General features: G+C 52.0%; 5 protein-coding genes across 7 annotated transcripts; 3 read left to right on the top strand and 2 right to left on the bottom strand.

Annotated features, from left to right (window-relative positions):
* Positions 1 to 5,678: 5,678 nt before the first annotated feature.
* On the top strand, positions 5,679 to 10,737 carry IZUMO3 (IZUMO family member 3). Its single transcript, XM_038753242.1, has 7 exons — positions 5,679 to 5,910; positions 6,910 to 6,984; positions 8,069 to 8,158; positions 8,300 to 8,317; positions 8,792 to 8,872; positions 9,031 to 9,121; positions 10,600 to 10,737. Exons 1-7 carry the CDS (start codon positions 5,679 to 5,681, stop codon positions 10,676 to 10,678), a joined length of 666 nt encoding a protein of 221 aa, XP_038609170.1. The 3' UTR covers positions 10,679 to 10,737.
* A 4,483-nt stretch (positions 10,738 to 15,220) lies between these two features.
* Positions 15,221 to 22,690, bottom strand: IZUMO2 (IZUMO family member 2). Its single transcript, XM_038751995.1, has 7 exons — positions 22,447 to 22,690; positions 20,769 to 20,843; positions 18,481 to 18,567; positions 17,281 to 17,301; positions 17,083 to 17,163; positions 16,842 to 16,968; positions 15,221 to 15,313 (listed from the first exon to the last, which is right to left on the bottom strand). Exons 1-7 carry the CDS (start codon positions 22,688 to 22,690, stop codon positions 15,241 to 15,243), a joined length of 708 nt encoding a protein of 235 aa, XP_038607923.1. The 3' UTR covers positions 15,221 to 15,240.
* A 3,519-nt stretch (positions 22,691 to 26,209) lies between these two features.
* Positions 26,210 to 66,528, top strand: MYH14 (myosin heavy chain 14). 3 transcript variants are annotated; one of them, XM_038752274.1, is made up of 43 exons: positions 26,210 to 26,371; positions 27,417 to 27,541; positions 29,607 to 30,002; positions 32,634 to 32,790; positions 32,983 to 33,010; positions 33,235 to 33,337; positions 33,879 to 33,899; positions 33,994 to 34,086; positions 34,229 to 34,292; positions 35,328 to 35,426; positions 35,733 to 35,876; positions 39,113 to 39,208; positions 39,628 to 39,746; positions 41,359 to 41,511; positions 41,764 to 41,937; positions 42,817 to 42,990; positions 45,103 to 45,217; positions 46,411 to 46,607; positions 46,810 to 46,931; positions 47,406 to 47,475; positions 47,601 to 47,761; positions 48,330 to 48,438; positions 48,527 to 48,658; positions 49,206 to 49,412; positions 51,751 to 51,888; positions 52,014 to 52,137; positions 52,234 to 52,405; positions 52,673 to 52,885; positions 53,201 to 53,345; positions 53,499 to 53,705; positions 56,461 to 56,565; positions 56,871 to 57,023; positions 57,106 to 57,354; positions 58,337 to 58,549; positions 58,642 to 58,854; positions 61,210 to 61,371; positions 61,580 to 61,708; positions 62,095 to 62,183; positions 62,312 to 62,435; positions 63,832 to 64,040; positions 64,752 to 64,860; positions 64,981 to 65,153; positions 65,775 to 66,528. In XM_038752274.1, the coding sequence occupies exons 3-43, from the start codon at positions 29,610 to 29,612 to the stop codon at positions 65,926 to 65,928; spliced, it is 6,012 nt and encodes a 2,003-aa protein (XP_038608202.1). In that variant the 5' UTR covers positions 26,210 to 26,371; positions 27,417 to 27,541; positions 29,607 to 29,609; the 3' UTR covers positions 65,929 to 66,528. The 3 variants fall into 3 exon arrangements, with proteins under 3 accessions (XP_038608202.1, XP_038608204.1, XP_038608203.1); XM_038752275.1 differs by having other exon boundaries at positions 26,357 to 26,371; positions 27,420 to 27,541; XM_038752276.1 differs by lacking the exon at positions 33,879 to 33,899.
* Positions 66,529 to 79,052: 12,524 nt separating this feature from the next.
* On the top strand, positions 79,053 to 82,472 carry C10H19orf85 (chromosome 10 C19orf85 homolog). Its single transcript, XM_038751996.1, has 3 exons — positions 79,053 to 79,228; positions 81,775 to 82,308; positions 82,421 to 82,472. The coding sequence occupies exons 1-3, from the start codon at positions 79,053 to 79,055 to the stop codon at positions 82,470 to 82,472; spliced, it is 762 nt and encodes a 253-aa protein (XP_038607924.1).
* A 25,632-nt stretch (positions 82,473 to 108,104) lies between these two features.
* TMEM238 (transmembrane protein 238) lies at positions 108,105 to 118,560 on the bottom strand. Its single transcript, XM_038753097.1, has 2 exons — positions 117,722 to 118,560; positions 108,105 to 108,296 (listed from the first exon to the last, which is right to left on the bottom strand). Exon 1 carries the CDS (start codon positions 118,395 to 118,397, stop codon positions 117,732 to 117,734), a length of 666 nt encoding a protein of 221 aa, XP_038609025.1. The 5' UTR covers positions 118,398 to 118,560; the 3' UTR covers positions 108,105 to 108,296; positions 117,722 to 117,731.
* Positions 118,561 to 131,348: the final 12,788 nt, after the last annotated feature.

Here is a 131,348-nt window from a genome sequence, read left to right on the forward strand (position 1 = left end):
ACGGTAGCTAATAGCTCCCTTGTGTTGTACTCTCCGAAGCGCTTAGGTCAGTGCTCTGCATACGGTAAGCACTCTAGAGATGTAGTTGATTGACTGACAGCAAATGCACCCCATTTTAGCCCCAATTATGCAGGTGAAATTATGTCCTTTCCGGAGACTGAAGGGAGGCTGTGGTGATAAAGGATAAAGCGATTGGCAATCACAATTACAAAGGAAAACTTGGATAATGGTAGGTAATGAAAGGCTGTGCTTATCTTAGCTAGAGTAAATTAGCCCAGAGGGCACAATTATGTTGCTAAGATTATAAAGCAGTCAATCGAAGGTATTTATTGAGAGCTTTCTGAGTGCTAAGCACTGTACTAAGGCCTGCTCACTTTTTACATTCCATGCCCCAGGGCCTTACACAACCAGCAGGGACAGGAGTGGGTGAATTTGGCTATGCTAATTACTATTTCTTAATTCAATTCTTCCTGAGGTGCTCTCTGTTCTGAAAGCTCAGAATTGAGTCTCAGGTGTTGTCCCTCAATCTCCCCCTCCTATCCCCTTACTGTAGGGGTTCCTCAAGGGTCAGTTCTTGGTCCCCTTCTGTTCTCTATCTACACTCACTCCCTTGGTGACCTCATTCGCTGCCACGGCTTCAACTATCATCTCTACGCTGATGACACCCAAATCTACAGTTCTGCCCCTGCTCTCTCTCCCTCCCTTCAGGCTCGTGTCTCCTGCCTTCAGGACATCTCCATCTGGATGTCTGCACACCATCTAAAACTCAATATATCCAAGACTGAACTCCTTATCTTCCCTCCCAAACCCCTGCCCTCTCCCTGACTTTCCTGTCACCGTAGACGGCGCTACCATCCTTTCCGTCTCACAAGCCCGCAACCTCGGTGTCATCCTCGACTCCGCTCTCTCGTTCACCCCTCACATCCAAGCCGTCACCAAAACCTGCCGGTCTCACCTCCGCAACATCGCTAAGATCCACCCTTTCCTCTCCATCCAAACCGCTACCTTGCTCGTTCAATCTCTCATCCTATCCCGACTGGACTACTGCATCGGCCTCCTCTCTGATCTCCCATCCTCCTGTCTCTCCCCACTTCAGTCTATACTTCACGCTGCTACCCGGATCATCTCTGTGCAGAAATGCTCTGAGCATGTTACTCCCCTCCTCAAAAATCTCCAGTGGCTACCAGTTAACCTACACATCAAGCAAAAACTCCTCACCCTCGGCTTCAAGGCTGTCCATCACCTCGCCCCCTCCTCCCTCACCTCCCTTCTCTCCTTCCCCAGCCCAGTCCACACCCTCCGCTCCTCTGCCACTAACCTCCTCACTGGGCCTCGTTCTCGCCTGTCCCGCCGTCAACCCCCGGCCCACGTCCTCCTCCTGGCCTGGAATGCCCTCCCTCCACACATCCGCCAAGCTAGCTCTCTTCCTCCCTTCAAAGCCCTACCGAGAGCTCACCTCCTCCAGGAGGCCTTCCCAGACTGAGCCCCATTTTTCCTCTCTCCCTCTCCATCCTCCCACCCTACCTCCTTCCCCTCCCCACAGCACTTGTATATGTGCTTGTACAGATTTATTACCATATTTATTTTACTTGTACATATTTACTATTCTATTTATTTTGTTAATCATGTGCATCTAGCTTTTCTTCTATTTATTCTGATGACTTGACACCTGTCCACATGTTTTATTTTGTTGTCTATCTCCCCCTTCTAGACTGTGAGCCTGTTGTTGGGTTGGGACCGTCTCTATATGTTGCCAACTTGTACTTTCCAAGTGCTTAGTACAATGCTCAGCACACAGTAAGCGCTCAATAAATACGATTGAATGAATGAATGAATGAATAATCACTTGGGAGTGAATATCTGAAGCAAAACACCAGTTCTCTGTCCTCAAGGAGGCCACCATCTAATTAATAACAATAATAGTGATAACATTTGTTAAGTGCTTACTATGTGCAAAACACTGTTCTAAGCACTGGGGGGGGGGATACAAGGTTGTCAGATTGTCCCACATGGGCTCACAGTCTTCATCTCCATTTTACAGATGAGGTCACTGAGGCTCAGAGAAGTTAAGTGACTTACCCAAGGTCACACAGCTGCTAAGTGGCAGAGGTGGGATTAGAACCCATGACCTCTGACTCCCAAGCCCGTTCCCCGTGCTCTGTTGATCGCACATCAACAGTTTACCTCTCCCTGCAAATCAGTTAATGGAGTAACAACAAGTTAGAAGAACAAACCTAATTATGTCACGGAAAACTACTAGTGTGAATTGTGTTGGGGCACAGCTGTAATGAAGAAAAACAGGCATTCTGTTGCTTGGCAAATTCATAGAATCCACAGAGTCTTTTCATTTTGCTATTCATGTAATAAAAATGGCATTTATTAAGTGCTGATTACATGGTAAGTGCTGGGGTAGATACAACATAATGAGATCAGCCATGTTCTCTGTCTTCCTCATGGCTCACAGAGAAGGGAGGCCCGGTATCTTCTCATGGTGATAATGATGATTGCAATAATAATAATAATTTTTGTTAAACAAGCAGCGTGGCTTAGTGGAAAGAGCACAGGGTTGGGAGTCAGAGGTCATGGGTTCTAATCCCACTTTAGCAGATGTGTGACTTTGGGCAAGTCACTTAACTTCTCTGTGCCTCAGTTACTTCATCTGTAAAATGGGGATTAAGACTGTGAGCCCCACATGGGACAACCTGACTACCTTGTATCTTACCCAGTGCTTGGCACGTAGTAAGCGCTTAACAAATACCATTATTATTATTATTATGTGCCAAGCATTGTATTAAGCCTAGGGTAGATATAAGATAATTAGGTTCCATTTGGGGCTCACAGGCTAAATAGGAGGGAGAAGAGGTGTTGAATCCCCGTTTTGCAGATGAGAGAACTGAGGCACAGAGAAGTGAAGTGCTTGGTCACAGAGCTGACTAGCAGAGGAGCCGGGTTTAGGACCCAGGCCCTCTGATTCCCAGTCCCGAGTTCTTTCCACTAGACCACACTGCTTTGTTTGTTACAGATGAAGGGACTGATGCGCAGAGCCACTTAGATGAAGAAACTGAGGACTCATTGTCTACTGAGTTCAATTCAGAAGATGGAACTTCTGGATGCCTGATTTATAACTAGGCGATTTGCATTCCAGCAAAAGATTGTAAATATGGGACCAATGCCCATTTTATTACTATATGAAAAGCCCAGAGTGATCTGAGAAATTAAACAATGAACACTACTAATTCTAAATATAATTTCCAGAAGAACGTAAACATTTCTAACCATTGGTTTTGTTCAAGACCAGTTAAGGGTTTCCAAATAAAGCTAGCCCTCAATAAATGCTCAATAAATACCATTGGATCATTGTGTGAGTGAGGGGGAGGAGGCCATGACCAGGACTATCCGGGTTTTTTTAATGGTATTTCTTAAGCACTTACTAACCTGATCACCTTGTAACCTCCCCAGCGCTTAGAACAGTGCTTTGCACTTAGTAAGCGCTTAATAAATGTCATTATTATTATTATTATTATTACTATGGGCCAGGCACTGTACTAACAGCTGGGGGAGATACAAGCTAATCAGTCTCTGTCCCACTTGGGGCTCACCATCTTCATCCCCATTTCACGGATAAGCTAACCGAGGCACAGAGAAGTGAAGTGATGTCCAGGGTTTCAAGGCAGACAAGTGGCAGAGCCGGGATTAGAACCCAGGTCCTTCTTCTTGAGGGGAAGCTGGCTGACACGAATTCTCGTTTGCAGCTATACCTGACTGTAAGTTCGTTGTGGGCTGGGAACGTATCTACCAACTCTGTTATATTGTACTCTCCCATGCGTTTAGGACAGGGCTGTGCACACAATAAATGGCAACAAATACTATTGATTGATTGAATGTTTCTCCCACATTTTCCCTTTTCCCCAGAAGCAGCGTGGCTCACGCTCAAAAGAGCACGGGTTTTGGAGTCGGAGGTCATGGGTTCAAATCCTGGCTCCGCCACTTGTCAGCTGTGTGACTTTGGGCAAGCCACTTCACTTCTCTGGGCCTCAGTTACCTCATCTGGAAAATGGGGATTAAGACTGTGAGCCCCCCGTGGGACAACCTGATCACCTTGTAACCTTCCCAGTCAGTGCTTTGCACATAGTAAGCACTTAATAAATGCCGTTATTATTATTATTATTTTCCCAGAATCACCTTCCCTCTCTGCTGGGGAGAAACACAGTGGAAGAACTTGGAGAGATTGGATCTCTCCGATCAGAGATCTGTTCTCTCCTCCTCCTCAAATTGGTCGCTTTCCCATTCAAACCTTGCTCTCAGCTAATGCGAACCTATGCGCCGTATCTTGAGCTCGGCAATCTTGCCGCTGACCTCCCACCCAATCAATCAATCAATCAATCGTATTTATTGAGCACTTACTGTGTGCAGAGCACCGTACTAAGCGCTTGGGAAGTACAAGTTAGGAACATATAGAGACAGTCCCTACCCAACAGTGGGCTCACAGTCTAAAAGTGGTGCCCCTGGCTTGGGACAACTTCCCTCTCCATATCTGACAGGCAATCGCTCTCCCCACCTTCAAAGCTTCACATCTCCTCCAAGAGACCTTCCCTGACTAAGCCCTAGTTTCTTTTTCTCCCTCTCCCTGCTGGGTCACCCTTGCAATTGAATTTGCACCCTTTATTCACCCCTCACCCTCAGTCCCAAGGCACTTCTGTGCATATCTGTAATTCATTTATTTATATAAAGGTCTTTCTCCCCCTCCAGACCATAAGCTCAGTGTGGGTGGGAGACATGCCTACCAACTCTGCTATTTCGCATTCTTCCAAATGCTCAGTCCAGTGCTCTGCACTCAGGAGTGCTCAATAAATATGGCTGATGGATTACGTCCACATCCGTAATTTATTTATATTAATGTCTGTCTCCCCCACCAGACTCTAAGTTCACTGTGGGCAGGGAACGTGTCTACCAACTCTGTTACCCTCCCAAACGCTTGTTCCGGCTCTCCACACACAGTCGGCGCTCAATAAATACGACAAGAGCGCGGGCTTGGGAGTCAGAGGTCGTGGGTTCTAATCCCGGCTCCGCCACTTGTCAGCTGTGTGACTTTGGGCAAGTCACTTAACTTCTCTGGGCCTCAGTTTCCTCATCTGTAAAATGAGGATTAAGACTGTGAGCCCCACGTGGGACAACCTTTCATTCATTCATTCAATCGTATTTATTGAGCGCTTACTGTGTGCAGGGCACTGTACTAAGTTCTTGGGAAGTACAAGCTGGCAACATATAGAGACGGTTCCTACCCAGCAGTGGGATCACAGTCTAGAAAGGGGCTCACAGTCTAGAAGGGATCCTGATCACTGATCACCTGCGGGCTCACAGTCTAGAAAGGGGCTCACAGTCTAGAAGGGATCCTGATCACTGATCACCTGATCATTTTGTATCTTCCCCAGCGCTTAGAACAGTGCTTGGCACATAGTAAATGCTTAACAAATACCAAAATTATTATTGTTATCAAGTACGATTGACAGATTCCAGGAGCGCAGGTAGTCCGAGGCTGTATCCGGTGGCGGGGCAGTGGGAGGGAGGCTTTTAGCCCTTCTAGGCTCCAGGGAAGGATTCCTGGGATCCATGAGGTTCTACGAGGTTGGTTGCCAAGGTGACGGAGGGAAGTAGGATGGCAGTGCCCACCAGGAGGGATGGGGCTGGGGCTGGGGCTGGGCCTGCTGCTCTTGTCCCTGGGAGAGCCAGGGTGGGCCGGAGGCTGTCTGAGCTGTGATCCCAGCTTCATGGAAGAGATGGAGAAGCTCCTGGGAGAGATGATTCCCCAGGAGGCTCCCACCCGCCCTGCCCTTTTGGAAAGGCAGCTCCAGGCCCTGAGGGACCCCGATCCCCAGGGCCTGGGGGTGGAGAAGAGACTGCGAGTCCTGGGTGAGACGCCTCGCTGTCCGGGAACCGAGCGATCCATCCTTCGGTCGGTGTGGTCTTTACTGAGCGCCCACCGTGGACCGGGTGCTGTGTGACCTTGGGCAAGTCACTTCACTTCTCTGGGCCTCAGTCACCTCATCTGTAAACTGGGGATGAAGACTGTGAACCCCACGTGGGACAGGGACTGTGTCTTACCTTGGCTCTACTCCAGCGCTTAGAAAAGTGCTTAGCACATAGTAAGTGCTTAACAAACACCACTATTATTATTGTTATTATTATTACTCTGTGCTTGGGAGAGTTCAGCGCCGTGGCATTGGCAGACAAGGTCCCTGCTCTCCAGGAGCTTACAGTCTAGTGAGGAAGATGGATATTATGGTAAATTACAGAGAGAAGAAAGGGGCAGAGTAGGAAAGAGGAAGAAAAAGGGCTCAGGGAAGTTAATGTCCCTAAGGAAAGCAGGGAAAGGATGGAGAGGGCTAGAGAAGCATTCTAATTCTGGTTCTGCCGCTTGTCGGCTGGGTGACCTTGGGTAAGTCACTTCACTTCTCTGTGCCTCAGTTACCTCATCTGTAAAATGGGGATTAAAACTGTGAGCCCCGTGGCTCAGTAGAAAGGGTATGGGCTTTGGAGTCAGAGGCCATGGGTTCAAATTCCGATTCTGCCAGCTGTGTGACTTTGGGCAAGTCACTTAACTTCTCTGTGCCTCAGTTCCCTCATCTATAAATTGGGGATGAAGACTGTGAGCCCCGTGTGGGACAACCTGATCACCTTGTATCCCCCCACCGCTTAGAACAGTGCTTTGCACACAGTAAGCACTTAATAAATGCTATTATTATTATGTGGGACATGGACTGTGTGCAAACTAATTAGTTTTTATCTACCCCAGTGCTTAATTCAGTCCCTGGCACATAGCAAGTGCTTAACAAATACCATTTTTAAAAAAAGGAGAGAAGGGTGAGGGCAAGGATAGTCAGGAACCAGAGAACCGTCTCTCCCTCACAGACGTCCGTGGAGCCGCAACACTGAGACTGTGGCTGAAGAAGAAGATTCTGGCCCTGAAAGAGGAACCGCAGAAAGGTTGTGCAGGGGCAGGGGATGGGGACACAGTGAGATACAAGGGGCACAGTCAGAGGCAGCAGTGTGGCCCCGAGGAAGGAGCAAGAGGGAGTCAGAAGACCTGAGTTTTAATCCCGGCTCTGTCCCTTCCTACTGGGTGAATGTGGGAGAGTCACTTCACTTCTCTGTGCCTCGGTTTTCCCATCTGTATTAATAGTAATGTCTGTCTTTCCCTCTAGACTGTAAGCTCATTGTGAGCAGGGATCGTGTCTGTTTTATGTTGTGTTGTACTTTCCCAAGCGCTTAGTATAGTGCTCTGCACACCATAAGTACTCAATAAATACGATGGATTGAATAGTGCTCTGCACACCATAAATACGATGGATTGATCTCCTACGATTCAACCTGCACATTCATTCATTCAATCGTATTTATTGAGTGCTGACAGTGTGCAGAGCACTGGACTAAGCGCTTGGGAAGTACAAGTCGGCAACATATAGAGATGGTCCCTACCCGACAACGGGCTCGCAGTCTAGAAGGGGGAGACAGACATCAAAACAAAACATGTGGACGGGTGTCAAGTCGTCGGAACAAATAGGATTAAAGCTAAATGCACTTCACGAACAAAATAAATAGAATAGTAAATATGTATAGGTAAAATAAATAGAGTAATAAATCTGTACAAACATATATCCAGGTGCTGTGGGGAGGGGAAGGAGGTAGGGCGGGGGGGATGGGGAGGAGGAGAGGAAAAAGGGGGGCTCAGTCTGGGAAGGCCTCTTGGAGGAGGTGAGCTCTCAGTAGGGCTTTGAAGGGAGGATTGTGAGCCTCTGTGGGACAGGGATTCATTCATTTAATCGTATTTATTGCGTGTGCAAAGCACTATACTAAGTGCTTGGGTGAGCACAGTAGAACAACACACTCATTCCCTGCCCACAGTGGGCTCACAGTCTAGAGAAGGTGTCAGAGCTGCTTATATTGCATCTACCTCAACCATTCGCACAAAGTAAGCGCTTCACAGATACCATCAATATTATTAGAAATCAAAATTCAGGGTCAATCCTGGAAGGAGCATGACCTTAAACTTCTCTCCTCTCCCCTCCAGGCGTGTTTATCCTCCAGGGCCAGTTGCTCCGCATCCGGGGTGAACTCAGGCTTCGGCTCCGAGAAGCCCTGAGGGCTTTTTCCAACCTCGGTAACAGAGATCTGCTCCTTGGCCTTCTCCCCACCATGCCCCAGTAGCTCCCTACAAACTTGGGAGGGGATATCGGGGGACGGGATTGGGGAGGGAAAGGAGAGTTAGGAGAGATGACACTCCTTTCTGGTTTCCTTTCAGCCTGTTCAGAAGACTGTAGTAAGTCGGGGAAAACCCCCACGGAAATGGACCGGTGGCTCTGTCATTCCCACCCACTGAAGGGGACCCCTTGATCCTGCCTCAAGGTCTCCCGCCCACCTGTCCGGGGCTCTTCCAGAGGCACGGAGGCTAAGGAAGGTGGTCACTACTTCGACTGAGGCTTGAGGCCTGGGCTCCCCTCCAGCTCCTGAAGGCCCCACGTCCTCATCTTTGCTCTGAAACCCCCTCAGAGGAGAAGAGAGAGAGGGGGAAAGAGAGAGGGAACCCTCTCCACATCCTGCTTCCCATTCCCCTCGGCTCAGAGCCAGGAGTTTCCCTGTCAGCAGCCCAAAGAGGGTGACAGGGTTACCGAGAGACTCAGACCCCTCCTTCAGTTTCCTTCTTTAGCCCCTCGGACCTATGCCCTCTATCCCAACCCTCTTTCTGGTTCCTGTGGATGGGACCCAGGTGATCCCCCTCCCGCCTCTCCCCCAGCGCTGAACGAGGGACCGGTGCTTGACTGTTGGACGTGTTTGCGGATCAGCACTTCATGCTTCAGAGGAGAACTGTGCGGAGGTGGAAGGGGCTTTGGGAAGGAGGAAATGGGGAAAGTTGTCGGGGGGGAATGGGTTGGAAAGGGGACCTTGGTGGGGGGAGGTGGGCAGATCCCGGGATGAGGAGGGGAGGAGGTCCCAGGGCCTTTCCTGAGTGGATCCACGGTCGCTCCCACACAGATGAGAATCCTTGGGTCGCTGAGCAGCGGGAAGTCACCCTGTTCCTGGTGCTGTTGGTAGAGGCCGTAGTACTTGGCTCTGCTATGCTACTGTGAGTCCTTGCTATTTCCTGGGGTCTCTCTGGGGGAGAAGGGGGAGGCAGCGAAGGGGCTACGGTGGGGAGGAACGGGGGGCTGCACCCTTGAAGGGACTGGGAGATGGGAAGCAGCATGCATCAATCAATCAATCAATCAATCATATTTATTGAGCGCTTACTATGTGCAGAGCACTGTACTAATCACTTGGGAAGTACAAATTGGCAACACATAGAGACAGTCCCTACCCAACAGTGGGCTCACAGTCTAAAAGGGGGAGACAGAGAACAGAACCAAACATACCAACAAAATAAAATAAATTGGATAGAAATGTACCAGTAAAATAAATAAATAAATAAATAAATAAATAGAGTAAAAAATACGTACAACCATGTACATATTATGTACAGCATGCATGGCTTAGTGGAAAGAACCCAGGCCTGAGGGTTAGAGGACCTGAGTTCTAATCCCAGCTCTGCCACTTGCCTGTGGTGTGACTTCAAGCAAGTCACTTCACTTCTCTGTGCCTCAGTTCCCTCATCTGTAAAATGGAGATTCCATGCCTGTTCTCCCTCCCGCTTAGATTGGGAGCCCCAGGCGGGACAGGGGCTGTGCCTGACCAGCAGCATGGAATAGTGGATAGAGCAGGGCCTGGCAGTCAGAAGGTCATGGGTTCTAATCCTGGCTCTGCAACTTGCCTGCTCTGTGACCTTAGGCAAGTCACTTCACTTCTCTGTGCCTCAGTTACCTCACCTGTCAAATGGGGATTGAGACCGTGAGCCCCACATGGGATAGGGAAGCAGCATGGCTCGGTGGAAAGAACACGGGCTTGGGAGTCAGAGGTCATGGGTTCAAATCCCCGCTCTGCCGCTTGTCAGCTGTGTGACTTTGGGCAAGTCACTTCACTTCTCTGTGCTTCAATTACCTCATCTGTAAAATGGGGATTAAGATTGTGAGCCCCACATGGGACAACCTGTTCACCTTGTATCCTCCCCAGTGCTTAGAACAGGGCTTTGCACATAGTAAGCCCCTTACAAATACCAAAATTATTATTATTATTATAGGGGCTGTGTCTAATCTGACTTGCTTGTACTTACCCCAGCAATTAGTACAGTGCCTGGCGCATAGTACGCACTTAACAAATACCACACATTATTATTATTGTGCTCTTGTATCTAACTAGTACAGGGCTTGGCCCACAGAAATAGAAATATCACAATTATTATTGTTACTACTATTGGATGTTTAGAGACTTGCTTGTATCTACCCCAGCGATTAGTACAGTGCCTGACACACTGTAAGCGCTTAACAAATATCAGAGTTATTATTATTTCTATGATCTTATATCTAATCCAGCATCTAGTACAGTGCTTAGCACAGAGGAATAGAAATATCACAATTATTCTTGGTGCTATTATTGGATGTTGAGAGACTATGCAGGGGAAAGTTGTGGGAGGGAGCTTGCCTGAGGGTTTTGGTGGTCCTATCTCCACAGATTTCTTCTTTGTGTCTCTCACCGGAAGAGAATGAAGGAGCTCCGGGCATCCCGGGAAACAAAGACAGAGGAGAAGTGATGGGAAGTGACCCGGAGGGGAGTTTCAATCCCACAAATATAGGAAAATTAAATCACATAACAATCATAGCCCTCTCGAGGGAATTCTATGACCGAGCGCGGACTATTTGGCCAGCAAGAAGTGACAGATTTAATCTACCCAGCAATCGATCAATCGTGTTTATTGAGATCTTACTGTATGTAGCGCACTGTACTAAGCACTTGGGATCATATAATATGACAATATATCAGAGTTGGTAGACACCCTTCCTGTCCACAACAAACTTACAGTCTTGAGATAGTTCGGATGAAGAACTCAAAAGCAAGAGCCCGCTCACAGATTTGCCGATGATACTAAATAGGGCAGCGATGCTAACCCTTTGGAAGACAAAAATAAAATTCAAAGTGATATAGACAAACTGGAACAGTGGCCTGGCAAAAGCAGAATGAAATTCAATAGCGTTAAGTGCAAGGGAGCTGAAAGGCTACATAAATAGAGGATTGTGGTCAGGGACTGTCTACCAACTCTGTCATATTATACTCTCCCAGGTGCTTAGTACGGTGCTCTGCACACAGCGCTCAATAAATATAATTGGCTGATTGATAGAAAATTTAGCAGAAAAAGATCTGGGGTGTTTAAAGTTGTGTAAATCCTAAATGTGAATCATCAATGCAATGCCACAGTTAAGAAAAAAAAAAGCCATTATGGTCTAGGGATGTGAAAGCAGAACCACGATATGTTATTAAAATACTTTGTCCATTTTTGGCCACATCAAAAAATGTAGAGAACTAGAGTCAATCAACCTAGCAATCAATAATGTCTATAGAATGAATGCCTATCGTATGCATTCTCTCACTCCCTTTTTTTATGGCATTTATTAAGCGCTTATTATCTGCAAAGCACTGTTCTAAGCGCTGGGGAGGTTACAAGGTGATCAGGTTGTCCCACGGGGGGCTCACAGTCTTAATCCCCATTTTACAGATGAGGTAACTGAGGCTCAGAGAAGTTAAGTGACCATTGCCCAGCACCTAGAACAGTGCTCAGCACTTAGAACAGTGCTTTGCACATAGTAAGTGCTTAACAAATACCATTATTATTATTATTATTATTATTATTATTATTCCCCCTTCCAGCCCTATAGCACTGAACGTACATATCTATAATTTATTTATATTAATATTGTCTGTCCCTCTAGACTGTAAGCTCATTGTGGGCAGGGAATGTGTCTGCTTATTGTTATACTGTACCCTCCCAAGCACTTAGTACAGTGCTCTGCACACCATAAGCGCTCAATGTGATTGACTGACTGACTGCATTATTAAAGAGCTTGGGAGAGTACAATAAAAATGGAAGACACGGTCCCTATCCTCAAGGAGTTTACAGTCTAATGGAGGAGACGGAAAGATACACATCATTCACCAAAGTGGAACAAGGAGAAAAATGGTGATTGAAATGATTAAAATCCTACAAGGAAAGGTTAAAGAAATTGGGGTTGTTTGAGCCTGGACCATGTCAAAGGTGGTCACCTTTAGACCCCACCTTTAAACCTCTTCTGATATCAGATCTCCTCCTGGAAGCCTCCCCTGATTCGTCTCTCATCATCCCACTTTATATAACGCTGCCATTTTACCCCTTCCACTCCACCCTAAGCACCTAAATTAGCACCTAAATTACTCACAACCTCCAGTAGCACCTAAGTACATAGCTTTATTCACTATTTTTCCTCATTTATAATTTATTTTAGTGCCCGCCTGCCTTGCCAGATTGTAATCTCTTTGAGAGCAGGGATCATGCCCTCTAATCCTATTATACTCTTCCAAGTGCTTATTGCAGTGCTCTGTGCACAGTAGGTGCTTAATAAATACTATTGATTGATGGGCGGATGGATGACTGAAGGATGTTGACGGGTAAGCTGCTAACCATTAAGTCTCTATGTCCACTGAGTCCTGAACATGAGAAAAATAAGGTGAAACTAAAACAAGGAAGATTTCTGTTAGACATAAGGATGAATTTCTCGACCATCTGGGTGATTAAAACACTAGAATTCAGTTCTCATGCTTCCTTTTTTCTCGAGCCAACCTATTCACTGTATTTTGATCTCTTCTCTCTCCCAGGCGACCTCTTGTTCACACCCAGTCTGTTTTCTGGAAGTCCCCTCCCTCTTCACCTTCCACAGCCCACAGTTCTCGCCATCTTCATGACTTTTATATGTATATATGTATATATGTATATATGTATATATGGTTGTACATATTTATTACTCTGTTTATTTATTTATTTATTTATTTTACTTGTACATTTCTATCCTACTTATTTTATTTTGTTGGTATGTTTGGTTCTGTTCTCTGTCTCCCCCTTTTAGACTGTGAGCCCACTATCGGGTAGGGACTGTCTCTATGTGATGCCAATTTGTACTTCCCAAGCGCTTAGTACAGTGCTCTGCACATAGTAAGCGCTCAATAAATACGATTGATTGATTGATTGATTGATTTTGAAATCACATCTCTTCCAGGAGGCCTTCCATGATTAAATTTTCATCTCCTCACCCCATTTCCCCTTCTCCTGCCACTTTAACACATCTGCCTCACTTCAACTTACTCCCCCACCCCCACACCTGTTGTGTATATCTCTTATTGCTTCCTCCTACCTGGAATTCATTCATTCAGTCATATTTATTGAGCGCTTATTATGTGCAGAGCACGTACTAGCTTGGGAGAGTACAATATAACAATAAACAGATGCATTCCTTGCCTAGCGTGTGCCCTCCCACCCCAGACTGTAAACTCTTTAAGGGCAAAGGTCGGGTCTGCTAACTCTATTACACTTTCCCAGCTCCTAGAACAATGCTTTATTTATTTATTTATTTATTTTGCTTGTACATATCGATTATATTTATTTTATTTTGTTAGTATGTTTGGTTTTGTTCTCTGTCTCCCCCTTTTAGACCGTGAGCCCACTGTTGGGTAGGGACTGTCTCTATATGTTGCCAATTTATCCTTCCCAAGTGCTTAGTACAGTGCTCTGCACATAGTAAGCGCTCAATAAATATGATTGATGATGATGATGATGATAGAACAATGCCCTGCACAGAGTAAATACTCAATATATACTACTGACGATTGATTAATTGGAATGGTTACCAAGGAATATTGTGGAATCTCCATCTTTAGAGATCCGTATTTATACTTCTGACTTGTACTTTCCAATTGCCTAGTACAGTGCTCTGCACACAGTAAGCGCTCAATAAATACGATTGAATGAATGAATCTGTAAGAAAAGATTAGAGATCCGTAGAGTGGATGGTTTATAATCATTCACCTGCCTGGAGGCAGGAATATGGAGTAGTTGATCTCTGGAGGTCACCCGGTGTGGGATTTACTGATTCTCTAGCAGCGTGGCTCAGTGGAAAGAGCATGGGCTTTGGAGTCAGAGGTCACGGGTTCAAATCTCGGCTCCGCCAGTTGTCAGCTGTGTGACTTTGGGCAAGTCACTTAACTTCTCTGTGCCTCAGTTACCTCATCTGTAAAATGGGGATTAAGATTGTGAGCCCCACCTGGGACAACCTGATCACCTTGTAACATCCCCAGTGCTTCGAACAGTGCTTTGCACATAGTAAGCACTTAATAAACTGCGATCACCATTATTTTTAGACTGTGAGCCCACTGTTGGGTAGGGACTGTCTCTATATGTTGCCAATTTGTACTTCCCAAGCGCTTAGTACAGTGCTCAGCACATAGTAAGCGCTCAATAAATACGATTGATGATGATGATGGAGAAGGGAGATGGGACAGCTAGGTGTCCTGGTGGGAGAGGAAGGGCTTGGGGAAAAGAGTTGGAGGCCAAGGGGAAGAATGTCAGGGGCTCCGAAAGGAGAGGATGTGTGCGATGGGGAGAGAAGGGCTTCTGGGAGAGGGTACCTGTTGAGAAGCAGTGTGGCTTAGTGGAAAGCATATTGGCCTGGAAGTCGGAGGACTTGGGTTCTAATTCTCGTTCAATCATGTTTCTGCTACACCGACCTTGAAAAAGCCATTCAACTTCTCTGGGCTTCAGTTTCCTCCTCTGTGAAATGGGGATTCGATATCTGTTTGCCCTCCTTCTTACACTTTGAGCCCCCTATAATAATAATGATGATGACATTTATTAAGCGCTTACTATGTGCAAAGCACTGTTCTAAGCGCTGGGGAAGTTACAAGGTGACTAGGTTGTCCCACGGGGGGCTCACAGTCTTCAGCCCCATTTTACAGATGAGGGAACCGAGGCCCAGAGAATTGAAGTGGCTTGCCCAAAGTCACACAGCTGACAATTGGCAGAGCCGGGATTTGAATCCACGACCTCTGACTCCAAAGCCCGGGCTCTTTCCACTGAGCCACGCTGCTTCTCTGTGGGATCTGGAATCATCCCCAGTGCTTAATTAGTGTTTGGCACATAGTAGGTGCTTAGCAATACTATTATTATTATTACTGTTATTATCGTTTTTGTTGTTGTTGTTATGCCGGCGTGGAGAGAGCCTGAGGCAAGGGGGCCAGGTGGACGGCTCAGTCAGACAATGAGCAGGGTGGGATAAACATTTTTTTATTATAAGATTATTGTTGTAAATTGGCCTTGTTCTTTTTCGGGTTCCGCAGTAGCCGCCGGTTGCTCCTGTAAGTCAGGGCCCTGGGGACGGGGAAGGTGCGGGGTGGTGGGGCCCAGAGAAGTGAAGTGACTTGCCCAAAGTCACACAGCTGACAATTGGTAGAGCCGGGATTTGAACCCATGACTTCTCCCTCCTTCGTCTCCCCCTCCTCTCCCGCCCCATCCCCCCCCGCCTTACCTCCTTCCCCTCCCCACAGCACCTGTATATATGTTTGTACGTATTTGTTACTCTATTTATTTATGTTATTTGTACGTATTTATTCTATTTATTTTATTTTGTTAATATGGTTTGTTGTCTGTCTCCCTCTTCTAGACTGTGAGCCCGCTGTTGGGTAGGGACCGTCTCTAGATGTTGCCAACTTGGACTTCCCAAGCGCTTAGTCCAGTGCTCTGCACACAGTAAGCGCTCAATAAATACGACTGAATGAATGAATGAATGAATGAATGAATGGGGCGGTGGGGCGGGCCGGCCGGCAGGGGGCGCTCCGCCCCTCCTGCCTCCGGCCCCAGGGGGCGTGGCCAAAGTGACGTCACCGCATCCCTCTTAAAGGAACCGCAGCCTGAAAAGCCCCGCCCACTAAGCAGCCCTGCCCAACTGGTGGGGACCGGCGGCAGGGGGGGCGGAGAGGAGGAGGAGGGAGGAGGGAGAGGAGGAGGGAGGAGGGAGGGGATGAGGGGAAGGGAAAGGAGGGAGGAGGGGAAGGGAAAGGAGGGAGGAGGGGAAGGAGGAGGAGGGAGAGGAGGGGAAGGAGGAGGGAGGGAAGAGAGGGGAAGGAGGAGGAGGGGAAGGAGGAGGGAGGAGGGGAGGGAGGAGGGGAAGGAGGAGGGAGGGAAGGGAGAGGGGAAAGGAGAAGGGAGGGAAGGGGGAGGAGGGGGAGGGAGGAGGGGAAGAAGAGGGAGGAGAGAGGAGGGAGAGGAGGGAGGAGGGGAAGGAGGAGGAGGGAAAGGAGAGGGAGGAGAGGGGAGGGAGAGGAGGGAGGAGGGGAAGGAGGAGGAGGGAAAGGAGAGAGGAGGGGAGGAAGGAGGGAAGGAAGAAGGGAAGGGAGAAGAGGGAGGGGGAAGGAGGAGGGAGGGAAGGGAGAGGGGAAGGAAGGGAGAGGAGGGGGGAGGGAAGGGAGAGGAGGGAGGGGGAGGGAGAGGAAGGAGGAGGGGAAAAGAGGGAGGGGGAAGGAGGAGGGGAGGGGAGGGAAGGGAGAGGAAGGAGGAGGGGAAGGAGGAGGGAAGGGAGGGGGAAAGGAGGAGGGAGGGAAGAGGGGGAAGGAGGAGGGGAAGGGGGGAGGGAGAGGAGAGAGGAGGGGAAAGAAGGGGGAGGGGAGGAGGGAGGAAGAGGAGGAGGAGGGAGGGAAGGGGGAAAAGAGCGGAGAGGGGGAGGAGGAAGGGGAAGGGAGGTGGGCGGAGAGGACGCGGCGGTAAGAGAGGCCGAGTCCGAAGGAGGAAGACAGGGGCAGAAGTCCGGGCGGGGAGAGCGATGGGAGGGATGGAGGGATGGGGATGGCGGGAGGCAGGCCCTGAGCCCCAGCCCCCGAGCCCGGGAAGGGAGGAGACTCACGCGGTGACCATGACCCCGAAGCTGATGCCGGCCAGAGTGAGGACCAGCACCCTGCCCTTCGCTGCCCGGTCTTTGATGGGGAGGCCCTGGGGCCCGTAGCGCAGGACCAGGCGAGGCTGCCGGTCTCCTGGACGACGGACAGGACGGGATGGGACAGGACGGGAGCGACTTTGGGGTTCCCCCCCCCGACCCCCTTCCACCCCAGCGCAGGCCCCACCAGCCCTGCTCCCCATCCCGATACCGAAACAGAGCCTGCGGCTCAGACAGCCGGCCTTTTCCATCTTGCAGCGCAGACAGTCCAGCACCTGGAGACTCAGTTGGCCTGTGGGCGACCAGAGGGGGGTGGCGAGGGGAGGAGAGGGAATTGGGGTGGGGGGGAGGCTGTAGGTTCAAGGAGGAGGCCAGGGCCGGGGCAAGGGAGGACCTAGGCGAGACTCACTGCAGTAGTTGGGGTCACAGGCTGCAAGAGAAAAAAAAAGGACCTAATAAACAGCGGAGCTGGGACCGTTAAATATAATAATAATAATGCCACTATGTGCCAAGCACTGTTCTAAGCGCTGATATGTGAAGCATTGTGGCTCGGTGGAAAGAGGCCGGGCTTTGGAGTCAGAGGTCACGGGTCCTAATCCCGGCTCCTGTGTGTGATTTGGGGCAAGACGCTTCGCTTCTCTTTGTACATCATCATCATCAATCGTATTTATTGAGCGCTTACTGTGTGCAGAGCACTGTACTAAGCGCTTGGGAAGTACAAGTTGGCAACATATAGAGACGGCCCCTACCCAACAGTGGGCTCACAGTCTACATATTTATTCTATTTATTTTTTTTTGTTAATATGTTTTGTTGTCTGCCTCCCCCTTCTAGACTGTGAGCCCGCTGTTGAGTAGGGACCGTCTCTAGATGTCGCCAACTTGGACTTCCCAAGCGCTTAGTACAGTGCTCTGCACACAGTAAGCGCTCAATAAATACAATTGAATGAATGAATGAATGGGCCTCAGTGACCTCATCTGTATAATGGGGAGGAAGACTGTGAGCCCCACGTGGGACAACCTGATCACCTTGTATCCCCGCCCCAGTGCTTAGAACAGTGCTTGGCACATAGTAAGCGATAAGTAATAATAATGATGGCATTTGTTAAGCGCTTCCAACTTGTACTTCCCAAGCGCTTAGTACAGTGCTTTGCACACAGTAAACGCTCAATAAATACGATTGATTGATTGATTACTACGTGCGAAGCACTGTTCTAAGCGCTGAGGGGGATACAAGGTGATCCCACGTGGGGCTCACAGTCTTAATCCCCATTTTCCAGATGAGGTAACTGAGGCTCAGAGAAGTGAAGTGACTTGCCCAACGTCACACAGCAGACATGTGGCAGAGCCAGGATTAGAACCTAGGACCTCTGACTCCCAAACCAGGGCTCTTTCCACTGAGCCACGCTGCTTCTCTTAAAATGGCTTAACAAATGCCATCATTATTATGATGATGATGATTATTAGGGGAGGGTTAAAGGGGTTGGGGAGAGGGGTGGGGGATTCCTGGGACTCTGGCTGTTATTTCTTTTTGGGGGTCCGGGGCTCAGGTTGAGGTGAAGCCCAGAGAAGGAGAGAGGAATGGAGGATTTGGGGCAGGGCTGGGGCGCACCTCGGTTTTGATGCTCTTTCAACGCCCTCTTCAGAGCCTGTGCCACCTCGGCTCGCACTTCCACGAGTCTGTCCAGTAAATGGCCCTCTGCGGAAAGACCCTCACAGGGGCCCAGAACAATTTGATCCCTAACAGGTCCTCCCACCCCAAAGTCAGAGCCCCCGAACCCCTGAAATACCACTGAGTGAATGAATGCTAGCTCTCTTCCTCCCTTCAAAGCCCCACTGAAAGCTCACCTCCTCCAGGAGGCCTTCCCACACTGAGCCCCCTCCTTCCTCTCCCCATCCCCTCGCCTTACCACCTTCCCCTCCCCACAGCACCTGTCTATATGTATACATGTTTGTACAGATTTATTACTCTAGTTTATTTGTACATATGTATTTTATTTTGTTAATATGTTTTGTTGTTTGTCTCCCCCTTCTAGACTGTGAGCCCGTTGTTGGGTAGGGACCGTCTCTCTATGTTGCCAACTTGTACTTCCCAAGCGCTTAGTACAGTGCTCCGCACACAGTAAGCGCTCAATAAATACAATTGAATGAATGAATGAATTGTCTTCTTGCATTTCCTCAAATCTCCCCCACGCCCCCAGTTTCCCAATCCTCAATTTGCCAATCCCCTGCCCCCCACACTTTATTTCCTCAAAAGCTTCTTTCCCCCACTGCCGTGGCACCAGAAAAAAACCCAAAAAGCTGTGATATTTGTGAAGCGCTTACTATCTGCCAAGCACTGTTCATTCATTCATTCAATCGTATTTATTGAGCGCTTACTGTGTGCAGAGCACTGTACTAAGCGCTTGGGAAGTACAAGTTGGCAACATATAGAGACGGTCCCTACCCAACAGTGGACTCACTGTTCTAAGCGTTGGGTTAGATACGAGGTAATCAGGTTGTCTTCACTTGGGGCTCACAGTCTTAATCACCATTTTTCTGATGATAATAATAATAATGACACTTATTAAGCACTTACTATGTGCAAAGCACTGTTCTAAGCGCTGGGGGGGTGGATACAAGGTGATCAGGTTGTCCTCCATGGGGCTCACATTCTTCATCCCCATTTTACAGATGAGGGAACAGCCTCAGAGAATCAATCAATCGTATTTATTGAGCGCTTACTGTGTGCAGAGCACTGTACTAAGCGCTTGGGAAGTACAAGCTGGCAACATATAGAGACAGTCCCTACCCAACAGTGGGCTCACAGTCTAGAAGGGGGAGACAGGGAACAAAACCAAACGTACTAACAAAATAAAATAAATAGAATAGATAGTTATACAAGTAAAATAAATAAATAAATAGAGTAATAAATATGTACAAGTGAAGTGACTTGCCCAAAGTCACACAGCTGACAAGTGGCAGGGCGGGATTAGAACCCACGACCTCTGACTCCCAAGCCCGGGCTCTTTCTAGAGAAGCAGCGTGGCTCCGTGGAAAAAGCCCGGGCTCGGGAGCCAGAGGTCGTGGGTTCTAATCCCGCCTCCGCCAGTTGTCAGCTGTGTGACTTTGAGCAGGTCACTTCACTTCTCTGGGCCTCAGTTACCTCATCTGTAAAATGGGGATGAAGACTGTGAGCCCCCCGTGGGACAACCTGATCACCTGTTAACTTCCCTAGCGTTTAGAACAGTGCTTTGCACATAGTAAGCGCTTAATAAATGCCATTATTATTATTATTAGAACAGTGCTTTGCACATACCAAGCGCTTAATAAATGCCATTAATATTATTATTCTTCTTATTATTATTATTATTTCCACAGAGTCACACTGCTTCTCAGTCCATGCTTCTCCCCCCCTCCCCACCCTGCATCCGTAGAGACACCCGGAGCACCCCCCCACCATCCAGGGATCCCACCTGTCTGTTCACCGTATTTATAGATTTATATATATTTTGGCTAACTGTGTGCAGAGCACTAAGCGCTTCGGAGAGTACAATATAAGAATAAACAGGCACATTAACTGACCACAACGAGCATACAGTCTAGAGGGGGAGACGGGCATTAATAGAAATAAACTATAGATAGCAAAACTAATGAATTAAATATAATTCCTGTCTTCCAATCAATCGTATTTATTGAGCGCTTACTGTGTGCAGAGCACCGTACTAAGCGCTTGGGAAGTCCAAGTTGGCAACATATAGAGACAGTCCCTACCCAACAGTGGGCTCACAGTCTAGAAGGGGGAGACAGAGAACAAAACATATTAACAAAATAAAATAAATAGAAAATTTATTTTAATAAATATTTAATAATATTCCAACCACCCTCCGTCATCTTTCTCGCGTTTTCCCTTCCCCTCACCTGTCAGTGTTGTTCTCATTAACTCCTCCGTCTTGTTTGTAGCCAAATTCAGCACTAGGTTGAAGCGGGTTACCCCTGCAAAGGGGGAGAACAGAGGGCAGTGAAGACCCTCCTCCCCCCACCCCCTAACATTCGTTCATTCAATCGTATTTATTCATTCATTCCATCGTATTTATTGAGCGCTTACTGTGTGCAGAGCACTGGACTAAGCGCTTGGGAAGTCCAAGTTGGCAACATCTAGAGACGGTCCCTACCCAACAGTGGGCTCGCAGTCTAGAAGGGGGAGACAGAGAACAAAACATATTAACAAAATAAAATAAATAGAATAAATATGTACAAATAAAATAAATAGAGTAATAAATACGTACAAACATATATACATATATACAGGTGCTGTGGGGAGGGGAAGGAGTTAAGGCTGGGGGGATGGGGAGGGGAGGAGGGGGACTCCAAAGCCCGAGCTCTTTCCACTTCGCTCAGTCAGTAAGTCAATCAGCTGTATTTATCGAGCGCTTCCCATAATAATAATAATAATGGTATTTATTAAGTGCTTACTATGTGCCAAGCACTGTTCTAAGCGCTGGGGAGGTTACAAGGTGATCAGGTTGTCCCACGGGGGGCTCACAGGCTTAATCCCCATTTTACAGATGAGGGAACTGAGGCACAGAGAAGTTAAGTGACTTGCCCAGGGTCACATAGCTGACAACTGGCAGAGCTGGGATGTGCAGAGCACTGTACAAAGCGTTGGGGAGGTTACAAGGTGATCAGGTTGTCCCACGGGGGGGCTCACAGGCTTAATCCCCATTTTACAGATGAGGGAACTGAGGCACAGAGAAGTTAAGTGACTTGCCAAGGGTCACACAGCTGACAACTGGCGGAGCTGGGATGTGCAGAGCACTGTACAGAGCGCTGGGGAGGTTGCAAGGTGATCAGGTTGTCCCACGGGGAGCTCACAGGCTTAATCCCCATTGTACAGAGAAGCAGCATGGCTCAATGGAAAGAGCCCGGGCTTGGGAGTCAGAGGTCATGGGTTCGAATCTCCGCCCCGCCAATTGTCAGCTGTGTGACTTTGGGCGAGTCACTTCACTTCTCTGTGCCTCAGTTACCTCATCTGTCAAATGGGGATTAAGACCGTGAGCCCCACGTGGGACAACCTTGTATCCTCCCCAGCGCTTAGAACAGCGCTTTGCGCATAGTAAGCGCTTAACAAATGCCACTATTATTATTATTACAGATGAGGGAACTGAGGCACAGAGAAGTTAAGTGACTTGCCCGGGGTCACACAGCTGACAACTGGCGGGGCTGGGATGGGCAGAGCACTGTACTAAGCGCTACCTCCTTCCCTTCCCCACAGCACCTGTATATATGTATATATGGTTGTACATATTTATTACTCTATTTATCTATTTATTTATTTATTTTACTTGTACATTTCTATCCTACTTATTTTATTTTGTTGGTATGTTTGGTTCTGTTCTCTGTCTCCCCCTTTTAGACTGTGAGCCCACTGTTGGGTAGGGACTGTCTCTATGTGATGCCAATTTGTACTTCCCAAGCGCTTAGTACAGTGCTCTGCACATAGTAAGCGCTCAATAAATACGATTGATTGATTGATTGATTGATTGAAGAGTACACTGTAAATGTAAGCGGCCCCTGGGGAAGGCCTGCTTGGGCTCACCCACTTGGCCGGCGTAGTGGTGGGTGGCGTAGTCGCGGTAGAAGCCCCCCGACATGCCATCCAGGAGGGCCCCGGCCCTTGCCCGCAGCCGCGGGGCTTGGAAGTGGCTGGGGATGAGGCGGGCCCTCAGGGCGGCCAGGGCCTGGCGTAGAGGGGCGTTGCAGTGGAGACAGCCGGGCACCCCGGGGAAGGAGGGCAGGAGCAGGAGTAAGGCCCAGAGCAGGCCAGAGGCCGGCACGCTCATGGCTGGGACAACTGGGGTCACTGGGACTTCATGATGATGTCACAGAGGCGGCCCTGGTCATGGTCACTGCAGGGGTGGGGGGTCAGGAACACCCCGGAACAGAAGAGGAATAGCTGGGATGGGGGACAGAATGTCTGAAATAATGGCAATAATAATAACGGCATTTATTATTATTACTATGTGATTATGTACTCCGTGTATGGAATATCATCATCATCAATCGTATTTATTGAGCGCTTACTATGTGCAGGGCGCTGTACTAACCGCTTGGGAAGTACAGATTGGCAACATATAGAGACGGTCCCTACCTAACGGTGGGCTCACAGTCTAAAAGGGGGAGACGGAGAACAAAACCAAACATACTAACGGAATGAAATAAATAGAATAGATATGTACAAATAAAATAAATAAATAGAGTGATAAATATGTACAAACATATATACATATATACAGGTGCTGTGGGGAAGGGAAGGGGGTAAGATGGGGGGGATGGAGAGGGGGATGAGGGGGAGAGGAAGGAAGGGGCTCGGTCTGGGAAGGCCTCCTGGAGGAGGTGAGCTCTCAGCAGGGCCTTGAAGGGAAGAAGAGAGCTAGCTTGGAGGATGGGCAGAGGGAGGGCATTCCAGGCCCAGGGGATGACGTGGGCCAATATGCACTATGTAATTATTACTATTACTACTACTAATAATAATAATGGCATTTATTAAGCGCTTACTATGTGCAAAGCACCGTTCTAAGCGCTGGGGAGGTAACAAGGTGATCAGGTTGCCCCACGGGGAGCTCCCAGTCTTCATCCCCATTTTACAGATGAGGTAACTGAGGCCCCAAGAAGTGAAGTGACTTGCCCAAAGTCACACAGCTGACAATTGGCGGAGCCGGGATTTGAACCCATGACCTCTGAGTCCAAAGCCCAGGCTCTTTCCATTGAGCCACGTTTTATTACTATTATTATTATTATCACTATAGTGGTTACTATGTGCAAGCCACTCTTCTAAGTGCTGGGGAGGTTACAAGGTGATCAGGTTGTCCCCCGAGAGGCTCCCAGTCTTCATCCCCATTTTCCAGATGAGGGAACTGAGGCCCAGAGAAGTGAAGTGACGTGCGCAAAGTCATCCAGCTGACAAGTGGCGGAGCCGGGATTAGAACCCATGACCTCTGGCTCCCAAGTCCGGTCTCTTTCCACTGAGCCACGCTGCTTTGACACCTGTCTACCTGTTACGTTTTGCTGTCTGTCTCCCCCTTCTAGACTGTGAGCCCATTGTCGGGTAGGGACTGTCTCTACATGTTGCCAACTTGTACTTCCCAAGCGCTTAGTACAGTACTCTGCACACAGGAAGCGCTCAATATTTATTTATTTTATGTGTACATATTTATTCTATTTATTTTATTTTGTTAGTATGTTTTGTTTTGTTGTCTGTCTCCCCTTTCTAGACTGTGAGCCTTTTGCCGGGTAGGGACTGTCTCTATATGTTGCCGACTTGTACTTCCCAAGCGCTTAGTACAGTGCTCTGCACACAGGAAGTGCTCAATATTTATTTATTTTATTTGTACATATTTATTCTACTTATTTTATTTTGTTAATATGTTTTGTTTTGTTGTCTGTCTCCCCCTTCTAGACTGTGAGCCCGTTGTCGGGTAGGGACTGTCTCTACATGTTGCCGACTTGTACTTCCCAAGCGCTTAGTACAGTGCTCTGCACACAGTAAGCGCTCAATATTTATTTATTTTATTTGTACATATTTATTCTATTTATTTTATTTTGTTAATATGTTTTGTTTTGTTTGTCTCCCCCTTCCAGACTGTGAGCCCGCTGTTGGGTAGGGACCGTCTCTAGATGTTGCCAACTTGGACTTCCCAAGTGCTTAGTCCAGTGCTCTGCACACAGTAAGTGGTCAATAAATACGATAGAATGAATGAAAGTTTGGGAGTTTTGAATGGATGACTGAATGAATGAAGTTGTGGGAGTTCGGACCCCTCTCGTTCCTTAGGACTGTGAGCCCCCAAGGCTTGGCAGGACCCAGCCATCCTAAGCAGTGTGGCTCAATGGAAAGAGCCCGGGCTTTGGAGTCAGAGGCCATGGGTTCAAATTCCGACTCCTCCACTTGTCAGCTGGGTGACTTTGGGTAAATCACTTCACTTCTGTGGGCCTCAGTTATCTCATCTGTACAATGGGGATGAAGACTGGGAGCCTCCCCTGTGGGACAACCCGATCGCCTTGTAACCTCCCCAGCGCTTAGAACAGTGCTTGGCACATAGTAAGCACTTAAAAAATGTCATCACTATTTTTAGAGAAGCAGCGTGGCTCGGTGGAAAGAGCCCGGGCTTTGGAGTCATAGGCCATGGGTCCAAATCCTGGCTCCGCCACTTGTCAGCTGGGTGACTTTGGGCAGGTCACTTCACTTCTCTGGGCCTCAGTGACCTCATCTGTAAAATGGGGATGGAGACTGGGAGCCCCCCTGTGGGACAACCTGATCACCTTGTAATCTCCCCAGCGCTTAGAACGGTGCTTGGCACAGAGTAAGCGCTTAACAGATGCCATCCCTATTTTTAGAGAAGCAGCGTGGCTCACTGGAAAGAGCCCGGGCTTTGGAGTCATAGGCCATGGGTTCAAATCCCGACTCCTCCACTTGTCAGCTGGGTGACTTTGGGTAAATCACTTCACTTCTGTGGGCCTCAGTTATCTCATCTGTACAATGGGGATGAAGACTGGGAGCCTCCCCTGTGGGACAACCCGATCGCCTTGTAACCTCCCCAGCGCTTAGAACAGTGCTTGGCACATAGTAAGCACTTAAAAAATGCCATCACTATTTTTAGAGAAGCAGCGTGGCTCGGTGGAAAGAACCCGGGCTTTGGAGTCAGAGGCCATGGGTTCCACTTGTCAGCTGGGTGACTTTAGGCAAATCACTTCACTTCTGTGGGCCTCAGTTATCTCATCTGTACAGTGGGGATGAAGACTGGGAGCCCCCCCGTGAGACAACCCGATCGCCTTGTAACCTCCCCAGCGCTTAGAACAGTGCTTGGCACATGGTAAGCGCTTCACAAATGCCATCATTATTATTAGTCTCACAAAGCTGCCCATTCATCGCGGCCGTACAAAGCCCTGACAGCCCCCGCCCCTCCGGATTGGTCCCCCCGCCCGTCCGTCAGGCCCTCAATCCCGCCGGATTGGCCCCGCCGCCCGTCCGTCAGGCCCTTAGTCCCGCCCCCCCGCGCGGGACCGGCCCAGGCCGGCTCTCCCCCTCTTTCCCACGGCACCGTCGCCTCGGGAACTTCTGATTGGCCGGAGGCGGGGCGGTCCTGATGGGCGGCCCGGGACCACCAATGGGAGGCCGCGGTGCAGGCCGGGGGGCGTGGCCTCGGGGTTGGCCACGCCCCCTCGGCCTCGCCAGCCGTCAGTCGCTGCCCGGACGGCGGGCCAGGCGGAGGTCATCCCGCTGCGGGGGCCGGGGCGGGCAGGGCCCGGGGGGCTCTCTCTCCCCCCCCCCACGCTTGGCACACACTGGCATAAGCCCCCTCCCCACCTTGCCCCCCTGCAGGTGACCGTGCAGCCGGGTGGGCCCCCTCCCGCGACCCCCTGGGTTCCTTGACGCCCCCCCCACGGGACCCCCTCCCCCTCCCCAGCCTTCCCCCCTTCGAAGGCCGGAGCTGACCCGCCGGACACCCGGGCAGAGGCCGACGGAGGTCAGTGAGTCTTCCCCGAGGCCGGACGTTGGGGTCTCAGTTGGGGAGAGGAAGGCTGGGGGAGGGTCCCCGGGGCATTGGGGAAGGGGTCCCCTCCGAACCCGGTCTCTGTTTTGACTGTGAGCCCACCGTTGGGTAGGGACCGTCTCTATAGATTGCCAATTTGTACTTCCCAAGCGCTTAGTACAGTGCTCTGCACATAGTAAGCGCTCAATAAATGCGATTGATGATGATGACGTAGCCTGGGCCGCCCCCCCACCCCGGACAGGGGGGGTTTAATTCTTTAAACACCTGAAACGAGACCGTTTCCTCGGCTCAGTGGAAAGAGCCCCGGGCTTGGTCGTGGGTTCTAATCCTGGGTGACTTTGGGCGAGCCGCTTAACTTCTTTGGGCCTCAGTGACCTCATCAATCAATCAGTCGTATTTATTGAGCGCTTACTGTGTGCAGAGCACTGTACAGAGACCTCATCTGGAAAATGGGGATGAAGACTGGGACAACCTTGATCACCTTGTATCCCTCCCCCCTACCAGCGCTTAGAATAGTGTCTGGCACACAGTAAGCGCTTAACAAATACCAACATTTGTATTTCCTCCTCCACTCGAGGCAGGAATGTCCCGAGGAGGAATCCGGGGAACGTGAGAGAGCTCTAGAGAGTTCTTCAAAGCCTCGCGGCCGCCCCTTCCCCCCACCCCTCACCTGTCCCCACACCTGTCCCTTCACCTGCCCTTCCTCAGGACGATCCCCCCCCCCGCGGCTCCCCGGGACCTGGCCTCACCCCTAGGCCCGGTGCCCTTTGGCCGGGCCGAGGGTTTGGGGGGCCGGGCCCCTCCCTCCCTCCCGGGCCCCACCCCCGGTTGGCATCCCACTGGCACCTGTCCTGCACCCAAAAAAGGAGCTGCGAACGGTCCCTCGGCCGCCCGCGGCTCCGGCAGGTGCTGGGGGCGGGACCGGGGCAGGAGACTCCGGGCCGATGACTTCATGCCCCTCCCCGGGGCCGTGACGTCCCCCTCCCTTTCCCCCCTCTCCCCACCCCTGGCGAGGCAGCAGCCGCGGCAGCAGAGGCACCTCCGTAGTCCAGCAGTGCGGCCACCCCCTCCCCGACCCCCCCAAGAGGACTGAAAGCGGCAGGACCCCCCCACCCCTTCTCCCAGAGGCAGCCTCACACCCAGGTAACCCCCCACCCCTTTTCCCCCTCTGGGGCTGAAAGTGGAGATGCCCCCTGGGCTGGGAGGCAGGACTCCTGGGGCCCCAGGGGAGCAGGGACTACAGCGGGGGAGAGTTAAGGGCAGGGGGACCGGGGACCCTGACGTCTGGGACCCCATGGGTGATGAGTGTGAGCCCTAGGGTGGATCCCTTCCTCGGTTTCCCCCAGCGGAGCCGGGCTGCCCGGAGCAGGTGCTCACCTCGGTGGCAGTAACAAGCTCTGACGAGGGAGCGGCCGAGGCACCTGCTGGCATGGGGCCAGGGCCCAGGTGGAAGGGAGCCACTGAGGCCCGGGAACTCAGGCATCCACCAGCCTCCAGAGACCCAGGCGTCCAGACCCTCCGCTCCTCGCTCCCCCTGCCCTGGCTCCTCTCGGGGCACTTGGGTTGTTCCCCCACTCCCCACCTCTTCCTCTTCTATTGATGGGGGCGAAGAGAGGGATCACTGAAACACTTCCTGGTCAAAGATCATCCAACCAAGGAGGGGTAAAGTCCTCAGAATGGGGAGAGGTGGGAGGAAAGTACTGGGAAGCGTTGGGACCGGTGGAAGGGGGGAGCAGAGGGCAGGGCCGGGCAAGGCCGGGGCACGGAAGCATCCTGCAGGGAGGGCCGGAGGGGCAGAGGTCAGGGCTGGGGACGGCCAGGGAATGGAAGCCCCCTTGCAGGGTGTGCCTGGGGCGGGGAGAGAGAAGCGGGCAGGACCATGGAATGGAAGCACCCTGCAGGGTGTGCCAGGATGGGGGACAGACTGGGGAAGAGGGCAGGGCCGGGGAAGACCAGGGATTAAAACTCGGGGGAAGGGGATAGGGAAGAACCGAGGAATTGGGAGGCTGCCTAGGATCTGGGGAGGATGGAAGCAGAGCTGGGGAGAAAGGAAAGGGGGCAAGTAGATGCGGGGGAGGCATTTAGGGACAGACAAGGGTGGAGGCAGTGGAGAGGAAAGTCTAGGGAAGCAGCAAAGGTCGAGGGCAGAGACTATGGGGAAATGAGGGGGTTGGAGGCGGTGCCTGGGAAAGGTAGCGGAAGATGGGGCAGAGCTAAGAGAAGGCAGGAGCTAGGCCTGGGGAGAAGAGGAGCAGGGCAGGGGAAGGTTGAGGGGTCAGAAAGCAGAACCAGAGGCAAGAGGCCTTGGGAGAGTAGGGGCAGAACTCGGGGTGGGGGGAAATCAATCAATCAGTAGTCTTTAATGACCGCTTACTCTGTGCAGAACACTGTCCTGAGCATCAGAAAATTACTAGACACGATCCCTTCCCTCAAGGAATTTGCAGTCTAGAAGAGAAGGCAGATCCTAAAATAAATTAGAGTTGAGAGTGTAGGACTGGAGAAAAGAAGGGAGGCTAAGAGACCGGAAAAGGGCAACTAGAGAAGCAGTGTAGCCCGAGCGTCAGAGGGTCTGGGTTGTAGTCCCGGCTCTACCACGTGCCTGCTGTGTAACCTTGGGCGAGTCGTTTCACTTCTCTGTGCCTCAGTTTCCTCATCTGTGAAACGGAGATGAACTACCAGTATTCCCTCCCACTTGGTACTCCCTCCCCGTGTGGGACAGTGAGGCTGTCTGACCCGATGATCTTGGACTGATTGAGCTGCCCCAGTGCTTAGAACAGCATTCCATCAGTAGTAAGCACTTAGCAAATAGCACATAGCGGGAGAGGGAGAATAAGGAGCAGAGTTGGAAGGCAGCGTGGCCTAGTGGATAGAGAACAGGCCTGGGAATCAGGAGGAGATGAGCTCTAATCCCAGCTTTGCCACTTGTCTGCTGTGTGACCTTGGGCAAGGTAATTCACTTCTCTGGGCCTCAGTTTCCTCATCTTTAAGATGGGGATTAAGACGGTGAGCCCTCTGTGTACCTGCCCCAGCACTTAGAATAGTATCTGGCATATAGTAAGCGCTTAACAAGTACCATTAAAAAAAAAAAGGCAAGGTGGGAAGCGGGTGGGGCAGAGAGGGGAGAGGCAGGGTGATGGAATGGCAGCCCGGGTGGGCTGGGATGCGGCGCATCCGAGGCAGACCCTCTTCTCTTCTTCCTGTCCCGCAGGCCATGGCGGCGCTGTCGATGTCAGGGTGGCGGAGGAAGGGCCCCGGGGCTGGGCCGGTACCCGAAGCGGCCCAGTCCTTCCTGTTCACCTCACAGAACGTGGGGCCGGGGGCGTCTGGGGCGTCCCCCCAAGTGGAGTGGACGGCCCGTCGGCTGGTGTGGGTCCCCTCGGAGACGCACGGCTTCGAGGCGGCGGCCCTGCGGGACGAGGGGCCCGAGGAGGCCGAGGTGGAGCTGGTGGAGAGTGGGCGGAGGCTGAGGCTGCCCAGGGACCAGGTGCAGCGCATGAACCCCCCCAAGTTCAACAAGGCCGAGGACATGGCCGACCTCACCTGCCTCAACGAGGCCTCCGTCCTGCACAACCTACGGGAGCGCTACTACTCGGGCCTCATCTACGTGAGTGGCAGCATGGGAAGGCGGGATGGGACCCACCGGAGGGGCTGGGGCAGGGGCAGGAGGGAGAGGGATTAGGGAGCGGAAGAGTCGGACAGGACCGGGGCCCTGGGAAAACTCTCCAGGGACGCAGACGCCTCTGTGATGTGGGACGGCGATGTGATCTTATCTAGGCGATACCCATCCCTACCTTTCCCGAGGCCTCCAGGCAACAGGGAACGGATGAGCCGTCTGCAGAAAGCAGAGAGGGAGGAGTCTGCAGGAGACAGGGAGGACCTGGGTTCTAATCCCGGGTCCTCCGCTCATCGGCTGCCTGACCTTGGGCAAGTCAATTCGCTTCTCTGTGCCTCAGTCTTAAAATAAAGATTAAGACTGTGAGCCCTGCGTGGGACGGGGACTGTGACCAATCCGATAACCTTGTATCTACCCTAGCACTTAGTACAGTGCATATAATAAGCGCCTAACGAGCATCCTAAAAAAAAAGAGGGAGCTCTGCTCTGTTCCTTCCTGTCTGCCTCTGGGGGTCTCCAGCTCATCCCATTTTTCTGGTAGAGGGAGCATGGCTTAGGGACAAGAGCACGGACTTGGGAGCCAGAGGACGTGGGTTCTAATCCCGGTTCCACCCCTTGCCTGCCGTGTGACCTTGGGCGAGCCATTTAACTACTCTGTGCCTCAGTTACCTCATCTGTAAAATGGGGATTGACTGTAAACCCTACGTGGGACGACTTGATTAGCTTGTATCTACCCCAGCGCTTAGATTAGTGCTTGGCACATAGTAAGCGCTTAACAAATACGATAATTATTATTATTATCTCTGGCTCTGCCCCCACTGTGCCTTTGTTTCTCCGTATTTTGCTTCAGCCGTCCGATTCCCCGTCCCAGTCTCCACCGCCCTCCCCCGAGTCCTTTCTCTCTGTCTCTGACTTGCCAACTCTCGCCTTCTTTGGGGACAGCTGAGTGACCCCAAGCCGGCAGGATCCATCCAACCGGGCCCCGGTCCTCACCGATCTCTCCCCGCTCCCAGGAAACCATTTGGGTTCCGGTCTCGGGCGGGGGTTGACCCAGGGGACTGGGCCAAGCCTAGCCCCGGGTGAACAGGGAAGGAGACGCCCCTCTGGATGTAGGGCAGGTGGGGTGGGGCGGCCCAGAGAAGCGTGAAGGGAGGGGACGTGAACCGAAAGAAGACGCCGGAGCCGATGGAGCGGAAGCCGTGGGAAGGCAGGCGGCACAAGCCGGGGACGAGTTTGGGGCTGGACAAGTGGAGACAGAGGCACGCAGCGTGGCTTAGTGGAAAGATCCCGGGCTTAGGAGTCAGAGGACGTGGGTTCTAATCCCGGCTCCGCCCCCTGTCTGCTGTGTGACCTGGGGCAAGCCACTTTGGTTCTCTGGGCCTCAGTTCCCTCATCTGGAAAACGCGGATTAAGACTGTGAGCCCCACGTGGGACAACCTGATCACCTGGTATCTATCCCACCTCTTAAAGCACTGCTTGGCGTATAGTAAGCGCATAACAGATACCATCACTATTATTGTACCTGGATCACAAACGCCTCTTCCTCCCCCCAAGTATTCCCCACTCCCCTTAGATCCCCCCAACCCCGTTCCAGAAGCTCCCCGTTGCCCGCCGTTGCGGACCAGGTGCTGCTGTGGCCTCCCAGGGTCCCCCGACCCCCCAGAAGGCCTGCCCACCGCCTCCGCGGGGGTTTCCGTGGGAACGGGGCAGGGCCATGGGAGGGCAGAGACCTCTCTCCTCCTCCCACTCCCGCGGCGCCACTGCCCGTGACCTACCGTCCCTGGGAATGCTGCCCGGCGGCCCCACCCTCCCGGAGGGGTTTGGGGCTGGTGGCGGGGAGGGGGCCACGGCCCCCGTGGGAGGGGAGAGGAGGGGCCCAGACACCCACCCAACCGGTTCCTCGGGCTCCCAGGCCGGTGGCCCCGTTCTGAGAGTGACACACAGACGTGAAAGCCCTGTCACCCGACCCCCTGGCTCCCAGCCCCCGTGCTCTCTCCCCTCCCTGACACCGTGACTGGATTTAGGAAGGCCCAGTAGAAGCAGCGGGGCCTAATGGGTAGAACAACGGCCTGGGGAGTCAGAAGGACCTGGGTTCTAAGCCCGGCCCTGCCACGTGTCTGCCGTGTGACCTACTCCATTTATTTTACTTGTACATATTTACTATTCTGTTTATTTTGTTAATGATGTGCATTTAGCTTTAGTTCTATTTGTTCTGACGACTTGACACCTGTCCACATGTTTTGTTCTGTTGTCTGTCTACCCCTTCTAGACTGTGAGCCCGTTGTCGGGTAGGGACCGTCTCTATGTGTTGCCAACTTGTACTTCCCAAGCGCACACAGTGAGCGCTCAGTAAATATGAATGACCTTCACTTCTCTGGGCCTCAGTTCCCTCATCTGTAAAATAGGGGATAAGACTGTGAGCTCTCTATATGAGACGGGCTGAGTCCTACCTGATTATTTTGTATATATTCCAGCACTTGCCTGGCACATAGTAAGTGCTTAACAAATACCATTATTATTACTATTACTATTATTATCAGTGGGCCGGTGGCGAGCAAAGCAGGGTGGAAGAGGGATCCGGGCAGCCACAACCACAATCCCCTGCATCTTCCCCACCCCACAGACGTACTCTGGCCTCTTCTGCGTGGTCATTAACCCCTACAAGCAGCTGCCCATCTACACCGAGGCCATCGTGGAGATGTACCGGGGCAAGAAGCGCCACGAGCTTCCGCCCCACGTCTACGCCGTCACAGAGGGGGCCTATCGCAGCATGCTGCAAGGTGAGGAGTCGGTGGTGAGTGGGATGGAGAAACTGCTGAGGGAAGCGGAGGATGCCGGGGGGAGTGAAGGATGCCGGGTGAGAGGGCTGCTGGGGGGTGGGGGGCAGAGGCCAGAGAGAGGGCTACTGCACCCCAGAAGCGGGGCTTAGGTGGGAACCGTTCCAGTTCCTGACCTGTCATCCCTCCCCACAGATCGTGAGGACCAGTCCATCCTCTGCACGTGAGCATCTCCCCTTGTGCCCCATCTTCTCTTTTGCCCGCAAGGGCCCAGGGTGGTAAGGGCTTACTGCCACAATGCCGGGGTCCTGGATAAGATGTGGAGGCCAGGAGCAGCCGGGAGTTGGGAGGGCAGGGCAGCTGGGTCCCCCGGGAACTGCTGGGAGGTGGGGACCCAGGGGCTGGGTTGGGGACGGTCTGGAAATGCCCTTTCCCTGCTTTCCCCAGGGGCGAGTCTGGTGCGGGAAAGACGGAGAACACCAAGAAGGTGATCCAGTATCTGGCCCATGTGGCCTCCTCCCCAAAGGGCCGCAGGGAGCAGGGTGGCCCGGTAAGTGACCATCTTGTTCGCCTCCCTCCCTGCACTCTGTCAGACCATCCGGAGTATTTATTGAGCCCTTACTGTGTGCAGAGCACTGTACTAAGCGCCTGGGAGAGTACATTACAACAGAGTTGGCGGGCGTGTTCCCTGTCCACGGTGAGCTTGCATTCTCCCCGTTGGAGTCCAGGCCTTGCCCTCGCCCTCTGGCAAATAGTCCTCTGCTCACGCCCCTGAGGTCTCACCCCAGATCCCCTAGTCACCACCCTAATAATAATAATAATGATGGCATTTATTAAGTGCTTACTATGTGCAAAGCACTGTTCTAAGCACAGCACCCTACTAAATGCTGACCCTTTTCCCCCCTCACGCCTCAGGTTCCTTCCTTCACTGGGTCCTCTCCCAGTGTCCACATCCCGAACAAATTGCGTCCCCCAGAATCCCATTCCCATCCGCCGCGCTCATGTTTTGGTTTGCCTGTGTGTCCTGTGTTCCATGTGCCGTGTCCCGGTTCCGTGTCCCGTGTTCCCCGTGGCCGCCCCTCTCCCCGCAGGCTGCCGGCATTGTGTCCTATGTGAGTAGTGAGAGATCCGTCCGACTGTGGGTCCGGGTCCCCTCCCGCGGCCGTGTCCCTCGCCCCGCTGACCCCTGACCTCACTCTGCCCTAGGGTGAGCTGGAGAAACAACTTCTTCAGGCCAACCCCATCCTGGAGGCGTTTGGTAACGCCAAGACGGTTAAGAATGACAACTCCTCCCGATTCGTGAGTGCGGGGAGGCCTGAGGGCCGGACGGCAGGTTCCCAAGGGCAGTGGGCTGGGCGGGGGGTGCCTGGGTCCCTGCAGGGAATGGAGGCTGCAAGAGGTGCCGAGGGAGGGAATAACTGCCCCTCTGTCTTTCCCCAAGGGTAAATTCATCCGCATCAATTTTGACGTGGCCGGCTATATCGTGGGAGCCAACATCGAGACCTGTATCCTTCTGGAGGCCCGGGGCACACAGGAAACTCAGGGGAGGGACGGTTCTGCGGGGGGGAGAGATTGACAGAGAGAAAGAGTTCATTCATTCAATCGTATTTATTGAGCGCTTACTATGTGCGGAGCACTCTACTAAGCGCTTAGGAAGTACACGTTGGCAACATATAGAGACGGTCCCTACCCAACAACGGGCTCACAGGCTAGAAGGGGGAGACGGGCACTGAGAGCTCACCTCCTCCAGGAGGCCTTCCCAGACCGAGCCCCTTCCTCTCCCCCTCGCCCCCCTCTCCATCCCCCCCATCTTACCTCCTTCCCTTCCCCACAGCACCTGTATATATGTATATATGTTGGTACAGATTTATTACTCTATTTATTTATTTTATTTGTACATATCTATTCTATTTTATTTTGTTAGTATGTTTGGTTTTGTTCTCTGTCTCCCCCTTTTATATATATATATATGGTTGTACACATTTATTACTCTATTTATTTATTTATTTTACTTGTACATTTCTATCCTATTTATTTTCTTTTGTTGGTATGTTTGATTCTGTTCTCTGTCTCCCCCTTTTAGACTGTGAGCCCACTGTTGGGTAGGGACTGTCTCCATGTGTTGCCAATTTGTACTTCCCAAGCGCTTAGTACAGTGCTGTGCACATAGTAAGCGCTCAATAAATACGATTGATTGATTGATTGATTTTAGACTGTGAGCCCACTGTTGGGTAGGGACTGTCTCTATATGTTGCCAATTCGTACTTCCCAAGCGCTTAGTCCAGTGCTCTGCACACAGTAAGCGCTCAATAAATACGATTGATGATGATGATGAACAAAACAAAACATATTAACAAAATAAACAGAATAGTCAGTATGTACGAGTAAAATCAATAGGGTAATCAATCTGTACAAACATATATACAGGTGCTGTGGGGAGGGAAAGGAGGTAGGGCGGGTGGGGAGGGGGAGAGGACAGAGGGAGGCTAGAGAGAGTCTCCCCTCCATCCTGCCTTTATCCTTGACCCTCCCCTCTGCAGATCTGTTGGAGAAATCTCGGGCCATCCGCCAGGCCAAGGATGAATGCAGCTTCCATATTTTCTACCAGTTGTTGGAGGGAGCTGGGGAGAAGCTGAAGGGTCAGCGTCTCCTCCTCCTTGTCCTCCTCCTCATTTCCCTCTCCTTCCCCTTCCCCCAGCCAGGAGGGGAGCGCTGAGCTTTTCTCTGGAGGGTCCAGGAGATGGGGAGGACGGGTCCCAGACTGCTTTTTTCTCTGGGGGAATCTGAAGGAGAAGGGCCACCTCCTTAGATGGCGGAGGGAAGGGGACTGCGGTCTGACCTGTTGATCTTCTCATTACCCCCAGTCCTCAGTCAAGTGTTTGAACACAGCGCTCAGCAAATACTACCGTAATTCTTGTGACCTCTGCTCCACTGTCCCCTCCCAGATGACCTCCTCCTGGAGCCGTGTTCCCAGTACCGTTTCCTGACGAACGGGCCAGGGTCGGGATCAGCTCAGCAGGAGCGGGAACTGTTCCAGGAGACCCTGGAGTCTCTGCGAGTGCTTGGCTTCACCTATGAAGAAATCACCTGTGAGTGATATTGGAGGGTGCCTCGTCGCGGGGGGAGGCAGTGAGAAATGACCGAGGGTGTCTTCCCCACCCCAGGCCGGCCCCTTCCCCCAGCCAGGACAGTTGGCTAGGTCCCAGAGATCAGGGGATTAAGAATCTAATTGTCTCGTAGCTACCGTAGAGCTTAGTACATAGCACTTAGCAAGTCCCACTATTATTTAATGTTATTAAGCAAATAACTACCTATTAAGTCCACTCCTTAAGGGCAGGGATCACACCTCCAAACTCTACTGTTCCCTCAACCAGTATCAGTCAGTGGTATTTACTGAGTGCTTATTGTGTGCTTGGCACATAGTAAGCACTTAACAAATACCATTATTATTATTATTATTATTATTATTATGTGCAGAGCACTATACTGAGTGCTGGGAGAGTACAATACAACAGAGTTGGTGGATACATTCCCTGCTCAGTATCCACAGTAAGTGCTCAGTAAATCATCATCATCAGTCGTATTTATTGAGTGCTTACTGTGTGCAGAGCACTGTACTAAGTGCTTGGGAAGTACAAGTTGGCAACACGTAGAGACAGTCCCTACCCAAAAGTGGGCTCACAGTCTAAAAGGGGGTGACAGAGAACAAAACCAAGCATACTAACAAAATAAATATGATTGAATGAATGACTGAATGTCTGCTAACTTACTGTCCTCTCCTAAGCGCTCATTACAGTGCCCCGCGTACTGTAAGTGCCAGGTGAACACCATTGATTGACTGACTGTTCGGCAGTGACGGGAGAGAGGTTCATCTGTCGTTTCTGGCGGGAGACTCTACCACTATGTGCTAAGCACTGGGGTAAACATAAGAGCCAGGAAGTCCTCAACTTAAGATGATGCAAGACAAATAACACTGGAAGGATTTTTGAAAGTTAACCCCTGTTTGTGACTCTAGCTCGGGACCACAGACAGTGGGGTTTGAGGGTGGGTAGAAAAGGAAGCCCCAGGGAATCAGTTTCAATTGCATTAATTTGGGGAAGTTGTTAAAAAGGGTGGGAGTGAGAGGCTGGGTAACAATGTTACAAATTTCACAATCCAACAACATAGGTAAGGCAGGAATTGTTTTCCTCCTGCTCCAGGTAACAGCCCTTGGTTACCATAACTGTATCCCTTCCAGCAGCCAATCGGTCTTTACTGAGCGCTTACTGTGTGTAGAGCACTAGACTAAGCGCTCATGAGAGTACGATAAGAGTTGGTAGTTGCAGTAATAATAATAATAATGATGGCATTAATCAATCGATCAGTCAATCTTATTTATTGTGCGCTTACTGTGTGCAGAGCACTGTACTAAGTGCTTGGGAAGTACAAGTTGGCAACAAATAGAGACGGTCCCTACCCAACAGTGGGCTCACAGTCTAGAAGACTGTGCTTACTATGTGCTTACTATGTGCAAAGCACTGTTCTAAATGCTGGAATCCCTGCCCCCCAGGGGCTCACAGTCGGTTTTAAAGGTATTGACTTGGGTTTTCTGTATAGATTGCCCCCCCCCAAGAACGGAGTCCTGACTGGGGTGGGGTTTTGAATGGTGGGGGCCGACTCGCCCGGGAGAGGGCTAAGCATCCCTTTTGGGGCCTCCTCTAGCCAGCGGTTCAGGCCGGCAGCTTTTAGGAAGGGACTTTTTGACCTTGTTGGGCCTGGCCAGACTTTGGCACAGTGCAAGAGTTTGGCTGGGGACAGGTGCCAAGATTTGGGCCCACCCCCCTAAGATTGTAAACCCCTTGAGGGCAAAGATAATAATAATGATTTGTTAAGTGCTTACTATGTTGTGTCTATCAATCAATCAGTCGATGGTATTTATTGAGCGCTTACTATGTGTCCCACCTGATTAGCTTGTATCTACCCCAGTGCTTAGAACAGTGCTTGGCACACAGTAAGTGCTTAACAAGTACCATAATCATTATTATTATTATTATGTGAAGAGCACAGTTCCAAGCACTTGGGAGAGTACAATGCATTAGGGTTGGCAGGCATGTTCCCTGCCCACATAGAGCTTTAGAGGGGGAGACGGACATTAATGTGAATACATGAGTAATTTCTAATAATAATAATAATGGCATTTATTAAGTGCTTACTACATGCAAAGCACTGGTCTAAGCGCTGGGGAGGTTACAAGGTGATCAGGTTGTCCCAAGGGGGCTCACAGTCTTAATCCCCATGTTACAGATGAGATAACTGAGGCCCAGAGAAGTTAAGTGACTTGCCCAAAGTCACACAACTGACAAGTGGCGGAGCCGGGATATGAACCCATGACCTCTGACTCCAAAGCCCATGCTCTTTCCATTGAGCCATGCTGCTTCTAATATGTAATTTAAAGTCTATTTACTCGGTGGTACTTTCCCAAGTGAGAAGCAGCGTGGCTCAGTGGAAAGAGCCCGGGCTTTGGAGTCAGAGGTCATGAGTTCGAATCCTGGCTCCACCACAAGTCTGCTGTGTGACCTTGGGCAAGTCACTTAACTTCTCTGAGCCTCAGTTACTTCATCTGTAAAAATGGGGATTAAGACTGTGAGCCCCACGTGGGACAACTTTTATACTGTGAGCCCACTGTTGGGTAGGGACTGTCTGTATATGTTGCCAACTTGTACTTCCCAAGCGCTTAGTACAGTGCTCTGCACACAGTAAGCACTCAATAAATACGATTGATGATGATGAAGTGCTCAGTGCCTGGCACAAAGTGAGTGCTCCATAAATACCACACTCTGGAGCCGGCACTCTCTACCCCAAAGGGTCTTTTTTTGTTGAGAAGGGCATTCAGCTGGTACTGAGGGCACCCCGTGTCTCGAGACTGTAAGCTCATTGTCGGCAAGGAACGTATCTGCTAATCCTGTTGTACCATACTTTCCCAAGAGTTTCGTCCAGGGCTCTGCCCACAGTAAGTGCTCAATAAATAGCACTGATGGACTGTTTGTAGGCGGGCCTCCCTGTGTCTCCGCAGGGCTGATCCAAGCTGTCTCTTCGCCTGCTTCTGTTGGTCTTCTGGGCCTTTCCCTGTCTCTCTTTCCTTTCTAGAGTCTTTCCGTGAGCTGCTGAAGGAAGGGTCACTCTGCTTGTTTATGAAGGGTGGGAATCCACCCCTTGTAGAGGAGGGGACCCAGTGGGTTTCGGTAGTTGCGTTGGTGACGTGAAGTCTTCCCAAGGGAGGCTGGGTCAGGGGGCCGGGAGGGGACGGGGAGCCCTGACCCCCGCTCTTCCCGGCCGTCGCCCCCAGCGATGCTGCGGATCGTGTCGGCGGTGCTCCAGTTTGGAAACATCACCCTGCGGAAGGAACGGAACACGGACCAGGCCACCATGCCGGACAACACAGGTACCCCCGTGGAGACTGCCACCTCCCAACCCCCTGCCAAGTCCTTGGGCTGATCCTTAAGCGCTGATCCTTAAGCGCTTAGTACAGTGCTCTGCACATAGTAAGCGCTCAATAAATACGATTGATGATTGATGATGATGATCCCCTTGCCGAATCCTGGGAAACCCACCCGAACCCAAGTACCCAAATCCTCTGTCACTCACACATCCATTCAAATTCAGGGACCCCCACCCCCTCCCCCTTCCAGCCTTTCCCAGGACCAGCCCTTGCGCAGAATCTCTCCAGACCACAGTCCTTCACTTCTTTGCCTGGGCCTGCCCAATTTAGGTCCTGATGGGTTCTCCTCAGGGCCTAACCCCAGCCCTTCCTTGACCCCACTCCCCTCCAACCCACCCTCTCCCTTCTCTGGCTTCTCCCAGCTGCTCAGAAGCTGTGTTGCCTGTTGGGTCTGGGGGTGACCGATTTCTCTCGGGCCCTCCTCTCCCCACGCATCAAAGTCGGCCGGGACTACGTGCAGAAGGCTCAGACGAAGGAGCAGGTGATGGGCGGGGTGGGGGGAGGAACCAGAAGGGCTGGATAGGGGTAGAGGAAAATGACCGGCACCCTGCTCATCTTGGAGGGGGAGGGAGGGGAAAGGGAGGGAGAGAAGAGAAAGGAGAGGAGGGCGCTTAGTCTCTGATCACCGTGGCCACCCAAAACTGGTCAGCTGAGCCAGGGCAACTGACCAGGCCACTGTTGTTGTCGCCCGGGTAGTGATGGTGGACCACAGCAACCTTGGCTAAACCGGCCCAGCTTGGGCTGCCGGGACTGTGGCTCCCAAGGTGGCCATCCTAGTGGAATGAGCCTGCGCTTGGGAGTCAGAAGTCCTGGGTTGTCATCCTGGCTCCACCACTTGCCTGCTGTGTGACCTCGGGAAGTCACTTCATTGGGCCTCAGTTTCCTCATGCAGAAAATAGGGACTCAATCCCTGCTCTCCCCCACCCCACCACCACCCTTAGATTGAGAGTCTTGGTCCCCATTTTAGAGATGAGGGAACTGAGGCACAGAGAGGTTGTGACCTGCCCAAAGTCACACAGCTGACAGTTGACGGAGCCGGGGTTTGAACGCATGACCTCTGACTTCCAAGCCCACGCTCTTTCCACTGAGCCACGCTGCTTCTCTAAGAGAAGTGACTTGCCCAAAGTCACCCAGCTGACAAGTGGGTAGGGACCCTCTCTATATGTTGCCAACTTGTACTTCCCAAAGCGCTTATTACAGTGCTCTGCACACAGTAAGCGCTCAATAAATACGATTGAATGAATGAATGAATGAAGTGGCAGAGGTGGGATTGGAACCCACGACCTCTGACTCCCAAGGCTCTTGCCACTGAGCCATGCTGCTTCTCTATCTGTTGCCGAATTGTAGTTTCCAAGCGCTTAGTACAGAGCATAGATGCAGAAGGCAGAGCAAGCTGGGGAAATATAAACGAAACGAAATGAAACAAAAACGAAAATCATTCTCCACAAATTAACCCTGCAAGAGCAAATGGTTTGTTGGTGCTCCCGGCAGACTAAATCTGTTTTTTACCCCCTTCTAGACTGTGAGCCTACTGTTGGGTAGGGACTGTCTCTATATGTTGCCAACTTGTACTTCCCAAGCGCTTAGTACAGTGCTCTGCACACAGTAAGCACTCAATAAATGCGATTGATTGATATCTCTATATCTCAGTAATTTATGTATTTATTCATTTATATTGGCATCTGCCTCCCCCTCTAGACTGTGAGCTCGTTGCGGGTAGGAATATGCCTGTCGTATTGTACTCTCCCAAGCGCTTAGTACAGTGGTTTGCACACAGTAAGCACTCAATACAGTTGAACGAATGAATGAATGAGGGCTAGGGACTGGCGATCTGGCATCTACCCCAGCGCCTAGCACAGTGCTTAGTTCAGAGTAGGCTCCTAGTAAATACCACAATGTCCTTAATATCATTACGTCCAAACAGGAAGGTTGGGACTGAATCTGGGGGCCCGGGGAAAGAGGCGGGATGGGCAGCGGAGGGCTGCGTTAAGGAGGAGCGGGGTGGGGGGATGTGGAGCGGCAGCTGGGGCTCTGGCAGGGCTGAATGCCGTTTCCTCCCCGCCGCCCCCCCCACCCCACCCTTCGTTGCCCAGGCGGACTTTGCCCTAGAGGCCCTGGCCAAGGCCACGTACGAGCGACTCTTCCGCTGGCTGGTCATGCGGCTGAACCGAGCCCTGGACCGCAGTCCCCGGCAGGGAGCCTCCTTCCTGGGCATCCTGGACATCGCCGGCTTTGAGATTTTCCAGGTCTGCTGGGGCAGAGGGGCTGCTGCTGGGATTGGGGGGCTACAGCAAAGGGGAAGCGAGATCAGAGACCATCGGACCAGACCCCCACCCTTCCTGCCTGATCCCTCTCTTTTCCTCAGTTCAGACCCCAACCTCCCTCTCTCCCCACCACCCAATTCCCGTCCCCCCTCTCGTTCCCTGACCTGGTCCCTGATGCCCTTCTCTCTCCCCCGCCTGGTGCCTGATCCCCTTTACGGTCGGTGCTTCCCCCAGCTGAACTCCTTCGAGCAGCTATGCATCAACTACACCAACGAGAAGCTGCAGCAGCTGTTCAACCACACCATGTTCGAGCTGGAGCAGGAGGAGTACCAGCGGGAGGGCATCGCCTGGACCTTCGTGGACTTCGGCCAGGACCTGCAGCCCTGCATCGAACTCATCGAGAAGCCCGTGAGTTCCCCGACCCCTCCGCCCCACGGGACTTCCCTGCTTCCGGACCCCGTTCCCTCCGCCTCAAAGTGGGCTCCCCGAGATGCCTGCAGAGATGGAGAAGGGGCATCCCTGGCTATTATATCCCATCGTACTCTCTCAACCACTAAATACAGTGCTCTAGGTACAGTAATTGCTCAGTAGACACCATTGATTCCTCTAGCCTGTAAGCTTGGTGTGGGCAGGGAACTGGTCTACCAACTCTGTTCTACTGTACTTTCCCAAACACTTATTAGAGCGCTGGGCTCACTTTAAGTGCTCAACAAACACCACTGATTGCTCGATTGACAGCAGGCGTGAGCTGGCCAAGATTCCAGTCTGCCCAGCCTCAGAAGGAGGGGATTTCTGGTGGTGGTCCAGGCAGCGGGGTAGAAGAGGGCAAGCGTTCCCCTCTGGACTCTCCTCTGCTGTAACTTCTTCATTTCTATTAATGTCTGTCTCCCTCTCTAATAATAATAATGATAATGGCATTTGCTAAGCGCTTACTATGTATGAAGCACTGTTCTAAGCGCTGGGGGGGATACAGGGTGATCAGGTTGTCCCACATGGGGCTCACAGTCTTAATCCCCATTTTATAGATGAGGGAACTGAGGCTCAGAGAAGTTAAGTGACTTGCCCAAGGTCACACAGCAGAAGTGGTGGAGTTGGGATTAGAACCCACGGCCTCTGGCTCCCAAGCCTGGGCTCTTTCCGCTGCTTCTCTAGACTGTAAGCTCTCCGTGGGCGGGGAATGTTTATTGTTTTATTGTACTCTCCCAAGCGCTTAGTGCAGTGCTCTGCACACAGTAAGCACTCAATGAATACGATTGACCGACTGACTGGTCCCCCGACCCGACACAGGCCAACCCTCCCGGGCTGTTGGCGCTCCTGGACGAGGAATGCTGGTTCCCGAAGGCCACGGACCGCAGCTTCGTGGAGAAGGTGTTCCAGGAGCAGTCTGGCCACCCCAAGCTTCAGCGGCCACGCCAGCTGCGTGACCAGTCCGACTTCAGCGTGGTGCACTACGCGGGCAAGGTGAGGGCCAGGGATCATCTAAGTGGGTTGCACTTTGCTGGCCAGGTGAGACCCAGGGGTGGGATGGGGCCTGGACTGGGGGAAATAATAATAATAATAATGACATTTATTAAGCGCTTACTATGTGCAAAGAACCGTTCTGAGCGCTGGGGAGATTACAAGGTGATAAGGTTGTCCCATGGGGGCGTTCACAGTCTTCATCCCCATTTTACAGATGAGGGAACTGAGGCTCAGAGAAGTGACTTGCTCAAAGTCACACAGCTGACAATTGGTGGAGCCGGGATTTGAACCCATGGCCTCTTGACTCCAAAGCCCGTGCTCTTTCCACTGAGCCACGCTGCTTCTCAGACCAGGGGTCCGGGGGGCATCCACACTATGTTTAAGAGTCCTGTCTGGGTGGTGGGGGTGCTCCTCCCAATGCCAAGCCTTCTCCAAGTCCAAGCAGCACTAATATTCCTAACCGTAATCAATCAATCAATCATATTTATTGAGCGCTTACTGTGTGCAGAGCACTGTACTAAGCGCTTGGGAAGTACAAGCTGGTAACATAAAGCCCGGGGGAGGGGGCCACTGGGAGGAAGGAAGAAAAGTGGGGAGCCGGCCACTTGGGTCCAAGGAGAAAAGGGGGTCTGGGGCTGGATCCGTACCCCCTTCCCCCCCCATCCCCACCCCCATCCCACTGCAGCTCTGACATCATTTCTGGCCTGGAGGGAACTTGCTGACTCGGGCATTGTGTCAGCGCCCGGGTAATCTTAACCGTGGCATTTGTTAAGCACCGACAATGTGCCGAACCCTGTACCGAGCACTGGATACCGGATCGTCAGCTCAGACGCGGGGTTCCCCATCTAATGGGGAATCGGCACCGGCTCTTAGCCTCTCCAGGAGTCCAGATGGGCCCGGCAGGATCCAGCGTAGGCCGACCGGGCGTCTGAACCAGGCGTTCAAAGCTCTAATAGATTCCTGCCAGATTGGGAACAACTTGAAGGCAGGGATCATGTCCTCTAGCTCTATAGAAAAGTAACAATAATAATAATTATGGCATTATTACTGAACTCTCCCAAGTGTTCAGAACAGTGCTCTGCACCCAGTAAGCACTCAGTAAATGCCATTGATATATTGGGAAGATACAGAAAGGCAGCTGAGAACGCCGGGACCGAGACCCAACTCGGGGACTGGCCGTCTGTGGAAAGGGTCTGGGAGAAGCCAGCCGAGGAGGTGGCCTATCCTCCCCATTCCCCAATCCCTGGGACAGCCGGATCCATCTGCTCATTCATTCATTCATTCATTCATTCAGTCATATTTATTGAGCACTTACTGGTTGCAGAGCACTGTACTAAGCACTTGGAAGAGTACAATATAATAAGAATTATTATGGTATTAAGCGCTTACTATATGCCAGGCATCGTACGAAGCGCTGGGGTGGATACAAGCAAATTGGGGTGGACACAGTCCCCGTCCCACATAGGACTCACAGTCTTATTCTCCACTTTACAGATGAAGTAACTGAGGCCCAGAGAAGTGAAGAGAAGTGGGTTTGAGAGTCAGAAGGTCATCAATCAATCAATCAATCAATTGTATTTATTGAACGCTTACTGTGTGCAGAGCACTGTACTAAGCACTTGGGAAGTACAAGTTGGCAACATATAGAGACGGTCCCTACCCACCAGTGGGCTCACAGTCTAGACAGTCTAGGTCATGGGTTCTAATCCCGCCTCTGCCACTTGTCTGCTCTGCGACCTTGGGCAAGTCACTTCACTTCTCTGGGCCTCAGTTACCTCATCTGTAAAAGGGGGATTGGGACTGAGCCCCACGTGGGACAGGGACTGCGTCCAACCCGATTTGCTTGTATCCACCCCAGTGCTTAGTACAGCACCTGGTGCACAGTAAGCTCTTAACAGATACCACAATTATTAATAAACGGACACATTCCCTACCCACAATGAGCTTACAGTCTAGAAGGGGAGACGGGCATTAATATAAATAAATTACAGATACGTACGTACGTGCTGTGGGCTGCGGAGGCTGCCCTCTCTCCCTATGTACCCCAACCCCCTATCCCCTGGCTCCAGACCCTCCCAACCCCGAGTCCTCCCGCCCCGCCCCTTACCGCAGGTCGACTACAAGGCCTCGGAGTGGCTGATGAAGAACATGGACCCCCTGAACGACAACGTGTCGGCCCTCCTGCACCACAGCTCCGACCGACTCACGGCCGAGATCTGGAGGGATGGTAAGAGGCCCGGGACTGGCGCTGCCCTTCCCCGGACGTGGCTCCCCGGAGCCCTGCCGTGGCCCATCCAATCAGCGCCCCGGGCCCTGATCGTGGTCCCGAGGGACCCTGGGATGGTTGACCTCTGGAGATCCTCCTCATTGACAACAGAATTTCTCCTCTAGTAGCCAACATTCCAGCCCCTAAGGAATTCCACAGTTGGTGTCCCTAGCCCTCTCACTTAAACCTTGGGCAAGCCACTCTACTACTCTGTGCCTCAGTTACCTCATCGGTAAAATGGGGTGTGAAACTGGGAGCCCAATGTGGGAAAGGGACTGTTTCTGACCTGACGATTTTGTATCAACCCCAGTGCTTAGTACATTGCGTGGCACATAGTAAGCACTAAGCAAAGATCGCAGTTGTTATCATCATCATCATCTTTCTCCATCTCTACCACCCCTCACTAAACTCCTCCCTTGCTCCGTATACCCCAACTCACCATTGACTTCGGTTAGGACAGGGAGGTCTCTGCATCACCCCAAAATATCCAACTCCCCTTCACACGCTCACACCTACCAACCTCCCAGTAGTCCGACATCTGAGAGGCAGAGGTGTCCCACTCTCCCTCACTCCTCTTCCTAACCCTGTTATCCATGCTCCTGCTGTGTCTGCTTCTGTTAGCCCTGAGACATGGGGTCTCTATCCTCTGGAGGGAAAGAGTGACCCCTCCTCCCCGCCCCCAGGCCCCGTGAGATGGACAGAGAGAGGCAGAGGCTGATCAAGACCCAGCAAATAGAGGACAGTGATTGAGAAACGGACAGAGACACCAGCCCCCCAGCCCCTTTTCCCCCCAACTTTATGGATCAACTCTACTCTGGACTCTTTCTCCTTCCCCTCTCCTCTGCCTTTCCCCACTCACCCAGCCCCTTATAGACTCAGAGGGCAGAGAGAACAGAGGCCGAGCCCCTCAAAATGTTGTCCCTGTTCTCCTCCTTAAATCATTGAGAGTCTGGGGATGCTCGGTCTGGCCTCACCACCCGCAGATGCCTCCTGACTCTGCTTTCTGGGGTCTCCGGGCTTTGTTTTGGGGGTTTCAAGGCATCTGGGCCCCAGGGGATGAGAAGAACGTGGGAGCTTCTGGCAGGGTGAAGGCCAGGGTCTCTGACACATGTCCATCTCTCTCTGTCTCTCTCCTCCCTGCCGGTCACCCGCAGTGGAAAGCATTGTGGGTCTGGAGCAGGTGAGCAGTCTAGGGGAGGGATCGGGGGCTGGGCCGGGGGGCCGCCCCCGCCGGGGCATGTTCCGCACCGTGGGGCAGCTCTACAAGGAATCGCTGAGTCGCCTCATGAGCACCCTGAGCAACACCAATCCCAGCTTTGTCCGCTGCATCATTCCCAACCACGAAAAGAGGGTGAGTGACCCTCGACCGCATCTCCCTCCCGCTGCCCTGGGCCCCATCTCATCCAAAGCAGAGGATCCTGAACGTCCACTAGAAGCCCACGCCCTCCCTGGTGACCCCTCAGCCCCTCAGTGCGTGGCTTCCCCCATTTGGGTCCTCTGACTGGTCATCCGGGCTGTGACCTCTGCCCCCGCTTTTCCCACGGCGTCTTCAGGCGGGGAAGCTGGAGCCTCGCCTGGTGCTGGACCAGCTCCGCTGCAACGGCGTCCTGGAGGGCATCCGCATCTGCCGGCAAGGGTTTCCCAATCGCATCGTCTTCCAGGAGTTCCGCCAGAGGTTAGGGTTGGGAGAGAGGGGGACGGGGAGGGACCTGGGGGAGAGGAGAGGTGGAGAAAGGGTCTGGGGGAATAGGGAGGGGTGGAAGACGGAGGGGACTGGGGGAAAGGGGAGGTGGAGGTAGGGGCATGGGAGGGAAAAGGGAAACATCTGGGAGGGAGGAGGAAGGGGCTTGGGGGAAGAGGGAGGATCCTGGTAGGGAAGAGGAGGGGCCTGGGGAAAAAGCAAAGAGAGGGGCTTGGGGAAGATTCATTCATTCATTCAATCGTATTTGTTGAGCGCTTACTGTGTGCAGAGCACTGTACTAAGTGCTTGGGAAGTACAAGTTGGCAACATATAGAGACGGTCCTCCCCCAACAACGGGCTGTTACCAACACCCTGTGGAGAGGTTGGTCTGGGGCCACCCACCCCCAGACACTCAGACCATCCTCCCGCTAACACCTGGGCCCATCTGTCCCCTGACCCTTTCCGCAGGTATGAAATCTTGACTCCTAATGCCATCCCGAAGGGCTTCATGGACGGGAAACAGGCTTGTGAGAAGATGGTGAGCACAGGGACCACCTGAGCAGGAGGGGGGCTTGAGGAACGTGGAAGGGCCTGGGGATTGGGCTGGACCCTCAGGGTTCCCTCGACCCCTTCCCCCGGGTCCCTTCCTCTCTCCCCCTCTAGATCAAGGCCCTGGACCTGGACCCGAACCTGTACCGCGTCGGGCAGAGTAAGATTTTCTTCAGGGCCGGGGTGCTGGCCCAGTTAGAAGAGGAGAGAGACCTCAAGGTCACGGACATCATCGTCTCCTTCCAGGCTGCCGCCCGTGGCTACCTGGCCCGCAGGTCTGGAATGTGGGGAGTGGGCGGGGGGTGGTCCGGGTTCTTGGGAAACTCTCCCTCAGAAAACAACCCAACAAAAACCTGCTCAAAGGCCCCTCCCACCCCTCTGCTCCACCTCTGTCAAGTTTGTCACCACTCAGGAACGAGAAACAGCGGGACCTTGTGGAAAGAGCCCAGACTTGGGAGTCAGGGGACCGGGGTTCCCATCTTGGCTCTGCCACCTGCCTCCTGTGTGACCTTAACTTCTCTGTGCCTCAGTTACCTCAACTGTAAAATGGCAATTCCATTCCTGTTCCCCCTCCCCCTTAGACTCTGAGCTCCATGTGGGACTGGGAATGTGCCCAACCTAGCGCTTAGTGCAGTGCTGGGCACATGATAAGCATTTAACGCATCGCCTAATTGTTCAGGGAGCAGCGATCTCTTCAGGACCACAGTCTCTCCTTGACTCTGTTGCCTGTGTGTCACCGCACCCCTGCCGTGGTCCCCTGGGACCCCCAGGCCCAAACCAGCTTTGGTGGATGGGCGGGTGGCCCATCCCGGAGCCACTCCTGACCCATCCCCACCCCCACAGGGCGTTCCACAAGCGACAGCAGCAACAGAGCGCCCTGAGGGTGATGCAGAGAAACTGTGCTGCCTACCTCAAGCTGCGGAACTGGCACTGGTGGAGACTCTTCACCAAGGTGGGCGGGCCGGGCCGGAGAGGACCGGAGTCGGGGGGGGACCATCCTTGGCAGCCATCACCCATCCGGGCTCGTGTCTCCCTCCCAGGTGAAGCCCCTGCTGCAGGTGACGCGGCAGGATGAGGTGCTGCAGGCCAGGGCCCAGGAGCTGCAGAAGGTGCAGGAGCAGCAGCTGTTGAGTGAGCAGAGGCTCGGAGAGCTGCAGGGGACCCTGCTTCAGGTCCGGCCTCCGGGCAGCGGAAGGGTGGCGGGCGGGCGGACGGGGCGGTGAGGAGAGGAGCGCAAGGGAAATGGCTCCAAGCTGAGGGAAGAGCTTGAGGGGGAAATCTCCCGTCCCCTGGGAGGTTGATGGGAAGGAGAACAGGAGCTGGAGGTGGAGAGTGGATGGGGTCGGGATGGGGAGGGGTCCTAGGTAAGGTGGGTGGGTCTGTGCGGAGTGAGATGTCAGGGCCTTGGCCCGGGCCTTTCCTGGAAGCATCGTGGCTCAGTGGGAAGAGCACGGGCTTTGGAGTCAGAGGTCATCGGTTCGTATCCCGGCTCTTCCACTTGTCAGCTGTGTGACTTCGGGCAAGTCACCCCACTTCTCTGGGCCTCAGTTCCCTCATCTGTAAAATGGGGATTGACCGTGAGCCCCACCTGGGACAACCTGATCACCTTGTAAACTCCCCAGCGCTTAGAAGAGCGCTTTGCACATAGTAAGTGCTTAATAAATGCCATCATTCTTATTATTTTTCCCCGCTCCGTGCCCGGTGGCGGCCCCGGTGTAGCTGGAGAAGGAGAAGGTGTCTTTGGTGGAGCAGCTGCGGGCAGAGGCGGCCCTGTGCGCCGAGGCGGAGGAGCTGCGAGCCCGGCTGGCCAGCCGGAAGCAGGAACTGGAAGCCATAGTGACCGAACTGGAGATGCGCGTGGGTGAGGAAGAGGAGCGCAGCAGCCAGTTGTTGAACGAGAAGCGAAGGCTTCAGCAGCACGTGCAGGTCTACCCCTCACCCCTCAACATCACAGCCCCTCCTCCAACTCCTCCCATCATCTCTCTTTCCTCACTCCCCCCCCCCCCCCAGCCTCCCTCTTTCTTCTTCCCCTTCAAACTTTCCTCTCCATTTCTTCCCCCACCAAAACCCAGGAGTCTCCATCATCCTCAAATACAGGTCAATGATTCGATTGTATTTACTGAGCGCTTACTGTGTGCAGAGAGCACTTGGGAGAGTACAATACAATGCAGTTGAAAGTCACATTCCCTGCCCACAACGAGTTTACCCGTCTAGAGGGGGAGGCAGACGTTAATATAAATGATGTGAACATGAGGGTTGAGGGGCTGAGGGAGGGGTGAATAAAAGGTGTAAATTCAAGTGCAAGGGCGACACAGAAGGAAATAGAAGAGGAAAGGAGGGCTTAGTCAGGGACCCCCTCGGTGTCCCCGCTCCTCAACACTCTGTACCCGAACCCACTGCTTCTTCCTGGGGTTGGTGTTTCCCCATCAGGACCCGCCTGGGTCCTGGCCTTCCTCTCCGTTCTGGGCCTCCCTCTTGCCTCGTCTGTGCACTTGGTTCTGTGACCTTTGGATATTTGATACCAGCCCCACCCTCAGCCCCACAGCACTTATGTACATAGCTAAATATTACGTCCCATAAATTATTTATTTATTTTAATGTCTGTCTCCCCCTCTAGACTGGAAGCTTGTTATGGCAGGGAATGTGTCTACCACCTCTGTCATTCTGTACTCTCCCAAGCCCTTAGTCCAGTGCTCTGCACACAGTAAGCACTCAATTAATGCCATTGATTAATTGATCCTCTCCCGTCCCCCACAGAGCCTCAGGCTTCCTCTCTCTGTCTCTGAACCCCCTGGGCAGGGACCTGCCATGCTTCTTCCCTCTCTGCCCACCTCCAGTCCCTGGCAGAGCAGAGCAGGTGGCCTCCCCCAAACCAGCGGCAGCAGCAAGGCAGTCTCCCAGTGTGTTTAATAATAATAATAATAATGTTGGCATTTGTTTTTTTTATAATGACATTTATTAAGCACTTACTATGTGCAAAGCACTGTTCTAAGCGCTGGGGAGGTTACAGAGAGATCAGGTTGTCCCACGGGGGGCTCACAGTCTTAATCGCATTTTACAGATGAGGTAACTGAGGCCCAGAGAAGTTAAGTGACTTGTCCAAAGTCACACAGCTGACAATTGGCAAAGCCAGGACTTGAACCCATGACCTCTGACTCCAAAGCCCTAGCTCTTTCCACTGAGCCACGCTGCTTCTCTTTGTTAAGCACTTACTATGTGCAAAGCACTGTTCTAAGCGCTGGGGGGGATACAAAGTGATCAGGTTGACCTATGTGGGGCTCACAGTACTTAATCCCCATTTTACAGATGAGGTAACTGAGGCTCAGAGAAGTTAAGTAACTTGCCCAAGGTCACACAGCAGACATGTGGCGGAGGCAGGATTCGAACCCATGACATCTGACTCCAAAGCCCGGGCTCTTTCCACTGAGCCACGCTGCTTCTCTGCATCAAGCCCCACTCGTGTCAGACACATCCAAGACCGCATCACAAGCCTCACCTCCACGGCACAGCCGCAGCAGGGAAATGGGTGTTTTTGGTGGCAGAGATCCGGGGTCCCTTTTGCCCTTAAGCTCGTTCTCTAGACTGTAAACCTGTTGTGGCCAGGGAACTTGTCTACCAACTCTGTTATGTTGCTATACTGTACTCTCCCGAGCTCGTAGTATGGTGCTGTGCACTTAGTAAGCGCTCGATGAATACGATCAATTGATGGATTGGGGCGCCGACCTGAATGTTTGTGGAAATCGTACGCTCAGTAACAGTACCCATTATCGGTTGGCATTATTCTTTTTATTTTTTGTATCTGTTAAGCACTTAATATGTGACAAACACTGTTCTAAGAGCTGGGGTGCATATAAGTAAATTAAGCTGGACATGGTCCCTGTCTCACAAGGGGCTCACAGTCTAAGTCGGAGGGAGGAGGAGTGAATCCCCATTTTACCGATGAAGGAACTGAGGCAGTGAGGAGTGAAGTGACTTGCCCAAGGTCACCCAGCAGACACGTGGCAGCGTTGGCATTAGAACCCAGGTTCTCTGACTCCTAAGCGAAGCTCTTTCCACTAGGCCTCATTGCTTCCTTCCCAGGACTACAAGTCCTGGAAGCCCTTGGGAGCTGAGAAGCGCTCCCAAGACTACAAGTCCCAGAAGCACATGAAGGGGTAACGGTGTTCCCCCCTCCCCTTCCCCTCCTGCCCCCAGACTCTCTGGCGTTGGCCATTCCTCCTCCACAAGTGCTGTCCCCCCCCCACAACTCTGACTCCTCTCCCAGGAGCTCGAGTCGCACCTGGAAGCAGAGGAGGGGGCCCGGCAGAAGTTGCAGCTGGAGAAGGTGACCACCGAGGCCAGGCTCAAGGAGCTGGAAGAACATCTGCTTCTCCTGGAGGACCAGAACTCCAAGCTGGGCAAGGTGGGACTGGGCCGGAGCCAGGAGCGGGCGATGCCCTGGGACCTGGGGGCGGCCCCCAGGGAAGGAGGGAGGGAACGCCCCTCACCCTCCACCCAACCCGTTCACCCCTGCGCTGATCGTTTCAGGAGCGGCGGCTGCTGGAAGATCGTCTGTCCGAGTTCTCGGCTCAAGCGGCCGAGGAGGAGGAGAAGGTGAAGAGTTTGAACAAACTGCGGCACAAATATGAGGCGGTCATCGCCGACATGGAGGGTGAGCGACCCGGCGACCGCTACGCTACCGCAGCCCGTGACCTCTAGCTGTCCCCCTACCCCCTCCGCGACCTCTGCCCTCCCCTCTGCCCGGCAGAGCGTCTGAAGAAGGAGGAGAAGGGGCGGCAGGAGCTGGAGAAGCTGAAGCGGCGCCTGGACGGGGAGAGCTCGGAGCTGCAGGAGCAGATGTTGGAGGCGCAGCAGCGAGGGGATGAACTCCGGGCCCAACTGGGTCGCAAAGAAGAGGAGCTGCAGGCAGCGCTGGCCAGGTGTGGTTCGGGAGCCCCGGCTCTTGCTCGCCAGCCCCTTCTCTCCTCGGCCCTCAAGAGTCCCCAGGGCATCCCTACACTAACCCTTCTTCCCGCTCCCCTGTTTGCCTCCTACACCACTCTCCCGCTAGCTCCCAACTCCAGCCACTGACCTCCGGCCCCACAACCCCTGTGGTGACCTCTCCATCCCCTCTGTTGGCTGTGCTGCTGTGTGACCCAGCGCATGTCTCTCTCCCCGCCACCCTCCATCTGCTCGCTGGGTGCCAGGGCGGAGGAGGAGGGTGGTGCCCGAGCAGGGCTGCTCAAGTCCCTGAGGGAAGCCCAGGCGGGGCTGGCGGAAGCGCAGGAGGACTTGGACGTGGAGCGAGTGGCCCGGGCCAAGGCCGAGCAGCAGCGCCGGGACCTTGGGGAGGAGCTGGAGGCCCTCAGGGGGGAACTGGAGGACACCTTGGACTCCACTAACGCCCAGCAGGAGCTCCGGTGAGTGAGGCTGGACTGCGGGGGCTGAGAGGGGGCCAAGGCAGGGCCGAGCCGGACTCCTTGGGTCTTGGCCTAGCCGCTCAGGAGGACGGGAGGGTCGATTGCCCAGAGAAAACGGTCAGGGGCCACATGGGACAAGCCCATGCTTGGGACTCGGCAGTGAAGTCCAGGGCCGAAGGGGGCCAGCCTGATCCCTTGTTCCCAGAAGTGGCACCCGGGAGGAAGTCGGGAGTCAGAAAAGGAGGGCGAGGGCCGGAGGGTCCAGGAGTGGTGACGGACACCCCCCTCCCTGCCCCTTGGCCCGTGGCCGGTCAGGTCCAAGAGGGAGCTGGAGGTGTCGGAGTTGAAGAAGGCACTGGAGGAGGAGGCCCGGAGCCACGAGGCGGTGGTGCAGGAGCTGAGGCAGCGGCAGACCCAGGCCCTGGGGGAGCTGGGGGAGCAGCTGGATCAGGCGCGACGGGTATGAGGGAGCTGCGGAGGGGGAGAGGTTGGGGGGAGGTGGCTGCCCACCTGTCAGCCCTGGGGGATCTGGGCGGCTGGAAGCGGGGATTCCGCTCAGTCTGGGCAAAGGGGGCCGGGGCAGGGCTGAGGACTGCGGCTCCATCTCTGGCAGGGCAAAGCGGCGTGGGAGAAGATGCGCGTGTCCCTGGAGGCGGAAGTGTCCGATCTGCAGGCCGACCTGAAGGGGCTACAGGCCGCCAGGCAGGAGGGGGAGCAGCGGCGGCGGCGGCTGGAGGGCCAGCTGGCCGAGCTGCAGGCCCGGGCCGGAGACGGGGAACGCTCGCGAGCCGAGGCCACCGAGAGGCTGCAGAGGACACAGGTGCCGGGGACCGGGCGGTGGGCTGCCCTGGGGGAGGCGGAGCGTTCATTCATTCAATCATATTTATTGAGCGCCTACTGTGTGCGAAGCACTGGACTAAGCAGTTGGAAAGTCCAAGTCGGCAACATATAGAGACGGTCCCTACCCGACAACGGGCTCACAATCTAGAAGGGGGAGACAGGCAACAAAACAAAACATGTGGACGGGTGTCAGGTCATCAGAATAAATAGAGATAAAGCTAGATTCATTCATTCATTCAATTGTATTTATTGAGCGCTTACTGTGTGCGGAGCACTGGACTATGCGCTTCGGAAGTACAAGTTGGCAACGTATAGAGACGGTCCCTACCCGACAACGGGCTCACAATCTAGAAGGGGGAGACAGGCAACAAAACAAAACATGTGGACAGGTGTCAAGTCGTCAGAATAAATAGAGATAAAGCTAGATCAATCAATCAATCAATCATATTTATTGAGCGCTTACTATGTGCAGAGCACTGTACTAAGCGCTTGGGAAGTACAAATTGGCAACATATAGAGACAGTCCCTACCCAACATTGGGCTCACAGTCTAAAAGGGGGAGACAGAGGAAAAAAAAACAAAACCAAACATACTAACAAAATAAAATAAATAGAATAGATATGTACAAGTAAAATAAATAAATAAATAAATAAATAAATAAATGCACATCATTAACAAAATAAATGGAATAGCAAATATGTACAAGTAAAATAAATAGAGTAATTAATCTGTACTAACATATGTATAGGTGCTGTGGGGAAGGGAAGGAGGTAGGGCAGGGGGGATGGGGAGGAGGAGAGGAAAAAGGGGGCTCAGTCTGGGAAGGCCTCCTGGGTTTGGGGGTGGGGCAGAGCCTGGCCCGGAAAAGAGCGTCCTACCCGCTCCCCTCCTTCACCAATCGTCACAATGGTCCCCACCATCTCGATATCCATCATCACCTCTATTCATTGCTCTATTTGTTGCACACAGTAAGCACTCAATAAATACAATTGAATGAATCACCATCGCCACCACTATGGCATTCACCGTCATCACTACCATCACTGACAGAGTCCCCTTCACCATCGTATTCACCGTCATCACCGTCACTGTCCCCACCACCGTTCATTCAATCGTATTTATTGAGAGTTTACTGTGCGCAGAGCACTGGACTGAGCACGGGACGTACAATTCAGCAACAGAGACAATTCATTCATTTGATCGTATTTATTGAGCGCTTACTGTGTGCAGAGCACTGGACTAAGCACTAGGGAAGTACAGTTCCAGTGCTTAGAACAATGCTTTGCACATAGTAAGCGCTTAATAAATACCATCATTATTAGAGACAATTCATTCATTCAATCGTATTTATTGAGCGCTTACTGTGTGCAGAGCACTGGACTAAGCACTTTGGAAGTACAATTCCAGTGCTTAGAACAGTGCTTTGCACATAGTAAGCGCTTAATAAATGCCATCGTTATTAGAGACCATTCATTCAATCGTATTTATTGAGCGCTTACTGTGTGCAGAGCACTGGACTAAGCGCTTGAGAAGTACAAGTCGGCAACACATAGAGACGGTCCATGTCCAACAATGGGCTCACAGTCTAGAAGGGAGGAGACAGACAAAACAAGTAAACAGGCATCAGTAGCATCATTATAAATAAATAGAATTATATATACATATCATTAATGAAAGGAAATAGAACTATAATTATAAATAGGTACATAAATACATTCATTCAGTCATTTACTGAGCGCTTACTGTCTGCAGAGCACTGTACTAAGCGCTTGAGAGAGTACAATTCAACAAGAAATAGAGACAATCCCTGCCCACAATGGGCTCACAGTCTAGAAGGGGGAAGACAGACATCAGACCAAGTAAACAGGCATCAGTAGTATCATTATAAATAAACAGAATTATAGATATATACATATCATTAATAAAAGGAAATAGAATTATAATTATAAATAGGTACCTAAATACATTCATTCAATCATATTTACTGAGCGCTTACTGTCTGCAGAGCACTGTACTAAGCGCTTGGGAGAGTACAATTCAACAAGAAATAGAGACAATCCCTGCCCACAACGGGCTCACAGTCTAGAAGGGGGAAGACAGACATCAAAACAAGTAAACAGGCATCGGTAGCATCATTATAAATAAATAGAATTATAGATATATACACATCATTTAGAGAAGCAGCGTGGCTCAGTGGAAAAGAGCCCGGGCTTTGGAGTCAGAGGTCATGGGTTCAAATCCCGGCTCTACCAGTTGTCAGCTGGGTGACTTTGGGCAAGTCACTTAGCTTCTTGTGCCTGTTACCTCATCTGTAAAATGGGGATGAAGACTGTGAGCCCCATGTGGGACAACCTGATCACCTCGTATCCTCCCCAGCGCTTAGAACAGTGCTTTGCACATAGTAAGCGCTTAATAAATGCCATCATTATTATTATTATTATTATCATTAATAAAAAGAAATAGAATTATAAATAGGTACCTAAATACATTCATTCAATCATATTTACTGAGCACTTACTGTCTGCAGAGCACTGTACTAAGCGCTTGGGAAGTACAAGATGGCAACATATAAAGACGATCCCTAAGTGCGGTGGGGCGGGGTGGGGGGTAGAGCAAATGGAGCTAGTCGGGGCGACAGAGAGACCGCCAACATCGTTCCCCGTCACAATCCCCATCATCACCAGCGCCATCCCCCTTGCCATCACGGTCACCACGCCCCGTCCTCCCGTCCGCAGGCCGAGCTGGAGAGCGTGTCCGGGGCTCTGGGCGAGGCAGAATCCAAGGCCATCAAGCTGAGCAAGGAGCTGAGTAGCGTGGAGGCCCAGCTGCATGATTCCCAGGTGCCCTGTGTTCCCCGACGCCTGACGTCTCCGGCCTCTACCTCCCCGCTCCACCCTCCGCCTCCTCTGCCCACCACCCATCTCCCTCAGCCAACCCACCTTAGGCCCTCGGTCCCACATCCTTGGGCTCCCTGGTGATAAACTGGGCTTCCCCTCACCTATTTGTGCCGTCCCCCTTCCCACCCTGCCCTTCTCCCATTGACCCCCAGCGAATCCGACCTCTCCCGCCCCTCCATCCCCCTCCAAACCCCAGCTTTCCCGCCGTCCTCCTCCCTGACAGACTGCCCCCCGCTCCCACCCCCCAGGAGCTGCTGCAGGAGGAGACCCGGGCCAAGCTCGCGCTGGGCTCGCGGGTGCGTGGGCTGGAAAGCGAGGCCGCAGCCTTGCGCGAGCAGCTGGAGGAGGAAGTGGCTGCCAAGGAGAGCGCCAGTCACCAGCTGCAGGCCACCCAGCTCCAGGTCCGCGGGGAGGGGATTGTGGCCGGGGGAGAGGAGATGCCCCCGACCAGGCCTGACCCTCCTTCTCCCTCCCCTCGCGCAGCTGTCCGAGTGGCGGCGGAAGCAGGAGGAGGAGGCGGCGGCGGCCGAGGCCGGGGAGGAGGCCCGGCGCCGGGCCTCCCGGGAGGTGGAGGTGCTGGCCCAGCGGCTGAATGAGCGGGCCGAGGCGGCCGAGCGGGCTGAGCGGGGGCGGCGCCGGCTGCAGCAGGAGCTGGACGATGCCACCATGGCACTGGAGCAACAGCGGCAGTTGGTGGGCGGCCTGGAGAAGAAGCAGAGGAAGTTTGACCAGGTACTTGGAGGAGAGGGATGAGGGGGTGACCTCTGACCCCGGGACATAGAGGGGCACCTCCCATACTAACCTTGAGCGTGTCCCACCCAACCCCTCTGGCATCTTCCTTCTAAGATGTGCCCCAAGTGTGTGCATGTGTTTTTGCGGGGCGGGGTGGGGAATGAGGCTGGAAGACCTGGAAAAGGAAGGAGATTCTGCACCGCCCCCCCAACAGACACACATTCATTCAATCGTATTTATTAAGCGCTTACTGTGTGCAGAGCGCTGTACTAAGCTTGCACACACGACTGTAAGCTCATTGTGGGCAGGGAATGTGTCTGTTATACTGTTATATTGTACTCTCCCAAGCACTTAGTACAGTGCTCGGCACAGCATGGTTCAGTGGAAAGAGCCCGGGCTTTCCAGTCAGAGATCATGGGTTCAAATCCCGGCTCCGCCAACTGTCAGCTGACTTTGGGCAAGTCGCTTCAATTCTCTGTGCCTCAGTTCCCTCATCTGTAAAATGGGGATGAAGACTGGGAGCCCCCCGTGAGCCAACCTGATCACGTTGTAACCTCCCCAGCGTTTAGAACAGTGCTTTGCACATAGTAATCAATCAATCAATTGTATGTATTGAGCGCTTACTGTGTGCAGAGCACTGTACTAAGCACTTGGGAAGTCCAAGTTGGCAACATATAGAGACGGTCCCTACCCAACAGTGGGCTCACAGTCTAGAAGCGCTTCATAAATGCCATCATCGTTATTATTATTATTATTAAATATGATTGGCTGACCAGATTGACCCACACAACCCCCACACACTTCCCCTCTTTGCTTCCCCCTCCCCATCTCCATGACCTTGACCCTGGTGTCCGCATCTCTCCCCCCACCTGTGTCTGCATCCCTCTCCCCGCTCCCATCTCTGGTCCTCTCTGCCACCGACCATCCGCCCCCCGCCTACCTCTGTCCATCTCCGTCTGCCCCCGTCCGCCGTCCCCCAAAGCTGCTGGCGGAGGAGAAGGCGGCGGTGCAGCGGGCAGTGGAGGAGCGAGAGCGAGCGGAGGCGGAGGGCCGGGAGCGGGATGCCCGGGCGCTGGCCCTGGCTCGGGCCCTGGAGGAGGAGAAGGAGCAGCGAGAGGATCTGGAGCGGCAGAACCGGACCCTGCGGGCCGAGCTGGAGGAGCTGGTCAGCTCCAAGGACGACGTGGGGAAGAGCGTAAGGCATCCCCCCGGCCCCCGCGGCTCTGCCAGGTCGCCCCGGTCCCCCCCCACCCATCCCACCCGCCGACCCTCCATCCCTCCCGGCAGGTGCACGAACTGGAACGGGCCCGGCGGGCAGCCGAACAGCAGGCCGCGGAGCTGCGCGCCCAGCTGGCGGAGCTGGAAGATGAGCTGCTGTTGGCTGAGGATGGGAAACTGAGGCTGGAGGTCACGGCCCAGGCGCTGAGGGCGCAGCACGAGCGTGAGCTGCAGGGCCGCGATGAGGCCGGGGAGGAGCGAAGGAAGCTTCTGGCCAAGCAGGTGGGCTGGGCCGGGGCGGCGCCAGGGGACTGGATCTGGGCCGAGCCAGCAGAAGTGGGAGCGGGAGAGGAGCAAGGCACGGCCTCCGACCGGCCACCCTATCCCAGCACGCTCGGTGATACTTGGTGTCGAGTTCGAGAGCAACGCAAAGGAGAAGCGGCCTGGTCTAGTGGAAAGAAGAGTCAAAGTTCTTGGGTTCATTCATTCATTCATTCAATCGTGTTTATCGAGCGCTTACTGTGTGCAGAGCACTGTTCTAAGTGCTTGGGAAGTACAAGTTGGCAACATATAAAGACGGTCCCTACCCAACAATGGGCTCACAGTCTAGAAGGGGAAGGGTTCAATCTAATCTAATCTAGAAGGGTTCTAATCCCAGTACCGTGGCTCAGTGGAAAGAGCCCGGGCTTTGGAGTCAGAGGTCATGGCTTCGAATGCCGGCTCCGCCACCTGTCTGCTGTGTGACCTTGGGGAAGTCACTTCTCTGAGCCTCAGTTACCTCATCTGTAAAATGGGGAGTACGACTGCGAGCCCCAGGTGGGACAACCTGATCACCTTGAACCCCCCCAGCGCTTAGAACAGTGCTTTGCACATAGTAAGCGCTTAACAAATGCCATTATTATTATTATTATTATTATGTCTGCTGTGTGACCCTGGGCTAGTCGCTTAACTTCTCTGGGCCTCAGTTACCTCATCTGTAAAAAAACGGGGATGAAGACTGTGAGCTCCATGTAGGTCCACCAGGACTGTATCCAATCTGATCAACCTACATCTACCCCAGGGCTTACAACGGTGGCCGGCTCATAGTAAGCGCTTAACAAATAATTAGAGAAAAACCCCAAAACAGGCCTGGCTGTGCCACTTGCTGGCTGTGTGATCTTGGATAAGTCATGTAACTTTGCTGTGCCTCAGTTTCCTCATCTGTCAGATGGGGATTCATTCATTCAGTCAGTCGTATTAATTGAGCGCTTACTATGTGCAGAGCACTGTACTAAGCGCTTGGGAAGTACAAGTCGGCAACATATAGAGACGGTCCCTACCCAACAGCGGGCTCACAGTCTAGATTCAATCCCTAGTCTTCCTTCTGACACACTTGTACCTGCCCCAGTGCTTAGCATGTAGTAAGCACTTAAGTACCTCAATCGTCAACATTATCATCATCATCAATCAATCAATCAATCAATCGTATTTATTGAGCGCTTACTGTGTGCAGAGCACTGTACTAAGCGCTTGGGCAGTACAAGCTAGCAACATATAGAGACAGTCCCTACCCAACAGTGGGCTCACAGTCTAGAAGGGGGGAGACAGAGAACAAAACCAAACATACTAACAAAATAAAATAAATAGAATAGATAGGTACAAGTAAAATAAATAAATAAATAGAGTAATAAATATGTACAAACATATATACATATATACAGGTGCTGTGGGTGTTAGATGTTACATCCCTAACTGCGAGGTTGGTACGTCAAGCAGGACAATGATTTTGCTTCCATCCGAGTAGAGAAGCAGCGTGGCTCAGTGGGAAGAGCCCGGGCTTTGGAGTCAATGGTCATGGGTTCAAATCCCAGCTCCGCCAATTGTCAGCTGTGTGACTTTGGGCAAGTCACTTCATTTCTCTGTGCCTCAGTTACCTCATCTGTAAAATGGGGATTGACTGCGAGCCCTCTGTGGGACAACCTGATCGCCTTGTAACCTCCCCAGCGCTTAGAACAGTGCTTTGCACATAGTAAGTGCTTAATAAATCCCATCATTATTATTATTAGCGTTCTCGGGGGTGCCACTGTTGAAGGTTGAATGTCGTATCCTTGATCAGTCTCCAGAAGGAATAATGATAGTAATAATAATAATAATAACTGTGGTATTTAAGTACTTACTTTGGGGCTAAGCACTGGAATCACAGCTGGGGCTCATAGCGCTTAGTACAGTGCTCTGCACACAGTAAGCGCTCAATAAATATGATTGAATGAATGAATGAATGGTCTAAGTAGGAGGGAGAACAGGTAGTGAATCCCCATTTTGCAGATGAGGGAACTGAGACACAGAGAAGCAAAGCGACTTGCCCTTGGTCACAGAGCGAACAAGCGGCAGAGTGGGGATTAGAACCCAGGTCCTCTGACATCCAGGCCCGGGCTCTTTCCACTAGGCCTGACTGTGTCCTTAACGACTGGGAAAGGGAAAGGAGTATGGGGCAGGGGAGAGAGCAGGGAATCGATCAACGGGATTTACGGAGCACGAAGTGGGTGCAGAGAATTGGCCTAAGCACTTGGGAGAGGGTGGTACAGTAGGGCTGAGAGGGAGGCGGGAAGTCCAGGGACACCCGGGGCAGTCCCCTCATCCCCCTGCCCCTCGTCCCAGCTGCGGGAAGTGGAGCTGGAGCGGGATGAGGAAAGGAAGCAGCGGGCGGTGGCAATGGCCGCCCGGAAGAAGGCAGAGACGGAACTGGAGGAGCTCAAGGCCCAGGCGGAAGGCGCCGTCAAGGGCCGAGAGGAGGCTGGGAAGCAGCTCAAGAAGCTGCAGGTGAGACCCCCAGGAGGGTGGGAAGGGCAGGGAGAGGGCCAAGGGAGTCCTTTGGGGGGAACGGAGAGGCTCTGGTGGGGCGGGGAGGCTGGGCGGGGGACGGGAGGGCCTCCCCTGGTTCCCTTTATCTGGCTCTTTGTCCTCCGACTGTTGACGGGGAGCCGGGGGTGACCCTGACGCACCCTGATACACCCCTACCCTCCTCCAGCTGCATATGAAGGAGCTGTGGCGAGAGGTGGAAGAGTCCCGGACGTCCCGAGAAGAAATCTTCACTCAGTCCCGAGACAGCGAGAAGAGGCTCAAGGGGCTGGAGGCCGAGCTGCTGCGGCTGCAGGAGGTGATGGGGGGGGTGCCTGGGGAAGAGCCTGGGAAACTGCAGAGTGGGAGAAGGGCAGAGAATGGTTAATGGTATGGATGGAGCGCTCACTGTACTAAGTGCTAGGGAACGTGCAGCATGACAGAGTTAGTAGGCACATTCCTTGCTGTCAAGGAGCTTACGGTCTAGAGGGCGGAGGCAGGCGCTAAAATAAATGATAGGAAGGGGAAGTAAAGGCTGTGGACATAAGCGCTGTGGGGGATTTGGGGAGAAGCACGGATGGAGCTGGTAATGATTGTGAAACTTTCCTGTCTCCCACACCTGCTTTTCCTCCCTTCCTTGCCCCCTCCCCCCCGACTCCCCGCCCCACGGTCCATCTCTTTCTTCACCCCCTAACCCCCACTCAGGAACTGGCAGCCTCCGACCGGGCCAAGAGGCAGGCGCAACAGGAGAGGGACGACATGGCTGACGAGGTGGCCAACGGCAACCTAAGCAAGTGGGTCACATCACCACATCCCCCCAAGCCCTCCCCATCTCTCCCATCTGCGTGAAGTTCCCCTGGACACTGAGGAGCCCCGGTCTCTGACCACCCCTGCACCCCTTCCCCGTCCCTGTTCCCCTCAGGGCGGCCTGGCTGGAGGAGAAGCGGGGGCTGGAGGGGCGGCTGGGGCAGCTGGAAGAGGAACTGGAGGAGGAGCAGAGCACTGGGGAGCTGGTCAGCGACAGATACCGCAAGCTTCTGCTGCAGGTCGGCAACCCCACTTGCCCCCCAGCCTGCCCTCCTCCTCCCCACTCCCTGCCCTCTGTCTTCTCTGCTCCCCTCTCCTTGCCCCTCTGTCCTCCCTCCTCCCCACTCCTCGCCCCTCTGTCCTATCTCCTTGTTACCCTTCTGTCCTTCCTCCTCGCCATCCTTCTGTCCTCCCTCCTCCTCACCCTTCTGTTCTCCCCCCTCCTCCCCACACCTTTGTACTCCTTCGCACTCCTTGCCCTCTTTCCTTGTTGCCCACTGACCTCCCTCCTCCCGATTCCTCACCCCTCTGTCCTCTCTCTTTGTCACCCTTCTGTCCTCCCTCCTCATCATCCTTCTGTCCTCCCTCCTCCTCACCCTTCTTTTCTCCCCCTTCCTCCCCACACCTTCACACTCTTCACCCTCTTTCCTTGTCGCCCACTGACCTACCTCCTCCCCACTCCTCACCCCTCTGTCCTCTCTCCTTGTCACCCTTCTGTCCTTCCTCCTTGTCATCCTTCTGTCCTTCCTCCTTGTCATCCTTCTGTCCTTCCTCCTTGTCATCCTTCTGTCCTCCCTCCTCTTCACCCTTCTGTTCTCCCCCCTCCTCCCCACACCTTCCCACTCCTTCGCACTCCTCGCCCTCTTTTCTTGCCCTGTGACCTACCTCCTTCTCACTCTTCTTCCTCCCCCTCCTCCCTACTCCTCGCCTCTCTGTCCTCCCTCCATCTCTCCATTCCTCGCCCCTCTGTAATAATAATAATAATAATGGTGCTTGTTAAGTGCTTACTATGTGCCAAGCACTGTTCTCAATGCTGAGGTAGATACAAGGTAATCAGGATGGAAACAGTCCCTGTCCCACATGGGGTTTATGCTCTTAATCCCCATTTTACAGATGAGGTAACTGAGGCCCGGAAAAGATAAGGAGCTTGCCCAAGGTCACACAACAGACAGCAAGAGAGGCAGTGTGGCTCAGTGAAAAAGAGCCCAGGCTTTGGAGTCAGAGGTCATGGGTTCAAATCCTGGCTTCGCCAATTGTCAGCTGTGTGACTTTGGGCAAGTCACTTCTCTTCTCTGTGCCTCAGTTCCCTCATCTGTAAAATGGGGATTAAGACTGTGAGCCCCCCGTGGGCCAACGTGATCACCTTGTATCTTCCCCAGCACTTAGAACAGTGCTTTGCACATAGTAAGCGCTTAATACATGCCATTAAAGAAAACAGACAAGAGGCGGAGCCAGAATTAGAACCCAGGTCCTTCTGACTCCAAGGCCCGGGCTCTCTCCACTAGGCCACGCAGTTCTCTCTCCTTGTTGAACCTCTGCCCTCCCTCCTCCCCACCGCTTCTCACCCCTCTGACCTCCCTCTGCCCCCTACTTCCACGCCGGCCTGGATCCTGATCCTGCCCCCGTCCGGAGCAGGTGGAGTCTCTGACCACGGAGCTGTCCACGGAGCGGAGTTTCGCTGCCAAGGCAGAGAGCGCACGGCAGCAGCTGGAGCGGCAGGTGCAGGAACTGCGCGGGCGGCTGGGCGAAGAGGACGCCGGGGCCCGGGCCCGGCATAAGGCCCTCATTGCCGCTCTGGAAGCCAAACTGGCCCAAGCCGAGGAGCAGCTGGAGCAGGAGACCAGGTCGGGTCGTGTCCAGTGGGGTCCTTCATTCATTCATTCAATCGTATTTATTGAGCGCTTACTGTGTGCAGAGCACTGGACTAAGCACTTGGGAGGTCCAAGTTGGCAACAGATAGAGATGGTCCCTACCCGACAACGGGCTCACAGTCGAGAAGGGGGAGACAGACAACAAAACAAAACGTGGAGACAGGTGTCAAGGTCGTCAGAACAAATAGAATTAAAGCTCTATGCACATCATTAACAAAATAAATAGAATAGTAAATATGTACAAGTAAAATAGAGTAAGTCTGTATGAATATATATACAAGTGCTGTGGGGAGGGGAAGGAGGTAGGGCAGATAGGGAGGAGTAGAGGGAAAAGGGGGCTCATCTTGGAGGAGGTGAGCTGTCAGTAGGGCTCTGAAGGGAGGGAGAGAGCTAGCTTGGTGGATGTGCGGAGGGAGGGCATTCAGGGCCCGGGGAAAGACGTGGGCCGGGGGTCGACGGTGGGACAGGTGAGAACGAGGCCCAGTGAGGAGGTTAGCGGTGGCAGAGGAGTGGAGGGTGTGGGCTGGACTGGAGAAGGAGAGAAGGGAGGTGAGGGAGGAGCGAGTGAGGTGATGGACAGCCTTGAAGCCGAGAGCGAGGAGTTTCTCCGCCGGGGGAGAAGGAGGAAGCTGAGGAGGGGTGCGGGAGGCTGACCAGGCCTTCTCCATCCCTTCATGTCCCCAGAGAGCGGATCCTGTCGGGAAAGTTGGTACGCCGGGCAGAGAAGCGTCTGAAGGAAGTGGTGCTGCAGGTGGAGGAGGAGCGGCGGGCGGCTGACCAGTTCCGGGACCAGGTGAGGGCCAGAGATGCCCCTGCAGCCCCTCGGGCTTCTCTGAGGAGGGACGGGGTCCAGGGCGGGCGGGGGGCCTGCCTGCCGGACCCCTCACCCCTGGCCTCCCCGTGACAAGTACAGCTGGAGAAAGGGACCCTGCGGGTGAAGCAGCTGAAGCGGCAGCTGGAAGAGGCGGAGGAGGAGGTGTCGCGGGCCCAGGCCGGCCGCCGCCGCCTGCAGCGCGAGCTGGAAGATGTCACCGAGTCCGCCGAGTCCATGAACCGTGAGGTCAACACCCTGCGCAACAGGCTCCGGTATGGCCTCTGCCCGCCCCTCATCTCTCCCGGCACTCACCCCCTCCTCATCGCTCCTATCACCCCCTCCTCATCTCTCCCCAGCCCACCTTCTAGCCCTCACCCCCATCTCGTCTTTCCCCGCCCTCACCCCCTCCTAGTCTCTCCACATTTCCCCTTCCAGCCCTCACCCCCTCTTCATCTCTCCCCAGCCCCCATTCTAGCCCTCACCCCCTCCTCATCTCTCACCACCTCCTCTCCCAGCCCTCATCCTCTCCTAGCCCTCATCCTCTCTTCATCTCTTTCTGCCACCCCTCACCCAAGCCCTCACCCCCCTCCTCCCTTCTCCCCCCCACCCGGTCCTCACCCCCTCTCCCCACCACTACCTCTTCCCCTCCTCCACGCACATAGGACCCTGGAGACCTGATCACTGGCCCCCAGTGCCCCCCACTCTTTACCCCAGGCCCTGTGGCTGGGGGACAGACCGGGAAGGGGAGTCCCAGGGTAGGGGAACACCAGGGCCTGGTCGCCTCTGTCGGCCTGGGCCTCCTCCGCTCTGCGCCTCTCCCCTTCCCGGGCACTTCGGCTACATGGCTTCTCTCTACTTGTCTCCTTCTGCCTCGGTCGCCTTTGGCTCTTCAGCCGCGGTCCCCTGACCTTCACCACGCGGACAGTGCGCCAGGTGTTCCGCCTCGAGGAAGGGGTGGCGTCTGACGAGGAGCAGGAAGAGGCTGAGGGGGAAGGGCAAGCTCCCCAGCCCCCTGAGCAAGATGGGGCCGCGGCCCAGCCCGAGTGAGCTCCCGCCCCCTCCGGTTCCCCCCCCTGCAGACTGGACGGGGTCCTCGGCCTCCCCCGCTCTCTCCAGGAATGGTAGACCCCGGCCCACTCCCGCGCCCCCATTTCTTGCTTCCGACCCTTTGAGAAGGTGTCTGTCTGGTTGAGGCAGGCCCTTTAGCACTTGTGAGAAAATCCCACCTCCCTGGTGGAGCCCAGCCACCCCCTCTCGCCTCCCCAGAAAGGGGTGGGGGCGGGAGGATGAGGTGCCCAGAGTCGGGGGTCAGTGGGGGAGGTCCAGACCTTCCCCCCTAGTTCTCTCCTGACTCTCCCTCTGGGATCTGAGGCTCTTTCTGCAGCAATAAAAGGGGTGAGGGGTGACAGTCTTGTGTCTCTGCCCACATCTGGGTTTGGGGATTCCCCCCACCCCCCACCCCATCATCCCTCTCTCCCCCGACTTCGCTCAGATGGCTTGTGTGATTTTTTTTTAAGGTTTGAATTTCTCATCTGGGTGGGGCCTTCCTCCCCTTCCCCCAGGATTTAGGGGCAAGATTGGGTTCCCCCTGAGCCCCAACCTGGGAGCAGCCACAGCACCCCAAAATAAATCAGAACTCGAACCTGACTCTGCAGTGTGGCCTCAGTTCTCCGGGGAGCGGTTAGAGGCGAGGACTCCTGGGGGAGGGAAAGCTGGGGGTGGAGGGTGTTGGTTGAGGAATCTCAGAAGACCTCCGGCCCTTCCCCTGCTGCTCTCCTCCCTGCAGAGTTGGGACCCCTTTTCTCCTGGGCTCTAGTCTCTGGGGAAGTGGGTCTCTGGAACAGGATGGGCAGGAGTGAGGGTGGGCCGAATGAAAGTGGAAACAGCAGCCAAAGCAGCCAAAAGGCTTATTAGGGTCTCTGTGAGCCCTGGAGGGAGTGGGAGGTGGGTTTTCGGGAAGGGGGGGTGCTTAGAGAAGCAGCGTGACTCAGTGGAAAGAGCACGGGCTTGGGAGTCAGAGGCTATGGGTTCAAATTCCGGCTCTGCCGCTTGTCAGCTGTGTGACTTTGGGCAAGTCACTTCTCTGTGCCGCAGTTACCTCATCTGTAAAATGGGGATTAAGATTGTGAGCCCCACATGGGATAACCTTGTATCCTCCCCAGCACTTACAGCAATGCTTTGCACGTAGTAAGCGCTTAACAAACACCAAAATTATTATTATTAATCCAGCCGTCTCCGGCGCAGCTTCTCCTCCTACCCCTCCGCCGCCTCCGTTCCCTTCCGGCTGCCAAGCGTCCCGCCCCATCCCCTCCATCGGGCTCAGTGGTTGTGTGGATCGGACCAGGGCCCCAAGAATGCCTGGTCTTCCTGCGGCGTGAGGGGGGCCAGGACCATAGCCAGGACTCAGCTGCCTGCCCCCAGCCCAGCACCCGACTCTTCCCCTGCTTCTTTGACTCAACACCCGACTCTTCCAGCTTTGGTGTAGTGGATGGAGCTTGGGCCTGGGATGACTTGGGCCTGGGAAGCCAGAAGGTCATGGCTTCTAATCCCTGCTCCGGCTCTTGTCTGCTGTGTGACCTTGGTCGTCACTTGATTTTTCTGGGCTTCAGTTACCTCCATGAGGATGGAGACTATGAGCCCCAAGTGGGACAAGGATTGAGTCAAACCCAATTTGTATCCACCCCAGTGCGTACTCTACAGTGCCTGGCACATAGTAAGCACTTTACAAATACCACAACTGAGGCTCAGTGAAAAGAGCCCGGGTTTGGGAGACAGAGGTCATGGGTTCTAATCCCGGCTCTGTCGCTTTTCAGCTGTTACTTTAGGCAAGTCACTTCTCTGTGCCTGTTACCTCATCTGTAAAAATGGGGATTAAGACTGTGAGCCCCATGTGGGACAACCTGGTGACCCTGTCTCCCCCCCCAGTGCTTAGAGCAGTGCTTGGCCCATAGTAAGTATATTATTATTAATGGCATTTATTAAGCGCTTACTATGTGCAAAGCACCGTTCTAAGCGCTGGGGAGGTTACAAGGTGATCAGGTTGTCCCACATGGGGCTCACAATCTTCATCCCCATTGTACAGACGAGGGAACTGAGGCACAGAGAAGTGAAGTGTCTTGCCCAAAGTCACACAGCTGACAAGTGGCGGAGCCGGGATTTGAACCCATGGCCTCTGACTGCAAAGCCCTGGCTCTTTCCACTGAGCCACGCTGCTTCTGCTTTAAGTAAGTGCTTAACAAATCTTATTATTATTATTATTATTATCGCCCCCAGGTCAAGCTCCCATTTATTTGGGTCCCTAAGAACACCGGCATCACCCATTCCCCAGCCCACGTTCTCCCCAACCCATATGCCAACAGCCCCAGGTACCCTCTGGCCCCAAGTGCCCCCCACCAGGGCTCCTCCTGCCATACTAGCCCCCACCCCATCGGGAGCCTTACACTCTCCCCCTTCAGACCCTCAAGCACCTACAGCAGCCTCTCGCCACCCATCCAGCCGAGTCCTGGCTCCCAGGGGGCTTAGTACAGTTTCTGGCACTTTGCAAATATGATTATTATCATTATTATTATTATTATTATTATTATTATGAAATTCTACTTGGGGGCAGCAGCAGGGTGTAATCCCTCAATCATATTTATTGAGAGCTTACTAAGGGCAGGGATCGTCACTGTTTATTGTTGTATCGTTCTTTCCCAAGTGCTCAGTACAGTGCTCTGCACACAGACACATTTAATAAATCATCATCATCATCATCAATCGTATTTATTGAGCGCTTACTATGTGCAGAGCACTGTACTAAGCGCTTGGGAAGTACAAATTGGCAACATATAGAGACAGTCCCTACCCAACAGTGGGCTCACAGTCTAAAAGGGGGAGACAGAGAACAAAACCAAACATACTAACAAAATAAAATAAATAGGATAGATATGTACAAGTAAAATAAATAAATAAATAAATTGAATGAATGAATGAGAGTACAGAGTAAGAGTTGGGAGACCCATTCTCTGCCCCCCAGCGAGCTCACAATCTAGAGGGAGAAACAGACATTAATATAAATAAATTACCGATATGCTGTGGGACTGAGGAAGGGGTGAGTGAAAGGAGCAAATCAGGGCGATGCAGAAGGGAGTGGGAGACGAGCAAATGAGGGCTTAGTCAGGGAAGGCCTCTTGGAGGAGACGGGCCTTCCATAAGGATTTGAAGATGGGGAGAGTCATTATCTGTCGGATATGTCGGATATATTTTGTTAATATGTTTTGTTCTCCGTCTCCCCCTTTTAGACTGTGAGCCCACTGTTGGGTAGGGACTGTCTCTATATGTTGCCAATTTGTACTTCCCAAGTGCTTAGTACAGTGCTCTGCACATAGTAAGCGCTCAATAAATACGATTGATGATGATGCAAGGCCGGGGACGAGGGGTCCGGCCACCCTAGACCATCCCAGAGGCCCCTCCTGCCTCGCCTCAAGAAGCCGGAGCCCAAGTGTGCAAGAAAAGAGGGAGCCAGATATACAGAAGCTAGACATGGGAGGCAGAAAGACCTGGGTTCTAATTCCAGCTCTGCTACTTATCTGCCGTACGACCTTGGTCAAGTCACTTTACGGGGGTTACGACTGCAAGCCCCCTGTGGGACGGGGACTGTGCCCAACCTGGTTAGTTTAATAATAATAATGACGGCATTTATTACGCGCTTACTATGTGCAAAGCACTGTTTTGTCTCTACCCCAGAGCTTAGTACCATGCCTGTCACAGAGTAAGTGCTTAACAAATACAGCAGCGTGGCTCAGTGGAAAGAGCCTGGGCTTTGGAGTCAGAGGTCATGGGTTCGAATCCCAGCTCCGCCGTTTGTCAGCTGGGTGACTTTGGGCAAGTCACTTTGCTTCTCTGTGCCTCAGTTACCCCTTCTGGAAAATGGGGATGAAAACTGTGAGCCCCTCATGGGACAACCTGATCACCTTGTAACCTCCCCAGCGCTTAGAACAGTGCTTTGCACATAGTAAGCGCTTAATAAATGCCATCATTGTTATTATTATTAAATGCCATTTTAAAAAACGGCAGAGGACGAGGTAGGGGAAAGTAGAGATGTGTTTGTCAGGTGATGAGGAGACTTCATAGCCAAATCTGACTGAGTCTACTCCTCCAGCCACATACACACAAACACCCAGGGAGACCCTGCCGGACTCTTGGCAAGGAAGGGCCTAGATGGGTGTGGGGAAAGGTGGGCTGAGGGAGAAGAGAGGAAAATGAGCAGAGGGAAAGGAGAAAGGGAAAGGAGGGATGGAGATGGACAAGGGAGAAAACATAGACCGTAAGGGTCCTCGTGACTCTTCCCCCTTCTCCCACTTTCCCCGCCCCTCTTCCACTCCTTCATTCACTCAATCATACTTATTGAGTGCTTACTGTGTGCAGAGCACTGGACTAAGTGCTTGGGAAGTACAAGTTGGCAACAGATAGAGATGGTCCCTGCCCCAAAACGGGCTCACAATCTAGAAGGGGGAGACAGACAACAAAACAAAACATGTAGACGGGTGTCAAAGTCGTCAGAACAAATAGAATTAAAACTCTATGCACATCATTAACAAAATAAATAGAATGGTAAATATGTACAAGTAAAATAGAGTAATAAATCTGTACAAATATATATACAGGGGCTGGGAGGGGAAGGAGGTAAGGCTGGGGGGATGGGGAGGAGGAGAGGAAAAAGGGGGTTCAGTCTGGGACGGTCTCCTGGAGGAGATGAGCTCTAAGTAGGGCTTTGAAGGGAGGAAGAGAGCTAGCTTGGCAGATGTGTGGAGGGAGGGCTTTCCAGGCCAGGGGAAGGACGTGGACCAGGGGTCGACGGCGGGACAGGCGAGAACGAGGCCCAGTGAGGAGGTGAGCGGTGGCAGAGGAGTGGAGGGTGCGGGCTGGGCTGGACAAGGAGAGAAGGGAGGTGAGGGAGGAGGGGGCGAGACACCACGAGAAGCAGCGTGGCTCAGTGGAAAGAGCACAGGCTTTGGAGTCAGAGGTCATGGGTTCCAATCCCAGCTCTGCCACATGTCTGCTGTGTGACCTTGGGCAAGTCACTTAACTTCTCTGAGCCTCAGTTACCTCATCTGTAAAATGGGGATTAAGACTGTGAGCCCCACGTGGGACAACCTGATCACCTTGTATCCCCCCCCAGCGCTTAGAACAGTGCTTTGCACATAGTAAGCACTTAACAAATGTCATTATTATTATCATTATTATTATTATTATTATTATTACTGGCAGCTTACTGGCCCTAAGAGGGTTGGCGGGTGCCGTGGGTGGGGGGCTCCTCGCCCTGTAGCTTCAGCCCCGGGGAGGCTGGCGCTGGAGAGACCCTGTCAGCCCACGGCTCTCAGTTGGCCATGAGCACAGTGTCCTTCGTAGTGGAAAATGATAGATACCATCGATTAAATGATTAGTGGGTGCCCGGGGGACGCTGGTTGCATGCGCTTTGAGGCTGGAACGTCTTCCCGGCCCTCGGCGGGGGCCTGGAGAGTAACCAGCTCCTGGCACTGCCCCCGGGGATGCCCGGGCCCTGCTTGTGCAGGGATGGGAGGGGCCCACGGGGGTTCGCGTCCGAGGGCTCATGGGGTCATTCATTCATTCATTCAATCGTATTTATTGAGCGCTTACTGTGTGCAGAGCACTGGACTAAGCGCTTGGGAAGTCCAAGTTGGCAACACATAGAGACGGTCCCTACCCAACAATGGGCTCCCAGTCTAGAAGGGGGAGACAGAGAACAAAACAAAACATATTAACAAAATAAAATAAATAGAATAAATATGTGCAAATAAAATAAACAAATAAATAGAGTAATAAATACGTACAAACAAATATACATATATACAGGCAACACATAGAGACGGTCCCTACCCAACAGTGGGCTCACAGTCTAGAAGGGGGAGACAGAGAACAAAACAAAACGTATTAATAAAATAAAATAAATAGAATAAATATGTACAAATTAAATAAATAGGGTAATAGGGACAGGGGGACTGAGGGGCCAGGGCGTGGAGGCAGAAGGGCAGGAGCAGGGGCATGGAAGAGCAGGAGAGCCGAAGGCCAGGGGGACGGAAGGGCAGTGGCATGAAGACGGAGAATCCAGGGGCATGGGGATGGAAGGACCAGGGGCTGGGAAACGGAGGGACAGATACTTGTCAGCTGTGTGACTTTGGGCAAGTCACTTAACTTCTCTGGGCCTCAGTTCCCTCATCTGTAAAATGGGGATGAAGACTGTGAGCCCCCTGTGGGCCAACCTGATCACCTTGTAACCTTCTCAGCGCTTAGAACAGTGCTTTCCACATAGTAAGCGCTTAACAAATGCTATCATTATTATACAGGGCGGGAGCGGAGGGACTGAAATGGCAGATTCATTCATTCAATCGTATTTATTGAGCGCTTACTGTGTGCAGAGCACTGGACTAAGCGCTTGGGAAGTCCAAGTCGGCAACATAGGAAGACGGTCCCTACCCAACAACGGGCTCACAGTCTAGAAGGGGGAGACAGACAACAAAACAAAACATGGAGACAGGTGTCAAAATCGTCAGAACAAATAGAAGTAAAGCTCTATGCACATCATTAACAAAATAGAATAGTAAATAGGTACAAGTAAAATAGAGTAATAAATCTGTACAAATATTAAAATAGAGTAATAAATCTGTACAAATATATATATATACAAGTGCTGTGGGGAAGGGAAGGAGGTAGGGCGGATAGGGAGGAGGAGAGGGAAAAGGGGGCTCAGTCTGGGAAGGCATCTTGGAGGAGGTGAGCTCTCAGTAGGGCTCTGAAGGGAGGAAAAGAGCTAGCTTGGTGGATGTGTGGAAGGAGGGCTAGAAAGGGTAGGATGCCTGGGTTCTGGAGGAGAGCAAGTGGTGGAGGAATAATAATAATAATTATTATTATTATTATGGTATTTGTTAAGTGCTGCCTCTGTGCCAAGCACTGTTCTAAACGCTGAGTAGATACGAGGTAATCAGGTTGTTCCACATGGGGCTCACAGTCTTAATCTCCATTTTCCAGATGAGGGAACTGAGCACGGAGAAGTTATGTGGTTTGCCCAAGGTCACTCAGCAGACAAGAGGCGGAGTCGGGATTAGAACCCAGACTCCCAAGCCCGGGCTCTTTCCACTAATAATAATAACAATGATGACATTTATTAAGCGCTTACTATGTGCAAAGCACTGTTCTAAGTGCTGGGGAAGTTACGTGGTGATCATGTTGTCCCATGGGGGGGTCACAGTCTGACTCCCCATTTTACAGACGAGGTAACTGAGGCCCAGAGAAGTGACTTGCCCAAAGTCACACACCTGACGAGTGGCGGAGCTGGGATTTGAACCCATCACCTTTGACTCCAAAACCCGGGCTCTTTTCCACTAAGCCACGCTGTTTCCCAGGCAACGCGAGGGGCGTTGGGCAGCGGGGGAAAGGAGCTGGAGATCAAGATGTCTGTTTCTTCTCTCCTCCCCCTCATCATCAATCGTATTTATTGAGCGCTTACTGTGTGCAGAGCACTGGACTAAGCGCTTGGGAAGTACAAGTTGGCAACATAGAGAGACAGTCCCTACCCAACTCCTCTTTCCATCCCCGCCTGATTTCTCCCGACCACCGCCTCTCCGCTGCTGGGGTTGGAGGAAGAGGTCAGGGGAGAGAGGACCCTCGGCCCCCACCCGGCTTCTTCAACACCCGTCGACTCCGGGGAGCAGACGGGCCACAGGAGTCGCTTAGTACAGTGCCTGGCACACAGACAGAGCTTAAGAAATGATATTTTTTAAAAAAATAAAGTATGTTTGGTTTTGTTCTCTGTCTCCCCCTTTTAGACTGTGAGCCCACTGTTGGGTAGGGACTGTCTCTATAAGTTGCCAATTTGTACTTCCCAAGCGCTTAGTACAGTGCTCTGCACACAGTAAGCGCTCAATAAATACAATTGATGATGATGATGATGATGATGATGAAGGCCCCCCAGTCCTCTCCCGCCGGGCTTCGTATTCAACACGCAGCTCCTTCCAAATGTTCATGCCCGCTCCATCTCCCTCCGTCCTCAGACCCCTATTCCCCTCAGGGACCGGAGATGATAATAATAATAATGATAATAATAATAATAATAATAATAATGTTGGTATTTGTTAAACACTGACTATGTGCCAAGCACGGTTCTAAACGCTGGGAGGGATACAAAGTACTTAAGGTTGTCCCATGTGGGGCTCACAGTCTTAATCCCCATTTTACAGATGAGGTAACTGAGGCACATAGAAGTTAAGCGACTTGCCCAGAGTCACACAGCTGACAAGTGGTGGGGCTGGGATTAGAACCCATGACCTCTGACTCCCAAACCCGGGCTCTTTCAACTAAGCCACGCTGCTTCAACCCTGATCCGTCAGGGTTTCCCTTGACTTCTTCTTTTATTAATAATAATAATGATGATGGAACTTATTAAGCGCTTACTATGTGCCAAGCACTGTTGTAAACGCTGGGCTTAAAACAGTGCTTGGCACCTAATAAGCCCTTAGCAAGTGCTATTATTATTATTATTATTATTATTATTATTATTATTATTAACCCAGCTTTTAGAACAGTGTTTGGCACATTGTAAGCGCTTAACAAATACCACAGTTATTATTATATTATTATTAATATAGAGCTTAAGATGTTATTTTTTTAAAAAATAAAGGAGCCCACCAGAAGGCCCCCCAGTCCTCTCCCGCCGGGATTCTTATTCAACACGCAGCTCCCTCCAAATGTTCGAGCCCGCTTCATCTCCCTCCGTCCTCAGACCCCTATTTCCCTCAGGGACCGGAGATGATGATAATAATAATAATAATAATAATAATAATAACAACAATAATGTTGGTGTTAAAAAATAACATTTCTTAAGCTCTGTTAATAATATTATATTATTATTAGTTATTATTATAATTATTATTTCCCAAATGCTTCCTACAATAAGTGACCTTGGCCAAGTCACCTAACTTCTCCGTGCCTCAGTTCCCTCATCTGCTAAATGGGGATTCAATATCTGTTCTCCCTCCTCCTTCTAGACTGTAAGGTCGTTGCCGGCAGGTAATGTATGTTAGATTGTACACTCCTAATCGCTTAGTACAGTGCTCTGCACACAGTAAGCCTTCAATAAACACGACTGACTGACTTGTTGCGGCCCTCCGCCTGGCCCCAGACTTTGGAGAGAGGGAGGTGTGAGAGGGAGCGAGGGAGGGACCCCCGGGTATCCATTCTGTGTAAAAATGGGGTACCACCCGCCTCTGAGGAACTGCCGCGGGAGTTCCCGACTCTATTTCCTCCTCTTCTAGTCGCAGGGTTGTAATCCCGGCTCCGCCATTTGTTTGCTGTGTGACATTGGGCAAGTTACTTCACTTCTCTGTGCCTTAGTTACCTCATCTGTAAAATGGGGATTAAGACTGTGAGCCCCATGTGGGACAGGGACTGTGGCCAACCTGATTAGCTTGTATCTATACCTCAGTGCCTGGCTCAGAGTAAGCGCTTAACAAATAACATTAAAAAAAAAAAAACTTGCTTAACTTTCCTGTGTCTCACTTTCCTCATCTGTAAAATGGGGATTCGATGCCTGCTCTCCCTCCTACTTTGACAGGGAGCACCATCTGGAACCTAATGATCTTGTATCTACTCCAGCGCTCAGTACAGTGCTTGGCACATAGTAAATACTCAACCAATACAATTATGATGATGATGATGGTGATGACACTTGCTCAACCCCCTGAAACGCTGTACCCAGCCCCTCTTCTTCCCGCTCGCACCCCAGTTCCCAGTCTCCTGCGTCAACACTCCCAGAGCCCTCCCCGTGACATCCCTCCCCCTAAGGCCTCAGTTTCCCCCAGTCACTCTGAGGGAAATTATCTTCTAGACTGTGAGACCATTGTTTCGTAGGGACCGTCTCTATATGTTGCCAACTAGTACTTCCCAAGCGCTTAGTACAGTGCTCTGTACACAGTAAGCGCTCAATACATACGATTGAATGAATGAATGTTGCTGAATTGTACTTTCCTAGCGCTTCACTTCATCATCATCATCAATCGTATTTATTGAGCGCTTACTGCGTGCAGAGCACTGTACTAAGCGCTTGGGAAGTACAAATTGGCAACATATAGAGACAGTCCCTACCCAACAGTGGGCTCACAGTCTAAAAGGGGGAGACAAAACCAAACATACTAACAAAATAAAACAAATTTCTCTGGGCCTCAGTTCCCTCAACTGTAAACCGGGGATTAAATCTGTGAGCCCTCCATGGGACAGCCTGATCACCTTGTAACCTCCCCAGCGCTTAGAACAGTGCTTTGCACATAGTAAGCGCTTAACAAATACTATTATTATTATTATTAGTGCTCTGCGCACAGTAAGTGCTCACTAAATGCCATAGAATGAATGAGTCTCTCACAGCTGCCCACCGCCTCGCCAGTGCATTTAGCTCCCCGGTGGGGAGACTCAAGGAGTGGGAGGGGGCTAAGGGGATGCTGAGGGAGAATCCCCACCACCACCACCACTCTTTTCCTCCCGTTTTCCCAAGAAGGCAGGAGATCATCATCATCATCATCAATCGTATTTATTGAGCCCTTAGTATGTGCAGAGCACTGTACTAAGCGCTTGGGAAGTACAAATTGGCAACATATAGAGACAGTCCCTACCCAACAGTGGGCTCACAGTCTAAAAGGGGGAGACAGAGAACAAAACCAAACATACTAACAAAATAAAATAAATAGAATAGATATGTACAAATAAAATAAATAGAGTAATAAATATGTACAAACATATGTACATATATACAGGTGCTGTGGGGGACTTAGGTCAGAGTCCGGTCTGTCCGGAGGGTGTTTACCGCTGGCCACACTGCCTCTCTTTGGGCAGAAGGGAGCGGCGGGGGCTGGACAGCAGATATGAGAGGCCGAAGGGAAGGAAGGCCCCTCCAGGCCTTCGAACCCACTATCCACGCCGTCCAACCACCGCTCCCCGCCCCCAATTAAAGCCACTCAGCTTTAATCGCCCGCAGTTGACTCGCAGTTAGAGTCTCCCTTGATGAGTTCTTTGTCCTCTTTGCCCGGCGTTGCTCCCCCGCAACCTGCGAGCCCCTGCTCTGCCCCTCCACCGCCTGAATCCCAGGAGAAACTATGCTCTAATTGAGCCGGTGGAGTGGGAAGAGGGGGCAACGCATCCCCTTCCCCATCAAGAGCCCAGAAGTCCAGCCATCCCCCTCCCATGGGACAAAGCCCAGATAATCCATTGCCCTCGCCCCTTGGGGGGCCTGACTTCTCTAGGCGCCCACGACCCCCGTCCTGCAGCCCCCCACCACCTGCTCCTCCTCTTCCTCCCTGTCTTACTCCTTATATAACGGTCTCCTGAGGTTTCCACCGGTCCAGCCAGCCTTAGCCGGGTCCTCTCTTCCCGCCCTCAGAGGAGTCAACTCAACTCTGGGAAGAGCTGGTAAGTTAGGGAGAGGGGCCAGGAGGATTGGGAGGGGGGGTCCCCATGCCAAGCCACACCCTCCCTAACTCACTGTACCCCACCCTCTCCACCCCCGTGTTCTGCCCTGGATGCCTTGAAGGGCTGGGGAGTGCAAGAATTTCTATTAAGAGTGTGAGTTGAGGCGGACTCGCCCTAGAGTTTCCCTGCCCTCGGCTTCCATCCCCTATTTATCCCTCCTCTTTGCTGGCTCCTCTAAACCTTTGCAGCCCCCTTCCTTGTTCCCTACTCTAGAAGCAGCGTGGCTTAGTGGAAAGAGCGTGGTCTTGGGAGACAGGGGTCGTGGGTTCTAATCCCGACTCTGCCACTTGTCAGTTGTGTGATTTTGGGGCCAGTCGCTTAACGTCTCTGTGCCTCAGCTATCTCATAATAATAATAATGATGTTGGTATTTGTTAAGTGCTTACTATGTGCCAAGCACTGTTCTAAGCGCTGGGGTAGATACAAGGTAATCAGGTTGTCCCACGTGGGGCTCACAGTCTTAATCCCCATTTTACAGATGAGGGAACGGAGGCCCAGAGAAGTCAAGTGACTTGTCCAAAGTCACACAGCTGACAAGTGGCGGAGACGGGATTTGAACCCCTGACCTCTGACTCCAAAGCCCGGGCTCTTTCCACTGAGCCGCGCTGCTTCCCTGTAAAATCTCATCTGTAAAATGGGGATTAAGACTATGACTATGAGCCACACGTGGAACAACCTGATTACCCCAGAGTTTAGAACGGTGGTTGGCACATAGTAAGCTTAATAAATACAATCATTATTATTTATTATTAACCCCCACCTCTATTTGCCCCTCTTCCCAAGTCCTGGCTCCCATTCCCTAAATCCTCCCAGTCCTCTTAATTGACTTGAACAATCTCTGCTCCCTTCCTCACTTGCTCACTTCCCCAGTTCCAACTGGGGGCTAATGGATTGTCAGTCAATCAATCAATCAATCATATTTATTGAGCACTTACTGTGTGCAGAGCACTGTACTAAGCGCTTGGGAAGTACAAGTTGGCAACATATGGAGACGGTCCCTACCCAACAGTGGGCTCACAGTCTAAAAGGGGGAGACAGAGAACAAAACCAAACATATTAACAAAATAAAATAAATAGAATAGATATGTACAAGTAAAATAAATAAATAAATAGAGTAATAAATCCGTACAAACATATATACATATATACAGGCGCTGTGGGGAAGGGAAAGAGGTAAGGCGGGGGGGATGGAGAGGGGGAGGACGAGGGAGAGTCGTTTACTGAGCGCTTACCGCGTGCAGAGCACTGTACTAAGCCCTTGGGAAACATAACAATAAGCAGATACATTCCCTGCCCGCACCGAGCTTACAGTCTAGATCGCGTTGATTGGAAGGGGGCGGGGGTGGGGGCGATTCAGAAGAAGGGAAGTCCTAACTCTGATATGTATATATGTCTGTACATATTTATTACTCTATTTATTTATTTATTTTACTTGTACATATCTATTCTATTTATTTTATTTTGTTAGTATGTTTGGTTTTGTTCTCTGTCTCCCCCTTTTAGACTGTGAGCCCACTGTTGGGTAGGGACCGTCTCTATATGTTGCCAACTTGTACTTCCCAAGCGCTTAGTCCAGTGCTCTGCACACAGTAAGCGCTCAATAAATGCGATTGATTGATTGATCCCAGGACTCCCTGCCCCTTCCCAGCCCCCGAGAGGATGCATCCCGGGGTCCCGCTCCTTCGGGGTGACCCCCTGCATGGAGGCCGAGATCTCTGCGCCTTCGTCGATGGAGAGGCCGCCCGGGTCCTGAAAACCCTGCAGGGGCCCCGAAAGATGCAGCCCCCGAAGAGGAGACCCAACCACAGACGCTTCCTCTACAACCAGATCTGCAGGTTGGGGGGCGAGGGGGAAGGAGGGGTCCTGGGAAGGAAACCGGGAGCGGAAAGAGAAGGCGGGAATCTGCGGGGAAGAGGGGTTGGGAGTGAGATAACAATAATATTATTATTATTATTATTATTAATAGTATTTAAGTGCTCACTCTGTGCAAAACGCTATAATGAGCGCTAGGGTAATCAATCAATCGTATTTATTGAGCGCTTACTGTGTGCAGAGCACTGTACTAAGCGCTTGAAGTAGGGTAGATACAAGATAATCAGGTCGAACACTGTACTTGGGGCTCCTGGTCTAACGGCTCCTGGTCCAGGAGGCCTTCCCAGACTGAGCCCCTTCATTCATTCAATTCATTCAATCGTATTTATTGAGCGCTTACTGTGTGCAGAGCACTGTACTAAGCGCTTGGGAAGTACAAGTTGGCAACACATAGAGACAGTCCCTACCCAACAACAGGCTCACACTCTAGAAGGGGGAGACAGACAACAAAACATGTGGACAGGTGTCGAGTCGTCAGAACAAATAATTAAAGCTCTATGCACATCATTAACAAAATAAATAGAATAGTAAATATGTAGAAGTAAAATAGAGTAATAAATCTGTACAAATATAGATACAAGTGCTGTGGGGAGGGGAAGGAGGAGAGGAAAAAGGGGGCTCAGTCTGGGATCCAGCTTAATCTAAACATCTGGACAATTCCCAACTGGATCGGGAGCTGTTGGACACCTGAGTAGCCTACAGTTATTGTCCTCTCCCTTCCAGTGAGAAGTCGTACAAGTGCCAACTTGGACTTCCCAAGCACTTAGTACAGTGCTCTGCACACAGTAAGCACTCAATAAATATGATTGAATGAATGTTGCCATGTTTCACTTTAAGTGGCTGGACAGAAAACCTGTATCTTCCTTCCTCTCCCCCTCGTCCCCCTCTCCATCCGCCCCCCATCTTACCTCCTTCCCTTCCCCACAGCACCTGTATATATGTATGTACATATTTATTACTCTATTTATTTATTTTACTTGTATATATCTATTCTATTTATTTTATTTTGTTAGTATGTTTGGTTTTGTCTCCCCCTTTTAGACTGTGAGCCCACTGTTGGGTAGCGACTGTCTCTATATGTTGCCAATTTGTACTTCCCAAGCGCTTAGTACAGTGCTCTGCACACAGTAAGCGCTCAATAAATACGATTGACTGATTGAGAAGGGAAAACAGATACTGAATCCCCACTTTACAGATAATAATAATAATAATGATGGTATTTGTTAAGTGCTTACTATGTGCAAAGCACTCTGTTAGAGCATACTCTCCCCAACACTTAGTACACACTATGCTTAGAGAAGCAGAGTGGCCTACCGGAAAGCCCACGGGACTGGGAGTCAGAAGTCATGGGTTCTTATCCTCCTCTTGTCAGCTGTGTGATTTTGGGCAAGCCACTTAATGTCTCTGTGCTTCGGTTCCCTCACTGTAAAATGGGGGGACTGGGAGTCAGAGGTCGTGGGTTCTTATCCTCCTCTTGTCAGCTGTGTGATTTTGGGCAAGCCACTTAACGTCTCTGTGCTTCAGTTTCCTCACTGTAAAATGGGGGGACTGGGAGTCAGAGGTCGTGGGTTCTAATCCTCCTCTTGTCAGCTGTGTGATTTTGGGCAAGCCACTTGACTTCTCTGTGCTTCAGTTCCCTCACTGTAAAATGGGGATTAAGCCTGCTGACCTCGTTCGTGTCTACCCCAGGGTGTAGAACAGTGCTTGGCACATAGTAAGCGCTTAACAAATACCACAATTATTATTATTATTACACTGTTCTGCACACAGTAAGCACTCGATTGATCGATTGGGCTTACCTAAAATCACAAGTGGCCAAGGAGAAAGGGACCCTGAGAATAGGGGAGAAAGTGGACGGAGTCTGAGGACAAGAGGAGAGTCTATGGGTGGGGGAAAACAGGGGTCCGGAGGAATGATCAGGAGAGGGTGAGGTGGGGTGGGAAAGGAGAGGGTGGGAACTGGGGCAAGGGAAAGGGGGAATTCATTCATTCATTCAATCGTATTTGTTGAGCACTTACTGTGTGCAGAGCACTGTACTAAGCGCTTGGGAAGTACAAGTTGGAATCAAAGTCTGGGTGGGAGAGCTTGGTGGAGGTGAGGGATGGTGTAGTGGCTAGAGCACGGGCCTTGGGAGTAAGACGGTCATGGGTTCAAATTTCAGCTCTGCCACTGATCTGCCGTGTGACCCTGGGCGAGTCATTTCACTTCTCTGGGCCTCAGTTACATCATCTGTGAAATGGGGATTGAGACTGTGAGTCCGACTTGGCACAGGGACCGTGGCCAACCCGATTTGCTTGCGTCTACCCCAGCGCTTAGTACAGTGCCTGGCACAGAGTAAGGGCTTAACAGATATTATCATTATTATCATGGGGATTGGTGCCGAGGACAGAAAGGAAGAGGAGCTGAAGAAGAGTTAGGATGGGGAGAAGAGGCAGGGGGGAAGAGAAGGAACTGGAGGGGAGGTAGAGGGGGTCAGGAGCTAATGACAATCCCTTTCTTCCCTCGCCAGGCGGTTTGCAGATATCGAGGCAGCCACGCGCCGCCTGGCCTTGGCCATTCTGTCGCAGGAGCCCCCTCAGCGCCAGTCCCTTCCCCGGCCCGTCACCCCCTCCCCACCGCTCCTCTTCCCGGCCCACCCCGGCCCCTTCCTTGCGGGCTCCTTCGTGGGGGTGGCTGAGGCTTCTGATGCCCCCGATGGGCCTGACCTGAGCCCAGCCGCCTTACCTCATGACCACGATGACCTCTTTGGTGACATCATGCTGACCCCCGACGTACCTGAGCCCCTCCCTCCGGCCCTGGGACCCCTGGAAGGCCTGCTGCCAACCCACAGTGCTCTGGGATCCCCATTCTTGACTTCTGCTCTCTCAGAGACCGCTCCTCTAATCCCTAATAGTCCGGGGCAAATCTGTCGCGGCCTATCCCAGTGTACCCACTATTTCCCACCCCTGGAACCTCTCCCCTTTGCCCATCGTGCCTTGGAGGGCGGGCCCACCAAGTGGCATCTTTCTCCTAAGTGGGGGTTTGTGGAGCAGGCGGGCCTGCGGTCAGGCCCTCTGTAACTGATGGAGGTGGCACATTTCAAAGTGGTGAGTTGGGGGGGACACCCGGTTCCTTTGACCCCAGACCTGAGATCTTTGACCTTTATTTTCTCAAAGAACCCCCCACCCCGACCCCAGCAGGATCGACAACACCACTCCTGGCTGTTGAACAGTAAACAGAGGACACCCTCCGGACCACCTGGCCCTAACTCATCCTCGTCCCGAAAACAAAAAATAAAACAATAAATTAAAGCCCTCTAAAGGGGGCCTCCTGCTCTGGGTCCTGCATTTATTCATTCAATCGTATTTATTGAGTGCTTACTATGTGCAGAGCACTGTTCTGAGCGTTTGAAAAGTACAATTCAGCATCTTACCTAGTAAGTATGGTACTTGTTAAACGCTTACACAACTTATACTTAAGCCAAGCACTGTTCTAAGCACTGGGTGAGGGAGGGAGAGAGAGAGGAAGAGGAGAGGGGATAATGTGGGTGGGGAGAGAAGATTGGAGGAATCTGGGAGAATCGGAATGGGGGCTGCTAGGAAATGGAATTTAAGCCTGTCTACTTGTTTTGTTGTCTGTCTCCCCCTTCTAGACTGTGAGCCCGTTGTTGGGTAGGGACCGTCTCTAAATGTTGCCAACTTGTACTTCCCAAGCGCTTAGTACAGTGCTCTGCACACAGTAAGTGCTCAATAAATGCGATTGATTGATTGATTGTCTGTCTCCCCCTTCTAGACTGTGAGCCCACTGTTGGGTAGGGACCGTCTCTCTATGTTGCCAACTTGTACTTCCCAAGCACTTAGTACAGTGCTCTGCGCACAGTAAGTGCTCAATAAATGCGATTGATTGATTGATTGTCTGTCTCCCCCTTCTAGACTGTGAGCCCACTGTTGGGTAGGGACCATCTCTCTATGTTGCCAACTTGGACTTCCCAAGAGCTTAGTACAGCAGCGTGGCTCAGTGGAAAGAGGCCGGGCTTTGGAGTCAAAGGTCATGGGTTCGAATTCCGCTCCTCCACATGTCTGCTGTGTGATCTTGGGCAAGTCACTTAACTTCCCTGGGCCTCAGTTACCTCACCTGTAAAATGGGGATTAAGACTGTGGGGCAACCTGATCACCCTGTATCCTCCCCAGCGCTTAGAACAGTGCTTTGCACATCCAATTATTATTATTATTCACGTATTGAAGTGGCTTTTCCTGCCATCCTAAGCCCCTCTCCCTTGTCTCTCCCTTTGCCGGTCGGACCACTGGGTGCCAGCTCCCCAGGCCCCAAGTGACCCTCGGGGTTCTGTCCGCGGTCGCCCCGTCAATCAATCAATCAATCGTATTTATTGAGCGCTAACTGTGTGCAGAGCACTGTACTAAGCGCTGGCGGGAGAATCTGCCTGAAAACCGGTGACGTCACGGGGATGCCTCACTGCCTGATTGGCTGGCCGGAGAGGAGGGCTAGAAGACTCGGGACGAGGAAGAGGGGGCGTCGAGGGGAGGGGGACCCTCCGACCAGGGCTATCACCTGCTGATTAAAAGGTAAAAGGGATTTAATTTTCTTTCTGCTTATTGGCAGAAGCAGCGTGGCTTAGTGAATAGAGCCCGGTCCTGGGAGTCAGAAGGGCCTGGGTTCTAATCCCACTCTTCCACATTCATTCATTCATTCATTCATTCATTCAATCGCATTTATTGAGCGCTTACTGTGTGCAGAGCACCGGACTAAGCGCTTGGGAAGTACAAGTTGGCAACATCTAGAGACGGTCCTTACCCGACAGCGGGCTCACAGTCTAGAAGGGGGAGACAGACAACAAAACAAATTAACAAAATAAAATGAATAGAATAGTAAATATGTACAAGTGAAATAAATAGAGTAATAAATCTGTGCAAACATATATCCAGGTGCTGTGGGGAGGGGAAGGAGGTAGGGCGGGGGGGATGGGTGGAGAGGAAAGAGGGGGCTCAGTTTAGGAAGGCCTCCTGGAGGAGGTGAGCTCTCAGTAGGGCCTTGAAGGGAAGAAGAGAGCTAGCTTGGCGGATGTGCAGAGGGAGGGCATTCCAGGCCAGCGGGAGGACGTCTGCTGTGTGACCCTGGGCAAGTCACTTCACTTCTGTGTGCCTCAGTTACTTCATCTGTAAAATGAGGATTATGAGTGTGAGCCCCATGTGGGACAGGGACTAGGTCCGAACTTATTGACATGGATCTACCCCAGTGCTTAGAACAGTGCTTTGCACATGGTAAACGCTTAGGAGTCAGAAGGTCATGGGTTCTAACCCCGGCTCGGCCACTTGTCTGCTGCGTGGCCTTGGGCAAGTCACTTGACTTCTCTGAGCCTCAGTGACCTCATCTGGAAAATGGGGATGAAGACTGTGAGCTCCCCGTGGGACAACCTGATCACCTTGTAACCTCCCCAGCGCTTAGAACAGTGCTTTGCACATAGTAAGTACTTAATAAATGCCATCATTATTATTATTATTATTATCTGGAAAGTGGGTACGTATTTACTATTCTATTTATTTTATTATGTTAATATGTTTTGTTTTGTTGTCTGTCTCCCCCTTCTAGACTGTGAGCCCACTGCTGGGTAGGGACCATCTCTAGATGTTGCCAACTTGTACTTCCCAAGCGCTTAGTCCAGTGCTCTGCACACAGTAAGCGCTCAATAAATACGATTGAATGAATGAATGAATGAATGAATGAATGGGAATGAAGACTGGGAGCCTCACGAGGGACATAGGCCGTGTCCAACCCGATTTGCTTGTATCCACTCCAGCGCTTAGTACAGTGCCTGGCCCATAGTAAGCGCTTAACAGACACCACAGTTATTATTATTAAGAGCAAGTACCGTTATTATTATTATGGGGAACTGGAGAGGGTGGAGAGGAGGAGAAACACACTGAACTCCGAACCCAGATGAAAGCAGCGTGGCTCAGTGGAAAGAGCCCGGGCTTTGGAGTCAGAGGTCGTGGGTTCAAATCCCGGCTCCACCATTTGTCAGCTGGGTGACTTTGGGCAAATCACTTCACTTCTCTGGGCCTCAGTTATCTCATCTGGAAAATGGGGAGTAAGACTGTGAGCCCTCCGTGGGATAACCTGATCACCTTGTAACCTCCCTAGCGCTTAGAACAGTGCTTTGCACATAGTAAGCGCTTAATAAATGCCATCACTATCCAGCGCTTAGAACAGTGCTTTGCACATAGTAAGCGCTTAATAAATGCCATCACTATCCAGCGCTTAGAACAGTGCTTTGCACATAGTAAGCGCTTAATAAATGCCATCATTATTATTATTATGAAAGGGGGATGGGGGTAAATCCCTCCCCGAGATTCTGCTCCTCCCTCTGACCGACTCTGCCCTCCGCTTCCCCGTGTCCCCTCCCTGCCTTCCTCTAGCCTTGGCAAGCGCTTAGTACAGTGCCCTGCACATAGTAAGCGCTCAATAAATGCGATTGATTGATTGATTGATTCCGGGGACCCCGGCTCCCCAACCCCCCCATCCCAGCTCCTCCAAGGGACCCCGCGCTCCGGCAATCACAAACTTAACCGCGCTCCGTTTTGCTCCCCTCTCCCCTCTTCGGTGGGAGGGCAGAGTTTATTGTGTTCCCATTTCTCGTATTTTCGTAAAAAAAAAATACAACGTCGGGATAATAAATAAGTCACAAAACAATCCGAATAATGCATGAATAACAATAAGAATATTAAACATAATTTAATTCATAAATTAAATAACTTATACGAAGAAAAAGCGTTTTATAAATATACTTTACCGCCCCGCCCGTCCCCCGGAGGAGATTGGTCCCTTTTGAAGCCGGGGTTGTCCCCCTCCCCCGTCCCCCCGGGCCCAGGCCTCTCCGCTCCTCGAACCCCCTTTCTCCGACCCCAATAAATAGTGATAATAATAAATAGTGTGGCCGGCCTGTACTTCCCAAGCGCTTAGTACAGCGCTCTGTACCCAGCAAGCGCTCAATAAATACGAACTTGTACTTCCCAAGCGCTTAGTACAGCGCTGTGTACCCAGCAAGCGCTCAATAAATACGAACTTGTACTTCCCAAGCGCTTAGTCCAGTGCTCTGCACACAGTAGGCGCTCAATAAATACGATTGAATGGATGAGGGAATGAGTGGATGATAAATAAGGCACAGTCGGTCGTGAGGCCATCAATTTAGGACCGAGGAAAGGGGTAACTAGTAAGAGACCTCTAGCCTAAATTGGTGAGTTGTCGCGTCTGTGTCATCCCGTGGCTCAGTGGAAAGAGCGACGGCTTGGGAGTCAGAGGTCATGGGTTCGAATCCCGGCTCCGCCACTTGTCAGCTGTGTGACCTTGGGCAAGCCACTTAACTTCTCTGTTCCTCAGTTACCTCATCTGCAAAATGGGAATTAAGACTGTGAGCCCCAAGTGGGCAAGCCACTTAACTTCTCTGTGCCTCAGTTACCTCATCTGCAAAATGGGAATTAAGACTGTGAGCCCCAAGTGGGACAACCTGATCACCTTGTAGCCCCCCCAGCGCTTAGAACAGTGCTTTGCACATAGTAAGCGCTTAACAAATACCACCATTATTATTAACCTCCATTCGCATGTGTGCATAAGGAGCCTCCAGTGGAGGGGGACTGACAACCTGATCAACTTGCAGCCCCCCAGCGCTTAGAACAGTGCTTTGCACATAGTAAGCGCTTAACAAATACCACCATTATTATTATTATTATTATCCCCCATTCGCATGTGTGCTTAAGGAGCCTCCAGTGGAGGAGGACTGACAACCTAATTGGGACTGACAACCTGATTACCTTGTAGCCCCTCCAGCGCTTAGAACAGTGCTTTGCACATAGTAAGCGCTTAACAAATACCACCATTATTATTATTATTATTATTATTATTATTATTATTATTATTATCCCCCATTCGCATGTGTGCTTAAGTGGAGGGGGACTGACATTTATCCTCAGCTTTCAGATGAGCTGGGGCCACACCCTGACTTTCTGCTCGGGAGCAAATGTCAGAAGAGATTTAGTGACCGTGCCCTCGCCACAAGCGAGGATGATAAATAAGGCACAGTCGGTGGGGAGGCCATCAAATTGGGGCCGAGGAAAGGGGTGCGGGAGCCGGGGAGGGAGAGGAAAGGGTCCTGAGAGGTTTTTTTGGGGGGGGAGGGGGAGAGAGGCAGTGCCCCACCTCTATAAATAAATAAATAAATAGGGCTCCGACGGGGAGAGGGCCTCCAGGGCTGCCCAAAGTCGCCCAAAGGCGTCCAGGCCTCCCCGGAGGGAGGGTTCACAACTTGTTGCGCAGCATCAGGAAGGCGCGCACCGCCCAGTCGAGGGTGAGGTGGAGGCCTCGGAGGACGGCGTGGGCTGCCTGGACGCCCCCCCAAGAGGAGGTAGGCGCCGGCAGCGCGGGGGCCGGGGGCTGGCCGGATTGGAGGGGGAGGCCCAGCCTCACCGCCTGTGGAGAGAAAGAGAGAGAGAGAGAGAGAGAGAGAGGGATCACACTCATTCAGTCGTATTTATTGAGCGCTTACTGTGCGCAGAGCACTGGACTAAGCGCCTGGGAAGTCCAAGTTGGCAACATCTAGAGACGGTCCCTACCCAACGGCGGGCTCACAGTCTAGAAGGGGGAAATTTGAGCGCTTAGTGTGGGCAGAGCACTGGACTAAGCGCTTGGGAAGTCCAAGTAGGCAACGTAGAGAGACGGTCCCTACCCAACGGCGGGCTCACAGTCTAGAAGGGGGAGACAGAGAACAAAGCCAAACGTACTAACAAAATAAAATAAATAGAATAGATATGTACAAGTACAATAAATAAATAGAGTAATAAATACTACAAACATATATACATATAGACAGGTGCTGTGGGGAAGGGAAAGAGGTAAGGCGGGGGGATGGAGAGGCGGAGGAGGGGGAGAGTCGGTTATTGAGCGCTTACCGCGTGCAAAGCACGGTACTACGCCCCTGGGAAACATAACAATGGGGAGACAGAGAACAAAACCAAACATGCTAACAAAATAAAATAAATAGAATAGATATGTACAAGTACAATAAATAAATAGAGGAATAAATACGTACAAACATATATACATATATACAGGTGCTGTGGGGAAGGGAAAGAGGTAAGGCGGGGGAATGGAGGGGGGAGGAGGGGGAGAGTCGTTTATTGAGCGCTTACCGCGTGCAGAGCACTGTACTATCATCATCATCATCAATCGTATTTATTGAGCGCTTACTGTGTGCAGAGCACTGTACTAAGCGCTTGGGAAGTACAAGTTGGCAACATATAGAGACAGTCCCTACCCAACAGTGGGCTCACAGTCTAAAAGGGGGAGACAGAGAACAAAACCAAACATACTAACAAAATAAAATAAATAGAACAGAAATATACAAGTAAAATAAATAAATAAATAAATAAATAAACAAATATGTACAAACATATATACATATATACAGGTGCAGTGGGGAAGGGAAGGAGGTAAGATGGGGGGGATGGAGAGGGGGAAGAAGGGGAGAGGATGGAAGGGGGCCCTTGGGAAACATAACAATGGGGAGACAGAGAACAAAACCAAACATGCTAACAAAATAAAATAAATAGAATAGATATGTACAAGTACAATAAATAGAGTAATAAATATGCACAAACATATACAGGTCATCCAGTGCTCCGCGCACAGTAAGCGCTCAATAACTCCAACTGACTGAATGAATAATAATGACCAATAAATAGTAATTTCCGCAAGGATGATTACCAGGTGCTGCAGTCGTCGGAGGAGCCGGTCCAGCCGCCCCCCCAGCGCCCCCAGCTCCGGGTCCAGCGTCCTCAGGGGCGACCCCGGCCCGGGCCCGGGTCCGTGTCCCGGACCAGGCCCGGGCCCGGGGCCTGAGCCCACCCGCCGCAGCCACTCCACGTGCCTCGCGTAGGTCTGCAAATCCCCGCTTAACCGGCTCAGCACCGTCGCCGCCTGCGGGGGGGAGGGAGGGAAACGGGGGTCGCACACGCCCGAGACCCCCCAACCCCTCCCCAGAATTTGGAGGCCCCTCGCCCCCGCCCCGCCAGGCTGTGACTTGGAGCAAGTCACTTCACTTCTCTGTGCCTCAGTTCCCTCATCTGTAAAATGGGGATTGAGACTGGGAGCCCCATGGGGGACAACCTAATGAGCTTGTAACCCCCTCCCCCAAGCGCTTAGAACAGTGCTTGGCACAGCCCCAGACTGAGCTCCCTCCCCATCCCTCTCGCCTTACCTCCTTCCCTTCCCCACAGCACCTGTATATGTGTATATATATACATATATATGTATATATGTGTATATATACATATATATGTATATATACATATGTATATGTATGTATATATGTTTGTGCTCTGCACATAGTAAGCGCTCAATAAATACGATTGACATTGATTACGGATTTATTACTCTATTTTACTTGTACATATTTATTCTACTTATTTTATTTTGTTAATATGTTTGGTTTTGTTCTCTGTCTCAATCAATCCATCAATCAATCGTATTTATTGAGCGCTTACTGTGTGCAGAGCACTGTACTAAGCGCTTGGGAAGTCCAAGTTGGCAACATCTAGAGGCGGTCCCTACCCAGCAGTGGGCTCACAGTCTAGAAGGGGGAGACAGAGAACAAAACCAAACATATTAACAAAATAAAATAAATAGAATAAATATGTACAAGTAAAATAAATAAATAAATAAATAGCGTAATAAATATGTACAAACATATATACATATATACAGGTGCTGTGGGGAAGGGAAGGAGGTAAGACGGTGGGGATGGAGAGGGGGACGAGGGGGAGAGGAAGAAGTGAGTAGAATAAATATGTACAGAGCGCTTGGGAAGTCCAAGTTGGCAACATATAGAGACGGTCCCTACCAACAGCGGGCTCACAGTCTAGAAAGGGGAGACAGACAGCATGGCTCAGTGGAAAGAGCCCGGGCTTTGGAGTCAGAGGTCATGGGTTCAAATCCCGGCTCCGCCACTTGTCAGCTGGGTGACTTTGGGCAAGTCACTTCACTTCTCTGGGCCTCAGTTCCCTCATCTGTAACATGGGTATTAAGACTGTGAGCCCCCCGTGGGACAACCTCATCACCTTGTAACCTCCCCAGCGCTTAGAACAGTGCTTCGCACATAGTAAGCGCTTAATAAATGCTATTATTATTATTATTAAAACATATTAACAAAAGAAAATAAATGGAATACGTAAATAGGGCAAGCATTGTTCTAAACGCCGGATCCCACCCACCCGGCTCCGGGTCTCCCACCCAACACCCCCGAACCCTCCCACTCAAGGCCAGCTAAGCCCCCTCCCCGCCCCCGGGAAGCCCCCCGTCCTCCTCTCCCCCCTGCCCCATCTCCCGCGACGCCCCCTCTTCTTCACCTGCAGCCCCCCCATCTCTCCGGCGCTCATAGCCAGGGCTGGAAGCGTGTCGAGCCGGTGGTCTCCGTCGGCCGGGAAGCGACTCTTCTGGAGGGCAGGGGAGGCGGAGGGGGGTCGAGGAAGGCGAGAGTCAGGCCTTCCGACCCCCCCCACCGGAGATCCCGGGGCCCCCCCCGGTCCGTCTTTCCGTCCGTCGATCCGCCCACCCGCCTCTCCCACGACTCCGCCCTTCCATCGCCCGACTTTGGGTCTCGTTCTCAGTCATTCATTCAGTCAGTCGTGTTTATTGAGCGCTTACTGTGTGCAGAGCACTGTACTGAGCGCTTGGGAAGTACAAGTTGGCAACATATAGAGACGGTCCCTACCCAACAGAGGGCTCACAGTCGATCGATCAAATGCTCCAGTCGTCTTTATTGAGCGCTTACTGTGTGCAGCGGTCTGTACTAAGCGCTCTCTTCCTCCCTTCAAAGCCCTACTGAGAGCTCACCTCCTCCAAGAGGCCTTCCCAGACTGAGCCCCCTTTTTCCTCTCCTCCTCCCCATCCGCCTGCCCTACCTCCTTCCCCTCCCCACAGCACCTGTATATATGTTTGTACAGATTTATTACTCTATTTATTTTACTTGTGCATATTTACTATTCTATTTCGTTAACGATGTGCATTTAGCTTCAGTTCTATTTGTTCTGACGACTTGACACCTGTCCACATGTTTTGTTGTCTGTCTCCCCCTTCTAGACTGTGAGCCTGCTGTTGGGTAGAGACCGTCTCCATACGTTGCCAACTTCTACATCCCAAGCGCTTAGTCCAGTGCTCTGCACACAGTAAGCGCTCAATAAATACGATTGAATGAATGGATGAATGAATGTGAGCCCGTTGTTGGGTAGGGACCGTCTCTGTATGTCGCCAACTTGTATTTCTCAAGCGCTTAGTACAATGCTCTGCACACAGTAAGCGCTCAATAAATACGATTGAATGAATGAACAGCGCAATAGAGTGGTAGACCCGTTCCCTGCCCACAAAGAGCTCACTGTCTAAAGGGGGAGACAGACGTTCCTATAAATAAATTACGGGAAGGTACATACGGGATGTGGGGCTGCCTCTTGCTGTCTCTGTCTCATCCCGTTTCTGGCTCTGTCCGTCACTGACTCTCTGTCCCTCCTCCGTCTCTCTCTGACTCTGGCTCCCCGCAGCTCCTGCTCCCCCGAACTGGCCGCCCCGCTCCTACACCCCTGTTCTGTCCCCTCAGTAGCTCCCCCCCACCCCCTCTCTCTCCCCCATCAGCTCCCCCGATTCCAGCTCTCCCTCTCAGCAGCTCCAGCTCTCCCCTTCAGCAGCTCCCCCGACTCCAGCTCTCCCTCTCAGCAGCTCCAGCTCTCCCCTCTCAGCAGCTCCCCTGACCCCTGCTCTCCCCCTCAGCAGTTCCCCCAGACCCGTCACCCCCTTCAGCAGCTCCCCGTACCCCAGCTCTCCCCCTTCAGTAACTCTCCCGACCTCAGCTTTCTCCCCTCAGCGAGCTCCCCTGACCCCAGCTCTCCTCATTCTGCAGCCCCCGACCTCAGCTCTCCCCCATTCAATAACTCCCCCGACCTCAGCTCTCCCCCTTCAGTAACTCCCCCGACCTCAGCTCTCTCCCCTCAGCAGCTCTCTCGACCCTAGCTCTCTCCCTTCAGCAGCTCTTCTAACCCCAGGTCTCCCTCCTCAGCAGCTCTCCTAACCAATCAATCAGTCAATCAATCAATCGTATTTATTGAGCGCTTACTGTGTGCAGAGCACTGTACTAAGCGCTTGGGAAGTACAAGTTGGCAACATATAGAGACAGTCCCTACCCAACAGTGGGCTCACAGTCTAGAAGTCTAGTCTAGAAGTCTAGAAGACTAACCCCAGGTCTCCCTCCTCAGCAGCTCCCCCGACCCCAGCAGGTCCCCAGACCCCTGTTCTCCCCCTTCAGCAGCTCCCACCCGATCCTAATTCTCCCCCCTCAGCAGCTCTCCCGTCCCCAGCAGGTCCCCAGACCCCTGTTCTCCCCCCTCAGCAGCTCCCCCGACTCCAGCTCTCCCCCTCCAGCAGCTTCACCCGACCCTAGTTCTCCCCCCTCAGCAGCTCCACCCGACCCCAGCTCTTCCCCCTCAGCAGCTCCACCCGACCCCAGCTCTTCCCCTTTAGCAAATCCCCCGACCCCTGCTCTCTCCACCCGACCCTAGCTCTCCCCCCTCAGCAGCTCCTCCGACCCCAGCTCTCCCCCTTCAGCAACTGCACCCGACCCTAGCTCTCCCCCCTCAGCAGCTCCACCCGACCCTAGTTCTCCCCCTTCAGCAGCTCCCCCGACTCCAGCTCTCCCCCTGCAGCAGCTTCACCCGACCCTAGTTCTCCCCCCTCAACAGCTCCATCCGACCCCAGCTCTTCCCCCTCAGCAGCTCCACCCGACCCTAGCTCTCCCCCCTCAGCAGCTCCACCCGACCCGACCCCAGCTCTTCCCCTTTAGCAGATCCCCCGACCCCTGCTCTCTCCACCCGACCCTAGTTCTCCCCCCTCAGCAGCTCCCCCGACTCCAGCTCTCCCCCTTCAGCAACTCCACCCGACCCTAGCTCTCCCCCCTCAGCAGCTCCACCCGACCCCAGCTCTCCCCCTTCAGCAGTTCCACCCGACCCTAGCTCTCCCCCCTCAGCAGCTCCACCCGACCCCAGCTCTCCCCCTTCAGCAGCTCCACCCGACCCCTGCTCCCTCCATCCGACCCTAGTTCTCCCCCCTCAGCAGCTCCACCCGACCCCAGCTCTTCCCCTTCAGCAGCTCCACCCGACCCCAGCTGTTCCCCTTTAGCAGATCCCCCGACCCCTACTCTCTCCACCCGACCCTAGTTCTCCCCCCTCAGCAGCTCCCCCGACCCCAGCTCTCCCCCTTCAGCATCTCCACCCGACCCCAGCTCTCCCCCTTCAGCATCTCCACCCGACCCCAGCTCTCCCCCTTCAGCATCTCCCCCCGCCCCCAGCTCTCCCCCCTCAGCAGCTCCACCCGACCCCAGCTGTTCCCCTTTAGCAGATCCCCCGACCCCTACTCTCTCCACCCGACCCTAGTTCTCCCCCCTCAGCAGCTCCCCCGACCCCAGCTCTCCCCCTTCAGCATCTCCACCCGACCCCAGCTCTCCCCCCTTCAGCATCTCCACCCGACCCCAGCTCTCCCCCTTCAGCATCTCCCCCCGCCCCCAGCTCTCCCCCCTCAGCAGCTCCCCCCGCCCCCAGCCCTCCCCCCTCAGCATCTCCCCCCGCCCCCAGCTCTCCCCCCCTCCCGCCCCCCTCACCAGCAGGCCAGCGAGGTGCTTGGTGTCTCCGAGCAGCCCCCGCGTGAGCAGGACGGCACTGTCCAGCTCGGCGCGGGGATCCGGGAGCCGCGGGGGCCTGGCGGCCGGCAGCGCCCACAGGCCGGGCCACAGGTTCAGCAGCGCCAGCGCCAGAGGGCACAGCCCTGGGGAGGGGGAGAGGAGGAGGAGGAGGAAGGGGAGTCGCCTGGGTGGGCTGGGGCTGGACAGCTGGGGCGTCCGGGCCCCTGGCAGGAGCGGGGGCTGGGGGAGACAGCCAGGGAGGAGGAGGAGGAGGAGGAGGAGGAGGGCAGGACGGCTGGGGCCGGAGCTGCCCCGCCCAGGTGAATAGACGCTGCCCCGGGGCGGGCAGACGGGTGGGGCGGTTCCTCCCCCACACGCCGCCGGCTGCCCCGACTGCCCCGGCTCCCCCAGCCCTCCCGGCTCCCCCGGCCCCCGCCCCAGACGCCGGAATCCGGGCCCCGGGGCGGGGAGAACAGCGGGGCCCGCGCAGGCCGCGACCTGCCCCCCACCCCACCGCCTCTCCCCTCTCCCCATTAGCGTCCCCCGCCGCCCTCCGGCCTCGCCGGGCAGCCCGGGGGCAGGGGGCCAGAGAGACGGAGGCAGGGGAGACAGGGACACCCTCACAGCCTGGCTCGGTGGCAAGAACCCGCTCTTTGGAGTCGGGGGTCCTGGGTTCGAATCCCGACCCCGCCGCTTGTCAGCTAGGTGGAGTTGGGGCAAGTCGCTTCTCTGGTTCCCTCATCTGGAAAACGGGGACTAAGACTGTGAGCCCCACGTGGGACAACCGGATCAGCTTGTATCCCCCCCCTCAGCGCTTAGAACAGTGCTTTACACATAGCAAGCGCTTAGCAAATACCAGTATTATTATTCACAGAAGCAGGAAGGTTGGGGGGTCCCGCTCTGAGCCCCCCAACCCTTGCCCGGCTTCTCCCAGCCCCTCGCCCTCTCTCTCCATCTCCCTGCGCTTCGCCCTCCGTGTCTCTCCATCTCCCTCCCTCCGTCTCTCGGTGTCTCTCCGTGTCTCTCTCTCTGAGGTGTCTCTCCCGCCCCCGGCCCGGCCCCAGACAGCGGGGGCCGCGGCGCCCGCCTCCGGCCGACGCGACTCCGGGAGCCGCCCGCACCTGTACCGCAGCCCGGGACAGGCCGAGGCCGGGAGCCGAGACAGAGACACCGGGGGAGAGGCGGACAGAGACAGTGGGAGAAGATGGAGAGAGACGGGACGATGGACGGAGAGACAGGGAGACCCAGAGAGCCGGCGGGGCCCAGCCAGGCAGACACCCAGAGACGAGGAGGGGCCAGAGACCCCCCGAGAGCCAAGCCCTGCCCCGCACTTTCCGGAGCTCCTCGCTCGCCCCCCTCGGCACCGCGCCAACCGGGGAGGGGGAGAGGAGATGAAAGGGGCTGCCTCCCCGGGACTTCCCCCGCCCCGTCGGGCCAGCCAATCAGCAGGTCCTCAACCGGGGCATCCCCCCCATCCCCAAGTCATCCTCCTCCTCCCCTTCCTTCTCTGTCTCTGTGCGTCTCCATCTCTGTCTCTCCTCATCCCCATCCTTCTCCGTCTCTGCAACCGTCTATCTCTGGCACCGTCCCTCTGGTCTCTGTCTCAAGTCTTTCCTCCCACTGGTCTCTGTCCCTCTATCTCTGTCTCAGTCTCTCCCTCCACTGGTCTCTGTCTCTGCCTCAGTCTCTCCCTCCACTGGTCTCTGCCTCAGTCTCTCCCTCCTCTGGTCTCTGTCTCTCTGTCTCAGTCTCAGTCTCTCCCTTCACTGGTCTCTGTCTCTGTCTCAGTCTCTCTCTCCACTGGTCTCTGTCTCTGTCTCAGTCTCTCCCTCCACTGGTCTCTGTCTCAGTCTCTCCCTCCACTGGTCTCTGTCTCAGTCTCTCCCTCCACTGGTCTCTGTCTCAGTCTCTCCCTCCACTTGTCTCTGCCTCAGTCTCTCTCTCCACTGGTCTCTGTCTCTGTCTCAGTCTCTCTCTCCACTGGTGTCTGTCTCTGTCTCTCCCTCCACTGGTCTCTGCCTCAGTCTCAGTCTCTCCCTCCACTGGTCTCTGTCTCTGTCTCAGTCTCTCCCTCCACTGGTCTCTGCCTCAGTCTCTCCCTCCACTGGTCTCTGCCTCAGTCTCTCTCTCCACTGGTCTCTGTCTCTGTCTCTCCCTCCACTGGTCTCTGTCTCTGCCTCAGTCTCTCCCTCCACTGGTCTCTGTCTCCCTGTCTCTGTCTCAGTCTCTCCCTCCATCCCTCCTTCCCTGCCCCCCTCACCCCCCCAGTCGGGCCCGGCTCCTCCCCAGCCCAAGAGGCGCGAAACAACGGAAAGTGAGAGAGAGACCCACAGAGAGAGAGAAGCAGAAAGCTCAGAGGGAGGGAGAGACAGGGGACACACTTACTGTGCATGGCTCGTGGGGGCGGGAGGGCGGGTCAGGGGGGACCCGGGCCGAGCGGGGAGGGTGGGGGGCGGCGATCGGCCCCCTGACCCTTCACCCTTAACCCTTTGCTGGCGGGCAGGCTAGGGATGCGGGGGAGATCCGGGCCGGGCGGCCGGAGCTGCGGGAGACACAACCACCACCACCCCCCCAGGCCCCGTGGGGAGGCCGGGTGTTGGCGGGGCCGGGCAGAGGAGTTTGGCAGCGTGTGAGAAGCGTGTGGTGGAGGGGTGCGAGGGCGAGTGAGGCCGGGCCAGGCCGCGGGGGGTTATATAGGGGCTGCGGGGCCGGGAGAGCAGGCCGGGAGGGCGGAGGGCGGAGGGAGGCAGGCTCAGCCGGCCGATGACACATCCTGACTCACATCTTTTCCATTCACAGGGAAAAAAAAATAAGAAAGAAACTGTGAAAAAGTTTGAGGGGGGGGCCGGGGGCCCCCCGGGGGCGTGACACACAGACGGGGAATCGGAGAGGGGACGAGGGCTGAGGTCATATCGCACGCCACCCCCCCCCATGCCACCCCACGGGGGTCCCCCTAGAGATGCAGGAATCGAGAGACACAGAGATAGAGACCAGAGATGGAGAGGGAGAGACAGGTAGAGAGACACCGAGGTAGAGCTGGAGGACGGGTCCACGGGAGGAGAAACAGAGAGCTGAAAGGATGGAGAGAGACGTAGGGGTAGAGAGATGTAAAGACAAGGGGGCGAGGCGGAGGGTCATGGAAGAGGTAGAGACGTAGAAGAGGGAGAAAGAGATGGAGAGATGGGGAGGAGATGGAGGGTCATGGAAGAGATAGAAGGAGATGGAGAAACGGGGAAGAGATAGGAAGACCAGAAAAAGATGAAGAGGCAGAAAGAGGCAGAGGAGAGCGTGGCTTAGTGGAAAGAGTGCAGACTCCGCCACTTATCTACTGTATGACCTTGGGCTAGCCACTTAACTTCTCTGTGCCTCAGTTACCTCGTCTGGAAAATAGGGATGAAGACTTTGAGCCCCACGTGGGACAACCCGATTACCTTGGGCTTAGAACGGTACTTGGCACATAGCGCTTAACAAATACCATCATCATCATCATCAAAGTGGTAGAAAGGGATGGAGAGGCAGAGAAGAGAAAGAAAGATGGGGAGATGGAGAAGAGAAAAAAGTTGGAAAGTCGTAGAAAAGGAAGACAGACGTAGAAGAGAAAGATGGAGAGAAGTAGACGAGAAAGATGGAAAGACCGAGAAGAGCTACAAAGAGATGGCGAGCCATAGAAGAAATGGAAAGAGGGAGAGACCCAGACAAGATAGAAAGAGCTGGAGAGACATAGAAGAAATAGAAAGAGGGAGAGACACAGACAAGATTGAAAGAGTTGGAGAGACATAGAAGAGAGTGAGAGACACAGATAAGACAGAAAGAGATACAGAGAAAAGATAGACATGAAGACAGAGAAGACAAACCAGAGACAGGGTCGGAGATAGAAATAAACAAATGGAGAGGTAGAGACTAGATTGTAAGCCTGTTGTGGGCAGGGAATGTGCCTACCAAATGTTATATGTATCCTCCCACGTATTTAGTACAGCGCCTTGCACACAGTGAACACTCAATAAATACCAGTGATTGATTGATTGATTGAGACAGATGAAGAGAGAGGGAGAAAAACAAACGAAGACGGAAAAACACAGAAATCGAGGTGGAGAGACACCCAGGAGCGAGATGGCAGAAGAGACACAGAGAAACAGAAAAAGAGATTGAGAAAGACAAAAAGGAGACAGCTAGAGATGGAGACAGAGACATTGCAAGATTGAAGACAAGAAGAGTCCAAAAGAGACAGCTGTGGAGAGACAAAGAATGGAAAAAGTCATGGAGAGACAGAGGCAGTTTGCGTGTGTGTGTGTGTGTGTTGGAGGGTCTGCTTCTGGCAGCTTGTGGGGGGGTGTCTGGGAATATTTTCCTATAACTTGCCCCTCGGTCCAGCTGGATATGACTGGATATGGACCCCTGGGTTCCCTCTGGAACTCAGCTGAGCCAGATGAGGAGATGAAGTGGCTTGACTTAGTGGCTAGAGCATGGGCCTGGGAATCAGAAGGAACTGGGTTCTAATTCTGACTCCACCACATGTCTGATGTGTGACCTCGGGCAAGTCACTTCGCTTCTCTGTACTTCAGTTACCTCATCTGGAAAAGGAGAATAAGAGTGTGAGCCCCGTGTGGGACAGTAACTGTGTCCACCTGATTGCCTTGTATCTACTCCAGTGTTCAGCACACAGTGAGCCCTTAACAAGTACCATTATTATTATTATTATGGGCAGGACCTTGGTAATAATAATAATAATGGCATTTGTTAAGCACTTACTATGTGCAAAGCACTGTGGCAGAGCCATTTTCGGGGCTGGGAGCCAGATGCCTGTGTTCCTGAATGGGAACTTGTACTTGTACAAGTTGTTCCAACTTCCCAAGTGCTTAGTACAGTGTTCTGCACACAGTAAGCGCTCAATAAATACGATTGATTGATTGAATGGGTGGGAGCCTTAACAAGTACCATTATTATTATTATTACTATTATTATTATGGGCAGGCCCTTGGTAATAATAATAATAATGGCATTTGTTAAGCACTTACTATGTGCAAAGCACTGTGGCAGAGCCATTTTCGGGGCTGGGAGCCAGATGCCTGGGTTCCTGAATGGGAATTTGTACTTGTACAAGTTGTTCCAACTTGTACTTCCCAAGCACTTAGTCCAGTGCTCTGCACACAGTAAGCGCTAAATAAATACGATTGCTTGAGTGAATGGGTGGGAGCCTTAACAAGTACCATTATTATTATTATTACTATTGTTATGATGGGCAGGGCCTTGGTAATAATAATAATAATGGCATTTGTTAGGCACTTACTATGTGCAAAGCACTGTGGCAGAGCCATTTTCGGGGCTGGGAGCCAGATGCCTGGGTTCCTGGATGGGTGGGAGAGCCAGTGGCGGGGAGATGGGGGGCCTGGGGGCACCCAGCCCGTATAGGAAGCAGGAGTGAGGGGTGAGAGAGCTGGGCCCAGGCTGCAGCTGTGGCCCCTGTCCCGGCCCCCGAGGCGGGCAGTTGGTGGGTCCGGGCTGTCCGGCCCCCTGCCATGAAGACTGAGTCAGCGAGGAATGTCCCAATGCTGGGTGGCCGGGGGGACGTCAGAGCTCCCCTCTCTGACGCAGTGGGCTGGCCCCCCTACACTGACTCAGCCGGAAGGGGCCGGGGGGGTGGAGGGGAGGGCAAGGCTGGGGGGTCTGGTGGTTGGGCCCAGTGAGGAAGGCCAGGGGAGGGAAACCCTAGGTCCCTCAGGTCAGTAGGCACTGCAAGGATGGAGGAGAGTCAAGGCCCGGGCCAGGATGCTTGGCTCCCTGAGAGAAGGGGGATTCGAGCTCAGAGGACTGGGCTGGGAGCCAGGACGCCTGGCTCCACGGGAAGGGCGGGCTGGGGACTGGAGACAGGACACGGGCTCTCTTTGCAGCTCTAGCTCTCGCCCCCGGGTGGAGATCCGTCTTCCCGGTTCCCTGCCTCAGTTTCCCTACGCAGAAGGGAGCAGTGGGGCAGCCGAGAGGCCGGGGCGGGGGGGAGAGGCCTCAAAAGGGACGCTGTCACCTGGGTCAGTGAAGTCATGTCCTGTTGTGGGGGGCCGGGTCCTGGGGTCTGTGACATCACCTCCCCAGGGGCCAGGCACGGAGACCACCCGGACAGCCCCCGCCCCACCCCCCCCAACGACACACCAGACGGCCAGCTCCCCTAAACCCCCTCCTCTTCCCCTCCTCCCCCCCAACTCGGGGATCGAGGCACCCCACTCCACCAGCCCCGTCCGGCGGATCGCTGCAGCCTACCCGGGGAGAGGAAGAGAGGAAAAGAGAGAGAAGGGTCGGCGAGGGGGCTTTGGAGGAGAAGGGCCGGAGGGAGTGTGGCCCTACGGTATTCACACTATCAGTCGCCATGCCCATGTACACATGCGTAAAAGGCATTTCTTCCAACATAGGAAGACATAAGCTCATGTCCTCTAATTCCTGAACAACACTGTGGTTAAAATACATAGTGAAAACACTTATTCTGGCAGAACTGTGTATATGTAATCCCACTTCTGACTCCCTCTTTTAGACTGTCCCCCTTTTAGACTGCCTCCACCCCCCCCCCCTCCTTTTAGACTGTGAGCCCACTGTCGGGTAGGGACTGTATATGTTGTCGATTTGTACTTCCCAAGCGCTTAGTACAGTGCTCTGCACACAGTAAGCGCTCAATAAATACAACTGATGATGATTGTGCACTGAGCCCCCTCCTTCCTCTCCCCCTCCTCATCCTCCCCACCTTACCTCCTTCCCCTCCCCACAGCACCTGTATATATGTCTGCACAGATTTATTACTCTATTTATTTTACTTGTACATATTGATTCTATTCATTTTATTTGGTTTACACGTTTGGTTTTGTAGTCTGTCTCCCCCTTCTAGACCGTGAGCCCGCCGTCGGGTAGGGCCCGTCTCTAGATGTTGCCAACTTGGACTTCCCAAGCGCTTAGTCCAGTGCTCTGCCCACAGTAAGCGCTCAGTAAATACGACTGAATGACTAAATGAGTCGCGGGAGAGGGACGAGGGAAGGCCCGGCCGGTTTGGAGGGAACGGGCCGGGGCGGGAGAGGCGCTCTGAGGGAAAGGTCAGGAGGTGAAGGGAGGTTGAGGCGGCCCGTGTCTCCTCCCACCTCCGGCCCTCCGGCCCCCCGCCCCGCGGCTCAGACGGCTCCCGTCTGCGGCCCGAGCCACCTCAGGATTCCCCAACCCCACGGCGATGAGGTCAGTCCCGCGGCTGGACCCCGGCCAGGGGCCGCGGGAGGAAGGGGCCGGAGGAGCCCTAGGCCCCGCGCGGGGGATGAGGGGCACGGCCTGGACCAGAGGCTCCGGGGCCACCGGAGGATGGGGAGACCTTGCGAGGGGGAGCGGTGGCCGGGGTCCCGCAGCCCCTCGGGTCTGCTCCGGGGGTGGGCGGCGGGGAGGGGGGGACAGGGGCCGGGTGAGTCGGCCCCTACCAGCCTGTCATTAGCGGTGAGGGACGGTGACGGGGTTGGCTCTCGGCTGCCCCACAACCTCCCGGGGCTCCGGCCGCCTGAGACCTCCACCGGGGGAGGGAGATTCACTTACTGACACACACTCTCGGGCCCCAGGAGCCTGCCACCCAGCCCCCGGCTCTCAGACAACCCCCCCTCCCCACCCAAACCCACCATCCCCCAGTCCCTTCCCTCTCCGCTCAGACCCCCCTGTCCTACACCTCACCCCCCCAAGGCCAACCCATGGCTTCCCCTCAGGGACCCAGGCGTCCTTCCCACCAGTCCCTGCCCCCCTCCCTCCATCAATCCCCGCTTCCTCAGGGACCCAAGGTGTCCCGGCGGCTCATTCAGCCCCCGCCCCCTCATTGATCTCCTTGGAATCTGAAAAATCGGATGTTTTTTTCCAGACGATGTTGACACAGGAAACGGGCGGCCGCTGTCCGAAACTCAACCCCAGTCACCCCTTCCCCAGCTGTCCCCCGTCTCCATCTAAGCCCTGGCCGCCCTCTCCCCGCCCCCGTCTCCTCCCCGCCTCCCCTGGCTTAGTCCAGTGCTCTGCACACAGTAAGCGCTCAATAAATACGATTGAATGAATGAATGAATGGCCAGGCCCCTGCGGACTCCCCAGGCCGCCTCTGGAAGGAGCGAGGGCAGAATCGGGGGGCCCAGGCCTAGAGGTTTACGTAGGGGTGTCTAGAGGGGGGCACCCCACCAGACCAAGAACCAGGAATCCGCCTCCCCAGGTGGACTCTTTCACCCTTCGCACTGCTACTCCCTTTAGGACCCAGGCATCCTGATCCCAGCCCCCACATCTTCCTTCCAGCCCCTTCAGGGACCCAGGTGCTCTGCCCCTTATCTGTACACAGTAAGCGCTCAATAAATATGACTGACCGACTGGTAGCCATTCTCACAATCAGGTGTGCCACCAGGCTTGCCCCGAACCTGCCTGCTCCCACTTAGGTGGGGGCCCAGGGGCGGAGTCTTTTAGACTGTGAGCCCACTGTTGGGTAGGGACTGTCTCTATATGTTGCCAACTTGTACTTCCCAAGCGCTTAGTACAGTGCTCTGCACACAGTAAGCGCTCAGTAAATACGAGTGATGATGATGAGCCAGTGGCCCTGCCCTCGAGTAGCCTCAGTTTCCAGGAAGGAAGAGCCCCCCGAGGGGGGCTGCCGGGGAGGGGGGCCTGGGGACTCCGGGGTCCTCTGCCTCCATCGACGACTGTCTGAGGGGTCCCTCTGGGCTTTGTCGCTCTCTGGGTCTGAGAGGGTCTCTGTGCAGGCCTGGGGGTGTGTCTCCCCCTTCTAGACTGTGAGCCCACTGTTGGGTAGGGACCGTCTCTATATGTTGCCAACTTGTACTTCCCAAGCACTCAGTACAGTGCTCTGCACACAGTAAGTGCTCAATATATACGATGGAATGAATGAATGAATGGGGTCTAATGGGATAGTGGAAACTTGTCCCTCTGCTCCCCCTTCTTCCTTCATGATTCGAGCCTCCCCAAGACTGGCTACAAGTGATCCCACCTGCCTCTGGCCTCCCAGTGTCCCGGCTGGAGTTCAAAGTCCTCCTCCGTTGCTACAGGGATAGGGGCCACTGTTGGCCAAAGGATGGACCCAGAATTCCCAGTTCCCGGAGGATTGAGACTTGGATGTTCCTGGCGCCACTGCCTCAGCTTCTGGGCCCCCGCCGCTGAGGAGTTGTCAGGGGGGTCGTGGGCGGCAGCCCTCAGCCTTCTCGAGGTCGCCAGACGAGAGGGGCTTCTTCAGGATGGTGGGAGGATCAGCTCTTTGATGTCCAGCCTCTCTCCACCTCCATCCAGTCCCAAATACCAGACATGGACCCTCTGGCATTTGAGTCACTGAGGGCTAGTGAGACACAGAATGACCTAGTGGAAACAGCCCGGATCTGGGAGCTGGGGGATCTGGGTTCTAATCTCATTTGCCTCCTGTGTGTGGTGAAATGGGGATTGGATTCCTGCTCTCTCTCCTCCTTCGACTGTGAGCCCCTTGTGGGACAGGGACCGTGAATGACCCTAATCTTTGGAATCTAGTAAATGCTTGACAATATTACAATTAAGCGGCACACCTCCCAGTGTTCTGGGGACTGCTCAGCCCCGAAAGATGGAGGTGACTAGGAGAGGGGAAGGTCAGCTTGCTATGTCTCCCACCCACAGCTCCTTCCCTTCCAGACAGTAGTGGCAAACAGGGGTTCGTCTCCCCACGGAGTGAGTCAGGTCTAGGGTGGGGGGAAGGGGGAGAGCTGGACTAGATGCAGGCTCTTTAAAAGGAATGGGGCCTGAAACAAGGGAGTCGGCGCTGGGGACACGGGAAAGCTCAGTCTCAGAGGGGCGGGAGAGCTCCTGGGCCTTAGCATTTCTTATAACATGGGGCCTTTATTGTCCCATTCTCCCAAGTGCCCTTGGTTGCAGAAAACTGTGCTGGGGGGCATCTTGGTGCTGATCCAGTGTGGGGTGGCTTATGGGCTTGGGCTGGTCTGTCCTGGGGCTATGGGTGTAGCGGGGTTGACTAGCAGGCTTCCAGGGCGATGCTGCAAAAAAGGAAAACCAAGGCGAAGTCATGTGGGCACAGACCCACCCAGCCTGCTCCTGTCGCTCCGGGCTGCCCCAGGGACACGGCTCTGGCTCCTGCCCGCGCTTGGATGGTGAGTGAAGGCAGGAAGGAACGGGGAGACTGAGTCTGGTCCGGTCCTAACGTCAAGTCCCATCCCTAACTCGGAGCCCTCATCTTAGTAGAGAAGCAGCGTGGCTCAGTGGAAAGAGTGGCTTTGGAGTCAGAGGTCATGGGTTCAAATCCCCGCTCCACCGATTGTCAGCTGTGTGACTTTGGGCAAATCATTTCACTTCTCTGTACCTCAGTTCCCTCATCTGTAAAATGGGGATTAAGACCGTGAGCCCCACGTGGGGCAACCTGATCAACTTGTATCCCCCCAGCGCTTAGAACAGTGCTTGGCACATAGTAAGCGCTTAACAAATGCCATCATTATTATTATTATTCTCTGTGCCTCAGTTCCCCCATCTGTAAAACGGGGATTAAGACTGTGAGCCCCCTGTGGGACAACTTGATCACCCTGTAACCTCCCCAGCGCCTAGAACAGTGCTTTGCACATAGTAAGCGCTTAATAAATGCCATCATTATTATTATTAACCCCAGAATCGATCCGGCCCCCGGGGCGGAACCAGGACCCTCCTACCCTGCTGACGACGTGGGTGGGGATAAGATCTGAAGGGAAGCCAGGTTTTCTGCGCCCCAAACCATGCCAAGTTCCCTGCAGCAATGCCTGCTGCCACCACGATCGCCACAGATGGATTTCTTATCTCTCCGGCCGTTCATTCTCGGTCTCTTTTGCGGGATCCTCCTCCCCTTCCCATCCCCTTACTGTAGGGGTTCCTCAAGGGTCAGTTCTTGGTCCCCTTCTGTTCTCTATCTACACTCACTCCCTCGGTGAACTCGTTCGCTCCCACGGCTTCAGCTATCATCTCTATGCTGATGACACCCAAATCTACATCTCTGCCCCTGCTCTCTCTCCCTCCCTTCAGGCTCGTGTCTCCTCCTGCCTTCAAGACATCTCCACCTGGATGTCTGCCCGCCATCTAAAACTCAATATGTCCAAGACTGAACTCCCTATCTTCCCTCCCAAACCCTGCCCTCTCCCTGACTTTCCCGTCACTGTTGACGGCACTACCATCCTTCCCATCTCACAAGCCCGCAACCTTGGTGTCATCCTCGACTCTGCTCTCTCGTTCACCCCTCACATCCAAGCCGTCACCAAAAACTGCCGGTCTCACCTCCGCAACATCGCCAAGATCCGCCCTTTCCTCTCCATCCAAACCGCTACCCTGCTGGTTCAATCTCTCATCCTATCCTGACTGGATTACTGCATCGGCCTCCTCTCAGATCTCCCATCCTCCCGTCTCTCCCCACTTCAATCTACACTTCATCATCATCATCATCATCAATCGTATTTATTGAGCGCTTACTATGTGCAGAGCACTGTACTAAGCGCTTGGGAAGTACAAATTGGCAACATATAGAGACAGTCCCTACCCAACAGTGGGCTCACAGTCTTAAAGGGGGAGACAGAGAACAAAACCAAACATACTAACAAAATAAAATAAATAGAATAGATATGTACAAATAAAATAAATAAATAAATAAATAGAGTAAAAAATTTGTACAAATATATATACATATATACAGGTGCTGTGGGGAAGGGAAGGAGGTAAGATGGGGGGATGGAGAGGGGGACGAGGGGGAGAGGAAGGAAGGGGCTCAGTGTGGGAAGGCCTCCTGGAGGTGGTGAGCTCTCAGCAGGGCCTTGAAGGGAGGAAAAGAGCTAGCTTGGCGGATGGGCAGAGGGAGGGCATTCCAGGCCCGGGGGATGACGTGGGCCGGGGGTCGATGGTGGGACAGGCGAGAGCGAGGTACGGGGAGGAGATCAGCGGTGGAGGAGCGGAGGGTGCGGACTGGGCTGTAGAAGGAAAGAAGGGAGGTGAGGTAGGAGGGGGCGAGGGGATGGACAGCCTTGAATCCCAGGGTGAGGAGTTTCTGCCTGATGCGCAGATTAATTGGTAGCCACTGGAGATTTTTGAGGAGGGGAGTGATATGCCCAGAGCGTTTCTGGACAAAGATAATCCGGGCAGCAGCATGAAGTATGGATTGAAGTGGAGAGAGACATGAGGATGGGAGATCAGAGAGAAGGCTGATGCAGTAGCCCAGACGGGATAGGATGAGAGCTTGAATGAGCAGGGTAGCGGTTGGGATGGAGAGGAAAGGGCGGATCTTGGCAATGTTGTGGAGCTGAGTGGATACTTCACACTGCTGCCTGGATCATTTTTGTGTAGAAACGCTCTGGGCATGTTACTCCCCTCAAAAATCTCCAGTGGCTACCAATCAACCTACGCATCAGGTAAAAACTCCTCACCCTCGGCTTCAAGGCTCTCCATCACTTCACCCCCTCCTACCTCACCTCTTTCTTTCCTTCTCCAGCCCAGCCCACACCCTCCACTCCTCTGCCGCTCACCTCCTCACTGGGCCTCGTTCTCGCCTGTCCCGCCGTCGACCCCCGGCCCACGTCCTCCCCCTGGCTTGGAATGCCCTCCCTCCACACATCTGCCAAGCTAGCTCTCTTCCTCCCTTCAAAGCCCTAATGAGAGCTCACCTCCTCCAGGAGGCCTTCCCACATTCAGCCCCCTCCTTCCTCTCCCCACCACCCCCCGACCCTACCTCCTTCCCCTCCCCACAGCACCTGTATATATGTTTGTACAGATTTATTACTCTATTTTACTTGTACATATTTACTAGTCTATTTATTTTATTTTGTTAATATGTTTTGTTTTGTTGTCTGTCTCCCCCTTCTAGACTGGGAGCCCACTGTTGGGTAGGGACCGTCTCTATATGTTGCCAACTTGTACTTCCCAAGCGCTTAGTACAGTGCTCTGCACACAGCAAGCACAGTAAGCACTCAATAAATACGATTGAATGAATGAATGAATGAAAGAATCCAGGGCCCCCCCCCCCCAAATTCAGGGCAAACAGTAATCCTCCCAAGTCCTGTTGCTTCCTTCCCTGGCTCCTCTATCTTCTTCTCTACCAGCCCTACTCCGCATCCCCCACTTGAACTTCTCTCCACCTTCTTTCTCCCCATAGCCCAGGGGCAGGATATGAACAGTGGGAGACCACCCCTGCCCCCCAAAAGGGGAGTGGAGCCCTCCCCCATCCCCCTTGGCAGCCTAGGAGGATTTTCTCTGTTCCTCCTCCTCACCCTCTCTGTTCACTCTGTTCTTCTAGACTGTGAGCCCACTGTTGGGTAGGGACCATCTCTATATGTTTCCAACTTGTACTTCCCAAGCACTTAGTACAGTGCTGTGCACACAGTAAGCGCTCAATAAATACGATTGATTGATTGATTGATTCACTCCAGCGGGGGAGGGTCCGGACACCAGGGTGACTGTGTGGGTGACTGAATATAGGGTCTGGAGGCCCAGCACACCTGGATTACTGAGGGAAGAGGAAGCCGAGGGGGAGAGAGGCCTGGAGAGTGGGGAAAATCGCGGGGGGGGGGGGGGAGGGGGGTGTTTGGGAGGTGTGAGACTTGATTTCCCAAGGGGAAAGTGGGAGAGGTGGGGGGCTGAGAGGCCAGGGTGAGAAATGACCTGGGGGGGCGGGGGGCCCTCTACTTATCTCCCAGACGGGTGAGTCAGTGGGTTTAAGCAACGGCATCAGAACATTGGGCAGCAGCAGTTGTTGGCCCACAGGGAGTTTTTCATGAAACTTCTTCCCAGGTCCTGGGAGGAGGAGGAGGGCACCGGAGGGAAGGGTCGTGTGGGGTGGGGTGGGGGGGGTGTCTCTCTGCTCCTTGCCAAGGACTCTTGAGCCCTGAGATTGATGGGGGTGGGACTCCTACGAGCACAGCATGGCCGAGATTCCCAAGTCACCCCAGATTGACCACTGGGAAGTGATGAGGGACCCTGAGTCTCTGTCCACCTTGGAACGGGGGTGGGGGGGAGAAAGGGGCGCGGAGCCGGAGGGCGGGGAGAGGACCGGAACTTGTGGTTGACGGGAGTTTGGCTCCTTAACCCTCCTGGACAAAATCACCCCTCACTGACCCTACTGGCTCCTCGCAAAGCAAAGCACAGGACACAAAGGGTGGAAGTTCACACAGTTTAAACGGCAAAGGGCAGGGAAGTGGAAGAGAAATGGGGACTGAGAGGAGCTGATGGGTAAGAAGGGGGTCTCTGACCTGGGAGCTCCATCCCAGGCGTGCTTCCCCATCTCCCCCTCTGTCTCTGCGCCGTCCCCTCAGAGGGTCTCTGCGGTCAAAGCGGTGGTTGGGGGGAGAGGGGGCCTGAAGGAGAGAGGAGGTCGTCAGTTTGCTCCTCCCCAATCCCTCGACCTACCCCCCACCCCACCATGCCCCAGAGCTTATATTCAGGAATTCGGGAAACTTGATCTCCAGCGCCGATCAAAGCAACCTGTTTCTGACTGTTTTTGCAGCCCCTGCTCCCCAAGGACCCAGGAATCCGGACCCCCAGTCCTTGCCCCCCTCCTCCCCTCAAAGACCAAAGCAATCTGCCTCTGACCCTGGTTTTGCCTCCCCTGCTCCCCAAGGACCCAGGGTCCCTGCCCCTCGATCTCTAGCGTCTTTTTGTAACCTTTGGATCTGAAAGATAAGGAGACTTAAAAAAAAAAAGAAAAGGAAGAGGGAAAGGAGGACCGGTCAAAGGTGAGGACGAGAAAGAGAAGGGAGGAGGGGAAAGGGCTGGAATGAGGGGAGCAGACAGTAGCGTCTGGGAGCCAAAATCGATTCAAATCCCGGCTCCGCCACTTGTCATCATCAATCGTATTTAGTGAGCGCTTACTATGTGCAGAGCACTGTACTAAGCGCTTGGGAAGTACAAATTGGCAACATATAGAGACAGTCCCTACCCAACAGTGGGCTCACAGTCTAAAAGCTTGTCAGCTGTGTGACTTTGGGCATGTCACTTCACTTCTCTGGGCCTCAGTTCCCTCATCTGTAAAATGGGGATTAAGACTGTGAGCCCCCCGTGGGACAACCTGATCACTTTGTAAACTCCCCAGCGCTTAGAACAGTGCTTTGCACGTAGTAAGCGCTTAATAAATGCCATTTAAAAAAAAAGACTGGGTTCTCCTCTCAGCCCTGCCACCGGCCTGGGGTGCGACCACAGGCGAGGCATTTAGCCTTCCTATGCCTCAGATCTTCCAATATAAAACGGGGGTTAAAATAATAATAATAATGGCATTTATTAAGCACTTACTATGTGCAAAGCACTGTTCTAAGCGCTAACAGCCTCTCCCTCCCTCACGGGGATGCGGTGAGTAGCTTAGTACAGTGCTCTGCACACAGTAAGCACTCAATAAATACGATTGATTGATTGTGGGAACAAATTATTTGTGGGAACAAATAGGAGATAATAATGTGAAAGCACTTTGGAAAATAAAAGTGTCACATTAAAGAAAAAAAAAACTCTATAGGTACAGGGGGAAAGGAAGAGAAGAGTCCAGAGCAGATGCTAGGTGAAGGGGAAAAACAGAATTTGGGCTGATGGGGAGGAGATGGAAGTGGGGGTACTGAGGGAGGGAGGGGGCCTGCGAGATAATATTGGGGGGAGTCAGAGAGAGTCTGGGAGGATACTGAAAGTGAAAGGGATGTTTGGCGGGGGTACAGGGAGTAGGGAGAGGTGCCAAGGTGGAGAGTGTTTAGCCCAGACTGAGCCCGCTCCTTCCCCAGACTGAGCCCCCTCCTTCCTCTCCCCCTCCTCCCCCTCCCCATCCCCCCCCGCCTTACCTCCTTCCCCTCCCCACAGCACCTGGATATATGTATATATGTTTGTACGGATTTATTACTCTATTTATTTTATTTGTACATATTTATTCTACTTATTTTATTTTGTTAATGTTTGGTTTTGTTCTCTGTCTCCCCCTTCTAGACTGTGAGCCCACTGTTGGGTAGGGACCGTCTCTATATGTTGCCAACTTGGACTTCCCAAGCGCTTAGTCCAGTGCTCTGCACACAGTAAGCGCTCGATAAATACAATTGAATGAATGAATGAAATACAGTGCTCTGCACACAGTAAGCACTCAATAAATACGATTGAGTGAATGAATGAATGAAATACAGTGCTCTGCACACGGTAAGAGCTCAATAAATACGATTGAATGAATGAATGAATGAAATCCAGTGCTCTGCACACAGTAAGCGCTCAATAAATACGATTGAATGAATGAATGAATGAAATACAGTGCTCTGCACACAGTAAGCGCTCAATAAATACGATTCCCCCTTCTAGACTGTGAGCCCACTGTTGGGTAGGGACTGTCTCTATATGTTGCCAACTTTTACTTCCCAAGCGCTTAGTACAGTGCTCTGCACACAGTAAGCGCTCAATAAATACGATTGATTGATTGAATGAATGAATGAATGAATGAATGAAATACAGTGCTCTGCACACAGTAAGCGCTCAATAAATACGATTGACTGATTGATTGAATGAATGAATGAATGAAATACAGTGCTCTGCATACAGTAAGCGCTCAATAAATACGATTGAATGAATGAATGAGAGAGGGACCCCACTCTCTCAGTCTTCTGGTTTCTCCTGGGCACTTGGAACTGTACCCATTTCAGTATATTCACCCCACCCTCAGCCCCACAGCACTTTTGTTCGTATCCGTAATTTATTTGTTGATAACGATATCTGTCTCCCCCCTTTAGGGAACGTGTCTATATCAACTCGGTGGTATTGTACTTTCCCAAGTGTTTAGTTCAGTGCCCTGCACAAAGTGAGCCCTCAATGAATACCCCGGATTGACGGACGATTGGAAGGGATTAGGGAAAAGGGGAAGGGAATGAGGTTTAAGGGAAGGGAAGGAAGAGTGAGGGTTCGAAAGGGCTCTGGAGAAGAGGTTCATTCATTCATTCAATCGCATTTATTGAGCGCTTACTGTGTGCAGAGCACTGTACTAAGCGCTTGGGACGTACAAATTGGCAACACTTAGATTTGGGGGGTGTTATGGGAAGAGAAGCAGGATTCTGTGGGGGGGGGACTGGGGAGGGGGACAGATCTTTTAGACTTTGAGCCCACTGTTGGGTAGGGACTGTCTCTATATGTTGCCAACTTGTACTTCCCAAGCGCTTAGTACAGTGCTCTGCACACAGTAAGCGCTCAATAAATACGATTGATTGATTGATTGATTGATCTCTGAGCTCCCTCCTTCCTCTCCCCCTCCACCCCCTCTTTATCCTCCCTGCCTTACCTCCTTCCCTTCCCCACAACACCTTGTATATATGTACATATGTTTGTACGGATTTATTACTCTATTTATTTATGAGCCCCGCGTGGGACAACCTGATCACCTTGTAGCCCCCCCCCCCCAGCGCTTAGATCAGTGCTTTGCACATAGTAAGCGCTTAATAATAATAACCCAGCGCTTAGAACAGTGCTTTGCACATAGTAAGAGCTTAATAAATGCTGTCATTATTATTATTATTACCTCCTTCCCCTCCCCACAGCACCTTTATATATGTATATATGTTTGTACGGATTTATTACTCTATTTATTTATGAGCCCCCCGTGGGACAACCTGATCACCTTGTAACTCCCCCCAGCGCTTAGAACAGTGCTTTGCACATAGTAAGCACTTAATAAATGCCATCATTATTATTATTATTACCTCCTTTCCCTCCCCACAGCACCTGTATATATGTTTGTGCGGATTTATTACTCTATTTATTTATGAGCCCCCCGTGGGACAACCTGATCACCTTGTAACCCCCCCAGCGCTTAGAACAGTGCTTTGCACATAGTAAGCGCTTAATAATAATAACCCAGCGCTTAGAACAGGGCTTTGCACATAGTAAGCGCTTAATAAATGCTATCATTATTATTATTATTACCTCCTTCCCCTCCCCACAGCACCTGTATATAGGTATATATGTTCGTATGGATTTATTACTCTTTATTTATGAGCCCCCCGTGGGACAACCTGATCACCTTGTAACCCCCCCCAGCGCTTAGAGCAGCGCTTTGCACATAGTAAGCGCTTAATAATAATAACCCAGCGCTTAGAACAGTGCTTTGCACATAGTAAGAGCTTAATAAATGCTATCATTATTATTATTATTACCTCCTTCCCCTCCCCACAGCACCTTTATATATGTATATATGTTTGTACGGATTTATTACTCTATTTATTTATGAGCCCCCCGTGGGACAACCTGATCACCTTGTAACCTCCCCCAGAGCTTAGAACAGTGCTTTGCACATAGTAAGCGCTTAATAAATGCTATCATTATTATTATTATTACCTCCTTCCCCTCCCCACAGCACCTGTATATATGTGTATATGTTTGTACGGATTTATTACTCTATTTATTTATGAGCCCCCCGTGGGACAACCTGATCACCTTGTAAGCCCCCCAGCGCTTAGAACAGCGCTTTGCACATAGTAAGCGCTTAATAATAATAACCCAGCGCTTAGAACAGTGCTTTGCACATAGTAAGCGCTTAATAAATGCTATCATTATTATTATTATTATTACCTCCTTCCCCTCCGCACAGCACCTGTATATATGTATATATGTTTGTACAGATTTATTACTCTATTTATTTTACTTGTACATATTTATTCTATTTATTTTATCTGCTTTATATGTTTTGTTTTGTTGTCTGTCTCCCCCTCCTAGACTGCGAGCCCGCTGTCAGGTAGGGACCGTCTCTAGATGTTGCCAACTTGGACTTCCCAAGCGCTTAGTCCAGTGCTCTGCACACAGTAAGCGCTCAATAAATACGATTGAATTGAATGTATATATGTTTGTACAGATTTATTACTCTATTTTACTTGAACATATTTACTATTCTAATTATTTTATTTTGTTAATATGTTTTGTTTTGTTGTCTGTCTCCCCCTTCTAGACTGGGAGCTCACTGTTGGGTAGGGACCGTCTCTATATGTTGCCAACTTGGACTTCCCAAGCGCTTAGTACAGTGCTCTGCACACAGTAAGCGCTCAATAAATACGATTGAATGAATGAATGAATGCATCTGAGGAGCAGCAGGGCGTGGTGGACAGAGCACGAGCCCGGGAGTCATGAGTTCTTATCATGCCTCCTCCACACGTCAGCCGTGTGACCTTGGGCAAGTCACTTCACTTCTAGACTGTGAGCCCATTTTTGGGTAGGGACCGTCTCTATATGTTGCCAATTTGTACTTCCCGAGCGCTTAGTACAGTGCTCTGCACACAGTAAGCTCTCAATAAATACGATTGATTGATTGGTTGATTCACTTCTCCGGGCCTCAGTTCCCTCATCTGGAAAACGGGGATTAAGACTGTGAGCCCCCTGTGGGACTTCCCGATCTCCTTGTAACCTCCCCGGCGCTTAGAACAGTGCTTTGCACATAGTAAGCGCTTAATAAATGCCATCATTATTATTATTATTATCTGGAAAATGGGGATTAAGACTGTGAGCCCCCTGTGGGACCTCCCGATCGCCTTGCAACCTCCCCGGCGCTTAGAACAGTGCTTTGCACATAGTAAGCGCTTAATAAATGCCATCATTATTATTATTATTATCTGGAAAATGGGGATTAAGACTGTGAGCCCCCTGTGGGACCACCCGATCGCCTTGTAACCTCCCCGGCGCTTAGAACAGTGCTTTGCACATAGTAAGCGCTTAATAAATGCCATCATCATTATTATTATTATCTGGAAAATGGGGATTAAGACTGTGAGCCCCCTGTGGGACCACCCGATCGCCTTGTAACCTCCCCGGCGCTTAGAACAGTGCTTTGCACAAAGTAAGCGCTTAATAAATGCCATCATTATTATTATTATTATCTGGAAAATGGGGATTAAGACTGTGAGCGCCCTGTGGGACCTCCCGATCGCCTTGTAACCTCCCCGGTGCTGAGAACAGTGCTTTGCACATAGTAAGCGCTTAATAAATGCCATTATTATTATTATTATTATTATTATTATTATTATTATTATTATTATTATCTGGAAAATGGGGATTAAGACCGTGAGCCCCCTGTGGGACCTCCCGATCGCCTTGTAACCTCCCCGGCGCTTAGAACAGTGCTTTGCACATAGTAAGTGCTTAATAAATGCGATTATTATCATTATTATTATTATTATTATTATTATTATTATTATTATTATTATCTGGAAAATGGGGATTAAGACCGTGAGCCCCCTGTGGGACCTCCCGATCGCCTTGTAACCTCCCCGGCGCTTAGAACAGTGCTTTGCACATAGTAAGTGCTTAATAAATATTATTATTATTATTATTATTATTATTGTTATTATTATTATTATTATTATCTGGAAAATGGGGATCGAGACCGTGAGCCCCAGGTGGAACAGGGACTGCGTCCAACCCGATTTGCCGGTCCCCACCCCAGCGCTCAGTACAGGGATTGGCACGTAGTAAGCGCTTGCCAGATCCGTTCATTATCATTATTACGGCTTAGTGGAAAGAGCCCGGGCTGGGGAATCGGAGGACGTGGGTTCGAAACCCGGTTCCGCCACCTGTCTGCTTGTGTGACCTTGGGCAAGCCACCCATCTTCTCCGTGCCTCAGTTGCCTCATCTGTCAAATGAGGGGGAAGACTGTGAGTCCGCCGTGGGAGAAGTAGCGTGGCTCAGTGGAAAGAGCCCGGGCTTTGGAGTCAGAGGTCATGGGTTCCAATCCCGGCTCCACCACTTATCAGCTGTGTGACTTTGGGCAAGTCACTTCTCTGGGCCTCAGTTCCCTTATCTGTAAAATGGGAATGAAGACTGTGAGCCCCCCGTGGGACAACCTGATCACCTTGTTAACCTCCCCAGCGCTTAGAACAGTGCTTTGCACATAGTAAGCGCTTAATAAATGCTATCATTATTATTATTAGTAACCCCTGCTTCCACTGCCCATCTTCTCCGTGCCTCAGTTGCCTCATCTGTCAAACGGGGGGGAAGGCTGTGAGCCCCCCCGTGGGAGCCCCCTCTTCTGCTGTATTTCCCCCAGCCTTAGAGCAGTGTTTGGCACCTAGTGAGCGCTTAACAGATCCCATCATCATCGTTGATATGTTAGGGAAGCAGCGTGGCTCAGTGAAAAGAGCCCGGGCTTTGGAGTCAGAGGTCATGGGTTCAAATCCAGGCTCCACCAACTGTCAGCTGCGTGACTTTGGGCAAGTCACTTCACTTCTCTGGGCCTCAGTTACCTCACCTGTCCACAAGTTTTGTTGTCTGTCTAGCCCTTCTATTCTGTGAGCCCGTTGTTGGGTAGGGACCGTCTCTATATGTTGCCAACTTGTACTTCCCAAGCGCTTAGTACAGTGCTCTGCACACAGTAAGCGCTTAATAAATACGATTGATTGAATGAATGAATGAATCTGTAAAATGGGGATGAAGACTGTGAGCCCCCCATGGGACAACCTGATTACTTAGAGAAGCAGCGTGGCTCAGTGGAAAGAGCCCGGGCTTTAGAGTCAGAGGTCATGGGTTCGAATCCCGACTCTGCCATGTCTGCTGTGTGATCTTGGGCAAGTCACTTAACTTCTCTGAGCCTCAGTTACCTCATCTGTAAAATGGGGATTAAGACTGTAAGCCCCACATAGGACAACCTGATCACCTTGTATCCCCCCACAGTGCTTAGAACAGTGCTCTGCACATAGTAAGTGCTTAACAAATGTCATGATTATTATTATATCACTTTGTAACCTTCCCAGCGCTTAGAACAGTGCTCTGCACGTAATAAGCGCTTAACAAATGTCATTATTATTATTACTATCACCATGTAATCTCCCCAGCGCTTAGAATAGTGCTTTGCACATAGGAAGCGCTTAACAAATGCCATCATTATTATTATAATCACTTTGTAACCTCCCCAGCGCTTAGAATGGTGCTTTGCACATAGTAAGAGCTTAACAAATGCCATAATTATTATTATCACTTTGTAAGCTCCCCAGTGCTTGGATCAGTGCTTTGCACATAGTAAGCGCTTAACAAATGCCATCATTATCATTATCACTTTGTAAGCTCCCTAGGGCTTAGAACAGTGTTTTGCACATAGTAAGCACTTTGTAATCTCCCCAGCGCTTAGAACAGTGCTTTGCACATAGTAAGCATTTAACAAATGCCATCATCATTATCACTTTGTAACCTCCCCAGCACTTAGAACAATGCTTTGCACATAGGAAGTGCTTAACGACTGCCATCATTATTATCACTTTGTAAGCTCCCCAGCAGTTAGAACAGTGCTTTGCACATAGTAAGCACTTAACAAATGCCATCATCATTATTATTTTCACTTTGTAACCTCCCCAGGCTTAGAACAATGCTTTGCACATAGGAAGTGCTTAACGCATGCCATCATTATTATTATTATCACTTTGTAAGATCCCCAGCGCTTAGAACAGTGATTTGCACATAGTAAGCGCTTAACAAATGCCATCATTATTATTATAATCACTTTGTAACCTCCCCAGCGCTTAGAATGGTGCTTTGCACATAGTAAGAGCTTAACAAATGCCATAATTATTATTATCACTTTGTAAGCTCCCCAGTGCTTGGATCAGTGCTTTGCACATAGTAAGCGCTTAACAAATGCCATCATTATCATTATCATTTTGTAAGCTCCCTAGGGCTTAGAACAGTGTTTTGCACATAGTAAGCACTTTGTAATCTCCCCAGCGCTTAGAACAGTGCTTTGCACATAGTAAGCATTTAACAAATGCCATCATCATTATCACTTTGTAACCTCCCCAGCACTTAGAACAATGCTTTGCACATAGGAAGTGCTTAACGACTGCCATCATTATTATCACTTTGTAAGCTCCCCAGCAGTTAGAACAGTGCTTTGCACATAGTAAGCACTTAACAAATGCCATCATCATTATTATTTTCACTTTGTAACCTCCCCAGGCTTAGAACAATGCTTTGCACATAGGAAGTGCTTAACGCATGCCATCATTATTATTATTATCACTTTGTAAGATCCCCAGCGCTTAGAACAGTGATTTGCACATAGTAAGCGCTTAACAAATGCCATCATTATTATCACTTTGTAAGCTCCCCAGGGCTTAGAACAGTGATTTGCACATAGTAAGCGCTTAACAAATGCCATCATTATTATCACTTTGCAAGCTCCCCAGGGCTTAGAACAGTGCTTTGCACATAGTAAGCGCTTAACAAATGCCATCATTATTATTATCACCTTGTAAACTCCCCAGCGCTTAGAACAGTGTTTTGCACATAGTAAGTGCTTAACAAATGCCATCATTATTATCACTTTGTAAGCTCCCAAGGGCTTAGAACAGTGCTTTGTACATAGTAAGCGCTTAACAAATGCCTTCATTATTATCACTTTGTAAGCTCCCCAGGGCTTAGAACAGTGATTTGCACATAGTAAGCACTTAACAAATGCCATCATTATTATCACTTTGTAAACTCCCCAGCGCTTAGAACAGTGTTTTCAACATAGTAAGTGCTTAACAAATGCCATCATTATTATCACTTTGTAAGCTCCCCAGGGCTTAGAACAGTGCTTTGTACATAGTAAGCGCTTAACAAATGCCTTCATTATTATCACTTTGTAAGCTCCCCAGGGCTTAGAACAGTGCTTTGTACATAGTAAGCGCTTAACAAATGCCTTCATTATTTTCACTTTGTAAGCTCCCCAGGGCTTAGAACAGTGCTCTGCACATAGTAAGCGCTGAACAAATGCCATTATGAGGAGGAGGGGTGGAGGATGATGTGAGGTGCCCATCTCACCTTTGACCCCTCACTGGAGGGCGGTGGCGGCTGCCCCGGCTGCTTCCCCCTTCATGTCACCGAGCTGCAGCCTGACACGGCAGCCGGGCGGGGGTCCCCCCTTGTGCCGGGCCGAAGCCCCCACTCCGGTGGTCGCCTGCTGGGACCAGCGGCGGGACAGCTTGCGGGCCAAGCGGGCCAGGGTCCCGGGCCTCAGCCCGTAGTCACGCTGCAGCTCCAGGCGGGAGATCTCGATGTTGCCCGTGTACCAGAAGATCCAGCCCAGGAGGCTGAGGAAGACCAGGAGGGCCCCGGAGTAGATGAGCAGGTCCCCGAAATCCCGGCCGTGGGCCTGCAGGCGGGCGAAGACGCCGGTCAGCAGGGCGGCCATCCCAGCCACGTCCAGGGCCACCGCCAGGACCAGCGCCGCCCGGCAGCGGCCTAGGCCCGAAGAGGCCTGAGGAGGGGTCACCGAGGAGGAGGAGGAGGCCTGAGGAAGGGTCACCGAGGAGGAGGCCGCACGAGGGGCCACCGAGGAGGAGGCCGCACGAGGGGCCACCGAGGAGGAGGCCGCACGAGGGGTCACCGAGGAGGAGGCCGCACGAGGGGTCACCGAGGAGGCCGGAGCGGTCACCGGGGAGGAAAGGCCCGTCCCGGGACCCGAGGGGGCGGGAGGCTGCGGCCCGGACGAGGCCATGGAGCCCAAGGGAGACGCCACCGACGATGACCGACCGGTCCGACTGGTTCCGGGGCGAGCAGGGAGGAGTTGGGCAAGGCCCAGCCACCGGGACGGACGGACGCCCCGACCTTTCCCCCTCCTTCCTCCCTCCGCCCGGGGAGCCGGCTTTCCCAACCCCACCTGGTCCTCTCCTTTCATTCATTCATATATATGTACAATATAGAGATATACATACATACACAAACATATATACATTCAATTCAATCATATTTATAGAGCGCTTACTATGTGCACTGGACTAAGCTCTTGGGAAGTCCAAGTTGGCAACGGATAGAGACGGTCCCTACACCGACAGCGGGCTCACAGTCTAGAAGGGGGAGACAGACAACAAAACAAAACATATAAAGCAGATAAAATAAATAGAATAAATATGTACAAGTAATATAAATAAATAAATAGAGTAATAAATCTGTACAAACATATCTACATATATACAGGCGCTGTGGGGAGGGGAAGGAAGTAATAATAATAATGATGATAGCATTTATTAAGCACTTACTATGTGCAAAGCACTGTTCTAAGCACTGGGTTATTATTATTAAGCGCTTACTATGTGCAAAGCGCTGTTCTAAGCGCTGGGGAGGTTACAAGGTGATCAGGTTGTCCCACGGGGGGCTCACAGTCTTCATCCCCCTTTTATAGATGAGGGAACTGAGGCACGGAGAAGTGAAGTGACTTGCCCAAAGTCACCCAGCTGACAAGTGGCGGAGTCAGGATTGGAACCCATGACCTCTGACTCCAAAGCCCGGGCTCTTTCCACTGAGGCACAGTGCTTGGGGAGGGGGAGAGGAAGGAGGGGACTCAGTGTGGGAAGGCCTCCTGGAGGAGGTGAGCTCTCAGTAGGGCTTTGAAGGGAGGAAGAGAGCTAGCTTGGCGGATGTGTGGAGGGAGGGCATTTCAGGCCAGGGGCAGGACGTGGGACAGGCGAGAATCAATCAATCAATTAATCATTCAATCAATCGTATTTATTGAGCGCTTACTGTGTGCAGAGCACTGTACTAAGCACTTGGGAAGTACAAGTTGGCAACATATAGAGACAGTCCTTACCCAACAGTGGGCTCACAGTCTAGAAGGGGGAGAATGAGGCCCAGTGAGGAGGTTAGTGGTGGCAGAGGAGCGGAGGGTGCGGGCTGGGCTGGAGAAGGAGAGAAGGGAGGTGAGGGAGGAGGGGGCGAGGTGATGGACACCCTTGAAGCTGAGGCCTGCGGCCTCCCAGCCCACCCTCTCCTTCGTTCGGGGGTCCAGGCGCCCCAACCATCGCCCTCGGCTTGCTCGGGCAAACGTCCAGCCCGGGGGTTGCCCACCCAGGGCTAACAGAGGCCCAAGAGGAGGGCCCCTGGGCACAGTCTCCGCTGCCCTCGGTGGGGAGACCAAAGTCAATCAATCAATCAATCAATCGTATTTATTGAGCGCTTACTGTATGCAGAGCACTGCACTAAGCGCTTGGGAAGTCCAAGGTGGCAACATATAGAGACAGTCCCTACCCAACAGTGGGCTCACAGTCTAAAAGGGGGACGGACCCATTGCACAGATGGGAAAGATGAGGCGCGGCCCGTTAGGGAAGGAGCACCCAGGCGCCCCGACTTCCGGCCTCCTCAGGCTTCTTGACCCCCCTCTTCATTCATTCAGTCGTATTTACGGAGCGCTTACTGTGTGCGGAGCACTGTAGTGAGCGCTGGGGAAGGACAAGTTGGCAACATCTCGATCCGGTCCTCCTCGCACCGGGCGTCATTGGCTCTCCAGGAAACCACCTTAAAAGTAGCAGGTAAATGATCTCGGGGGAGGCCCGGACTAACACACCTGCCACTCATCCAAATATTGAATTCTGATTGGTCGGAGGGGGTGGGGATGGGTGTGTAGTGTGTGTGTGTGTATACACACATATATATACATATATATGTGTGTGTGTGTGTGTGTGTGTGTCCACCTGCCACTCATCCAAATATTGAATTCCGATTGGTCGGAGGGGGTGGGGATGGGGGTGAGTGTGCGTATGTGTGTGTGTGTGTGTGTGTGTGTGTATGTGTCCACCTGCCACTCATCCAAATATTGAATTCTGATTGGTTGGAGGGGGTGGGGATGTGGGGTACGTATGTGTGTGTATATGTGTGTGTGTGTCCACCTGCCACTCATCCAAATATTGAATTCTGATTGGTCGGAGGGGGTGGGGATGGGGGTGCGTGTGTATGTATCCACCTGCCACTCATCCAAATATTGAATTCTGATTGGTTGGAGGGGGTGGGGATGGGGGTGCGTGTGTGTGTGTGCGTGTGTGTGTCTACCTGCCACTCATCCAAATATCGAATTTTGATATTGGTTGGAGGGGGTGGGGATGGCTGTGTTTGTGTGGGGGGGGGGTGTCCACCTGCCACTCATCCAAATATTGAATTCTGATATTGGTTGGAGGGGGTGGGGATGGGTGTGTGTGTGTGTCCACCTGCCACTCATCCGAATATCGAATTCTGATATTGGTTGGAGAGGGTGGGGATGGCTGTGTGTGTGGGGGGTCCACCTGCCACTCATCCAGATATTGAATTCTGATTGGTTGGAGGGGGTGGGGATGGGTGTGCGTGCGTGTGTGTGTGTGTGTGTGTGTGTGTGTGTGTGTGTGTGTGTGGCTGCCGGAGGAGACCAATCGCACGGGGCCCTCAGCCCCCTCCCCTCCCCTCCCCTTGCGGCTGTCGCGGATGGGGTCGGTTCCCAGTTGGTGGGCGGGGGCCGGACAGTTTTTTAGACTGTGAGCCCACTGTTGGGTAGGGACTGTCTCTATATGTTGCCAACTTGGACTTCCCAAGCGCTTAGTCCAGTGCTCTGCACACAGTAAGCGCTCAATAAATACGATTGATTGATTGATTGAAGTGAGGAGGGGGCGGCTGCGGTGGGGGGCCTGGGAATCAACAGGTCATGGGTTCTAATCCCGTAGATTGGGAGCCCATTGTGGGGTAGGGACCGTCTCTCTCTGTTGCCGACTTGCCCTTCCCAAGCGCTTAGTCCGGTGCTCTGCACGCACTAAATACGATGGAATGAATGAATGAATGAATGAATGACCCCGCCACTTGTCTGCTGGGGGACCTTGGCCAAATCACTTCATTTCTCTGGGCCTCAGTTCCCTCATCTGGAAAATGGGGATTCAGACTGTGAGCCCCGTGTGGGACAACCTGATTACCTTGTATGCCCCCCAGCGCTTAGAACAGTGCTTGGCACATAGTAAGCGCTTAACACATGAGATTATTATTATTATTGTATCTACCCCCGCAGCGCTTAGAACAGTGCATGGCACATAGTAAGCGCTTAACACATGCCATTATTATTATTACTATTGTATATACCCCCCAGCGCTTAGAACAGTGCTTGGCACATAGTAAGCGCTTAACACATGCCATTATTATTATTACTATTGTATCTACCCCACCCCAACGCTTAGAACAGTGCATGGCACATAATAAGCGCTTAACACATGCCATTATTATTATTACTATTGTATCTAGCCCCCCCCCCCCCCCCGCAGCGCTTAGACTGGTGCTTGGCACATAGTAAGCGCTTAACAAATGCCATTATTATTATTATTATTGTTATTGTATCTACCCCCCCCCCACGCTTAGAACAGTGCATGGCACATAGTAAGCGCTTAACACATGCCATTATTATTATTACTACTGTATCTACCCCGACAGTGCTTGGCACATAGTAAGCACTTAACAAATGTCATTATTATTATTATTATTGTTATTGTATCTACCCCCCAACGCTTAGAACAGTACATGGCACATAGTGAGCGCTTAACACATGCCATTATTATTATTACTATTGTATCTACCCCCGCCCCCCCTGCGCTTAGAACGGTGCTTGGCACATAGTAAGCGCTTAACAAATGCCATTATTATTATTATTATTGTTATTGTATCTACCCCCCCCCCCACGCTTAGAACGGTGCGTGGCACATAGTAAGCGCTTAACACATGCCATTATTATTATTACTATTGTATCTACCCCCCCAACGCTTAGAACAGTGCATGGCACATAGTAAGCGCTTAACACACGCCATTATTATTACTACTACTGTGTCTACCCAGACAGTGCTTGGCACATAGTAAGCGCTCAACAAATGCCATTATTATTATTATTAATAATGTTATTGTATCTACCCCCTCAATGCTTAGAACAGTGCATGGAACATAGTAAGCGCTTAACACACGCCATTATAATTATTACTATTGTATCTACCCCGGCAGTGCTTGGCACATAGTAAGTGCTTAACAAATGCCATTATTATTATTATTGTTGTTATTGTGTCTACCTCCCCAGCGCTTAGGACAGTGCATGGCACATAGTAAGCACTTAACACATGCCATTATTATTATTATTATTATTATTATTATTATTATTGTATCTATCCCCAGCGCTTAGAACCGTGCATGGCACACAGTAAGCGCTTAACACATGCCATTATTATTATTATTATTGTGTCTACCCCCAGCGCTTAGAACAGTGCTTGGCACATAGTAAGCGCTTAATAGATACCATAATTATTAGTATTATTATTAGAGAAGGGGGGGAGAAAGCAGGGGGAAGGGGCCAGAGGGGAGGGGGAGGAGTGGAGCTCTGAGACTCCACACTCGGGAGGTGGGATTCTAGACTGGGAACCCACTATTGGGTAGGAACCGTCTCTATATGTTGCCAACTTGTACTTCCCAAGCGCTTAGTACAGTGCTCTGCACACAATAAGCGCTCAATAAATACGATTGACTGAACGAACCGGTAACCGGGAGGAAGAAACCAGGCGGTCGAGCTCTCTGGGCTGCTCACGATGAAAGGTCATTTTTCTTTTCCCGGCCGGGCGGGACTTGGAGTGCTCAGTGGAAAGAGTCCGGGCTTTGGAGTCAGAGGTCATGGGTTCAAATCCCGGCTCTGCCAATTGTCAGCTGTGTGACTTTGGGCAAGTCACTTCACTTCTCTGGGCCTCAGTTACCTCATCTGGAAAATGGGGATTAAGACGGTGAGCCCCCCGTGGGACAACCTGAACACCTTGTAACCACCCCAGCGCTTAGAACAGTGCTTTGCACATAGTAAGCGCTTAATAAATACCATCATTATTATTATTATTATGTGAGGTGATGATAGATTGGTGATGGACGCCTTCTTCTTGGAAGAGTCGGGATGAGTGAGGGTCCCGGGGCAGGAGAACCAAAGTGTCTGGAATCTCCTGGGTCCGGGCAGGGAAGAGAAGGGCAGGGATACACGGGAGAGTGGGCCTGGGAAAGGAGAAGATCCTTGGGGCCTCCGATCCCTCCCTGCCAAGCCACCCAGATTTCTGCCTCATTTTTGGTTTTTTTGATAGCATTTATTAAGCGCTTACTACGTGCAAAGCACTATTCTATTGAGAAGGAGAAGGAGGAGAAGGGATTGATTCTGCCCGTTCTGGGGAGAGGATAGGGAAGATTTTCCAATCCGTTATGTGGTAAGGTACTGGAGAGCAGGGAGCCGGCCTTCCAGTTATCATCATCATCATCATCAATCGTATTTACTGAGCGCTTACTGTGTGCAGAGCACTGTACTAAGCGCTTGGGAAGTACAAGTTGGCAACATATAGAGACAGTCCCTACCCAACAGTGGGCTCACAGTCTAAAAGATAATAATAACATTTATAAAGCGCTTACAATGTGCAAAGCACTGGGGAGGTCACAAGGGGCTCACAGTCTTCATCCCCATTTTACAGATGAGGTCACTGAGGCCCAGAGAAGTGAAATGACTTCCCCAAGGTCACACAGCTGACAAGTGGTGGAGTCGGGATTTGAACCCATGACCTCTCACTCTAAAGCCCGGGCTCTTTCCACTGAGCCACGCTTCTTCCTCAATTTTGCGTGGCTCCCAAGTGCTCCCCTCCCACCCCCTAGACTGTAAGCTTGTCGAGGGCAGGGAAGATGCCTGTTTATTGTACAGTGCTAGGCGCTTAGTACAGTGCTTTGCACACAGTAAGCGCTCAATAAATGCCATTAAATATTGTTATGTTGTAATAATAATAATGGTATTTGTTAAGCGCCTACTATGTGCAAGTTCTAAGCGCTGGGGAGGATACAAGGTGATCAGGTTGTCCCACTTGGGGCTCCCAGTCTTCATCCCCATTTTACAGATGAGGGAACCGAGGCTCAGAGAAGTGAAGTGACTTGCCCAAAGTCACCCAGCCGACAAGTGGTGGAGCCGGGATTCATTCATTCATTCAGTCGTATTTATTGAGCGCTTACTGTGTGCAGAGCACTGGACTAAGCGCTTGGGAAGTACAAGTTGGCAACATATAGAGATAGTCCCTACCCAACAGTGGGCTTACAGTCTAGAATTCGAACCCATGGGATTCGAACCCATGACCTCTGACTCCCAAGCCCGGGCTCTTTCCACCGGGCCACGCTGTTTCTCGGTCATGCTGCTTCTCCCAAGGGCTTAGTACGATGCTCTGCACAGAGTAAATGCTCAATAAATACGATTGAATGAATGAATGCTTTAGTGCGTTTTTTCAATTGCTATTGCTGAGGAGAGTAGGGAGGGGAACTTGTCTCTACTTTGAACCGGAGGATCCCAAAATGAGATAATATTGGGATACTTGTTAATAATAATAATAATGGCAAATGATGATTTGTTAAGCTATGTTCAATCGTATTTATTGAGCACTTACTGTGTGCGGAGCACTGTACTAAGTGCTTGGGAGAGCACAAAAAAATAATAGACACATTTCCCACCCACAACGAGCTACGGGCTGGGCATGCAGTATCCTCCTACTAAGAATGTGAGCCCCATGTGGGACCTAATTATCTTATAATAATAATATTATTTATTAAGCACTTACTATGTGCAAAGCACTGTTCTAAGAGCTGGGGGGGCTACAAGGTAATCAGGTTGTCCCATGGGGGGCTCACAGGCTTCTTCCCCATTTTACAGATGAGGGAACTGAGGCCCGGAGAAGTGAAGTGACTTGCCCAAAGTCACACAGCTGACAAGTGGCGGAGCAGGGATTTGAACCCATGACCTCTGACTTCAAAGCCCGGGCTCTTTCCACTGAGACACGCTGCTTCTTCTATATCTACCCTAGCACTTAGTACAGTGCCTGGCACATAGTAAGCTCTTAACGTATGCCACAAGTATTATTATTATTATAATCAGATGGACACAGTCTCTGCCGTACTTAGGGCTTACAGTCTAAGCAATCAAGGCGATATCGACATTATCTCCACTCCCCCAGCCCCTGGTTTTCAGAACGGAAAATGGCGTAAACTGTCCAGGTATCCAGGTGAGGTGGTCTGAAAAGATCTCGAGGAATGGAATCAATCAATCAATCGTATTTATTGAGCGCCTACTGTGTGCAGAGCACTGTACTAAGCGCTTGGGAAGTACAAGTTGGCAACATATAGAGACAGTCCCTACCCAACAGTGGGCTCACGGTCTCCAGAACCTCCCTCGGCCGTTCCAAGATTGAATCCCCTGACAATTAAGTTCTTCCTTGGTCTCGGCGATTCCCTCACTACAACTGAAGATCATTTTTGCTTGTTGAGTTGTCTGGGAACATGAGGAGCGACTGTTCAATGACTTCCTCATAGACGCCCTCCAGAGATAAAAGGCAGGCCCCTTCTATTATAATAATAATAATGGCATTTATTAAGTGCTTACTATGTGCAAAGCACCGTTCTAAGTGCTGGGGAGGTAACAAGGTGATCAGATTGTCATCAATCGTCATCAATCGTATTTATTGAGCGCTTGCTGTGTGCAGAGCACTGTACTAAGCGCTTGTCCCAGGGGGGGCTCACAGTCTTCACCCCCATTTTACAGATGAGGTAACTGAGGTCCAGAGAAGTTAAGTGACTTGCCCAAAGTCACACAGCTGACAATTGGCGGAGCCAGGATTTGAACCCATGACCTCTGACTCCAAAGCCCGGGCTCTTTCCACTGAGCCGCGCTTCTTCTCTAAAAAAAGCTTACTATGTGCAGAGCACTGTTCTAAGCGCTGGGGGTGGATACAAGGTGATCAAGTTGCCTCACATGGGGCTCACAGTCTTAATCCCCATTTTGCAGATGAGGTAACCGAGGCTCAGAGAAGTTAAGTGACTTGCCCAAGGTCACGCAGCAGACATGTGGCAGAGCCGGGATTTGAACCCATGACCTCTGGCTCCAAAGCCCGGGCTCTTTTCCACCGAGCCACGCTGCTCCTCCAGGATTAACGCTCTTGAGTCTTTTTATTGCTCTGGTTGTGTCTCAGCACGTGGATCTGTGTATATCGGTCTCAATCAATCAATCAATCGTAATTATTGAGCGCCTACTGTGTGCAGAGCACTGTACTAAGCGCTTGGGAAGTCCAAGTTGGCTGTGTTGATCGCATTGCATGCCTGTATGTGTGTTTGTGTGCGTGTATGTGTGTTTCTCCCTACCCAACACACACCCCACAGTCTTTTAGACTGTGAGCCCACTGTTGGGTAGGGACTGTCTCTATATGTTGCCAACTTGTACTTCCCAAGCGCTTAATACAGTGCTCTGCACACAGTAAGCGCTCAATAAATACGATTGATGATGATGATGGTGACCTCCTGTGTCCACCTCTTTTCCTTGCTCCCCATAGGACTGTCTTGGCATGACTGGCTCCATTTTATCAGCTTCACACTTGGGTGGCCTGTTGGGCATTTCACTGGCCTGGCCAACCTTTCTTCTCAGTCCCCTCGCCCCCAACACATGACAGTAATAATCTCTATATGTTGCCAACTTGGACTTCCCAAGCGCTTAGTACAGTGCTCTGCACACAGTAAGCGCTCAATAAATACGATAGATTGATTTTAGACTGTGAGCTCGCTGTTGGGTAGGGACTGTCTCTATATGTTGCCAACTTGGACTTCCCAAGCGCTTAGTACAGTGCTCTGCACACAGTAAGTGCTCAATAAATATGATTGAATGAATGAATGAATGAATCACCTTGCTCGTGCCCATCATCTTCCTCCTGCCCATCAATCAACGTGGCTGCTTTTGTATATATCTTCATACATATTTATTACTGTTTATCTTACTTGTACATATCTATTCTATTTATTTTATTTTGTTCATATGTTTGGTTTTGTTCTCTGTCTCCCCCTTCTAGACTGTGAGCCCACTATTGGGTAGGGACCGTCTCTATATGTTGCCAACTTGGACTTCCCCAGTGCTTAGTACAGTGCTCTGCACACAGTAAGCGCTCAATAAATACACAATTGATTGATTGATTGATTGATTTTAGACTGTGAGCTCATTGTTGGGTAGGGACCGTCTCTAGATGTTGCCAACTTGTACTTCCCAAGTGCTTAGTACAGTGCTCTGCACACAGTAAGCGCTCAATAAATATGACTGAAATCATGAATGAATCATCTTGCTCGTGCCCATCATCTTCCTCGTGCCCATCATCTTTCTCCTGCCCATCAATCAACGTGGCTGCTTTTGTATATATGTTTTTACATAATTATTACTCTATTTATGTCACTTGTACATATCTATTCTATTTATTTTATTGATATGTTTGGTTTTGTTCTCTGTCTCCCCCTTCTAGACTGTGAGCCCACTATTGGGTAGGGGCAGTCTCTATATGTTGCCAACTAGTACTTCCCAAGTGCTTAGTACAGTGCTCTGCACACAGTAAGCGCTCAATAAATACGATTGAATGAATAATAATAATAATTGTGGCTTTTGTTAAGTGCTTACTACGTGCCAGACACCGCTGAGGTGTATATAAGCGAACTGGGTCGGACGTAGTTCCTGTTCCATGTGGGGCTCACGGTCTCAATCCCTATTTTACAAATGAGGTGACTGAGGCACAGAGAAGTGAAGTGACTTCCCAAGGCCACACAGCAGACAAGGGGTGAGTCAGACCCTCCGCTCCCCCTCCTCCGGCCCCATCAGTCTCAGAAGAAAATCTATCCTCCCAACCAGTGAAAAACCCTCGACTAGGCCAAAGAATAGAGTTGGGAGGTTGGCTCGTCTATCGAGCTGGGGATGAAGAGAGTGTCCTTTGAAATTAAAAGCCTCCAGGGAGGTGGGTGGAATTAATTATTGTCGGGAAGAAGGAACGAGCAGAGGCGATTGTGCCTAATGTACAAAGGTCCAGGGACTGGAAAGTGACACCCTGTAAGTCACACCGCTCAACAGCTGACGTGCGGTTTCCGTCTCCCCCCAAGTCTCCCTTTGGAGATCCAAGAATTCCTCCCCTCAAACACTCCTTCTCCTGATAATTGTGGTATTAAAGTTGTTATTAGGTGCCAAACCCTATACTAAGCACTAGGGTACATACAGTTTATGCGTATTTGACACAGTCCCCGTCCCACAGTCTTAAGTAGGAGGGAGGACGAATATTCATTCATTCCATCGTATTTACTGAGCGCTCACTGTGTGCAGAGCACTGTAATAATAATAATAATGTTGGTATTTGTTAAGCGCTTACTATGTGCAAAGCACTGTTCTAAGCACTGGGGGGGAATACAAGGAGATGAGGTTGTTCCATGTGGGGTTTACAGTCTTAATCCCCATTTTACAGATGAGGGAACTGAGGCACAGAGAATAATAATAATTTTGGCATTTATTAAGCGCTTGCTATGTTCAAAGCACTGTTCTAAGCGCTGGGGAGGTTACAAGGTGATCAAGTTGTCCCACGGGGGGCCTCACAGTCTTAATCCCCATTTTACAGATGAGGTAACTGGGGCCCAGAGAAGTTAAGTGACTTGCCCGAAGTCACACAGCTGACAAGTGGCAGAGCCGGGATTTGAACCCATGACCTCCGACTCCAAAGCCCGGGCTCTTTCCACTGAGCCACGCTGCTTCTCTAAGAAGCAGAGGAGCTTCTCAGCACTTCAGGGAAGTGAAGTGACTTGCCCAAGGTCACACAGCAGACATGTGGGGGAGGCGGGATTCGAACCCATAGCCTCTGACTCCCAAGGCCGTGCTCTTTCCACGGAGCCACGCTGCTTCTCTATACTAAGTGCTTGGAAAGTACAATTCGGCAACAAAGAGAGACGATCCTTGCCCGCAACGGGCTCGCAGCAGATGAGAAACTGAGTCACAGAGAAGTTAAGTGAGGATATCAGCGCTTAGAACAGTGCTTTGCACATAGTAAGCGCTTAATAAATGCCATCGTTATTGTTATCATTATTATATCAATCAATCAGTGGTATTTTTGAATGCTTACTGTGGTCTTTGGAAGGCCAAATGACCCCACTTAGCATCTTTTGGACACATCGTCAGGAGATTTAATTTGCTGGAGAAGACCCTAATTCAAGGAAAAGTCCAGGGAAAACGAGGAAGAGGCAGACCAGCGCTAGGTGGATAACGACAAGAACGGAAGAACTGTTAACCAGATTATGGATTCTGGCAGAAATTAGGATGTTCTGGAGAATATATTCATTCAATCATATTTATTGAGCGCTTACTTTGTGCAGAGCACTGTACTAAGCGCTTTGGGAAGTACAAGTCGGCAACATATAGAGACGGTCCCTACCCAACAGCGGGCTCACAGCCTAGGAGGGGGAGACAGACAACAAAACATATTAACAAAATAAAATAAATAGAATAAATATGTACAAGTGAAATAAATAAAAAGTAGAGTACTAAATCTGTACAAACATATATACATATATACAGCGTGGCTCATTGGAAAGAGCCCGGGCTTTGGAGTCAGAGGTCATGGGTTCAAATCCCAGCTCTGCCAATTGTCAGCTGTGTGACTTTGGGCAAGTCACTTCACTTCTCTAGGCCTCAGTTACCTCATCTGTAAAATGGGGATTAAGACTGTGAGCCCCACATGGGACAAGCTGATCACCTTGTATCCTCCCTAGCGCTTAGAACAGTGCTTTGCACATAGTAAGCGCTTAATAAATGCCATCATTATTATTATTATTATTATACAGGTGCTGTGGGGAGGGGGAGGAGGTAAGGCAGGGGAGATGGGGAGGGAGGGCGAGGAGGGGGAGAGGAAGGAGGGGGCTCAGTCTGGGAAGGCCTCATTCATTCATTCAATATGTATACAGAGTAGCCATGAATCGGGAACGACTTGAAGATGTTTGATAATAATAATAACATGTGCAGAGCATTGTGCTAAGCAATCGGGAGAGTGCACTATAACTGAGTTGATAGATGCGTTCCCGGCCCATAAGGCGTTTACGGGTGGAGCAGGATTTGAATCCAGAATCTCTGACGGTCAGGCCTGTGCTGTTCTCCCTCAGTCTTCCCTCCTTCTCCATTCCATTCCATTTTGTTAATATGTTTCGTTTTGTTCTCTGTCTCCCCCTTCTAGACTGTGAGCCCACTGTTGGGTAGGGACCGTCTCTAGATGTTGCCAACTTGTACTTCCCAAGCGCTTAGTACAGTGCTCTGCACACAGTAAGCGCTCAATAAATACGATTGATTGATTGGTTTCATTCTCTGTCTTTGGTTTTGTTCTCCGTCTCCCCCTTTTAGACTGTGAGCCCACTGTTGGGTAGGGACCGTCTCTATATGTTGCCAATTTGGACTTCCCAAGCGCTTAGTACAGTGCTCTGCACACTGTAAGCGCTCAATAAATACGACTGAATGAATGAATGACCCCTGCGCTTAATAATAATAATAATAATAATAATAATAATGATGGTATTTGTTAAGCACCTACTATCACCTTGTAACCTCCCCAGCGCTTAGAACAATGCTTTGCAATAGTAAGCACTTAATAATAATAATGATAATAATAATAATAATAATAGTATTTGTTCAGCACTTACTATGTGCAAAGCACTGTTCTAAGCTTTGCATATAGTAAGCGCTTAATAATAATTATGGTATTTGTTAAGTGCTTACTATGTGCAAAGCACTGTTCTAAGCGCTGAGGGGGATGCAGGGTGATCAGGTTGTCCCACGGGGGGCTCAGAGTCTTCATCCCCATTTTAC

This window comes from Tachyglossus aculeatus, chromosome 10 (assembly GCF_015852505.1).
Source record: "Tachyglossus aculeatus isolate mTacAcu1 chromosome 10, mTacAcu1.pri, whole genome shotgun sequence".
NCBI lineage: Eukaryota > Metazoa > Chordata > Mammalia > Monotremata > Tachyglossidae > Tachyglossus > Tachyglossus aculeatus.

Bases quoted from the DNA above. Each gene is read 5' to 3' on its own strand.
- IZUMO3 (XM_038753242.1), top strand. From the start codon at position 5,679: ATGGGGCTGGGGCTGGGGCTGGGCCTGCTGCTCTTGTCCCTGGGAGAG. The intron at 5,911-6,909 runs GTGAGACGCCTC...TCTCCCTCACAG, and splicing joins GAAGAGACTGCGAGTCCTGG to ACGTCCGTGGAGCCGCAACA. The intron at 8,873-9,030 runs GTGGAAGGGGCT...GCTCCCACACAG, and splicing joins CAGAGGAGAACTGTGCGGAG to ATGAGAATCCTTGGGTCGCT.
- MYH14 (XM_038752274.1), top strand. From the start codon at position 29,610: ATGGCGGCGCTGTCGATGTCAGGGTGGCGGAGGAAGGGCCCCGGGGCT. The intron at 35,427-35,732 runs GTCAGCGTCTCC...GTCCCCTCCCAG, and splicing joins AGCTGGGGAGAAGCTGAAGG to ATGACCTCCTCCTGGAGCCG. The intron at 47,476-47,600 runs GTGAGCACAGGG...CTCCCCCTCTAG, and splicing joins AACAGGCTTGTGAGAAGATG to ATCAAGGCCCTGGACCTGGA.
- C10H19orf85 (XM_038751996.1), top strand. From the start codon at position 79,053: ATGCATCCCGGGGTCCCGCTCCTTCGGGGTGACCCCCTGCATGGAGGC. The intron at 79,229-81,774 runs GTTGGGGGGCGA...TTCCCTCGCCAG, and splicing joins CTCTACAACCAGATCTGCAG to GCGGTTTGCAGATATCGAGG. The intron at 82,309-82,420 runs GTCAGGCCCTCT...ATTTTCTCAAAG, and splicing joins GTGGAGCAGGCGGGCCTGCG to AACCCCCCACCCCGACCCCA.
- IZUMO2 (XM_038751995.1), bottom strand. From the start codon at position 22,690: ATGAGCGTGCCGGCCTCTGGCCTGCTCTGGGCCTTACTCCTGCTCCTG. The intron at 17,164-17,280 runs GTGAGTCTCGCC...GGTCGCCCACAG, and splicing joins CTGTGACCCCAACTACTGCA to GCCAACTGAGTCTCCAGGTG. The intron at 16,969-17,082 runs GTATCGGGATGG...TCCGTCGTCCAG, and splicing joins GAGCCGCAGGCTCTGTTTCG to GAGACCGGCAGCCTCGCCTG.
- TMEM238 (XM_038753097.1), bottom strand. From the start codon at position 118,397: ATGGCCTCGTCCGGGCCGCAGCCTCCCGCCCCCTCGGGTCCCGGGACG.